Source organism: Plecotus auritus (assembly GCF_963455305.1).
Source record: "Plecotus auritus genome assembly, chromosome: 6".
Classification (NCBI taxonomy): Eukaryota; Metazoa; Chordata; class Mammalia; order Chiroptera; family Vespertilionidae; genus Plecotus; species Plecotus auritus.
In genome coordinates this window covers 149923880-150066983 of record NC_137773.1, presented here as the reverse complement: position 1 = coordinate 150066983, position 143104 = coordinate 149923880, and the positions used below count along the sequence as shown (strand labels likewise).

Below are 143104 nucleotides of genomic sequence, written 5' to 3'. Positions count from 1 at the left end.
ACCCCGACCTCTTCAATGGAAGGTATATTGCTAGCAGCACCTGACATGACAGGTGTGTGGAGATGAACAAAGAAAGGGGGATGTGTTGTCTGAGTTTGGCCACATTTCAGAGACAAAAGACAGGAGATGTGGAATTCAGTGGGAGCAGGAAATGAGAGCAGGCTGACCAGGAGAAAGGACGAGGCCTGAGGCTACCGAGGATTATTACAATGGGCCGTTACAGTGGCTGGAGGGAGCAGACCATCCAGGTGACCAACTTTTGGATTCTAAACAGAGCAGAAATAGGAGCAGGTATGTCCAATTCTCTCTAAAACAATATCCCCACCTGCCAAGGGAGGCTGGAGGGAGGGAGTGGGAATGGTGTGGGTTTAGTAAGTGAAGGCTCTGTGCAAAGTGTGTGGGGAGCAGAGGAAAAGCCATGCTGGGGTCAACTTGAAATCAGTAGGGTCACTTGGTAATGTTTTAAGGAAGGTCCTCAGAAACTTCCTCTGAAATTTATCAGATTTCCTGGGATCCCACACTGATTACATTTAAAAGGAGTCTGTGAGTGGCCCTCTGATAATTAGTCCCTATCACCTTTCTTTCAAGAATGAAGCCACCCCACAGCTCAGTGATTAACGCACACTGATTCTGCATGTCAGGCGGGATTAAGGAGGGGATCCGGCGCTTTTGAAGAAAAGGTGGCCATCTGGAGGTGCAGGTGCAAGGTGACTGTGCTGGAAAGTGCCAGATGGTTTTGCTCTTTGAAGACAAATTAGGGAAACCCAGACGATGACAGATGGGCAGATGTTGGGTTATTGTGAAAGGGGTTTGCCCAGGTGATTTTTTTTTTTGTATTTAAAGTTGGGCTTAGCACAAGGATTTCATCACTATTTATTAACTGCCTTTCAAACTTTGCCCACAAACGCCATAGGAATCTCTTTATGGCAGATTAGTCTGGGAAATAACTCAGGCAATAAAAAGAAGAGAAAGACCAGGCCAGGCAGACCCACCATCCCTTATCTGCAATTCCAACAGGTAAAACAGCTTTGAAAACTGCATGTTTTTAAAGAACTCACTTGGCAGCACAACGTGACCTGAATCGACCTGAAGCCCTTTGTCACCTCTGTTCCACGGAGTGTGAACGTTGGTGCAGAAACATTGATACATTTGATTATTGAGTATGGCACCAGACCCCACTGGGATTTTACATAATTCAGGGAATAGGCACTATATTAACTTTCTAAAATCCAAAAAGTTCTGGATTCTGAAACACATTTGGCCCCCACAGTTTGTGGACAGGTCCCACCCACCTCCAGGGACAGCTGAGGATGAATGCTTGGCAGGCTGCCTGGTGGTGGGTCTCAGCATGGGATGTTTAGGTGTAAGAGGGTGGGAGAGGTTCCAAGGAGACGCTGCAGCTCTTGGGGTGTGTGTGAAGGCACTTGGGGAGGGGGTGTAGGGGCACATTTGGGGAGGAGGGAGCAGGAGTAAACTCCCAGACTGGTTCCACCAGACTGGAAGTGTGAAATTAACAAAGAGGGAGAAACCCTTAGGAAAGTCATCCTCCTGGAAGAAATGATAATTCACTTTAAAATTATGCTAATAATGAAAACATATAATTCAATCTACACTAATAAAAGGGAAAGATGCAAATTGACCATACCTTCACGACGCCCACCAGCCAATCAGGAGTGAGTATGCAAATTAACCCAACAAAGATGTTGGGTTAATTTGCATACACAGGTGCTGAGTGGCCAGGGGCAGGGCGGGATGCCTGCGTCGTCTCCATGGTGACCACGCAGGCGTTCTGCACCGCCCCAACCACTCCAGGCCTCTGGGCAGCGTGGGAAGGCAGGGGAAGGAAGGCCCATTCTTGCACGAATCTTTGTCCATCGAGCCTCTAGTATATTTATGTTTATTGGGACTTGTTTCATGGCCCAGAATATGGTCCTTCTGGGTGAATGTCCCATGTGTACTTGAAAAGAATGTGTCCTGCTGTTTTTGTGGAGTGTTCTATAAATGTCAATCAGATCAAATTGGGTGATTATTCTTCAAACCTCCTCTATAAACGCTGGTTTTCTGTGTACTCATTCTATAAATTGAGAGGCATATTGAAATATCCAACTATGATTGTAAATACAGTCTGTTTCTCTTTTCAGTCCTGTTTTTGTTTCAGGCATTTTGAAGTTTTATTGTTAGGTACATAAGTAAGTAGGATTGTTATGTCCTCTTGGTGAATGGACCCTTTTATCATTATGAAATGTCCATTTTTATCTTTGGTAAAGTTGTCTTCGAACTAAAGTCTACTTCATCTAATATTAATATACCTACTTTAGTTTTCTTATAATTAGAGTTAACATGGTGTATCTTTTTCTATAAAAGATTTTTGTTACCTTTACCTTTTCTGTATAATTATTATTAAAGTGGGATTCTTATAGATATCATATAATTGGGTCTGTATCTTTAAATCCAATTATTTCATTTTATCTCCACTTTTAGTTATATTTTTTATTTTTTAATATTTACAATAGGATATACAATGTATATCTTTAATTTATCACAGTGTATATTTAAATAATATTATGCTGCTTTAGGTATATTATAACTTCACAATATACTTTAAGGCCCCTATCCTTTGTACTATTGTTATTATACATTTTACTCTATTATAAATCCCACAGTATATTATTATTATTTTTCTTTGAATAATCAATTATCTTTTAAATACACTTTAAAATGAGGGGGGTGGGGGGAGGATGTGAGTATTTTTTAAACATTATTGGCTTCTTTTTGAAGCAGAGAACCCAATATGAGATGGACCAGGGCCTTTTTTCCTAAGAACTGGGCCTCAATCTTGACTACATATTGAAATAATCAAGGGAGCTTTTACAAATCCTGATGCTCAGGCTGTACTGGAAAAATAAGTTAGTCTCTGGGGTGGGCCCAGGCATCTGTATTTGTTAAAGCTCCTTAGGTAATTCCAGCGCGTCACCGAGACTGAGAACCACTGTTCCATGATGCTCCGCAGCCAGCATGGGGGCTGTGGGTCTTTCTTCCTGGGGAGCTGTATCAGGTGCTCTCACTGTACCATAGTATCAGGTGTGTATCTCACCTACTTACCACTCTCTTACTTTACTTTCCAGAGCATCTTCTCACCTTGCCCTTGTTCTGCTCAGGAGGAGGCCCAGGTGATGAGACAGTGGAGATGGGCCAGCAGAATGTGTTGCAGTGGGGCAGAGGGGAATGTGGATCCAGGGAGGGGAAGGGAGGTGGAGGCAAAGCAAAAGCTGCAGAGGTGGAGAGGGTGGGGGTCCCCATTGCCCCATCCCTTCCTCCTGCTCTCACCTTTCTTCCTCTTCTCCAGGCCCAAATAAGTCTGGAGCTAGCCAGCCGGGTTGGCGACTGTCCAAGGTCTTCTGCCCACACTGCCTGGCCATAGTCCTGCTTAAGTGTGATGAAAAGACATCGGAAGTTCCTTCCTATTTAACGAGGAAGCGTGGGCTTGTCTCCCGGGAACAGAGTCCACAGACTTTCTGTGATGGAAAGCACCATGGGTCAGAACTCCTGCCTTGCCTACCCTGACTCCGAGTCACTGGGTCAGTTGCTTCTCCTCTATGCACCTCAGTGTTCCTACCTGTAAAATTAGGGGACCAAGTTGCATGGTTTCCCTGGTCCTCCATCTCTGACATGTGTAGGCAGCCTTGTGTCCCTTTGGGACGGCTCCATAACTCGGCTTTGGGGACCCCTTTCTCTTCAATGGTATGTGACATGTGTGGAGTGTTGGCTCTGAAGTCCCTTCTGAGCATGCCAGCTCTGAGGGACAGGTTGGAAATCTTTGGCAGCTGAGAAGATGGCAGCTGGGTTGTTGGATGTGTACCAGAGCATGTGGTAGAATTGGACCTTCACATGTACTTTCTTTTCTTTTCCTTTAAAACTTAGGAAAATGACTGTTTTGTAAAGGTCATATTGGGGGCACTATTTTGAAAGAGACCACTCAGCACTCCCACTAGTAGTTCAAGATGGGAAAAACTTGCTCCCTTTGGGTTGAGCATGTGCCATGGAAATTCCTGCAGCCTGGGTGGGTCGAGGGTGGACAACCAGATGGAGGATGCCACAAGAGAACCCTGTCCTTGAAGGATGTCTGGGAGCTGAGAGAAGCCAGCGTAATAAGGGACTCTAGAAGAGCTGAGCCGGCGGTTCTCCAAGGAGATGCTTGGAGAGTGGTGGAGAGGAATTTCAGTGCATGGAGTAAGGGGCCGACGGGAGAGCCAGGTCTCCAGACTGGGCCTCACAGTGGTGCTGTGGCAGGATGCAGCCCAGCAACCCACAGAGAGTTGCCCTCACATGGACATTGGGCAGAAGAGGCAGCCGTGTTGGGGCTGAGGATGAGTGAGAAGCATGTCTGAAACCTGGTAGAGACACAGGGATGGCACCTGGGAACCCTCTGTAAACATTAGGTGAACACTGTCTTCAGAGAGCCCAGATTCCCTGATTTGGGAGCATAAGGTCTGGGGTAGAACTAGAAGTGATCCTTCCTTTACAAGTAGGGGCTGCAGAGACCTGGAGTACGAGGACTGCTCCTTAGCACTTACCATCAGCACATAGAGATATGGCCCAGAACAGGGAGGAGAGCTGACTATCAGAGCAAAATGTGTAGGTCCCAATGCCTGTGGGTGTGTTTACGGAACTGCTGCTGGGATTATCATCATTGCGAATGATCCATCATGGGAATGTTTTCATGAACTGTGACCCAATTTACATGGATCTTTTTGTTGACTTTTGCTTGGTAACCAGAGTACCGCTGTCCAGGCCTGTCCCTCACATTTGAGGAGCCCAGGTCAAGAGTGCAAATGGAGGCCTACATATTTAAGTTTAGCTAACCACCAGATGTAATAGCAATGTGAATTCTTTAATATTGCAAAATGTTCCTTAGCCATCACATATATACAGCTGCTGTGAAGGCAGCGCTAATTAATGAGAACCCCCACACGAAGAGAAGCGAGAAAGTGAATGCTCAGCACTACTGAGAAATTATTTTCTGTTACACAAGAATCTATTGCAATCTTGCTCTCTGAGAGAAAGGATTGAGTAAGTTAATTTGTCTTTTCTTGATCTAAGCACAGTGCCCATCTCCAGTGCCACACCTTCACAGAACTTAGACAGTCGCCTTTGTCTTGAGGATTCAGAGCAAAAGGTTTGTTTCTTCACCCTCTCACTTCATCACCAAGCAATCCATTCTTCCTGAGTTTCTGCCCCTGTGCTGGAGATGACATTGCTGAATTCAAATTAGTTTTTTTGTTTTTTTATTCCTTATAGGAAGCCTATTTCCCCATCCCTGCACATGGACTTTCCCAAGAGGCTAAAGCAGCTCTCTCTGTGTTGGCCAACCTGTTTAGGGTGCTCTGAGATTACTCCTAACTCATCAAAGCCTGTGAGATGACATTCCAAAGAGGACTCCTCCCATCTTCTTTCCTTTAAATAATTACAGGTGTGTTCCTCCCAAGGCCCTGAAGGTGATCCAGGCTCTGCTTTGGTCATGTGCACTGAGACTTTCAAAGCCATCCTCTATCAATTGTCTCAGGCACTGAGTATGCTAGCAGGTAGAGTTCTGGAAAAAGTCCTGTGTTCCTTTCCTCCTTGGTCACCTCAGGACACTAAGCCAATTGAAGGGCAAGTTGCCAGAGACTCTTCAGTAAGAGTCTCTTTCTACCTGAGTCTCACTCACTTGCTCTGTTTTCCAGAAAACATAATATTACAGAAGAGGAAATTTCTCCAAGATCAAAGTGGGAAAGATTACATTAATTTAATCATTTATTTATTCAACAAATGTTCATGACATGTGTACCAGGTGCCAGCAATTGTTCCAAAAGCTGAGGATGTGAACAAAACAGAGAAGCTCTCTACTCTCACAGAGCTGATGCTTTAATGGAGAAGAGAGACCATAAACAAAAGGAAAATAAATGAGCAAGACAATTTCCAATAGTAATGAGCTCCAGGAAGACAAACATAATGTGATGGAGAAAATGGGCTCTTTCTGGGCCGGAGCACTTGTTGTGGACAGAGTTGCTCATTTGGGTTGGTGGCCAGGAAAGAACTCACCAAGGAGGTGCCATCTGAGCTCATACCTGAATAATCCCAAGAAGCCAGGCATACAAAGACCTAGAGGTAGCACTTCCTGGGTAGATGGAAGAGCAAGGGCCAAGGTGCTAAGATGGGGATAAGTGAGGTGTACTTGAGGAATCAAAAGAAAGTTTAAGTAGCTGAAGTGCAATGAACAAGGGCGAGGGGAAGAGGTCAGAGATATAGATTATGTGGTAAAAATAACCAACCCACCACACTAAGGAAAACTTCAACTAGTCCATGCCCTTCTCAATCTCTAGGCACCTAACACGAGGTGCCTATTGTTGCAGGGGTCACTGATTTGTAATAGGATACGGGACCTGAGCTGACTTTGGTCACTTCCACAGTCACACTTATTTGCAGGTGTAGGTAGAATCCTTCATCCCCACAAAGCTTCTAGATGGTCTCTAACACATTTTACTCCCATCTTAGTCAAGTCAACAGAAAACACAGCATTCCAAACCATTTAAGTAATTTGTGCTCTATCAGAGGGAAGTGGTTGGCTCTGTATGCTTTCCAGAGATGCCTCTGACTTCCACGTTAACTCTTTTGCTAGGCAGCATCAGGCTACACAACAAATCCGGTTCAAAGAATTAACACCAAAGCTTCTCACTGACGAAGTCAGGGCTTCGCAGAGTTTTGCAGCACTTCCACTAATTTCCCCTAGTGATTGTCTCTTCTGCTACTTTCCATTGACTGTTTCGTTAGTGTCTTGCAAGCATTTGAGATTCATGCTCCCCACCCTCTGAAGGAATCTTAGAGCCACGCATCCTTGTCAGGCGGCCATCCATTCTTGACTGGAGTGTTCCTCTGTCTGAAGGAATTGGTCCCTTTGCTGGATAAGTTTAGTTATTAGAAAATTCACCTACCTCTTGAATGGACATTTCTCTTCCAATAACATTCATCTCTTTCTTTTTGCAAAATCAGAACCAGAATCCAGTTTTAATTTTAACTTAACATTATGTCACCAGCACTTTCTCATGTTATCAAATATTCTTGGGAAACACAGGGATTGTAATAGCTGCATGTTACTCTATCATGGAAACGCAGCATAATTCATTGAATCCTCCTCCTATTGTTGCCAAAGAATTGCTTCAAGTCTGAGAAACACATGAAAGATCATCCCATTTGAGTTTCTTATTTTCCAGATGAGAAGACTGCATTCCCTGAAGCTGGTCATTTGTCTAAGCCTGGCCAGCTGGTCAGAGGCTCAGCTAGGACCTGGCACTCCCAGGCTCAGCTTCTGCTCTTGCTGTCGTCACATGCTGCCTCCTGGGCCTCTGCGAGGCACTTTTTGGAACCTAACTGTAGGGCACTGCCTACATTCTTTCTAAATTACATTTTGTAATTTGGGGCCCATTATTCCTGCCTGTCAAGATCATTTTTATCTTCTGTCATATAACCATTAGCTAATGAGGGACACTGTAGCCAACATCAGAAACTGTGGCTTGTTCCTCTATCAAGATGTGCTTCCTAAATCACCTCTGTGCCCACAAAAGGGAATTATTGTCAAAGCTTTTATCAGATAATTCCAATAGTCACCAGCAATTATAGAGGAGGGTGCTAATTAGCATACTTCAGTCCATGTTTCTCAGGGACCCCCTGGCTTCTGACATTCTGTGATCAGCATTCCAGTGGATGCCTGGGCTCTGCCTAAGGCCCAGTGCTCATGAGATGGAAGAGGAATAATTATTGGGTAGGGAAAAGAGGAGTGGGTAGGGGAACCTAACATTTGTGACCAGCTCTGGGTGCCCAGGTGTGGATAACAGAAGCATTACAGGAAGGGGTCTTGAAGGATGGCATTGGTATTTTGGGGGGAAAAAATGTGATCAAGGGTAGATCTCTTTTACTCAGATTCACCCTGAGGCTGTATTATCATACTCTATGTGGAGGAATTCACCATGGTACAAGAGCTCACGCTTGGGAGGCTGGAGTTACCTCTGCTTTTTCCTTCACATTTTATGGAACACATCTTACCCAAATTTTACCATTATCTAAAATGAATCTTTGACATCAGTGTCTATCATCACTAGAACCACTTTTTGAGTCACCTAACATCCTTTTTTCTAGAATGCCATGTTCACTCCCATCTAAGTCATTTGAGATGCAACCCCTTTAAAACCTGTCTTTGGAAATGGTGTGGCTTGGGTTTATTTTGCATGAACATTTTTCATGTATTGCTTTTCAGAACATGCTTAATTTATATGAATGCCATTGGCAGGCACCAGAGAATGTAATGGTTTCTATTTATGGTTAATGTTAATCCATTGACCATATGGTAGTTTCAATTTCTGGTACAAATTCCTTTTGCATGCTGTTATTGCTCATTCTTGGACTGCTATAATTGTGTAATTTATCAATGTGAAAAATGGACTATGAAATGTAATAGTCCAGAGCTAATATGGACAGCAGCAAGGGAATTTAGTGTGCTCAGAGAAGAGCTGTTTCCATGGAAACTAAATCCTTTGAGCAAGACCTCAGGATCCCTGGGCTGCAGTGTGTGTCCAGGTGTTAGGCCCTAGTTTCCAGGCTCATCTCTGACATGAGTTGCCAGGTGCCATGGGCAAGTCCCTTAACCTCTTTGGGACTTAACATTATTATCCCTTTCTAGAAGAAGTCAGTCTCATTCAGTGTTTACTAGACTTTGGGATATTAGTGACCAATTATATATTTCTTGAAGTTGATATTTTGGAGCAATTTTAGGTTGACCAAGAAGTTGCAAAGATAGGACAGCTCTTGTACATACCTTCCACCCAGCTTCCCCTAATGTTAGCATCTTACATAACACAGCACATTCGTCAAAATTAAGAAATTGACATAGGTGTAACACTGTGATCTACAGACTTTATTTCCCAGTTTTTTTCATGAATATCCTTTACCTGCTCCAGGATCCAACCTGGGATACCACGCTGTAGTTAGTTTTCGTGTCTCCTTAGTCTCATAATCTGTGACCATTTATCAGTCTTTCTTTATCATGACCTTGTTAGTTTTAAGGAATACTGGCTAAGTATGTTGTAGAATGTCCCAACTAGTGTAGGGCTGGAAAAGTTAGACAAGTGACTATATGAGTGAGGTCTCTGTGTGGCAAGTGTCCTATCAAACAGGGAGTTTATTGGTTCATGTAACTAAAAAGGCCAAGGGCATGTATGGCTTCAGAATGACATTCATATCCCGTTCTGCCCTGTCTCTTGGCTTGGTTCTTCTCTCCTCTGAGCTGTCAATCATTCTCAGATATGCTCTCACCACATAGTTACTAGATGACTGCCAGCAGCCCACATGGCTATACGCATTCAGTGTGCGTGTTTGTGTGTCCCACCTTCCCAACTAAGCTCTCAATAGTTCTGGTTCTGCCATCTGCCCATCCTTGAACCAGAAGGAAAAGACAATCTCTTTTCTGCTTCTGATGTGAGGTTGTGTTGGCCAGAGTTGTGGCCACGATCTTGGGACCATGAGGAGAGCAAGATGGCCACTGAGGAAGGCTCAGGAGCCTTCAAGATGGACAAGCACCTGGGTTCTGGGGGTGATGCTGTTTAGTTGTGGAATTAATCAGTCTTGGTCTGGGTTGGTTAGAGAAATAATAAGTGCTTTATTGCTAAGCTTCTGTTAGTTGAGTTTCATATTACTTGCAACCCGAAGCCTCCTAAATGAGATTGCAGGTTTCCTAGTGGATATAGGACATTACCTGGATACAGCTTGCTTGTTGGGCTTCTGTTTTTGACAATAAGTACAAACTCAAACTCAACATATGCTGGCTCATTAGATTTAATGTTGGAAAATCCCGTTTCACACAGGCATGTTGACCAAAAAAAAAAGAAGTTATACTCTTCAGTTTTGCACAACATATGTAGAACATCTGAGTAATAGCTCCAATGTTTCTGGTCGCTTCTTTCCATGAAGTCTCGAAGCAAGTTGTGGGGACAGGCCAGAGAGGGGACAGGAAGGGTCTGAGCTCTCACTCTGAGCACATCCAGTACTTAGACTTCTGCTTATCCAATGGGGATGGAATGGAGTTGGTCAGAAAGGGACACCTTGCCTGGAGGACACTTTCTCATGACAAACATTTGTGCCCCCTGAGCTGAGACGACCTCGTCTAAGGCCCTTTCCACTGGGTCAGGCGAGTACTGTGTGAGGTAATGGCCTGGAGACCACCATGCCAACAGCAGGGGTCCTTCCCCTCTGTGTAATAATTATCACCGAGATCATGGAAACCTGAGTGATTGAGGTTTTTTAAATGAAGGTTTTTACAAAAGGATAAAAAGGCTTTTCACCTTTTAAAAATCACCGAGATTAAAAAAAACAATAACAACACAAAACAGTGTAATTATTACTGAGGAAAACAAACACCAGCCCAAGGTTTCCCTTGAAAGAGTAATCTTTTCAAGGGCTAAAGGAATGACCATTTGGAAAGGCCCTGGCTTCTCCCAGCGTCATGCCCTACACCTCACTTCTTTAATGATGGGTATGAATCGTTTTGCTTGCCCTTCTAGTTTTTTTAAAATGAAAACAGTTCCTACTCCTTCCTTCCTTCCCTCCCACGCACACTTTCTCACGAGCAGATACATACTTACATGCATGCTCTCAGACCTCTTGTGGATCCACATAGTTTGGGCATGTATATAAAGCCATTTATAGGGGTTTAATCCATGAATCATAAACAGAAGATTCTCATTAGGAATGGGCAGTGGCCTCTTGAAGCTTGCATAGTACTTAAGTATTTGAAGATGGACAACTCTCAGCATTTTATGAGAGGCTCACAGGTTCCTAATCGACTTTGCATTTTAATATTAAAAACTCAGATATGGTATTAAGCCAAAGAGGCAATCACAATCGCATATGATCACAGGGCCTGGCATAGAGTAAGTTGTCAAAAATATTTGCTGAGAAAGTGAGTAACATTTCCCCCCATTTTTAACTTCTGAATAAGGGAAATAAGGGCTTTCAAGATAAAAAGTTACTGAGCAGAGCTTTAGGGAAAATCAGTGACTTCAAGATAATCAGCAAGTATTTCTGGGTTAAGTGCTGAAACAATTTTTAAGTTTCTCTGTAGATGTCAACAGGGCTGTGGACAGTCTCCTGCAGATTTGTTATTTTCTCGGTGAATGAAATGTCATCTTTAGCATAAAACTGGCTGTTTCTTGTGTCCATTTTGGGGGGTGGTAGTTCTTTTCAGCATCCCACCCAAAGCTTCCAGGCCTGGGTACTCCCACTGCTGAGGCGCACACTTTCCCTTCTTGCTCTCAAATTAGTTGGACTGAAACCCTATCTTTATGTGGGTCAGGGCTTCCTTTCTCCTTAAAAACTTTTTTTCTCACTTGAAAAACAAACAAAAAAACACCCTCCTATTTCCAGAAATTCCTTGGACTTATTTCCTGTTGGCTGATTCAGGGGCATTTTTTGCTAATGAAGTTTCAAGATGATTTCTTGAAGAGGTTATAAAGTTATGTAACTTTGCTCATTTAAAACGATCTTCTTTGCTAAATTCTTAACTGTTGAGAGTCTCTCTCTTTTCAGAACAGAGGCTCCTTCTCAACTACTGATGGTTATAACCATGGGACTGGAGTGGATTTTACACCATATTAATCTCAGTTTCTAAGAATGGCAATCCATTATGCATTTCCCCCGCATTTTCTGATCCCAGGGTTAACAATTTTCTTACTTATTTTACTACTGCCCATTTATACAATTTCACCTAAATCCAAGAATGTACTATGGGCTCGTTTCAGGCCCCTGGAACATACTGTCAAGAAAAGAACCTTGCCTGGCCAGTGTGGCTCAGTGGTTGAGCGTCCACGGATGAACCAGGTGGTCAGGGTTGGATTCCCTGTCACGGCACATGCCTGGGTTGTGGGCTCGATCCCGGCGTGCAGAAGGCAGCCAATCAATGATTCTCTCTCATCCTTGATGTTTCTATCTATCTCTCCCTCTCTCTGAAATCAATTTAAAAATGTTAAAAAGAAAAAGAAAAGAACCTTGTATCAGGAGCCAGGACATGAATCCAGTCCTCTACTCTGCCTTGGTTTCCTCATCTGCAAAGCAAAGAGCCTGCAGCAGATGTCTTTATGGTTCCTTCAGCGCTGACTCTGTCCAGGAATGATGCTAGCCATTCTCTTTGGAAAGGCCTCAGGAAAGAAAGTTCTAGAGACCATAGCTTCTTTTGTAAACATTTTCTGCCTAGTATCTGTAACATTTTTTTCCTCTCTCACATATATCTTTTCTCATTCAATGAAGGCCCGCTTTTCTTCAGCCACATGAATGGCTGGCATCTGCACACTGATGGTGTAGAATCGAGAATCCAGAATCTGGCTCCAGGTGACGCTGTTGGGGTGCTGGGCAGGGGTCCTTTATTCTGAACACTGCTGATCCCTCCTGTGCCTCCCCGGACCCCCGGGATTCAAAGCAACAACAACAAAAAACTTTCCTGAACTTTCCCATTCCTCTGCCTCTGCGGCCTGGCTGCGAACGCTGAAATTCCATCCCCTGTTTGTTGTCACCCGCGGGCCCGTTTCCATGGTTACCCAGATTCCAGGAGCTGGCCCAGGGCCCTCCACAACCCATCCCTCAAAGTCTCCTTGGCAGAGGAGTGACATTCCTCCTCCCTGCGGAGCCGCATAGAGAAGGGGGGGGGGGCGCTCTCCTTCCGCTGCCCCCCGCCCCCCGCAACCGGGCCCTGTGCGCCTGCTGGGCCTGTTCTACGTGGTTCTGTCCCACATCAGTTTGGGGGGTAAGCACAATCTAACCATTTTCTTCATTGCTCTTTTCCTCATTTAAGCTGAGGAATTACTTTCTTGTACTAAAAACATTACACCCTTGGCAAGCACTCAGATGGTTCTCATTAAAATTCCAATTCCTTCTCTTCTTTTTTTTTTTTTTCTTTTCTTCTTCTAATCTCGACCCTGCCGCCTCCCCCATTATCCACAAACCGCTATCTCAGAACTGAATGAGGCTTCCTGAGTATACCAGTCCCAATGAGTGGGATCTTTTCAGAGTCCCCTGTTGTGGCCACGAAGGAGCCCCCAGCTCCTCTTCTTTTCAATGGCCACCTGTCCCTCCATGGGCTGGTTGAAATATACACCTGGGTGGGGCCTAGTTGATGTTAAAGGTGCCCTTAGCCATGGCCCTCTCCCTCTGCAGGGAGAGGAGAGGAGGGACAGCGAGGTCCTTGCTCCCCAACAGGCCCTGGTCCTGACTGTGCCCCCAGAGGGACTGGGGAGAGGGCTGCTGCCCACCCCAGTCAGGCCACAGGGGCATCTGCAGGCTCCTCAAGTTGCAGGCCAGGGGAGTGAGAAATACTTGCTCTAAGAAACGGTTGAGAAAGATTGGCAATGCCTTTTGGCCATAATTGCAGCTGAGTGAGCCACGGGCTCTGCTTCCAACATCTGGAAAAATCTGCTTGCACAGGAAAAGTGTGTGTGTGTATCCAAGGATGTGTATTCGCTGTGTTTTTATTTCCATCGTTACATTATGAAAAATGTTAAAAATACAGAAATGTTGAGAGACTAGTACAATGAATACCCATATTCTTCCACTAGATTCATTTTGTCATTCTTTCTCTCTTTCAGCTATGATGGATCCAACAAGCTTTTGCTTTGACATTTGAAAGTTGAAAGCTTGCCCATATAATGTTTTATAACCTTTACATTTATGTGTTAATGTAATTGTATTAAACATAACATTCTTCTCATAAAATATTCAAATGTTGACACGGAATAGAAGTTAGAAAATAGCAGCCAAAGTCCCGCACAGGCCCCTCCTCAGCTCACCTCCCCTCCCCCACACTGCAGGGTAGCTTGGTTTGTGCCCTTCCTGCCTTTATCGGGGTTTCTGCAGACATATACATGTCTAAATGGAAACATATACTTTCGTTGTATGTGTTTTAGGACATAAATGAGATCACACTATACATGTTGTTCTGCAATTCATTCTTCACTTGGAAATATGTCCAAGGTCTTTCCATACTAGTCCTTGTAGCCCTGCCTCACTCTTTGCCGACTGCAGGGTATTCCAAGGAACAGTTGTACAGTAATTTTTGAAACTATTCCCTCTTGATGGACATTTCTATTTATTGTTGTTTTTCCATTTCTTACAATGGTGTGACTACTGCCCATGGCAACTGTTTCCTTAAGGACATGTGGCAGTATTTCTCCTTGACAGATGTCTAGAGGTGGAGTCTATGCACATTTTACACTTGGATGGATACTGCCAAACTGCTCTTCAAAACGCCTGCTCCAACCTACACAACCTCCAAGAGAAAGCCTGTTTCCCCTCGCCCTCACCAACATTGAATTTTATTAGTCTTTTTAAGTGTTCACATTCTGAAATGAGAAATGACTTCATTGATGGTTTAATTTGTATTTCTTTATTAGGTTGACCCCTCTGTGAGAATTCAGCAACAGATGACAGATAGTTTATGTAGAAAGACAGGTAGAAGCATGGGAAGGAAATGGCATGACTTAGTATAGAACAGTGGTCGGGCAAACTCATTAGTCAACAGAGCCAAATATCAACAGTACAATGATTGAAATTGCTTTTGAGAGCCAAATTTTTTAAACTTAAACTATATAGGTAGGTACATTGTTATTAACTCAATTAGAGTACTCCTAAGCTGGCCTTTGCTAAAAACATCCTCAATCTGACTGAGGTACGTTCGCTGAGGTCGACCCCTTCCAACTCTCCCCTCCACACTCGTCTTGTATACTTATTTCGTCTATCTCCTTTTGTTCATCCTCTCTATATGTCCAACCATCTCAACATACCTTTCTCAGTCCTCGACACTACATCTTCTTTCACTCCACAATGTTCCCTAAAATTAACTTAATAAACTTTACTTAAAGTTTTAAGTCTTAGTTAAACTATAGGTACGTTGAATAAAACTTGATATCATACTTAATAACGATATTATTTATTGGTAAAATTAAATTCCTTACAATTTATCTTACAATATCCATAAAATTAAATCATGACAATGCCTGACAAACACTAATGTGAACAATGGCCTTGCATCTCCTTGGAAAGTTTGGGTAAGTCAGGTTTGTATGTTGTTTTTAATTTTAGGCACGATTCCAGGTTCTCATCAATAAGACGACTTCTCAATTTACTCTTGATAAGGTTCATGCTTGAAAATGATTGTTCGCATAAATATGTAGACCTGAATAAGAACAGCAAACGTGCCGAAACCGGTTTGGCTCAGTGGTAGAGCGTCGGCCTGCAGACTGAAAGGTCCCAGGTTTGATTCTGGTCAAGGGCATGTACCTTGGTTGCGGGCATGTCCCCAGTAGGGGGTGTGCAGGAGGCAGCTGATCGATGTTTCTCTTTCATCGATGTTTCTAACTCTCTATCCCTCTCCCTTCCCTCTGTAAAAAACCAATAAAATATATTAAAAAAAAAAAAAAAAAAGAACAGCAAACGCTAGTTTTTTCAGTTGATAATATGAGTCAGGAATACTATTCCAGGTGTTAAAAATCAACATATCTTCCTTCTCCAGGGCTTTCAAAGCAGACCACTTGTGCTGTGAACTAAGTTCACATTTGTTTTTCTCCAATATTTCTGTATCAGCACAAAGACGTTCAAATTTTGAGCTCCACAATTCCTTGTTTTTTAAATCCAGCAATTGCATTTCAAAGTTGCCAATGTCAATATTAAAGGGAGAAAAATTTAATTCTGTTACAGTAGCATTAAGAGTTTTTTTTTAACAAAGGCTAGCATCGCTTTGCTGTTTCTGAATTCCTGAAACCTGTTGAGAAAAGCTTCCCTCATATTTAAAAGTGTTGTTTTGAAATAGCAAATGTCAATATCAGAATTATTTTCTTGGCGATGTTTCAACAGGCTTGGAAAGTGAATCAAAGTTTCTCTCCAAAATCTTGAACAAAAAGAGATAATTTGTTTTCGAATGAAATAACTTCTAACATTGAAAAAATTGTGTTTCCTTTCCCCTGTAGTTTACGATTAAGCTGATTTAGATGAGACGTAACGTCTACCATGAAATAAAATTTTGGGATCCACTGATCGTTAGTTAGTTCTGGATAGTGAACACCCTTCTCAAGGAGAAATGCTTTAATTTCTGTTAATAAGGAAGTGAAACGTTTCAAAACATTTCCTGTTGATAACCAACGTACCTTGTTATGCAGCAGAAGATCTGCGTACTCACTCTCCATTTCAACTAAAAATTCTTTAAATTGGCAATGAGTAAGAGCTTTAGCTATACTGGAGTTGATAATGTTAATCACCAATTCCATAATTTTGCAAATTTCTTCTGGAAATGTCTGCGCACAAAGCACTTCTTGATGAATGATGCAATGGTAAGTATCTCGTGATTAATTTTTTCTTTCAAAATAGCAACAAACCCGTTTCTTACGCCAGTCATACTTTTCGCCCCGTCAATGTTGAAATTGAGACAATTTTATTGAGTGGAATATGATGTTTTTCAATGCACTCAATTATAGCATTTACTATATCCTCTCCACGTGTTTGACCTTTGAGTGGCAATAATCCTAAAAGTTCTTCTTTAGTACCTGTAGATGAAGTAAATCGTACAAAAAGTGAAACTTGCACTGTATCATTTATGTCACAAGACTCGTCAACTGCTATTGATAAAGCTGAAACCAATTTAAGATCTTATATTTAAGAATATAACCAACTTGCTGGTCGGTTATATTCGAAGACATTTTGACTATTCTATCTTTCACTGTTTTAGCAGACATTGGTAACTCTTTAATTTATTTAGGAATATCTGCTTTGTTCTTAAAATCCCAAAATAGCTCTTCGGGTGCATTTATAAAACAACTTTTTATGTATTCACCGTTTGTATATGGTTTTCCTCTCTTAGCAATCTCTTGACTAACCACAAAACTTGCAATATTAACATTGTTGGAAGATTGCATCCAGTAATTAAATACAGAACTTGATTTTTCTTGACTCTTCTGAAGTTCAACTGCTTTCTTCCTTGCATCACCGACAGGATATTTAGTACTAAATGACACGTGTTTAGTTGTAAAGTGTCTCTCCAAATTTGATTTCTTGTTATGCGCCAATTTTTCCTGACAAATAAGACAGGTCAGAAGGCTATTTAAGTTTTGAATAAACGCGAAAGTCTCGGTCCATTCAACTTTAAATTCACGGTTTTTGTCTTCTGTTTTTCTTTGCTTCTTCTTTGTAGCCATGTCAAACAGGGCACCTAAAAAAAGTTTCATTTTATAATAATAAAGCCACCAACACAAAATAATTACAATTCTTAAGTTGATGACAAAAATACCTGTAGGATTTGCAGCTGGTTGGAAAAATACAGGTAACTTTATGCTTCGAGTAGGTACTTTTGTCAACTGCATGCGATTTGCGGACGCGACTAGCGCTAACCACTGCACAATGAGACTGCTGACTGACTGGCTCACTCAACTTGTGCATGAATCACGTGTGCCTCCCCTGCGCTGTGTATCCCGTGGCCCGCCTGCGCCGCGTCTCCCGTCACCCCACCGACCGACACCCCCACTTCTTCTAACGCCACTTCTTCAAAATAGACTCGCCCAGGCCGAAAACCGACTTCTGCGCATGGGCCACGAAGTTTCAGTCGCACTGTACGTGCGTGCCTGCACATGGTATTTTGTGGAAGAACCACACTCAAGGGGCCAAAGAGCCACATGTGGCTCACGAGCCGCGGTTTGCTGACCACTGGTATAGAACACTGGGTGCTTACAATTTTGTCAGGTCGGGTGGAAGAGCGGGTTCTCTGTTGAGCTTCTAGGACTGACTCCCAGAACTCCAGCGCAGAACCGATCCATCCGAGGAAGCTCCCCTTCTGCCATGACTAGGAAACTGGGGATTCCAGAAGCTGTGCCCCAGCTGCTGACGTGGCAACCTGGAAACGAGGAAGCCCAGCCACACCTGATTCCAGGATTGCACAGCTTCAGCTGCGCAATGGATGCCCAGCATCCCATCTACAACACTCAGGAAGCATCTACACTGAGATCTTCATATTGACGCAGGAAGAACCAAACCAAACCGACACACCAAACAGGACCCCGAAGCCCCACCGGAGTCGGCAGGTCTCTGGAGGGTACATCTGCCAAGGGAAGCCAGGTCCCAGGCAGAAGCTCAGCCCTAAGGGAGCCTGGCCGTTGGCTTTAGCTTTTCAAGCTCCAGCAAGGCAAGCTACCTAGAAGGAGGTCACACATTTGATTTGGCTACAAAACCAGAAAACGTGTGTGGATATCTATGCCAGCAGCTTCTTCACGATCTTGTAATGATCTGTTTATGATGTTTCTCTCACCTACTGGTATTTCTCAGTGTGGTCCCTGTTAGTAATTTGGATAGAACAATTCTTCATTGCAGTCTATTTAAAAGCCAACCTACCACTAAATGCAGCAGTATTCTCTGACACGCACCTCCTTCCCCACTTCCCCGCAAATATATTTCCACATGTTTCCAGACACACCAGCCCCACCCCTGAGTTGGAAGGATGAGAGGGAGGGGAAAACTGATATTGAATTAGAAATGACAGAATTTCATCAAAAGGCACCTTCCCAGCTCACTTTCTAATCTCTAGATGTTCAAGTCAAGCTTGTCTTTCAACGGCTATCTTTTCACAATGTCTCCATCCATCTGTTTGTCCATTTTCCCAGTATTTATTGAGCACTTATAGTGCACGAGGCACACTGGCCACTTTGTTCTTAGAGTGTGGCTCTTCGCATAAGTGTTTTATCTGGCCCAGTACATTGTAATCTCAGGTATAATCCATGTCTGATCCTCCGTTGCATCTCCGAGTGCTTCCCACAGAGCTGGTGCTCCTGCTGAATGTTAGTGGGACGAAAATTGCTGAATGCTGACACAAGTTTTAATGTACACCCAAATCTTTATTCAAAGGCAGTGAGAATATTTTTCAAAACAATGCTATTCTTATTTTTGCAATATCTGCATTGTTATTTTTGAAAATTTCCCATAACCCCACCACTTTTTCAGAAGGAAATAAAGATGTGACAATTTCCTTCCTCAGCCAGTTTAACCTTATCTTTGGAGGCAATGATTGCCAATAGTTTGTTGTCTTTTCTTCTTCCAGACTTTTCAAAACATTTTAATGCAAATTCACATGTAGATATGCCTATGTGTTCATTTATTATGTTTAAATTAGCACATATATGAAGAGAGCTATATGAAACATGAACTTGAGAACAAATTATGAATTTACAAAGTAAATCCTATATAATAAAGAGGTAATATGCAAATTGACCATCATGCCCTTGCACAAGATGGCCGCTCCCATGTGGTCACAAGATGGCCACCACAAGATGGCCAGCAGGGGAGGGCAGTTGTGGGTGATCAGACCTGCAGGGGCAAGGCAGTTAGGGGCAACCAGGCCAGCAGGGGAGGGCAGTTAGGGGTGACCGGGCCAGCAGGGGAGAGCAGTTGGGGGCAATCGGGCCATAAGGGGAGCAGTTAGGTGTTGATCAGGCTGGCGGGGGAGTGGTTAGGGGGTGATCAGGCTAGCAGGCAGGTGAGCGGTTGGGAGCCAGCAGTCCCAGATTGTGAGAGGGATGTCTGACTGCCAGTTTAGGCCCAATCCCACAGGGGCCTAAACTGGCAGTTGGACATCCACTGAGGGGTCCCAGATTGGAGAGGGTGCAGGCTGAGCTGAGGGACACCCCCCTGCCGCAGTGCACAAATTTCGTGCACCGGGCCTATAGTATATTATGATGTTTAACTTAAGTGTATGTAGTTCTTTATATCTACAAAATGGTTTTGAATACATTGTACTCATTTTAGTCCCCAGCACTGTGATGTAGGCTCAGAGAAGTTGAAAGGCAGACTTCTGGTCACACAGCTGGTACGTGGTGGAGCTAAAACTTGAACCTAGATCTTTTGCCTAATTCATTCTGTTTCTACTATGCAAAATAATCCCTGAGGGTTATTTGGGAATGATTATTTACATAATTAAATTATTCTTTGTTTGACTTCAGAGCATCAATGTGGAACTCATTTGAAAGCTTATTTTATTATATTGAAAACAGACAACAGCTGATATTTATCAGGTGCTAACCATGTGCCAGAAACTGTTCTAAGCACTTCACTTGGATTGTCCCTTTTTGCCTCCAATAAACCTATCATGTAAGTGGCTTTATCAACCCTATTTCCAATGAGGAAACAGGTTCAGGAAGGTCAATAACTGGTTGGGGGATGCTGGAGCATGCTATACATTTTTTTATGTTTTTTTTTTTTTTTAATTTTACAAAGTTTCTTCATTGTTGAAAGTATTATATATGTCCCCCCCACCCCCCTGGCCAATGACCTCCTCCAGCCCCCTCCACCTCCCTCCCCCAACCCCAGGCCTTCAGCACTCTATTGTCTGTGTCCATGGGTTATGCATATATGCATACAAGGTCTTCGGTTGATTACCTCTCACCCACCCACCCTCCCCTGCCTTCTGCCTGAGATTCTGCACTCTGTTCCATGCTTCCATGTCTCTGGATCCACTCCATTCATCAGTTCGTTACTTTGGTTCCACATGAGTGTAATCATGTGATACTTGTCTTTCTCTGACTGACTTATTTCACTTACCATGATACTCTCCAGGTCCCTCCATGCTGTCTCAAAGGGTAAGAGATTCTTCTTTTTTATTGTCACATAGTATTCCATGGTATAAATGTACCACAGCTTTTTTATCCACTCATCTACTGATATACTGGGTTTTGAACCTAGGCCTTTCTGTCTCCAAAGTCTGTACTCTTAGCCATTATACTTTGCAAGTAGCCTATGTACATTTTGTTTACACATAATTTCAAATAAGTAACCGATATCCTATATAATAAAAGGCTAATATGCAAATTGTCCCCACAGATGGGAGTTTGACTGACCGGGAGTTAGATGTGCACTGACCACCAGGGGGTGGTGCGGAACATGGTGAGTGTCGGAGATGTGGTGCTGTTAGCAGGTGGCAGTGGAGGTGCTGCCGGCCCCGATGGGCCCCCATGAGAGAGGGACCACGGCAGGATGGTGGAGCAGGTGAGTGGGCGGCGCCAGGCCAAGGCAGGTGCAAGCGGGGGCCCGATCACCCCACTGGTCGCCCCAGAGATCGGCCCTGATCGCCAGCCAGGCCTAGGGCCTCTGATATAAAATAAAACAGGGTGCAAACTGATGTAAGTTGTACTTTAAAGTTATTTGCAATATAAAAGAAGTCTAGTGCATACAGTAAGGTATTTAAATAAATGCTTGAATACGAGGAAGAAAAACATTAGGAAAGGATGAAGTAGGAACACACACAGATAGATTGATTGCTTGGTTGATTGAGAGGAAAAGAGAAACTGGGCAAAGAAGTTGGAAGCAGTCAGTGGGAGGCGTGGGGACCAGAGCTGCAGGCCTTCTCACTCCTGCCAAGAGTCCATTCCATCTGGGACTCTCCAACCCAGCCGGATGCTCATTTTTTTCTGGTACTCTCAAAGCCAATGTTGCCTGTCCTCCTGGGCTAAGAACTGGGACACATAAGCACCTAACCCCCTCCCTCCCCCCCCCCCCCCCCCCCCCGCAGGGCAGCCCTGGATGAGCAGGAGCTGTGAGTGAAGAGGAAGGCATGTCTCAACATCTGTACTGCCCCCAGAGAGGCTGGGAGGAGAGCAGTGGGGAACACAAGAGCCTGGAAGATGGGACGGGGAAGTGCCTCACCAGACTGGCCCATGGTCCTTTCTGTCTGTGCTGAGCCAGGGGTGGCCATGTGGGTCTTAGCTGACAGATGTTAGGGCATTCCTGCTGGCAAAGAGGTAGGGATGCTGCCACCTCACTCTGCCTCAGGAAGTGCTGCACAGTTAGGTTCTATGTCAGTTAGCGTGACTACCAACATGTGAGCATGGGGTGGGGGCAGGGAACCGCTGGAGACTGAGATGAGGGTGGGAGGGAGCATGGCAGAGATGCCAAGAGAGTGGAGGCAAGATCGTGGCACGGGTGGAGGAAAACCCCTTTTGCCCTTGGGTGGTGGCACCATGATAAAAGGGATCTGAGTCACCAGGGAAGGCATGGAATAACTGGGATGGGTTTATACACCCAACTCCCTCACTTCCTTTGGAGTCATTTGGTTGTTTTCAAATTCTCCACCCGTTGCCGGCTCCCCATCTCTACCCGTCAAATCTGGTTCTCGTGTGTGTTTATGTGCTCAGCTGGCTTGAGGTAAGAATGAAATGAGCTCAAAACATAGAAAATGGTGACTGAAACCCTTCATAAATGAATGTGTTGATCATTGTTCCAGCTCTGTAATTGTGCTTCTGGTAATTAATTTCAGTCAGAGGCTCTGTTCTGAGACAACTTCATTGCTATACCCAGGGCGACAGAGGATTCAAGACAGTGGGTCAAGTTAGTCGCCGTCCCACAGATGGCTACGGTAGATTTAAGGACCAGCTACATAACTTATTGGGCCTTGTACAAGATGAAAACATGGGTCCCTTGATGAAAAACTATCTGAATGTGGGGCCCTGTGTGACTGCACAGGTTGTATGGCCATGAAGCCAGTCCTTGTTGCCTAAGGGTCAAAGGCAAGGTCAAGATTACCCATTTGCCTTTCCGTGCCAGCCCCTAACCCCTCAACCCCCCAATTGCTTTCCTCAGGATCTGACTGATGGCATATGGAGTGGCAAGGAACTGGGGAAAGAATTTAACTGTGGGTAAAGCAGGGCCAAATCAAGAAAGCAAGCTTTGGCCTGGCCAATGTGGCTCAGTGGTTGTCAGCCCATGAACCAAGAGGTCAGGGGTTCGATTCCTGGTCAGGGCACATGCCTGGGTTGTGGGCTCGATCCCCAGAAGGGGTTGTGCAGGAGGCAGCTGATCGATGTTTCTCTCTCATCGATATTTCTCTCTATTCCTTTCCTTTCCCCCTCTCTAAAAATCAATAAAAAAACATATTAAATTCTATTAAAAAACATATCCTCGAGTGAGGATTAAAAAAAAAGTTAGAATAAAGGAAGGTTTGGAAAACAGTCATTCCATAATGATGCCTAAATCATCTAAACGATTTAACACCAAAACGTGGGGAAAGGCTTAATGAAAGAGTCCCCAGGCCTGATGAAGAGTTGGGGTCACAGGTGAGCAAAAAGTTCTGAACTCCTCTCACCTTCCAGGTGCCCTCACTTGGCCTCCTATGAAGCACCAGTGAAGAGCCCACTAGGTGAGCTGCCCAGCTCAAGGGTGGGTGGCCAGAATCCCAGGGTTTCACATATGCAGAATCACTTCCAAGCAAAACACCACATTTATTGTTTCAAGTTTACTGACAGATCTGCCAGGGATTGACTTTCTTATAGGAATTGACGCCCCCTGCTGGCATGCTACTTACTAGCATGGGTACTAAACCGTTCACTCTCAATGTACCCAAACTGGAAAACATACACTTGGGGTTTAACCTTGAATAAAAACCAGTGAAAACAGCATGACTCATGCTGCTGTGAGTTATATATGGATTTGGTAATAGGTTGAATTTTTAAATGTTTCATGACTCCCAGGTTCCTCATAAAAATTGTTCTTTCAGTTCTTTAGCTCAATTATAGAAACAAGGTTAGCATTTTGAAATTCTGAATGTCCTGATGGAATATTCCTCCCACTTCAGAATGGAATGGTCACAGTAGTAGGCTTTACAGGGAGGTCACGTGGTCCAGGGAGAGGACCCGGGTTTGGGGATCAGACAGCCTACATTGGAATTCATTTACAATTTGAGTGACTTGAAGTCTTTTAACTTGGAACATGTCATTTAAGTTGCCATCTCCTGATCAAAGAGGATAAAAATATCCACCTTCAAAGTGGACACCGGTGCTAAAGATCATGTGTCCGAAGCACATGGAAGCATTCAGCTAACTGTTGTTATTGTTACTGTATTATTCAGAAGTGGGTCTAACTTGGGCTTTAAGGGATGGGGCTCCTGGACCCAGATTCCATGTTCTCAGAGGACAGAGGCTGCATCTGGAGTTGTGTCTGATTCAGAGAATTCACACCTGGGTCACAAGGGAAGGGTTCACACTGAGCACTCGAGTCTCTTTTGAACCACACAAACACGATCTAGGTGCTGTCGTCATGCAATACGCCTCTCACTGGGCACATCTGGATAATTCTGTCTCTAAGAGGTATTCCAAGTTCCTTTATTTCCACCTCCATCCTGTTAGCCCAAGCCACCATCATCTCTCACCTGAACCAAGCAAAGCTCTTCTGTCTTTCCACTTCTCCTCCTGCCTGCTCAAAACCAGAGGGACTTATATTTAAAAAGATAAAATATAATCAGGTTACCCCACCTCCTCCTGCCTGCCCCCCACCTTGCCTGTAATGCCAGTCCCACCTCCCAGCTCTATGCAATTTGTTTTCTCTGCAATCTCTCTTTCTCCCCTATTCTTCCTCTGGCTACTCCTACCCATCCTCCAGGTGTTGGCTCACACACTCAAGGAGGGTACAAGAAATATCACATTTCCTTCAAGTCTTTTTGGCCTCACTGTGCAGCACTGAAGCTGTAGTCATGGAGTGTTTCTTTCCTTCTCTTAGGGTCTCACCAGCATTTAGGATGCTCATGAATGACCTGGAACATGAGTGAGGACCTCTACTCTCCGTCTACCTGGATCACTGCTCCTGTCCTCACTGCCAACGCTCAGGGGCCCTTGGAGGAGGTGACTCCAATGCTGCAGGATCTTGGCTGGAAGATCCAGAATTGAGCTTCAGGTCTCCTTTGGGGCACCCCAAACCATGAATCGCTGAAGTCCACCATGTTACTGGATACCACCAGTGACTGGGCACAGCTTTCCACTCCTCCTAAGAGGCTCCTTCTCTCCTTCCCTGCTTCCCAAACAAGGGGTAGGCTTGTTTTGGGGCATGTCTGCTTTCTGCTATGGACAGGATGCATAAAGGGCCTGGCCACTTCCTTGGAGAGTGAGAAACATTCAGAAACACAATTAAACTACAAATTACTGCTATAAAAGCTAGTTATAAGATCTACCCATAATGGCCTAATCTGAATCAGGTCTCCCCAGTCAGACTTTATACCCTATGGTACCCAGTAATGGGCCCAGACCTGCTTTACCTGGTCTGTGTGTCCATTCCCTGGATACTGTTGGCTTCTCAGAGCTGCACTGTTCTCTGGAGAGCCACATCCGCTGACCAACAGGCATACTGCGTAAAAGGCCTAGCCTCTGGTCTCAAAGTGGGACAACTCTTATAAGCACTGCGCACTAACCGATTGCACCACTGGAGCTCCTGTGGGACAACTCTTGATACCACCACTTTCATAGCTGCTGTGGGGTCTGCCTTAGGCTAGACTTCAGCTGAAGTCACATCTTTCCCCTTGCCCTATCCTGCTGCTCCGGAGCACAGCAGCCTCTAGAAATCCTTTGCACGAGAAACTCTGCCTCAGGCTTTGCACCCAAGTGACATCCAATTTTTCTTCCTAGAATGTCACAATTTGAAATTATAGGTTTGTATGACTCTTGGTTCAATGCTTGTTTACCCTACTAAACAAAGGCAGAGGCCATATTTATTTTGTTCACTATTGTATTCCCAGCACGAAGCCAGTGCCTCCCACACAGAACACACACATGCTTTTACCTGTTTGGATCACAGGAGAGTTGTTACACAAGGTTTCTATTGAAACCCCCAAAATCAGCTTACTTGTTTGTGATTTACTTCTTCCTCCTAAGAGCTAGGTAAACAGAAAGACCCAGTAAAAACAGAATGAGAAGAGATTTCAATTACTCAGTGTTTTCAGTTTTTCAATGATGGATACAGAAGTATAAGCCAGGGCTTCTTCCCAGAGTTTACAATCTAGACAGAGAACAAGGCAGACACCACTTCACGGAGGCAAATAATTCCAAGGAGATAAATATAAGTGTTTTGCAAAATACAAGTTCTCATACAATTTATAACTAAATACTGACTACATGGTGTTTCCGTTATATCTCAAAGGGCTCTGAGAAAGTAAATCACCTTACCAGATAAAACTAGTGGTTCATCTAGCCTTGTGGTCAGCAAACTGCAGCTCACGAGCCACATGCAGCTCTTTGGCCCCTTGAGTGTGGCTCTTTCACAAAATACCACGGCCTGGGCGAGTCTATTTTGAAGAAGTGGCGTTAGAAGAAGTTTTAAGTTTAAAAAATTTGGCTCTCAAAAGAAATTTCAATCATTGTACTGTTGATATTTGGATCTGTTGACTAATGAGTTTGCCGACCACTGATCTAGCCGAAGATCCTTTCCAGAGGCATCAAAAGTGGTGGGGCGAGCAGAGGGAATGTCAGAAACTGTCTAATTTATAAATGTACCCAAGGTTTGAAAACATCATGGGGAATCTCAGGCATCCCAGCAGTTAGTGAATGGGCTTCTGAATGTCTAATACATCTCCACACCCACTCAGACTGCTTCTCCAAGCGGGGTACATGGGAAGTTAGTCATTCTCCTTAGCCTAGCTTCCTCTCTTAGCCTTTTCCTCTCCTCTTCAACCACCTGTCACAGGACACACACAAGCAGATGGGAAGTGTTAGACTCGGACAGTAAAGCAAAATTAAAGGCAAATGTTTAACCAAACATGTTTATACACAAGCTAACAAATGAAGAACTTTAGGTTCAAAGAGCCAAATATTCTGCATTCCTAAGAAATCTCAACCAATTTCCCATTCTGGTATTGCCACATTGCACTTTGCTGCCACAAATTAAGTGCGTGTACATTTTTGAGTGTTGGATCTATCACTAAAAGATTTCAATTAGGAGACTGAAACATTTTGTATCTCTATTAAAAAAAATCTGTCCATGAGAAGGGAGCTAGGTGTCAGTTTCCTACGGGGGGGACATTCTCGTGCAGGTACTGTAAGGCCAAGTCGGTCCACTTCATCTCTTGTTCTTTAACAGATTCTGTGGTGCCACCGTTGTCCTGCTCAGGTTCAGGAAGCTCATTCTGAAAAGGTACAGTGGATATTCAGGACGACAGTAAACTGTACATTAACAAACCCCTTAAAACTCAAGAGCACGTAGAATTAAACTGAGTTCCTAGAAACAGGTAGCATAATTGGCAGAAATGTATCCTAAAAAAATAGCTAGAATAAAAAGGTGTGAGGAAGTATCATTCAGGTCATCTCCAGAAGGAATGATGGTCTTATGGCTCTAGCATTTGTGCAGGAGGCTAAGGGCACAGCTTCCGGAAGCTACCAAGATCCAAGCCCACCACCCCACCGCTTGGGTTACTCAGGCAAGGTATTCAAACCCTTGGAGCCTTTGTTTTTTCTCTGAAAATACAAGAAATATAGCCATCACCTCCTAGGACTGCCATGGGACTAATTAAACACTGTGATTTAGATTAAGTGCTTAGCACTATGCAGGACATCCATGTTCAAAGAATATTTGCTATTATTGTTAATGGCTGGGAAAACTGAAGAGTCTTTTTTTAAATTCTATTACGGGGCTGCCTTAATAGAATAGCACATTTGCTAGCATATTCCTTAAGCACAAGAAATGTATTAAGAAACTACCCTGCATCCAGCATGCCTAGATTATAATGGAGCTAAGCCGGAGCAGTGAAAATGTAGCATAATATGAGACTACCCCCTAGTGGTGGAGCCGGGCAACATAAAACTTGGCAAATGACCAATGCATAGCCTGCAAGCATTTTCTTAAAATGGTAAGCCATGGACCACACTTAGTGTAGAATGTGGAATAATTTATATATATATATATATATATATATATATATATATATATATATATATATATATATATATATTCCCCAGCTTTATTGAGGTTTAATTTACATATAACATTCTGCAAGTTTAAGGTGTACAACATGATTTGATACACATATAATGTGAAATAATTACCACAATAAGGCTAGTTAGCACATCCATTACCTCACAGTTACCATTTTTGTGTGTAGTGAGAACTTTTAAGAAAGTTTCCTTATATTTTAAATGTAAATGTATTACTACCAGGACTCTGCTTTGTATCAGAGTTCACTGATACCAATATATTTCTTAATTATCTGAACTTACATTTCTTTTAGGGTTAGCAAACTGTTACTCACTATCCAGACTTATGATTTTCCAATGGATTCCAATTTTCAGTATATAAATATAATGTTCTCCTTTAGAATTATGTTCAGTATATATAAAACTATTTATTTATAATATGACACGTATATTGGAATCAGATACATCTTGCTCTACAAATGTTAAGACTGAAATTCAAACATACCGGTACAAGCTGAAAGGAACTATCACTTATTGTAAAACAATAATACGCTTAAACTTAAAGTTTGGTTCCTAATAATTAGTTATAGCTGACAAAGCATAAACAAGTCCTTGCTTAATGAATTATTTAATTCAGAAGTAGGCAACTTTGCTTAATTTCATCCCATCTGTGGTATGTGTTCTAAAATGATGTCTTTCATTTGGTCACGATTGTCCCTTGGCAATGAATGCCAACATAAAAAAACTGCATTATGTGCTTGGAAAACAAACACAAAGTATCATAAATGCAACCATCTATTATGGTACACTGAAAAAATGACAATTCTTTGCAGCTACTCTATGAAAAGGCAGTGTATTTCCCCATCCCTCACTCTCTTTCGAAGACTTTAAAGCTTTGAGCCTCTGCACAGTCCCCACTGCTGGAGTGCCCTTGTCCACCCCTACTAAACTGCTGGTCCTCCCTTATGACCAGCTTAAACATTACTTTCTCTCTGTGTCTTCTCCTGCTGCCCAGCAGGCAGCGAGCCACTTCCTATACTACAGTGGCTGTTCATGACCCCCCTTTAAAGCCCTTATTATAATAATTACTTATTTTTGTGTGTTACCTCCCTAGAGCCACAGGGGCAGAAACTGTATCTTATGTTTACATAATCTGGCACACAGAGGCTTCCAAAGACATGCTTGTGGAATGAAAGAAATCAAAGTTCACAGGACAGGATCTGGAGCCTCACAGACCCAGGTATGAAGTCCAGCTTATCAGCTACCCAACCCTGGGCAGGTTCCCCTCTCTGATTCTATTCCTTTCCTGTAAAATGGGGATAACAGCACCATCCTGCAAGGCTGTTTCAAGATTAGAGATGATGTATGTCCAATTTCAACCTCCGTCCATGGCATAAAACTGGTTTTCACTAAATGGCAGCTATAATTCTCATGACCCCCCTTTTTTACTATTTTTCTAAAGTTGAACTAAGCTGTGATTTATTATGTGATATGTGTATTACTCACTGAACATATTATCATCTCTTATTCTTAAATGAAAACATTGGTGAGCTAGATTTTCTTTCTCTGTAATAGCAGCAGCAGTCTATCTGTAAGCTCTATCTTATTAACAGCTCTTCTCAGGAGAGCTGGCATACTCGGAAGAAAAGCATTCCTCTATGATATAAGTAGGATATTTAATAAGCACTTATACAAGCTAAGCTTCATTTATTACTTAAGGTTTAACAAACTCTTTGCAGGGCAGTTTCACAGAGAGCAGACAAGTGTATTCCAGGAGCCTATTGATCCAAAGGCAAAAGAAGAAAAGCCAGATTTTTAAAATTATTTTCCAGGGACCTTAGGATAAGTGTATGTTCTAAGAATGTGAGTTTTTAATAATGTCAACAAGCCAGCAGTAGGGAAGTAAGAAATACCATATAGCTTATATGCCACTGCTTCGTATTCTTCCCCATCTTATGCATTAAACCCTCATTATCTGGCTTACTGGCTTTGGTGTAATTGACAGAAAATGGCTCAGAAGACCTGGGTTCCAGTCCTGAAATGACCCCTAACTGAGAAGTTCACATCAGCTCTCTGAACCACATTTCTCTTCAAATAAAACGTCTAGATGTTCTCCGGAAGCTTCTAGTCAGTGGACTCTACAGCTCTGATTTCTTTGCCTAACTAGTTTATTTGACCATTGATATTCTACCTCTACCAGGGCCCTCTAACCCATTCCCCTCGGCACAAATGACAGCCTACCAGTGGTATCGCAACATCCTCGTAGGGCAGCTTATCTTCTCGCCAAGCATCATCAATCAAATCCAAGATCCTTCCATCTCTCTGTACTTCACTGTCCATTCTCCTGCAGCTTTGGTCTTGTCAAATCTGTCAGTCAGAGAGGATATTTCCAAAACATAGGCTCAGGAGGTGATGTAATCCAGCACTAGGATCCCCCAGGCTTCTTAGCCTGATGTGTCGTTTGGTATATATCACCCTGGGAAAGACTCATATTCTCATCTGGGTCAGGTGACAACTTATTTATATATAACCATAGTCCCTCCTTTCTGTTTCCCCTCCAGCTGATAAATACTTTGTAGCATACACTGAACATAGGACATGGCCCAGACCAGTGTCATGTGACAGGAAGGCAATATATTTGAGGGCCTCTGTTATAAGGCCACAGCACATCTAGAATGCAGCTTTTCTTTCCTAACTGGCACATTCACTGTTCCCTTTCAGGATGCCTTTGATGAGTCCCTGACTCATAAGCAAGTCTCCTCTCCGGTCATTTCCTGCACCATTTTTTATAAGAGTCACCACCTGCCTTGCCTCGAATGTTGGCATTCTTAGCCCAAGAAGCGAAATGATAACATTGAAGTGGGTTATACAAAGTGACCAACCACAGACCTAACAGAAATCCTCAGCTGAGCTTATAAATACATGGCCTCCTATCTTAAGATGGTACTCAGGCTGGGCCCTGAAAGCAGCAATAGCGGTAGGTCTCCACGCTGCTCGTTTTTCCTTCCCTTTGGGGTGACTCTTAATGCTGTGCGCCCTTTAATGCCTGGTCAAGATACTACTTGTCATGCTGACTCCCTCCTTTTTACTTTTCCCTAAACAGCTACAGCCAGCTTGGAAGATACCTCTGGGTTCCTTGTTTCCAAGTTTGGGTGATTCTTCATCACAGGCATCACCCTATTGTGCTCCTGCTACAAAACAGCCATCCTGATGGCCTACGAGTCAATGGCAGCAAAGGTACTCTCAGTCGCTCCCAGCTTTGAGTATGAAAACTCATACAAGAAACAATCTTTGGGAGAGGAATCCAACTCCTTCATATAGGCCTGTGCTTGTCTCCAACAGTATGACTGCAAGATTGCCCTGATACTGGGGTAATAATTATGCAGCGTGGGATGAGGGGAAGAGTTTTTACCCCCATGATAAGGATCCATGCAAAACTGAAGCAAAAGGTGCACTAGTGAATTCAGATGAGGTCTTAATGTTTCACACAAGAATTAATTCAGTATTACCCAGTAAATAACTCAAAACAAGGCCCCCGTCTTTAGAAAACTTACACACGGGGGGTCCTAACCCTCAGTTCCAGTTATGTTTCTGGAGTCCCTGTCCTACAAAAGCCCTCCCTTTTCCTGCTGCCACACCTTTGTCCTGATGCCCTGGTCTATGGGATACCCTCCTCCCTATTCCCTGCTGATCAAAAACTGATTTTCCCGGGCCCACAAAGATTCTACCTTTTTCGTAAATTTTTCTCAAACCACTCCAGCTTCAGCAGCATTCTGCCCTTGAACACTTCCTTCTTGTTCTTATTATCCACTAAACATATTTGGTTGGCTCTGTGACAGATTGCTTAGGGATTATCACCTCCAATTGTTAATGTGTGCATTTTGTATCAATGACTCAACACATCTTTCCCCTATTTGGCCTCAATCTTTTTTCACCTGTCACTCTTTCAAACACCTCTAACCCTAACATACTTTCTGTCCTCTACACTTCAAAGCCTCTATCCCCATCACTAACCTGTACTTTTCCTTTCAAACTCAACGTGGGCCTAAGATCACCCGGGTCAACACCCCATTTCTAGAGTAAGGTGCGAAGGTGTTTTCACTCTTAAGGGGCTGGAAAGCATCAAGAGAGGCACTGGCCAGGACGCGGCCACTGGCCCAAGCCCTTGCTACACTGGGCAGAATTAACCTCTACCAGTTTCCTGAACAAACTTACACATGATTGTCCCGATCCTGAAATGCTCGTTCCTCTCCCCCCCCCAGCTGGTCTAAAAAACTTGGTTCCGGCAGGAGGCCGCCTTCAAGCCCCCGGCAGAGCACAGCGGACCCCCCTCCCCACCCCCCGCGCAGGTGGTCCCCCATTGGGAGCTGGTCACACCGCCGGTTCCACACTCTTCCCAGACACGCGGTGCGTGCGTTCGCCGGGGCAGGGGCACGTTTTATCCATCTCTGTGTTTTATAAATAGAAGGTCAAAGCCAGAAGGTCTTTTCCCTCGCTAGAAATGACCCTCGCAGGCCACCACCATCGGTACGGGTGTGTGAGGCCGCCCACAGCACCCACTTCCGACTTCAGGCTGGATAGACCAAAAGTGGATGTGGGGGAGGTATAGGTCCCGGCCCACCACGCAAGTCCCTTTCTACCCGTCCTGGCCAGCGGTAAGGGCAGTGATGAGGAGGATGAAATGAAGACATCGGGCTCGGCCGATGGGAGTGGCGGGGAAAAGTGACGCTGAGGAACGAGCTCGTTCCCACTCTCCAAAACCGAGGCCAGAGGCGCGGGAAACCCTTACCGACCCACTGATGCACCCGCTGCCGCCGGAGCCCGCCCCTGCACCACGTGGCCGACACACCTCTTCCTCTGGTCCCCGGATGTGGATGAGCCCATTTGCTTGCACGGAGGGGAGGTCAGGAAGGAGGTTGTTCCATTAAAAGTAGGGGGACAGGGGGCGGGACAAACGTGCGGACGGCGGAGGCTGGACGCCAGGTTGGGCGTGACGCGCGCGCGCCCGGCCGAAGGTAACGGCGGGAAGACTCGGGCGCGCGCGGGCGCGGTGGCCCCCTAACCGCATGTGCACTCGGAAGATGGGCGAGGGGCGGGCGTGTCCTAGTCCGGAGGCGGCCCTGGCCGCGGCGGGGCCTTCGGCGGCGCGGGTCTATGGCCCCGGGCTGGCCTCCGCGGCAGCCCGCAGGCCGCCAGGCCCGCCTCCACCGCCCCGGGCTCGCCCCGGCGCCCCGCCCCTCGGCCTCGCCGCGTACGGCCTGCGGACCCGCGGAGGCGGACGTGGCCTTGCCGGGCGCGCTGTCGGGGCCAGCCAGGTGGTCAGCCCTTCCCTGAGGCCGGGCCGGCGGGGGGCAGCGGGGTGGGAGAGCTGCTCCGGAGCTCTGGGCTCCCAGGGCCTGGACCATCGCACTTACCCTTCCTGCCTAGTCTGCCCCGTGTGTTTAGCTTGCTGCTGGCATTGTTGTGATTCGGCAGGTGATGCCGCTTCAGTTACCGTGGGAAGTTAAGCAATTTAAAACTAGTGAATTCGTTTAAAAACAATGTTAGTACAGGAGGGTCTGAAGTTGGGGAACCCTGAACTATGGATTGCTCCATGCAAATCATGGATGGGAAGTAAATGATAGAGTGAGGGTGTGAAAGGGATGGTTCCCTTAGGGACACTTTAATAATGAAGATATCGAAGATAGTAAATGTAGGCTCGTGGTTTTCCTTATGCCCCTTACAACATAAGAGAGTGAAGATGAGTGAGAATTCAGTGACTAGTCTTCATTTAAGTTGTAGTACACTTTTTTGCACAAAGTAGTTTTTCTTGAGCCTTACATCTGATTCCTGAAACTTTTAAGTGTTATTCCTTTTAATAAATCAGTGTTATAGGGAAGGTACCCTATAGTTTCATAGTTCCCCACATGTTTGCACTTAATTTTATAGATAAGGAAATCATAAGGATCATCAGCTACACGTTACCTTCAAATATTAATGTTTAGGTTTATAGTTGTAGCTTAAAGATGTAATAAAGTGTATTTTATTATTTGGAATATAGAGTTGGAATCATCTTTAGATTGACTGTTATCCTGACCTTCTTGTCCTTTGATTGTATATTATCAGTGATCAGTATAATCCTCCTACATAATAAAAGGCTAATATGCAAATTGACCTAATGGCAGAACAACCAGCTGCTATGATGCTCACTGACCACCAGGGGGCAGATGCTCAATGCAGGAGCATCCCCCTGGTGGTCAGTGCACTCCCACAGGGGGAGCACCGCTCAGCCAGAAGCCCTGAACCAGGCTCAGGGCAAGCGCAGTGGCAGTGGCGGGAGCCTCTCCCACCTCCACGGCAGCACTAAAGCCCGTGGGGAGCAGGCCTAAGCCATCAGTTGGAAATCCCCCAACGGCTCACAGAGTGCAAGAGGGCGCAGGCCGGGCTGAGGGACCCACCCCTCCGAGTGTACGAATTTTGTGTAATAAAGACAAGTGTTAAAGATTTGTAAACATTGTCACACTCACTGCCCTTTAAAATGTATGTAGATTCAGGTTTTAAAAATTATAATAATTGTGTATGTCTATTGTACTGATTCAGTTTTCCTCCCAGTGAATGGAAGACTGCTTGGTCCTTACTGTTTTCGGTAGTAGAGGTGGCCTATGTAGTCCACTCTCAGAGCTTCCTACTTTAAAAAAAAGGTCAACTTGATTTAAAGTTCAGCTGAAGCCAGCATTGATATTGGTTTCAGACACTGAATTTTTTACTTTTATGTTATGTTAGGGTAGTTTTTTTTTCTCTCCAAGAGCTAGGCTTATATTTTTCAGTTTTGCAAAACCACAGTACTATCATCCTCCTATGAAAATTAATAAAAAGTCCATAATGTCAGTATTCAGTCTGGGTTCAGATTTCCCCACTGTCCCTTAAATGACTTTTTATGATTAACTTGTTTGGGTCAAAAATTCTATAGAGATCCACCTGTTGCATTTGATTGATACACTGTTTAAAGCTTTTAAATCTAGCAGTTCCCTTGCCTCCCTTTCCCTTTAACATTCTACAGTTAGCTAATTGCATCTGCATGGTATCCTTTAACTGTTTAACATGTACATCTGTTTCCTTTATTTTCATTAAACTAGGAGATCTAGAATTGTACTGTCCACTATAGTACTCAGCAGCCAGCTGTGGCTATTTAAATGAATTAAAATGAAATAAAACAAAAAATTCAGTTCCCTTGTCACATTAGCCACGTTTCCAGGACCTGTAGTCACAGGTGCGTTGTGGCTACTGTTTGGTGTAGATAGAAAATATTTCCATAATTGCAGAAAGTTCTGTTTAACAGCACTGATCTAGAAGCTTGATCAAATTCAACCTTGATTTTTTTTTGGGGGGGGGTTGGGGCAGGAAGTGGGCAGGGGAGGGGATGAGGGAAGAAGCTGGGGCGGGGGCAAGACCATGTCCTAGAGATGGTGCAGTACACTTCCTGTTGCATTAATTATTAGAGAGGCACACAACGAATTGTCTCTTTTTGTTAAGATTGAGCAGCATAGTGGGTTCAAGTGTTGTCAGCCCCATCCATTCATCATGAAATTCCCTGTGAGCCTTTTCCTTAAAAGTGAAGTATTTTCATGGATTTAGATTGCCTACATCCATTATTACGTTAGGAGTTTAATATGGTGATTTTATAATTGTATCATTCCTTCAGTATTTATTAGCTGGAAATCATTCATGAAGACGAACTTTCTCCCACCAGCTATTTGACTACCATCAGTTGTTTGAAATAAAATTTGTACAGGAGAGGCAAGAAAAATGCTTAATTCTTTCCCTCTATTTTCAGACTACAGTAATGAGTTGGTGGCCTAACAACCTCCAAAGGTAACCATGAGGGTTTTTGCCTTTTTAAAAAAATCATCATGAACTTGACTTGAATATATTTAAACTGTTTCAACCTATTGCAGTCATTTTTTATTTTTTGGATGCTCAAATTGTCCTATCTTTGGCCAGTGGTGGCCCCTTTAAGTTGGCTCCTGTAGACTTTGATGTGACTTTTGGTCTCTGATAATTTCCTCATTTGGTAAAACATGTTCCTGGCCCATTTATATATTTCTGGCCATCAAGAAGCCTGGTTCTTTTGAGTGGGAGATGGTATTGAGAGACCACAGTCTGGGTGCTAGAGGTACTCTTGTTGCTAGGTTGGTCATTAGTTCTAGGTTTACAATGGCCAGAGTTAGGAAATACATTTTTTAAAGAGATATATACAGAATTCACACTGATATTTCCAATTTAATTTTAATTTTATAGGGTTTTTTTTCTATATTTGATTTTATATTTGTATCTTTTTCTCTTTTGCTAAAAATATTGGTACCTAATGTCATTAACATAATTACTTTTTTCTTATCCTATATTTTATATATAACTGTTTCAAATTAACATCACCGATTTTATTATCAACAATATGATTCCTGAGTAGTGCTCAGGATTTCTTTGCAGTTTTTTTTTATCCTTACTATATATCCCATTTTTTTTTGATATATACAGTACAATTATTGTATTTTGAAAACATGAAACAATTTGTTATATTGTTAGGCTATCAACCTGATATCTAGTTGATAGTTGGTTTATTTCATTTTGTTTTCAGTTTTTCAATCTTGCTTTTCCCCCATTTGGATTTGTTTTATTATATGTAAAACATTAACATAGTTTCTATAAAACAAGTACCTGTAAAACAAAGTATATCCCTCTTTTCTCCACCTGACTCCCTTTCTCATAGGTATCATATTTACTAGTTTTGGGTTTATCTGTTCCTAAAAACAAATGCATCACACACACACACACACACACACACACACACACACACACTCTCCCTTCTTACATAAAAGATGGTATTCATATATACTGTTTTGTATCTTGCTTTTTTCTTTAACCTAATATATGCCTTGTAGAGCCCTCCATAGAGGTATGTAGAGATCGTTATCCCTTTTTACAGCTTCATAGTATTTTATTGGTGGATGAATATTCAAATAGTTCCCTGTTGATAGGCATTTGTGTTTTTTCCTACTATTGCAAGTAGTTGTGCAATGTATATGGTGCATATGTGACTTCGTATTTTTGCCAATGTGTCTTTGGGATAGTTTCCTAGGAGTGGCATTTTTTGATCAAAGGGTAATAAATGCATGTATATTGGTTTTAGGTATTGCCAAAATTTTATAGTAGTTGTACCTCTTTATATTCCTACATGCAGTGTACGTGGGTGCTTATCTTCCCATGCTTCATGAGTGTACATTGTCAAACTTTTACTTTTTGGTTACTATAATACAAAAGAAATGATAATTCAATGTAGTTTAAATTTGGTGAGCAAGGTCAAGCATCTTTTCATATGTTTAAGGTCATTTGTCTTCTGCCCATTTTTCTATAGATTTCTCCCCCCCCCGCCCCATTTTAGGTTCTCTGTATATTTGAATAATTAAGCCTTTATGATGAAACTTTCAAATACTGTTCTCATTTGTCTTTTAACTTTGCTTATGCCATTTTTCCCATGTAAAAATGTATTTTTTAAAAACTATATTTTTATTGATTTCAGAGAAGAAGGGAGAGGGAGAGATAGAAACATCAGTGATGAGAGAGAATCATTGATTGGCTGCCTCCTGCCCCCCGCTTACTGAGGATTGAGCCTGCAATCCAGGCATGTGCCCTTGACCGGAATTGAACTTGGGGCTCTTCAGTCCGCAGGCTGACAGTCTATCCACTGAGCCAAACCGGCCAGGGCAAAATGTATTTTTATTTACACAGATTTCTCAGTCTTTCCTCTTATTCTTTCTGGATTTTGAGTCACAGTGTAAACAGTCTTTTACACTTTTATTTTGGAAAATTTTTTTGATACTTTATTTGCTGATCCCGCCCCCCCCCCCCCCCCAAAAAAAAAAAAATCCCCACCTTAAGTTTAATAAGTAGGGACCTTTCTGGGCAGTGGTAAATTATATTGATTGTCTTTTGGAGCAGCCATAATATATCTGACAGAGCCATCTATCTTTATAATCATAGTAACACCAAGGCAGGTAAGGGACAGAGCATTATATCCACCTTTAAATTAGAGTTGATGGGTAGACATGTCCCTTCTATTAGTACACATTTATTTGTAATTCTACCCAGAGTTTTTTTCTTCCTGTGTCCCATTTTGTGAATAATTTTCTCTTGGCCATGTACTCTATCAATGGTTCTCAACCTTTCTAATGCCGTGACCCTTTAATACAGTTCCTCATGTTGTGGTGATCCCAACCATAAAATTATTTTCGTTGCTACTTCATAACTCTAATTTTGCTACTGTTATGAATTGTAATGTAAATATGTGTTTTCCGATGGTCTTAGGCTCTACAGCAGCGGTTCTCAACCTGTGGGTCGCGACCCACAGGTTGAGAACGGCTAGCAGGGTCACCTAAGACCATCGGAAAACACAGATAATTTACATTACGATTCATAACAGTAGCAAAATTACAGTTATAAAGTAGCAACGAAAATAATTTTATGGTTGGGGGTCACCACAACATGAGGAACTGTATTAAAGGGTTGCGAACCGCTGCTCTATATGTTTTTCCTGATCTGTAAAATGAAGAGGTTAAATTGGAGGTCTCAGATCCTTTCTAGCTCTTAAATTCCCAGAAATACGTTAATGAATTTCAAAGATTAGCCCATTATCAGTTATCCTATTTGGATTATTTCCCTATAAAATTTAAAGTGAAAGCCTGCTTCCCAGTCTTGATGAAAAAGCTTGTATTTCCTTTAATCATGCTATTCCAGATTTCACTGATTTAAAACCGCTTTGATTTCAAAGGATAGTTTTAATTAAGAACTTTCGTTTGTTGATGTCTTGCTATAAATGTAGAATGATTAAGATTGCCGTGTAACAACTGTAGAGCTATACAGTTTCCATTGAACCACATTTTATGATAGTGGCCAGGAGTGACAGATTACCAAACAGTAATTACTTAAATTTGTATTTAATATTATGAACAAATAATAGTTAACTTCACATAATTATCAAATGGCACAGGCGAAGTAGAAAGCAAAGTAACATTGTGCATAGAGTTAAATAACGGCCAGATTGGTTAGGAAAGGAAGTAGTGATATAGCTATGAGAAACTGAAATGAGAAAAGTCCACAGAAAATCTAAATCCTTGCTGTTTACCTGATCCTAAGGAATGAGAATAGATGGTGTTGACAGTTACTCAAGCAGATTGGTGAGGGTATTGTTAAAGAAACACATTATATGTTAGTAAGATTATTTTACACAAAGAATGCTGCTGCTCCCCCTCACAACCTACCCCCACCTTTAAAAAGAAAGATCTACTTAGACCATTATTTTGAATTCTGAAATAGCAATTTTCCTCCTCATATGGACTATTTTCAATATTGTGCTACTGCCACCTGGTGGCCATGATAGTGATGTCATATTTTTTTCCTGTATTCAGACTTTTTGATTTGGTTTGATTTTGTTTATTGCCAAGAAGACTCTACTGAACCAAAAGAAGATATGAAGGTATTTTAGGATCCGCAATACTGTAAAATATATAATGTACATTGGCTGAGACTCAGCAGCCATACTACCTATTTTTGAATCCTAGGACTATAATTTGTAGTTTATCATAATCAAGTATTTAACCCTCCAAGTCTCAGTTTCATCAGAGTAATAGTATCTGTCTTTTATGAGTGTTGTGAAGAATTAGATAATATATACAAAGCAAAACAGTTGAGTACGTGTTGACTTTTTGCTTCTATTATAAATACTGCTAATTAAGTAATGTCACCCAGAAAATATATCAATGTATTATATATAACTAAATGTGTATTATTAATATATATTACTAAGTATATTAATGTTTAAGAATAACATGACCTAACGATATATAATTTTACTAATGATAATTTTGGATAATAGCACTTTCCTACACATTTAATAAATACCCATGTATAGTTATCAGGAGCAAGCTAGTTACCCTGAACATTTAATTGGCTACTAGAATTCCATGGAAAAGCTGGAGGAAACCTTGGCGATTATAGTTCATAGTCCTCATTTTAGAGATGCAAAAACTGAAGTCCAAGGACACAGCTAGGTAGTTGCAGAGCAGGATTGCATCCTGGGTCTCCATCTGCATGGAACTGGGTGAACCTTGCCCTGCCTCTCAGTTCCCTAGAGTGGACCAAGACAGAATCTGGGCTGTGTGGTAATTGACCATATCATGGTTTAAAAGAAAGTAGAGTAGAACATGAAAACCTTTTTCTTTAAGTTTTTATTTTGTCTAATGAAGGACAAACCAACTAGAAAAAAATCCTCTCTGCCGTATTTATGTATGAATAGTTTAACACTCCTGATAGAACTTTAGAAGTAGATGCAAATAACACACAGTGGCCGTATTTTCCAGTTTTCTCATTTTCCTCTGTGCTTTCAGGAGAATGCTTCTGTCTCTACATTTTTATTCTGGGGAGAGAATATTCTTGGTCATTTTTTTTTCTTTCCATACAGGACTATTAATTCCTTGAAAAGGGTCATATCTTTCATCACTATATATCTAGTGGTTAATGCAATACTGAATTCTTTGTTGAATGAAAGAATCCTTAGAGAAATAGAATTTTTAAACAGGGCATTAGGACAAAGAGGCAGAACCTCCACACCACAATATTTGGGAATTAACTAAAAGATTAACTCAGGACTGAGTCTTTGAAGGTTTAAGGAAAAAGCATTATCTCAGGAGTGAGAAGTGATTTGACATGACTAATATTTTGAAGATTTGTGATAATAGAGAGGAACCTACACTAGGTATTACTCATGGGCACTTCTGAAATTAAGGGCGGTTTTTCCTCCTCATCTTTCTTTATGTTATCTTTCTCTTTCTATGACAGTCTTTTCTGTCTCCCTTCCCTTCTTTCTCTACCTGACCCTTCTCTGTAGTTCTCCAGCTATGACCCTTTGCATAGGGGGATGGATAAAAGGGAGGGGAACTGTTATAAGTTCAGCCCAAAGCATCTAGCACATGCCCTGTTGAAATGCTACACTAAGCTCTGGAGCTGCAGGGATGAATAACACTGGCTTTCTGTCCTTGAGGGATGGACAGTAAAGAAAAGGATGCGTTCCACTGTGAAAGAACCTGTTAAGGACTAGGAAGGATGAAGTGTGGAGGAGGGAGGCTTTCAGGGGAGGGAGGGTCTTCTAGGAAGCGTCTAGGGTTTGTCCTCTTGAGGTTGAGTAGGCTATCCTGTGATGGACTAGGGAGTTCAAGCTCAGGGCACTGAACCTGTTTATAATATCTCAAAAAACAACAACACCCCTCCCCGCCCAAGCTACACCTTTTTTTCTGACATGTGTGACACCTAATTTCTTATGCATGGGGGTTTATGTCAGTGTCCTCTGCTTCTAGCACCCCACCTCCACCCCTGGCCCACCCTTACGTTAGGAAGTAGGCATACAACAATGAGGCATTTGATTTCAGGCATGCAGGGAGAGTGTCAACAGCAGTTAGATCCCTTTAATTTTGTTTTAGTCTGAATGTATTTTGTTCCAATATTGTTGGAAGTTATATGCCCCTACGGTCATCCTAAGAAGCACAGCATTTTCTCATTGTTATTTGTATGCGTTCATTCACATTCTTGTCAGTTGGAATGTTAGAACTTAAAAAATGAATTTTCTCCTGACTGATATTTTTCCTTTTCCAGTTGCCAAAACAAAGGGGATTTGGCGATGGAGGCTTTGTTGGAAGGAATACAAAATCGGGGGCATGATGGGTAAGTTTGCTTTTGACTTAGCTTCTCACTGAATTTAAACAGCGTATTTGAATGCTGCCTCTGACCATTTTGTGCTTTGGGTACAGAAGCAAAAGTGTTGAACTAAAGCTAAGCTGATTCGTGTTGTTTGTAAAGAGCGTCTCTCTCTGGGATGTTGGCCTCATCTCAGCAGTGTGAAGCTGGACACTTGCCTTCAGCCCTCTTTACATTTTCTACTCTTAAAAGCAAAAGTAGAAGTACAGAGGTTTTGTGACACTAAGAACAATGTTTTTTAAAAAAAGTATTTAAGCCTTAGTAGTTGTAGCTCTCTCTGACCATTCTTGGAACCCTTTTTACATCCCTTACATCTGTGTCCACTTCTGTCTCCAACTCTGAAATATCTGGCATCTCCTGAATCTTTGCAGGAAATCAGTAAGTTTACAATAATCAGATAGGTTGTAGCAAATTTCTAATAATAAGGTGGGGAAAATAATTGAAATAAGTCTGACTGAAGGACGAATTTCTTGAAACAGCTGTTAAAATTGTATTATTATTTTCCCAATAGCCTAGTTGCTTCCAAAGCTTGTTATTGTGACTAGGTGAGACTGTGACATAAGCTGGCTGGGATTCTTCCTGAAAGCTTCCCTAAAATATTACAAAAGTGCTAGTTGTTGGTTGTCAAAGTCTAACTTACAAGCCAGACTCAAAACATCAATTTTGTGTTTGACCCCAAAACTTAGGCTTTAGGTTGGCTGTTAGAGGAAGATAAAATATTTTGTGGGATAAGTCATCACCTTAATATGAACATTAAAAGGAAAAGCTCAGAAGTCCTATTCTTTGCTTCTGATAATTTATTTATTGGCATTGTTTTCCCCCAGGTAGGTTTATGTCTGCTATATTTTGCATCTGAAAGATGAAAAGCCACTCTGACATGTCTGTGTTAAGGGTCTGTTCTTATTTATAGGGGATTTTTGACATCCTGTGAAGCAGAACTACAGGAGCTCATGAAACAGATTGACATAATGGTGGCTCATAAAAAGTCTGAATGGGAAGGGCAGACACATGCTTTAGAAACGTGCTTGGACATCCGTGAGCAGGAACTTAAGTCTCTTAGGAGTCAGCTGGATATGAAACACAAAGAGGTAAAGCAGTTGATTTACTCCTCTTTTTGATATTTTGACCTTTTACATTAAAGATACTTCTTAAATATTTGTTGAAGAAAGCATTTTTGTGTCTTTAGTTTCTACATTGTCTTGTAATTCTAGTGGTTTCTTTTAGAAGAAAAATTCATTGTGAAAATGCCCCAAAATATTAATATTTATTTCAATGGTCATGTTACTTTGGTCACATATAATAAATACATATATAACTTCTTTATGAAAATGTGAATTGTGTCACATGATCTTTGTATAACCGCCATCCTATATGTTTGTATTAACAGTCACTGAATTTAGTGAACATTGTTTTTGGTCTCACTGTATGCCTAGTATGAAAAAGTAAGTCTAGAATTCAATAATTTGCCTCTTTTGGTTAGATCTAAAACAAAATTCAGAAAATCCTTTTTTTAAAAAAATTATATTTACCCCTGTTCAAAATTAGGGGAAAAGAAAGAACAAAGGAAAATAAAAATTACTTGAAATCTCACCACCCACAGTTTCTGGTGATTTTGGGGAAAAGTTTAATATTTGCTGTTAGCTGGTACAGTAAAAGTACACTGAATATTGGAAGGGAAGCAGAAAGCATTTATATAAGTGCAAGAATTGCCTCTGAATTTCTGGCATGGATGGCAATCTCAGAAGGATTGGAAGAGTTGTAGGGAAACATTGGTCCCAAGCCCCACTCTGATGGCCTTTTCTATCTGTGGGACACTCATTAGTGCTGCTGTTCAGTTTACTCAGGATTTTTCAGGTGCACTTCTGTGAGTGGTACACTGAAATTGTGATTCTACTGATGCCACTTACCAAGAGTGTTTTAGAATATTTCACTTAGCAAGGAGAGAGCTAGGCTTGATGAAAGTATGTTATACTTGTCAAGTGACTCATTGTTTGGCCATTTGCACTTTGGGTCAAAGCATTGCATATTAATATTGGCCATTCAAATTTAGCCCCTTGCTAAATTGGATTTACTTTAAAATTTGGATAGAACTTGAGAGTATTTTAAAATTATGTCTTGTGCAGAGATATAGGTGGTGAAAAGTACATGGAATCGTACTTGTTTGTTTGTTTTATTGTAACTTAGGTAAGGTCAGTGCTATTTATCTGGTAAGTTGCTTTAACTACCACTTCTCTATTCTCTTAGTTAAAGTAATAGTGATATTCTAGTTAAGAAAATCAATATATATGTATATATATATTTCTAAGTCATTTATTTTGGTATAAACCCATGAAAGAAATTCCTGTGTGTGTGATTATGAGAATATTTAGTCACTTTGAGGCTGTTTGAACTTAATTCTGTAGCTTAGTTTGGATGTCAAGGGCATTATTGCTATTGTTTAATACCGTAAAGAGAAATTATAGGTTCCATGTTAAGAATTTGAAGATTACAGGTTTGTCCTGGCACATAAAAGAAATTTAGAATTGTAGCTGTCTGGTCAATTTGCCGCTTCATTGAATGGGCTGCTGAAAGTAGATTAACTTTCTAAAACTAAAGTACTTTCACCAAACACTAGTAATGGGAATCTGTTCCATAGAGTTTGTCTGTGAAATTGTGTTGAGCCCTGGCCAGTGGCTCAGTTGGTTATCATCCTGTACCCAGAAGGCTTTGCGTTGGATTCCTGGTCAGGGCACATACCTAGGTTGCAGATTTGATCCGTGCAGGAGGCAACAGATAGATGTTTCTCTCATATTGATGTTTCTCTCTCTCTAAAAAAAAAAAAAAAATCAATAAACATACCTTCAGGTGAGAATTAAAAAGAAATTGTTGGTAATACCATGTTCATATTCTACTTTGAAGAGTAAATGACATAAGAACTAGAAAATAGGGCTGCAAGTTTTTTTCATTCATATTTGTTTGCCAGCTTAGAAGCAGTTCGTCCTGTGGTATAAACAGTGATGCTCAGGTGATGGGCCCATGATGAGATCAAAAGCTTGCAGCAGAATGTCAATTAGTGCATTGTGTCCTTCACTTCATAGAAGGTTTTGCTATAGAAAAATGTCAGTTGCACTAAACCGTGTGTTTCGTGACACAGTTAATTTACATTCTGCTTCAAGCTCCTGGTACCTGCTGGATTGCTGTTGTGACTAGCGCCAGCCTGTCTGCAGGTCATATGTGGAGGAGTACTAGTATAAGCAGCCCATTTTGTAAGTGAATGCTTTATGATTTCTGATTATACTCTTGGGACTGGGTTGGTTTTCACGGACATTTCTGTTGCTGTTACCTTCTCACGTACAGAGCAGGTAGACTTACTGAAATGAGTAAGGAATTTGGAGTCCTGGCTCTGCCTCTTTTCAGCTGACTGGCCTTGAACAAATAATCTAACTTCTTTGAGCCTGTTTCTTCATGTGTAAAATTAGGATGAAAACCCTAAGTCCCAGTGTTGTTGTAAAGACTGAGTTACTGTTTAAGAAAGCACTTTGAAAACTGTAATTGTATCTAGAATCAGTTATTTCAGCTTTTTTGTCACCCATGATGACCGTTTCAAACCTTGGCTCCCATTTCTCTACCTATGCCATCCCTCACTCGCAGCATTTAACCTTTTTTTTTCACCTTTTAAGAAATTTAAATATTTTGAGTGCCAACTATGAGCCAGACCCTGGTACATAAATAAAATTAAACAATATTTTTCCATTTAATATTTATATTTGCCATGTATATTAAATACAAAAAAAAAAAAAGATTCTACAAGGCTATAGAGGAAAACAGAAATTATCTGCCCAACCCCCTGAACCTAGGATTTCTGTTTCTCTGAAGCAGTCATTTCAATACCTTCAATTCTTTCTTTTGTATTCTCTTCATGTTTCTAAGTAACATTTTATACTCACATATCCTAGTTTTCAGGTTTAGCTATTTATCTAATGACTTTCTACTATGAAAATTAAGGGTTTTGCTCTCTTCCATGCAATTTCCACTTCCTCATCCTGCCAGGATTGTATGTCTTAATTTTTGGTTAAGCTCAGTATTCAGTATTTACGTCATGAAGATGGTAAATACTATTCACAGCTGAGTCAGATAGTATAATAATAATTAAACTACTTTTGTATAATTTTTTTGTTTTCCTGGGAATTAATAATTGTCTCATTTTCATTTGCTTTTTAAAAATGTACCTATCATTGATTCTTCCCAAATTCTCTGATACAAATGTAAGTCTTAGTGTATTCAAGCGTATTAGGTAAAGTATTTATTTTCTTTCTTTTTGAGCTTGCCATTCTCAAATATGAATAAATGACTCTCTAGACTAGCAGTATAGCTTCATCTTGGAAACTCTCTTCACTGTTATTCTGGAGTTTTTATACATTTCTTCATTTTGGTAGAACATACTTTTATATATCTGAAGATACCTTTATTCTCTTTTCACATCTGATTGAAAGTTTGGCTGTTGAATTCTGCTTGAGAAGTAAATTTCACTCAGGATATTTTTAGTTAAATGTGAATCTTTCAGACTTGAACATTTGATAATGGCAGACTAGGCCAGTGGTTGGGAAATTGTGGCTCGTGAGCCGCGGTTTGCCGCTCTGTTGACTAATGAGTTTGCCGACTACTGGACTAGGCAATTTGGGCCAGTTCACTTTCCGAGGACAAATACATTAGATTAAAAAAAATGCTTGAAGTAGAGTGCTCACAAGATAGTGAAGGCCAGGTCAAGGCTGAGTTAGAGGTCCACAGAGGTGAGTTCCAGGGTTTGGGGCAATTATTAGCTGAAACTAGAGAAGGCAGTTGAGAGGATAGAGACTGAATCAGTTTTTTAAATAATTTCAAGGGGTTGCAGGGGTGGGCAAACTTTTTGACTCAAGGGTCACAATGGGTTCTTAAACAGGACTGGAGGGCCGGAACAAAAGCATGGATGGAGTGTTTGTGTGAACTAATATAAATTCAAAGTAAAGGAGTGGAGGGGAGAGCAAGAGAACTGGATAGAACAGCCGGATCCGGCCCGCGGGCCGTAGTTTGCCCATGGCTGGGTTAGGGAAATAAAGGATTTGATGTCCAAGATGGCTCTGAATCCTTCCTCACTTCAGTCGGGAACCTGAAAGGAGTAAGGATGGGCCAGATGTAGAACAGGCCCTCTTCAAACTGCCACCAAAGTGCAGACGTTTAACTCTCTGTCTCAGCATCTTCCCATATATCTAGAGGTTGCTGGTTCAATTCCGGGTCAGGACACATACCTGGGTTTTGGATTTGGTCCCTGGTTGGAGCATGTATGGAAGGCAACCAATTGATGAATTGATGTTTATCTTTCCCTCTCCATCTCTCCCTTCTTCTTCCTAAGTGTGTCCTCTGGTGAGGGCTAAAAAAAAAAAAAAAAATCTCTGAATTAGTTTAAGATGATCCTAGAGTGCTACTGTCCCCAGGCAGCGCAGAGTGCTAGGGCTTCTAGGAACCTGGAAAAAAACAAACTTACATTTTCTCCAAAGGAAAGGAAAATTACCATTCTGGGTCTTGCATTATTTCTTCAAATAAGTTTGCAAATATAATGCTTGATAATCACTGAGATAGTAACCTCAGACATATAAGGAGACAAGACAACAACAATTTTAAAAAGGAGGGGCAATAAAATATAGAAACAGACCCAAGACACATCTAGATATGGGCACTATCATGCTTAGACTTTACAGTAGTTACATTTACTGTGTTCAGAGAGACAGAAGATTAGAGCATACAATTGAAAGAATTGGAAACTATAAAAACAACCAAAATGAATATTGAGAAATAGAATAATTGAAACCAAGGTCTTAAAGATTGAGGTGATTAGTAAACTGGAAGAAGCACAAGAGAAAATGTTTAGAATAATGAGTAGACAAAATGATAGCAAATATAGAAGAGAACGTAAAAGAAAGAGGATACAGTGAAAAGGTCTAGTATGACTGCTTTTGGAATCTCTGAAGGAGAAAAAAGAGTGGGAATGGGCAGAATCAATATTTAAAGATAAATTGGCTGAGGTTTTGCCAAAAGTGAGGAAGACCATGTATTTAAGAAATGCAATCATCTCAAGCAAAATAAATAAGAAATATTTACCTAGATTGAAAACTAAAGACAAAGTAGAAATCTGAAAAGCAATCAAAGAAAAAAATAAACCCAAAAGTTATTTACCAAGATAAAAAAGACATTATTTACAAACAGTTCCTAACAGTTGACTTGTCAGCTAGAACAGTGAAAGCCAGAAGACAGTAGAAGGTTATCTACAAAGAAATGACTTGTTTTCTCTGCCAAACCAGAAATCTATACCCAGAATAAAAATGAAAGGGAGATATTTTCAAATCAACAAAAATTGAGAGAACCTGTCACTGGCAGACCTGTACCAAGGAAATACTAAAGAATGTTCTTCAGGCAGAGGGAAAGTGACCCCAGATGGAAGCTTAAGAGATTAAGGAAGAAAGGGAAGGAAATAGTAAATATGTGGGTAAAGCTAAGGGAATATTGACTGATATAACAACAATAACCTTTTCAGTTTAACGTGTAGGATTATGATGGCATTTAAGTCAGGTTTGGGATAAATGGAATTAAAGTATTTCTATAGTCCTTGGGTTGCCTGGGAATTGGTAAATCTAATTAACATTAGATTTGTTCAATCATAGACACATGTTTTAATCTTGAGAGAACCATTAAAAATACATATTAACATGTTAACAGAGTATATATCTTCCAAGCTATAGTAGAAAAATGAAATGATAAGAAGTTATAAGTTCCAAAAAAGGCAAGAAAGGAGAGAAAAAGGAACACAGAGTTTATTAAGTACAGATAACACTCAAGATATAGATTTAAATCTGAATAGACCCATTCAATGTAAATGCACTAAATGGTCCAATAAGAGATAAAAATTGTCCAACTTGATAAAAATAATTAAACTCCATTATTTGGGGCTTATAAAGGTACAGCAAAGTTAAAAGTAAAAGGTAAAATAAAAATATATTTCATGTAAACACTTTGAATAGAAATATTATATAGGTATATTCATATTAGAAAAAGCATACTTGAAGCAGAAGCAATAAACATCATTCAGGTGAAGAGCAATCCTTCATAATTATAAAATACGAAATTTCAGTACATATAACTATAGCAGACATTCTCTGTGGCCAGTACCACATCTTCTTTGCCTCCTGATTTCATCTTGGCTATTATGCAGCTCCTGTGCACTGCCAGCATCTCACTGCACTATGCTTCTCTCTCTGGAGTCTTGGAAAGCTGCTCAGGTGAACTTTAGAGGTGTGGGGATGTTAACACTCACAGGGCAACTTTTAAGCAGTGGAGGAACTGGAATCGGTGCATAAATTCTCCAGCTTACCATCCTTTAGATCAGTGGTTCTCAACCTTTATAATGTCGCGACCCTTTAATACAGTTCCTCATGTTGTGGTGACTCCCAACCATAAAATTATTTTTGTTGCTACTTCATAACTGGAATTTTGCTACTATTAATGAATTGTAATGTAAATATCTGTGTTTTCCGGTCTTAGGCTCTACAGCAGTGGTTCTCAACCTGTGGGTTGCGACCCACAGGTTGAGAACGGCTAGCAGGGTCACCTAAGACCATCAGAAAACACAGGTATTTACATTACGATTCATAACAGTAGCAAAATTACAGTTATGAAGTAGCAACGAAAATAATTTTATGGTTGGGAGTCACCACAACATGAGGAACTGTATTAAAGGGTCGTGGCATTAGAAAGGTTGAGAACCACTGCAGATAGAGGGACAATTCTGAAATACGTTCTGTCTGGTTCCCTGGTGAGTTCCCAGTGTGATTTAGGCGCAGCTGCTTAACTGCAGAGATCGACTCATTAACACACCTTTTTATTCCTTCCCTGGGTCTCCCTTTCCATTTCCTCACTGTGCTACCTGGGATCACTTCCAATTACTTGCCCCGAAGTCCAAGTCTCAGGCTATGTTTTGGGGGGAACTCAAACTAAGACAAAACAACCCCCACTAAATTTGTAAGTATCTAATAAAACAGTCTTAAAATAAATTTCTTTCACTCTCCTTTATCTCTATGCAAGAAGACACAGAACTACAAGGAGAAATAGAAAAAGTGACAGTTGTAGCTGGGGATTTTAACCTGCTTTTCTTAGTAACTGATGGAACAAGAGACAAACATCAGTGAGGATATAGACTTGACTTAAGTTATACATACAGAACATTGCACAAGAGGACTGTGGAGTACACGCTCTTTTCTAACACAAAAAGAACTCTTTCCAAAATTGACCATTTTCTGGGCCAGAAAGTAAATCTCAACACACAGAGTATGGTCTCCGAACATAGTGGAAACAAGTTAGAAGAAAATACCTAAAAATTAAAAATCCGTTGAAATCCTATCTAATAAAAGAGTAATATGCAAATTAACCACCACTCTGCTACACCCACAAGCCACGCCCACCAGCCAATCAGGAGCGAATATGCAAATAAACCCAACCAAGATGACTACAGCCACACAGAGCAGGAGGGAGGCTTGGGTTTCCCCGGCAATGGAGGAAGCCAAGCTTTCCGCCTGCCCTTGCCAGCCTAGGCCTCCACTCAAGGCTACAAAGATTCAATGATAGAAGATGCATAAACCCAAACAGATGGCGGCAGCCACGGAGCTGGAAAGAGCAGGAGGCTAGGGTTGCCCCTGGCGATGGAGGAAGCCAAGCTTTCCGCACACCCTGGCTGGCCCAGGCGTCGCTTAAGGCTACAAAGTTTCAATTATAGAAGATACATAAATCCCAATAGAAATGGCTGCTGCCACGGAGCAAGCAGAAGGCTTGGCTCCGCTCCAGGCTACAAAGTTTCAATTGTAGAAGATAAATAAACCCCAGATACCAGGGCCTCCGCTTGAGTCACTAGGGGGCGTGGCCGGCCTGCAAACCACCACAGGCCCCTCGCCCAGGCCGCCCCATGCCCCAAGGGAACCCACACCCTGATCAGGAACACCCTTCAGGGCAAACCAGCTGGCCCCCTCCCGTGCACCAGGCCTCTATCCTATCTAATAAAAGAGTAATATGCAGACTGACCATCACTTCAACACACAAGATGGCTGCCCCCATGTGGTCAAAGATCCTGCCCCCATGTGGACACAAGATGGCCACCACAAGATGGCCAGCAGGGGAGGGCAGTTGGGAGGGACCAGGCCTGCAAGGGAGGGCAGTTGGGGGCAATCAAGCCTGCAGGGAAGGGCAGTTGGGAGGGACCCAAGCCTGCAGGGGAGAGCAGTTGGGGACCAGGCCTGCAGGGGAGGGCAGTTAGGGGTGACCAGGCCTGTAGGGGAGGGCAGTTGGGGGGGACCCAGGCCTGCAGGGGAGAGCAGTTGGGGGGGACAAGGCCTGCAGGGGAGGGCAGTTAGGGGTGACCAGGCCTGCAGGGGAGGGCAGTTAGGGGAAAACAGGCTGGCAGGGGAGCAGTTAGGCATCAATCAGGCTGGCAGGGGAGTGGTTAGGGGGTGATCAGGCTGGCAGGCCGAAGTGGTTAGGGGCAATCAGGAAGGCAGGCAGGTGAGCAGTTGAGAGCCAGCAGTCCTGGATTGTGAGAGGGATGTCTGACTGCCCTCAAGGGGAAGATTGGAGAGGGTGCAGGCTGGGCTGAGGGACACACACCCCCGTGCACGAATTTTGTGCACTGGGCCTCTTAATATTTTTATAAATGGTTTTCTCAGTTTATTTGCTTTTTAACTTTAATGGGGTTTAAAAAATATAGAATTTTTACATTTTTACATAGTCAAATCTATTCTTTTTAAATGACTCAGTTTTAAGTTCAGAAAGTTTCATCCTACTTCAGCAATCCAGTAAATATTCACTTAGATCTTCATTAAAGAGTTTTCTCTTTTTCATTTTATTAACTACATTTAATCATTCTTCCAGTTTGAACTTCAGAATCCCCTTTTCAAGTTAAAAAAAAAATCCTAGAATTTTTCATTGAAATTGCATTAACTTTTTGTTCTTATAAGAATTTTTTTTTCTGTTTTTTTACACTGAAGTATAATTGATCTATAATGTTGTTTCAGGTGTGCAATGTAATGATTCAATATTTGTATAAATTGCAAAATGATCACTGCAATAGTCTGCTTAATCTCATCGTACATAGTAATTTTTTTTTTTGTGATGAGAACTTTTAAGATTTTTAAAAAAATTACCATTCTATATCATATTTGAGATTACTCCTGATCCTCATTCTTCCTCTCCCTCCTCACTTAGATGAAATTCTAACTGGAAGAGAGGTCGAGAAACACTGAGGGATATTGATGGGGGTGATGGCTGGGCATGAACTAGCTGTGGCTGGTATCAAACCATTTGAAATGGGTTAGGTTAGGTTACAGTGGTCGGCAAACTCATTAGTCAATAGAGCAACGATTGAAATTTCTTTTGAGAGCCAAATTTTTTTAAATTTAAACTTCTTTTAACGCCACTTCTTCAAAATAGACTCGCCCAGGCTGTGGTATTTTGTGGAAGAGCCCCACTCAAGGGGCTAAAGAGCCACATGTGGCTTGCGAGCCTCAGTTTGCCGGCCACGGGGTTAGGATAACGTCCTTGCTCTGGTTGGTGGGACTGATTTCTCTGAACTGGGATACATGGTAAAGCAGGTGCAAGTCTCCTACTTTTTTTTTCTGTCTGACATTACTATTTTGCATTTTGATTTATAGAACTTATTCTTGATGTCTCATATTTTTTGTTTGTTCAATATTCTTAGTTTCCAAGGCTCTTATAACTTTGTATCTTAATTTTTTTATGTATCGTATTTTTTTTTATGAAAAGGGTTAGGGAGAATAAATCAGACAGTGAGAGCAAGTTTTCATCTAAACCTCGAAATAGAACAGAACAGCTGTTTGTTTTCAATTTTTTTTGGCAGTGTTATGGATCATTAAATAATTAGATATTTGACTTAACTGAGAAGTGGGGTAATACCATATATAATTGAGAATTTGTGTTTACAAATAAGTACAAAGGTTATTTTCTATTTTTATGTTTCAGGGATATTGTTTCAATGCTAATAATGAACAATGCTACCACCTGTCTACTTGTAGGTTGGAATGTTGCGTCAACAGGTAGAAGAACATGAAAAAGTCAAGCATGAGATGGCCATGGACTATAAGCAGGAGTTAAAGAAACTACAAGAAGAAGTGAGATTTGATTCTGTTAGGAGTCGTATCATTTTGTCTTATTAACCTTGAGAATTTTGTTAACAGGCTTGTTTCTACTTTGTAAAGTGGAAAGTATATATTTCATGGGAGGAACAGGGGCGGGAATTGATTTCTCTGTTCTTAAGTCCAGGCAAAGAAATAGAGCTATTTTTGTATAATACTGTGACATATTGATACCAAAAACATACTAAATATTATTTTTGAGTTAAATCAGTTACTAGATTTTAAGTATTAAAGGATCCAACGGTTTCAGAAGCATTTTGGGATCAATAAGAGAAGTGAAAAAATTCTGTTAACTCAATTTTATTCTTCAGATTGGAAAAAATTACTTTTACTTAATTCCAAAATACTTCTCTCCTGCTTACTATTAGTGTCCCACAGGAGAATGGCTCAAGAGCCACAGCCTGGTTGCCTTTACTGGGAGGCGGGATGAGTTGTGGTGCTGTTAAATACAAGGCTTTTGTAATAACAATTAAAGTTTTGTTAAGAAAAATATTTTCCCTTTATTCTATCTTTGACTCTATGTATTCTCTAGTGTTTATGTTTTCTATGTAGATTTGAGTTGTTTTGTATTTTAATTTGCAAAGCAAACATGCTCTTAATCTACTTTCAGTAGTACTACTTAGTGCTAATCTTGCTTTCACAATACCAATTTGTTCCACCACCACCGTTTACAAATTCTTAAATTTTAAGTCTAGAAATAACTGTGTCTACAGTTAGGCAGACTGAAGAGAAGTTATGAAAAACTACAGAAAAAGCAAATAAGGGACTTCAGAGGAAACACCAAAAATCACAGGGAAGATCGATCTGAAATTGAGAGGTTAACCGGAAAAATAGAGGTATGTTCATAGTAATAATTTCTTCTTAGCGATTGTCAGCCTTCTTGGAGTAAAGTGCTATTTCTAGTAGCATTGGTTTCTGAAATCAATTTTCTACCATTTCCAGGACTGCTGCCAAGCTATTTCAAAGGTTGGGGGTGATCTATACATCCTATCATCATATGGTTCCCTGTGGTTGATGGGGTTACTAGCTATCAGTAATTCTCCACAGGGCAGTCCCACCCTTCAAGGGCATTTGGGACTGTATGCTGACATTTTTTGGTTGCCAAAATGACTGGGAGTGAAAGTGGTATTTAGGGGACAGGGACCAGGGACACTAAACATGCTGGGAGCTGTTCCATACAGGAAGGATTGCTATAACCAAAATGCTAATACTGGGAAACATTGACCACCAGTTACTAGCAGTCTTTGGTGGACAGTGTCCTTGTCTTTCTTATTGATGGGAGTAGGAGCTTAGTAAATGTTGAAAGCACACGGCTCTCTGTACAGAGTACTCTGCATAGCAGATTGTTTATCCTCATTTCCCACTTAGATATAGTAAGCCATTTACCTCCCTCTTTGCTGACTTGATTGTATACTAGTAGCCCTGCACACGAATCCATGCGCCAGTAGCTCTCTGCCGTCCTCCTGTAGCTTTCCACCCACTGCCCTGCCCTCCTGTATCTCTCCCCGCCCTCCTCCTCCCCCGCATAGCTTGCTGCCCTGCCCCCTCCTGTAGCTTTTCGCAGCCCTCTTGTAATTCGCTGCCCTACCCTCCTGCAGATCCGTTAGGCCAGAGGTCGGCAAACTCATTAGTCAACAGAGCCAAATATCAACAGTACAACAATTGAAATTTCCTTTGAGAGCCAAATTTTTAAACTTAAACTTCTAACGGCACTTCTTCAAAATAGACTCGTCCAGGCCGCAGTATTTTGTGGAAGAGCCACACCCAAGGGGCCAAAGAGCTGCATGTGGCTCGCGAGCCACAGTTTGCCGACCACGGTGTTAGGCGGTTAGTCGTTACGCCTCAAGGCATAATGGATAATTAGCATATTCCTCTCTTATTATATAGGACTAGAGCCCCGGTGCACGAAATTCGTGCACGGTGCGGGGGAGGTGTCCCTCAGCCCAGCCTGCACCCTCTCCAATCTGGGACCCCTTGAGGGATGTCCGACTGCCCGTTTAGGCCCGATCCCACCAGGATCGGGCCTAAACGGGCAGTCGGACATCCCTCTCACAATCCAGGACTGCTGGCTCCCAACCACTTGCCTGCCTGCCTGCCTGATTGCCCCTAACTGCTTCTGCCTGCCAGCCTGATTACTCCCTAACCACACCCGTGCCAGCCTGATCGATGCCTAACTGCTCCCCTGCTGGCCTGATTGCCCCTAACTGCCCTCCCCTGCTGGCCTGGTCACCCCTAACTGTCCTCCCTTGCCGGACTGGTCGCCCCTAACTGCCCTCCCCTGCAGGCTTGCCCCCCCTGCAACTGCCCTCCCCTGCAGGCCTGGCTCCCCCAACTGCCCTCCCCTGTAGGCCTGGGTCCCCCCCCCAACTGCCCTCCCCTGCAGGCCTGGTCCCCCCACAACTGCCCTCCCCTGCCGGCCTGATAGCCCCTAACTGCCCTCCCCTGCTGTCCTGGTTTCCCCAATTACCCTCCTCTGCTGGCCCGGTCACCCCTAACTGCCCTCCCTGTTGGCCTGATCGCCCCCAACTGCCCTCCCCTGCAGGCCTGGCTCCCCCAACTGCCCTCCCCTGTAGGCCTGGGTCCCCCCCCCAACTGCCCTCCCCTGCAGGCCTGGTCCCCCCACAACTGCCCTCCCCTGCCGGCCTGATAGCCCCTAACTGCCCTCCCCTGCTGTCCTGGTTTCCCCAATTACCCTCCCCTGCAGACCTGGTCTCCCCCAACTGCCCTCCTCTGCCGGCCTGATCACCCACAACTGCCCTCCCCTGCAGGCTTGGTCCCCCCAAACTGCCCTCCCCTGCTGGCCTGGTCACCCCTAACTGTCCTCCCCTGCCAGACTGGTCGCCCCTAACTGCCCTCCCCTGCAGGCTTGCCCCCCCTGCACCTGCCCTCCCCTGCAGACCTGGCTCCCCCAACTGCCCTCCCCTGCTGGCCTGGTTTCCCCAATTACCCTCCTCTGCTGGCCCGGTCACCCCTAACTGCCCTCCCTGTTGGCCTGATCGCCCTGTTGGCCTGATCGCCCACAACTGCCCTCCCCTGCAGACCTGGTCTCCCCCAACTGCCCTCCTCTGCTGGCCCGGTCACCCCTAACTGCCCTCCCTGCTGGCCTGATCACCCACAACTGCCCTCCCCTGCAGGCTTGGTCCCCCCAAACTGCCCTCCCCTGCAGGCCTGGTCCCCCCCAACTGCCCTCCCTTGCTGGCCTGGTCTCCTCCAACTGCCCTCCTCTGCTGGCCTGGTCACCCCCAACTGCCCACAACTCCCTCCCCTGCCGGCCATCTTGTGGTGGCCATCTTATGTCCACATGGGGGCAGCCATCTTTGACCACATGGGGGCGGCCATCTTGTGTCTTGGAGTGATGGTCAATTTGCATATTACTCTTTTATTAGATAGGATTGTATGGAGTCCCTGAAGTCCTTAAGGGATGTGGTGCGCTAATATTGCCAAGAGTAGATGAAGGAGCAGCACGGGGCTGACACTCTTTCCCCTGGAATCTGCCACCCCCCTCCTCTGTCTCTGCCATTGGTTCTCTAGTGCATCTAGGAACCACCCAGGGCCCTCTTCAGGCTCCCAGAGATGCTGATCCAGTAGTATGGCACAGGACCCAGGAATTTGCATATTATCCAGCTCCCCTAGCTGATTCTAATTTGAGAAACATTGGTCAACATCTTTGTATGATTACTTACAATGTTTCTACTTAGAGCAACCTGTTAAATGATAATGGCCAATGTATTATTACTACCTAGAATTGCAATTTCTGTTTAATATTCTTCTATATCTCAATATTTTATACATTTGAAGAGCTTAGAATCTGAGGACTACAGAGATACTACTTCCTCTCTGGCCCTCTGCAGTGATACCTGGGCTCCCCTCCCCCCAATATTTATTTCATAAATATTGGGCTCATTTTCTTGATCATGCAACTCAAAGTTACTATTGATCTATCATTAACTTTAAACTGTTTGCTTTGGGCTATCATATCTGTTAAAATTTGGTACAGATTTCCCTTGTTATTCAAGTCTTTGCAGTTGTTCTGTTGAGAAAGTAAAAATTTGCATTTGAAAGGATATTGTGTTACCTGGGTCTATTTAGTTCCTGAGTTTTAGATACTGAGAAATAAGAATTGGGCTACCAAAGGACTTACCTAAAAATTTATTTGAATCTGTTCAATTCTGGGTTTGGATATCAAGACTTTGGATAGCGCCCTGGCTGGGTAGCTCAGTTGGTTGGAACATTATCCCATACACCAAAAGGTTGTGGGTTCAATTCCCAGTCAGAGCACATAACTAAGTTGTGATTCGATCCCAGATAGGGGCGAGTATGGGAGGCAACTGATCAGTGTTTCTTTCTCACACCAATGTTTCTCTCTCTCTCCCCCCCTCCCTCCCGTTCTCTAAAAACCAATAAAAAAAAATCTTCAGGTGAGGATTTAAAAAAGAGAATTTGGCTAGCAAGGGATATCTGTAACCATATTTTGAAATTTTAGTTATCTTAGCATCAGTTTTCTGAAAAGTCACTAAAAAATTATAACAGCCTTTAGGTGGCAGCAAATCTATGAACATCTCCATGAACCAGTATTAGCCTCTGTTTCATTCTCTTCACTATTAGGGTGTTAAATTTAGAAAGACAGATACCCAGACACACAGTATGTAAGGAATTCAGTATTACTCTACAGTCCTGTCAGCTAAGTGAGTAATGGGGCTCCTGCTGTGGGGAAAGGTGCATGTGTACCCAGGGACGTGGGGGAAAATTAAAGGAAAAGTGAATGTGGGAGGTATGACAGCAAGGGGAAGCACTTAGAAGTACTTAATTGCCTCTTCAGGAATTTCGTCAAAAATCACTGGACTGGGAGAAGCAACGTTTGATATATCAGCAACAGGTATCGTCTCTGGAGGCTCAAAGGAAAGCTCTGGCTGAACAATCAGAGATAATTCAGGTAGGATGTAGGCATTTTAAAAGAATGCGAGGCAGAGAGGTTTTAAATTAGAACTAGCTTGATGTAATTCATGTGTGCTTACCCACATCCACTGTGTCCTCATGCCCACTTGCTCCTTTGCCTTCTTCCCTGGCTTCCTTTCCTCACTCATGCTCTCTCTCTTGCAGTCTCTGTCAACTTCTTGCGTTCTCAGTCTCTCTCTATTCTCACATTCATGTTCATTCTCCTAATCTTGGTCTCCACCCCTTTCCCTCCACTTTTCTCTTTCTACCCCTGTTCTCTATCCGTCTTTGTGTCTCTGGCTTACTTGTTCTGGCTATTTCTGGCTGTGTCTTGCTCTGACTCTGGTAGCTGGGGTACTCGGGCTGAGGTACCTCAGCTGGGAGCTTCAGCAAGTCTCCCTGTTTGGACACAGTGCTAAGTATTCACACTGCATTGGTGTGCACACTAAGTACAAGCAGTATCTTTGTGGCAACAGAAACACTTTTTAGAACACTGGTACAAACCGCTTTTTAATGAAGAACTAATGGCTTAAGCAAAACCAAAATATAGCCACCAATTTAGGAATATTTCTTTTTGGGACAATTTCAGTTTGTTTGCTTTTTCAATTAAGAACTAAGAAAATAACGGGAAACATTAAAGGAAATGAATATTTGTGACCATCTATTATGTGCTAGACACTATCCAATGCCTCTTCTAGATGCAGTTCTCTAGAATATATAGTTATATGTTATCTGTTTTATATGATAATTTGTTGAGATTGGTAATTATCTGTTTTATAGAAGGAGGGAATAGACTGAATAAGTTAAGAGAACTGGAAGGAAGCTTTTTAAAAAAAATAAAAAATCTGCTTATTCTCTGCTTCAAGTCTCAGTAATGGTTTTTTTAAAAAATATATATTTTTTTTATTGAGGAAGGGAGAGGGAGAGAGAAACATTGATGTGAGAAAGTATTACATCAATTGGCTGCCTCCTGCATGCCTCCTACTGGGGATATTGCCCGAAACCCGGGCATGTGCCCTTGACTGGGATGGGATGAGACTTAACTGGCAACCTCCTGGTGCATGGGACAACGTCCAACTGAGTCATACTGACTAGGGCAGTGGTCGGCAAACCGTGGCTCACGAGCCACATGTGGCTCTTTGGCCCCTTGAGTGTGGCTCTTCCACAAAATACCACGGCCTGGGCGAGTCTATTTTGAAGAAGTGGCGTTAGAAGAAGTTTAAGTTTAAAAAACTTGGCTCTCAAAAGAAATTTCAATTGTTGTACTGTTGATATTTGGCTCTGTTGACTAATGAGTTTGCCGACCACTGGACTAGGGCAATGTATTGGCCTTTGGCATCCCCCTGAAGTATCAGCCTGCTGATAAACTACCACTGATGGCTCTGCTGTGAGTGACTCCATTGAGAATGTGGGAGGTAATTTATTTTCAAAGCTGCAGTAAGCTATGTAACCAGAATGAGCCAATAAAATCCTGGATGTCTAGACCTGAGTTTTTTGACCTGAACTAAAGTACTAAACAAATACAAATACACATAAGATATCGTTATATTCTAATTGTAGCCTTCAGGTTGGCAAAAAAGAAAATTAAGCTTTTAATAGTTCTCAATTATTCATCTATAGAGTGTATTTATTATTGATTGCAGACCCTTTATTTTCAAATTACTATTGTGATTACTCTGTATAATTAAAACTTTATTGTCAGTAAAAATGAGATTTTTCTGTACCAAAATTCAGCTAGGGCTAGAATAATAGGCCTTTAAAAAGCCAACATTTATTTTCTCTTCTTAGGGTATTTGAATTATTCTTCTCATACTTTTATTTAAGTTAAAACATGTTCCTTATATTTCTCTTTCTACCTTAGCAAACCAATCAAATGAAATCTTTCTGTGATTCAGTATGTAGCAGAGCTGTATGGTCCTCATTTAAGAAAAACAAACTTTTAAATAAACTTCTGTCTACCGTTATCCAGCATTAATAGTTCTAATTTTGCCAGTTTTAAAAATATTGTGGTAAAAAGCACGTTAAAATTTGCCATCTTAACCATTTTAAAGAGTATATAATACAGAAATGTCAACTACATGCAGATTGTTGAGTAACAGATCTCTAGAACTTTTTCAACTTGGAAAAAAACAAGGTTCTGTACCCATTGAACAACTCATTTGCTAATCTTGTTTCAGCCTTCCCTACTTTTTATTTCTGGCTGGAATATTACAAAGTTTGTAACAGACATTGTCTTATTTCCCAACAAAAAGAATAAAAAAAACCCATGCTTTTAGTATACCAGTATCACATTAGCAGAATAAATAATAACTTATGTAATTTAATATCTGGTGTGTTCAGATTTCCCCAGCTGTCTTTTTACAGTTCTATGCTCAAATTGGAACCCAGTAAAAGTTGACAAATTGCATTTTGTCCATTTCTGAGTCGCTTTGAACAGTGAGGTAGAAAATCTGGGAAATTAGATAAGTAGATATCAACATAGTTCCTAAGTAAAAAAATTTTTTTTAATACATTTTATTGATTTTTTTACAGCGAGGAAGGGAGAGGGATAGAGAGCTAGAAACATCGATGAGAGAGAAACATCGATCAGCTGCCTCCTGCACACCTCCTACTGGGGATGTGCCCGCAACCAAGGTACATGCCCTTGACTGGAATTGAACCTGGGACCCCTCAGTCCGTAGGCCGATGCTCTATCCACTGAGCCAAACCAGCCAGGGCTTAAAAATTTTTTTGCCGTAAACTTTTTTCTTATGTTTCTTAACATTTAAAAGTGGAGCTCAGAATAACTTCTCTTTGATTTATGTATTTGCTTGAGTTCTTTTCTTTTAGTCAGCTATTAAAATTACATAATACATGATCATTTTAGAAATATAAGAAAATGTAGATGATATGAGAATTAAATAAAGTTACTTATAATTTCATCCTGTAGAGATTTACTATGATTATTATTTTGGAGTAAATTTCTTCCAACCTTTTCTATGCTTATATGCAGTGTACATTGCATTCATATACATTTGGTAGAAAAACATGTATATGTATCACAAGGGAGGGATAGTTGCAAACTTTAAAATTTACCAAGAATGGCAAAATGGTAATTGTTGAAGATAGGTGATGGAATATATAGGAGTTCATCATTTTATTCTCTCTGTATTTGTACTTTGAAATTTTTTTATAAAACAACTTTAAAACATAGAGTGCATACTCTGTGACAGACTGTATGCTAAGCTTTTTATAATGCCGTATTTTATTTTCACAAGTTGAAAAGTTTTCTTTTAAATATGACATGTCAACAAATGTGTGGTCAGAATGATTGCATTTAATGTACCATAATTTATGTAACCAATCCCTTGTTGCAGAACATTTAGTTTTTTACTTTTCCACTCTTGTAAATAGTGAGTGTTGGGAGAACATCCTTATATAAACATTTAGGAGTACATGTTTACTTATTTTCTTAGGAAATGCCCCTAGAAGTGAAATTGCTGCATCAGAGTAGTTGTACATTCTTAAAGATTTTAACATGTATTGTCAAAGTGCTTTCCAAAGATGTATTGATATAGGCTTTCACCAGCAATATTTAAGAATGTACATTTTCTCTCACTTTTCAATATTAGACACTATTACTTCTTTTAATTTCCCCTACTTTTAGGTTTGTCTTTGCCAGTCTGTTGGGTGAAAAACAATGGTGTCTGATTATTCCTTTTAATTTGTATTTCTTTAATTATGCATGAGGTTGAACATTTTTTCATCTGCTTATGGCCATTTCCATTCTTTGGTAAATTGTGTCTTTTGCTCATTTTTATTTTAGGATATTTCTGTTGTCTTAGTCTTTACCCATTTATATAAACTTTAGAATCAGTTTGTTGATATCTAAAAAGTAACTTGATGGGATTTGATTGAATCCAATTCACATTGAGAAGAACTGACATCCAGACAATATTGAGTCTTCCTATCCATGAACATGGCATATCTTCCTATTTATTTATGAAATCACATCTTTGATTTCATTCATCAGAGTTTTGTAGTTTTTCTCATATAGACATTGTACATATTTTGTTAGATTTATACTTAATATTTAATTTTTAGGTGTTCATGTAAATGATATGTTTTTAATTCAAATTTCACATGTTCATTGTTGGTATGTAGGAAAGCGATTGACTTTTGTATGTTAACCTTGTATCTGCAACCTTGCTATAATTGCTTATTAATTTCAGGAATTCTTTTTGTTGATTTTTTCAGATATTCTACATAGATGATCATGTTATCTGTGAACAAAGATAATTGTGTCTTCCTTCCCAGTCTGCATACCTTTATTTCCTTTTTTTGCTGTATTGCATTAGTAAGGCCATCAGTGTGATGTTGAAAAGGAGTGGTGACAGGGAACAGCCTTGCCTTATACCTGATCTTAATGAGAGAGCTTCAAGTTTCTCCATTCAGTATAATGTTAGCTGTACAGTTTTTCTTTATTTGTTTTTTAATTCTCTTTTATTTTTCAATTACAGCTGACCTTCAATTTTATATTAGTTCCAGGTGTACAGCATAGTAGTTAGACATTTATATAATTTATGAAGTAATCCCCCAATAAGCCTAGTACCCACTTGACACTATGCATAGTTATTACAATATTATTGGTTTTATTCTCTATGCTGTAGCTGTATAGTTTTTATAGTCTTTATCAAGTCGAGAAAGTTTTTATCATGAGAGGTTTTTTTGTTTTGTTTGTTGGTGCTTTTCTTATATCATGAATGGGATATATTTTTGATGAGCCGATGCTTTATGTTTTTATGAAAGTAAAACTCAGTTTCATTTTAATTTTCCTTATTCATTGATTATTCTTTTATCATTTCACTTTTACCTATTGGTAATCTGTGTTTCTAGGCTCAGCTTGTCAACCGAAAACAGAAATTAGAGTCTGTGGAGCTGTCCCGCCAGTCGGAAATTCAGCACCTGAGCAGTAAGCTGGAGCGGGCCAATGACACCATCTGTGCCAATGAGTTGGAAATAGAGCGCCTCACCATGAGGGTTAATGACTTGGTTGGAACCAATATGACTGTTATACAAGAGCAGCGGCAAAAAGAAGAAAAATTGAGGGAATCTGAAAAATTGTTAGAGGTGTGTTTTAAAATTGCTATAATTGGGGAAATGTGTGTATGTATGTTTCGAGAGAGACTAATTAACCTAGAACTATTTCCAAAATCTGTGGTTTCTTTCCTATTCTGTAGCCGATGGATCAGATATTGATAGATTCTTATTAATATTATGCCTGTTAAAGAGCTTACAGTCTGATTCCCTGGCTTCCTTTTCTCTTGAAATAGAAAAATTGTAATAACATTTGACTTTTTATCTGAGTATTTTGTAGGTTCTGCAGGAAGAAAAGAGACAGTTGAAGGCAACTCTTCATTCTCAAGAAAATTTCATCCATGAGACAAAAATGCAAAAGGAGACTCTACAAGCAAAATTAAGAGCAACCGACATTCAACACACAGATGTCATAAGGTATATTTCATCTTAAATATCAATCCAGTTTTAATGTTGCATATTTATAAATTTGTGTTTGATTATATTATGGGTTTTCTTAGTTTTAATTTCTGAGTTAAATTTTTGTAAAATTTTGTGTGGTTAATCTTTTCTGCCTTCAATTTGGGTCCATAACTTAGAGACTCTGATGTTTAGAAAGTTAGGAACCACTTGGTCAATCTGTACCCATGGCCAAACTCCAAATATGAAAGGAATTATAGGCCTTATCTCTTGGAAAGCCTCCCTTCCTTGGTAGATTAGGTCATGATTATTAGCTGTTTATTATCGAAATTCGTGCACATTAAAAGGGGATTAATTAGAGGAAATAATTTAATATTGCTATTTGTCCTTTCTCTATAATAGAAGTGTCAGAGATGAAAGAAAATGTATATGAAAACCTTCCTCCTGTCAGAGTCTGGGCTCACCACGGGACCCAGAGTCAAGTCCCTGCCCACCCACATGCACCTCAAAATCGTGTGAGACCCAGACCCAGCCGGCCCTCCCTCCATTGGGCTAGATTCAGACCCGGCCAGTCCCACCCTTGTCAAGCCCTGCCAGGCAGGGGACATAGCCTCAGGTCCCCTGACCTGGTGCCAGGAAGGGGGGTGTGGCCTGAGGTCCCCCAGCCCAGACCGGGGCGGGGGGGAGGGTGGTGTGTGTGTGCCTTGAGGTCCTCCGTCAAGCCCTGCCAGGTGAGGGACATGGCCTGAGATCCCCTGTCAAGCCCTGCTGGGTGGGGGGCATGGCCTGAGGTCCCCCGTCAAACCCCACCAGGCGGCGGGGTGCAGCCTCAGGTACCCCAGCCCAGCACCGGGAGGGGGGCGCAGCCTCAGGTCCCCCGTCAAGCTCCGCTGGGTGGCACAGCCTGAGTTCCCCCGACCCAGCACTGGGGGTGCACCTTGAGGTCCCTCGTCAAGCCCCACTGGGTGGGGGGGGGGGCATGGCCTGAGGTCCCCTGTCAAGCCCAGCCAGGCAGGGGGGCGCAGCCTCAGGTCCCCTGGCCTGGTGTTGGGGCAGGGGGCATTGCCTGAGGTCCCCTGTCAAGCCCCGGCGGGCAGGGGGTGCAGTCGGAGGTACCCTGGCCTGGTGCCGGGGTGGGGGGCATGGCCTGAAGTCCCCTATCAAGCCCCACCTGGTGGGGGGCATGGCCTGAGGTCCCCTGGCCTGGTGCTGGGGCGGGGAGAGCAGCCTGAGGTCCCCTAGCCCAGCACCAGGACGGGAAGCGCACCTTCAGGTCTCCCGTCAAGCCCTGCTGGCAGGGGAGCACAGCCTCAGGTCCCCCATCAAGCCCCACTGGGCATGGGGCGCGGCCTGAGTTTTCCCGACGCAGCACTGGGGGTGCACCTTGAGGTCCCCTGTCAAGCCCTGCCAGGCAGGGGGCGCAGCCTCAGGTCCCCTGGCCTGGTGCTGGGGCGGGGAGTGTGGCCTGAGGTCCCCCCGGCCTGGTGCCGGGGTGGGGGGCACAGCCTGAAGTCCCCTGTCAAGCCCCACCTGGTGGGGGGCATGGCCTCAGGTCCCCTGGCCTGGTGCCAAGGCAGGAGGTGGGGCCTGAGGTCCCCTGTCAAGCCCCAACGCGGTGTAGCCTCAGGTCCTTGCTGATTGATTGCTCGTTAAGGCTCCTTAAGGGAACTTGGCCTCAGCTGTGGGTGCAGCCATCTTTGTGACGGAGTGATGGTCAATCAGCTTATTCCCTCTTTATTAGATAGGATAAGCCAGCTATTGAGATGGCCCTTTAAAAATTTTTCTAAAACTGATTTTATTTCTGAAATGAATCACTGCTGTGATATTTGCATTGGAAAAGATATAGAAGGAGCTGTGCTCATTTGGCTTGATTTAACTCCGGTGCACATTTCTATTCTTGCCAGAACTCTCCAGTAATTTTCTAGTTTCTTTGACTCAAGGTATCAAGTGTCAACAAAGTGATTTTTGTCATTTTTTCTTTTCCCCTTGAAAGTTCCAGTTGGGAAAGGAGTGAACTGTTTCCGACATTTTTGAGAAGCATATCTCTTGCCTCTTTACTCCCCCAGTGTCCTTTTCCTAAAGAGGAAACAAACTGAAGAGTCCCAGAGAGTTTTGTTACCAAGAACAGTTGGGAAATGTGAATGTGTTGCGTGTTATTTTTGTTTGCAAAGATAAAAGGCCTTTAATAGTCCTCTTGTATCCCTCCATAGGTCACTGGAGGAGTCTCAGACTGAAAGGCAGTACACCACGCATGAGCAGGACTTAGACAACGTGCTCTCCCAGCTGGATTTAACCCACACCAGTGAGGAGCTTCTGCAGGCAGAGGTGACTCGTCTGGAAAGCAGGTGGATACTCGTATACACATTTCAGAAATGGCCAAGTTGTTAAAAATGGTGTTGATCAACATATTGATAAAGTACTAATATAACCGTCAGTGAAAACACAATTTTTCCCTCTAGCATCCTCAAATGGCCTAACTTCTTATTTCTTTGAGAAAACAGAAGCAATTAAAGAACTTCCTAATCTTTCTGCCACCAAATGTACCAGCCTGCCTGCATCTGTGCCCATAATCTGTTGCGGTGGCTTAATTGATGGGTGACATGTCTACTCCTAAGACTCCACTTGTGTACTGTTCACAGTTTTCTCTCTCCTCTTTTGCATTATAAAGTTCTTCTCTGATAAATAATTTTTCCAGTGGTATAAAATATGCTTTAATATTTCCTATCTTGGGGGAAAAATTTAAACTTTCCTTTAATCTTATATCCCCGTCAAGTTACTTCCATATTTCTCTGCTCTTTCAAAACCAAATTCTCAAAAGGGCTGTCCATGCTGACTGTCAGTACTTCTTCACCTTTCACCTATGTGGAGCCCCTTCCTCTCCACCAGCCAGCTCGTGGAACTGCCTTGGCGAGGCACACTGGACACGCGTGTTCCTTCCGTCTGTACTGAAATGCTGTTGGTATTTCCCTGGGTGTTAATTTAATCCTGACTTGTGTTATTCCAGGCCCAGCTCACTTGTATCACTGTCACTCCGGTGAACTCTTTTGTTTGTCATATCTCTAGACTTTTTGACTGGGGAGTTTGATATTTTATTTTAAACACGAATCATGGTCATTTGTACACTAACATTTTCTGTATCTAAAAGGTAAAATATATAAACTATTAGCTTTTAGGCAAATATACGTCAGAAAATTATTGCTTTACCCTTTTTAATTTATCTTTAAGACATTTTTAGTTTTTATCTTTATTTCTGTTTTTGGAAACTACCAAGTATTTTCTTTATATTATATATACATGCCTACACATATCCATGTAGTTTTTGCTTTATTTCTTTTTCACCCTGGAATACTTAAGATATTCCTGGTTATCATTATTGAGGTGTTTATGTACACTTTAGATTGAATAAAATAAACTAAATTTTCTTCTTTTTGACAGAACTAATTTGACATTTTTACTGTAGCTTTTCCAGTAATTGGCTTCTGAGCAATCTGTTGCATGTATGTGTGTTTTACTCTGCTCTCCTCTTGCTCTGACATGCAGGGTGACCTGGGACACTTAGCCTCTGTAGGCCCTGACTTCCCCACCTGTACATAGGACAAGGGTGTCTCTGATTGCTCCAACTCAGTATTTGACATATCAAGTACCAAATAAGTGAGCACTGTAGGATTTTCAGAAATAGGTAAAACTGGAATGAATGGATACAAACACCAGTGTTCAGTACTCAAACACTGGATTTAAAAAATTCTTTTTTTTTTTTGTATCTAAAGGCAACTAGAAAAAAGGAACCTTTTTAGATAATTTGTGTTGCTCAGTTTGAATAAAATATTACTTAATTGGAGGTACTTAAATAATTGTTTTTGTATTGTTGAATTTTAAAGATTGTTTTTTTAATAACAGCTTATCTGATAAGTTGGCTGTGTTGCTGAAACACTCTAGGTAGTTATTAAGCATTTATTGAACAGTCTGGAACCAAACGATCCAGGTGCCAAGAGGATGGTGGGCAAAGCCAGAGGAAAATAAGAATAAAAACATTATTTTAATCATAGAATTTGTAGTTCGAGAGACAAAATATACACATTAAAGGATCTGAGAGCAATTTAAAGTAGTAAATTTTTAAATCCGATACCCAGTGGGGGGCGTGCAGGAGGTAGCCAATTCTTTTTCATCATTGATGTTTTTATCTCTCTCCTTCCTTCCTCTCTGAGATCATTAAAAATGATTTCCATTTGATGAACACAGGTGAATGGTAGACGGAAGGAGGGATGGAAAACTAAGATGTGTACACATTAAACTCTAAAATTTGTATACATTAAAATCTAACATTGGAGATTGCATGTAAACCACCATCAGCATTTTTTATTAAATATATATTGGACTGTCTCTTGGCCATTTAAAAAAAAATATATATATATATATTTAAAAAATAAAGTAGTAGATTTAAGGTAGAAAATTTTAGACAATTTGCACATTCAAGCTATAAAAATGGAAAATAGACTACATTTAAGGTGATTAGGGAAATGACCAGGAAAATGCTGGTCTGATTCTTGAAAGGATGCTGATGGTCCATTGCTAGGCAGGAAAGGAAGCTACTTCGTGGTCAAGGGGATGGTTTGTGCAGAGACAGGAAGTCAGGTACAGCAAAGGGCACACAGTAGAGAGAAAGCCTGTTGACTCAGAAGGAAAAAGATTTTATTAGTAGAAATGTGCAGTGAGTTAAGAGAAGTATGGTGCCCATGAGGTTCCTATACCTGATAAGGGATTGATTCTTAAGTAAGGGTGACAATTTGGAACTCTAAAGATTTTTCTCACAGCTGTGTGTAGAATAGCATTGTAATTAAGTGTAGAGAGGATTTAGATTATGATGGCAGCTCCTGTACAGCTAGAAAAGGAAAATTAGCTACAATCTTTAGCATGTTGTAACCAGTTAAATTTTAAGCAGGAGGAAAGACTATAGGTAAATACAGAAATCAAAAGTATTTCCATCCCTGGCCAATTTAGCTCATGGATAGAGCATTGGCCAGCAGATTGAAGGGTCTGGGGTTTGATTCCTGTCAAGGGCACATACCTCAATTGCAGGCTTGATCCCTGGCCCTGGTTGGGGCACATGCATGCAGGAGGCAATCAATCGATGTGTCTCTCTCACATCTATGTTTCTCTGTCTCTCTCCATCCCTTCCAACTCTCTCTCTAAAAAAAAAAAAAAAATGTATCTCCAAAAGTTTGAATTGGATTTAGCTGCCTCAGGTGACAAGGAAATTGGAAATGAGTTTTAATTTGGGGTGGGAGGTGATGTTTGATAACATGTCTTGGATATCAAAAAGGTAATTTAGATACTTCAGTTTGTGGGTTTCGGGGTTTTGTTTTAAATATGTGATCCTATTTTTGTCATACAGCTTGGAATCTGTGAGTATAACATGTAAACAGCTGAGTCAAGAACTAATGGAAAAATATGAAGAATTGAAGAAGATGGAAGTACATAACAATGAGTACAGGGCAGAGATTAAGAAGGTAATTGTTTGTACTTATGAATTGATTTCTGGGTTTTGGAGGTTGTAGGAGTTATTTTTAATAGGAGAAAAATGTAGTTCAAGGGGCCACTTGTATTCAGGAGTAGATGGTGGTATGGATAGGTCGCTTCTCTGTGCTGACTGTAGTTAATATTCTTGTTAGCTGTTGAGGTGTGCAGAGCTGTTTGTCTCTGCAGTAATGGGCCCTGGCTGTCCTGCTTGTTGACTCAGATTTTTTATTACTTCTTTGAGGTTACTTCTAGCCCTTCTCTTCTTCTTATCTATTATCGTCTATGGACCAGGAAACCATGTAAGCAAAATTTTTAGATTTGTAGCTAACAAAAGAATGAAGTTCCCAGGTGCTGCCCTCTAAATAATATGTGCATGGGCTTTGATACTGGTTCTCAGTGTTTGAATACGAGGGACAGTTGTATCTGTCCTGTTTTGAGATATAAGTGATTATGGGTATAACTAGCTGACCTTCAGTACAGATATGCAACTTGGTAAACTGCTAATTTTCTGCAGATTTAATCTAGGAAACTATTCATGTTTTAAGATAAAAATTACCATATTATTTTAACTATTAATGTATTTTTCAATCTATATGCTTTCTCTTAATATTATGTTTTCCTGTTTCTTTGTAGTTGAAAGAACAGATTTTGCAGGCTGACCAGAGTTACAGTTCTGCACTCGAAGGAATGAAGATGGAAATCTCCCAGTTAACTCGGGAGTTACATCAGCGAGATGTCACTATTGCTTCTGCCAAAAGTTCTTCCTCCGACATGGAAAAGCGACTCAAAGCAGAGATACAAAAGGCAGAGGAACAAGCAGTAGAGCACAAGGTGATACTCCAACAAAACCTCATTTTACTTGAAGTTTGTTTTTGAAGATTGAATTTATTAAAGTTATAATTTCCATAGTATTTAATTGGGTAAATTTTTATTAGACACCTGCTTTGAACTGAGACTATGCTGGGTAACGAGCATTCTAGGGAGGACTGGTGGGGAGGTGAGACTAGACACAGACAAGTGAGGAGGCTGATGCTGTGGGGTGTGGTGAGAGTGTGACATGTTCTCCGTGACAGACTAGAGTACAAGTGGGGCAAGTGACAGTGGAAGGGACTGGAAAGCAGGGGCTAGCTCCTAAAGAGTCCCGTCAGTCATGTTTAAGAGTTGGAGTGTGGCTTCAAGTAGGATAAAAGATCTCTGTGGTCATCATGTGGGGAAGAAGCAAGGAGGCAAAGAGACTACCCAGATGCTGTTCTAACAGTAGAATAGTGGTCTGAGCAGTGGTCAAGGGAGGTAGAGGGAAAGGGATGAATTCTGGAGATATCTAGCTTTGTATTTGATTGGATGGGGGTGGGTTGGGGTGGGTTGGGGGTGAGTTAAAGAAAGATGTCACTGGATTCCAACTGAGTGGAAAGTGATGCTCTTTAGTGAAATAGGGAAAAGATAACAAGCAGTTAGGGGGAGGATAATGAATTTGTATGAAAGGTATACAAAACAGGGAAGCTGGTAGAGGGGACATTGGTTTGGCACATTTGGCTTGTGAGGAAGGCTGGACTTTCACATGGAAATTGCTAATAGTCAATTCCATAGAGGGCCTGGAGTTCAAGATTAAAATCAGGATGAGACATTTAGCTGTGGAAGTATTTGCATGAAGTTGGCATTTGAAACATGCTGAGAGACTTAGATTATAATGAGAAAGCATAGAGTATGAAGGGCAGAGACTTGAACCAAACTTAGGACATTACTCATTTAGGGTAAAAATGGTGTTGGCATGAAGCTAAAAAAAAAAAAAATAGCAGCAATAAGGAAGGAAAGTTTCACTAAGGAAGCAGGAAGCCAAGGAAGGCAGGACTTTTTGGTTGAGCAGAAAGACAGGAGAATGAGGACTGAAAGTAAGGTATTATTTTCTGAAAAACGTGCAGTCCACGTGATGTTGGAGGTAGAAGCCCAATCAGCCCAATCAGAGGAGGCTAACACAGGGAGGGTTAGAGCTCTGCTAGTGAACTGATTCATCTTCTTAGAATAATATTTTAATCACATGTATGTTGATTCATCTTGAAACACCTTTAAAAATATTTTAAGAAAGTATTTATATATTAATGAAGAATATAACTTTACCTAATGAAAATTACATGTGAAAACAAACTTGATTTGTTATTTCTGTGTATTTGTATTTTCTGCTTTTTCCTTCTCAGGAGATTTTGGATCAGCTGGAGTCACTCAAGTTAGAAAATCGTCATCTTTCTGAAATGGTGATGAAACTGGAAGTGGGTTTGCATGAGGTACATAAATAGAAATGAGTTTTTCTGCTACCCAAGCCTTTAAAGAAATCACTTTGTAAATATTGATATTGTAAAGAGAGTTAAGATCAAATATGAAATGATCTTTCTGCAGAAACCTTCTCAAATATAGTGATGGAAGTGAGCCAAACTTGATTCTCTCCTCCAGCAACTGGAAGATACCTTTGATATTATGCATGTGTTAAAATACATTTATGTATATAAAGGATTTAGCATAGTGCTTTGGCATTTAGTAAGTACACAAAAAGTGTTAGATGCTGTTATTATAATTATTATGTTCACAATATATTTTCATTATGAAGTATATCATCTTGTTAGTAATTTAGTTTTAATTACATTTCTATAAGAAGGAATTAATTTAATCAAATATTCTAAAATATTTTATGTTCAGATCATTTTACTAGATGATGCCACAAGGATGAGTAAGAGAATTCTTCTCTTTAAGACAGGGGTGGGGAACCTTTTTTCTGCCAAGGGCCATTTGGGTATTTATAACATTATTCATAGGCCATATAAAATTATCAACACAAAAATTAGCCTGCTATATTTGATCAAACATTTAACTAACTTACCCCAATGCCTTGGCACGGCCAGACCAAATGATTCAGTGAGCCCTATACGGCCTGCGCGCCAGACCTTCCCCACCAATGCTTGAGATTGAGAATGGTCCAGTAGAGAGATAAGAAATGTGTACTAGCTCCTATGAAACCAGAGAGAGCATGATGAACTAACAGTGAGCCCTTAACTATTTTGTTATAAATTCTCTTTTTGTTATAAATGCTCTTAACTGTTTTGTTATAAATTCTTATAACTTGCAAAATGACCCATCTATTCTTACCCATCTTTTTTTGATGTAGGTCAAATGCTCAAGGACTATAGAAATCCTTTTTTTCCTGTACTTCCAAGAGAATATATGCCTCCAAAGATGCATAGTTACTCAGTGCCCCTATTTGCTCTCATGTAGTTCTAATTTCACAATTACGGATTATGGGGGCTGGGTGGGAGGAAGTGCAACACACTAAATGACCACTTCATTTCAACTAAAAGAAAATATGGGGAACTATTTTTATAATCTTTTGGGAGGGTAAGATTCTCTTAACATCATGAAACCATAAAGAATTTACAGTGTAAGGAATTTTACAAAATAAAAATGCAAAATTTCTGGGTTGCAAAAGATCCCATTTAAAAAAAAAAGACTGGAGAAACCAAGATGGCGGCATAGGTAAGCACATAAACTGCTGCCTCACACAACAATTTCAAAACTACAACTAAAAGACAGAACGGACACCATCCAGAACCACAGGAAAGCTGGCTGAGTGGAAATTCTACAACTAGAAGGAAAGAGAAAAGCTCACAGAGAATTGGAGGTACGGCAAAGGGTCTTTGTGCGTGCAGAGAGGAAGGGCGGCTGAGAGCCTGGCTGACTTTCTTTGGCGGGAGGGCGAAGGAAGCCCCCGACTGCACTGAACCCCAGTTCCGACTGTACTGAACTCCAGTTCCGGGCGAAACCCCGTGGACCCAGGCTCATACAGGGGGAGTCTGGACTTCCAGGTAGAGAGAAAGGCACCCGGAGACTCGGAGACCCAGGGGAGACCCGGCAGAGCCCCGGCGGGTAGGGGTCTGGAGGCGCACACGCCAGTGTGCACAAAGGCTGCGGAGGTTGCCACAGGCTTTCCCTAGCAGAAGGGAGTCGGAAGCTCCTGACTGCACTGAACCCCAGTTCTGACTGCACTGAACCCCAGTTCCAGACGAGCCCCTGGGGACCCATGCTCTTACGGGGGGGGGGGGGGGGGAATCTGGACTCTCGGGTGGAGGCTTGGGAGCCGGGGAAGACAGAGGTCTGGAGGCACGTGCACACGCAAGGGCAAGGCTGATGGGAAGCCAAGACTGTCTGCTCCGCCCTGAGACTCCACCCCATCCAAGCTGAGCACAGAGGCTTTTACATTTAGGCAAGTCTAATCCTATAAGGCTGTCTCTAGCACCGAACTTCTTCCAGTGTAGACACAGCTGATCCTCACAGCCAACTGGCCTGGAGGTCAATTCCTCCCAGTGATACCAACAACAATCAAGACTTAACTACAACAAGGCTGTACACACAGTCCACAAAGGGGTGCACCAAGAGTATCCACCTCAGGTTAACTGGGGAGGCCGACCCACTGGGCCATATAGGAAACCTAGCACACAAAGCTACCCTACTAACTCAGGGAAGCAGTGAAAATGCGGCGACAAAGAAACAGATCACAAACGAAAGAAATGGAGGAAAACAAATGACTGGATATAGAATTCAAAACCACGGTTATAAGACTTTTTAAGAATATCCTAGAAAAGGCCAATAAATATAACGAGACCCTCGAAGATATGAAAAAGGACCAACTAGAAATTAAACATACACTGACTGAAATAAAAAATATACAGAGACCCAACAACAGACTAGAGGAACATGAGAATCAAGTCAAAGAATTGAAATACAAAGAAGCAAAAAACACTCAACCGAAAAAACAAAAGGAAAAAAAAATCCAAAAAGTTGAAGATAGTGTAAGAAGCCTCTGGGACAACTTCAAGCGTACCAACATCAGAATTATGGGGGTGCCAGAAGAAGAGAGAGAGCAAGATACTGAAAACCTATTTGAAGAAATAATGACTGAAAACTTTCCCCACCTGGTGAAAGAAATAGATTTACAAGTCCAGGAAGTGCACAGAACCCTAAACAAAAGGAATCCAAAGAGGACCACACCAAGACACATCATAATTAAAATGCCAAGAGCAAAAGACAAAGAGAGAATATTAAAAGCAGCAAGAGAAAAACAGTTAGTTACCTACAAGGGAGCACCCATACGACTGTCAGCTGATTTCTCAACAGAAACTATGCAGGCCAGATGGGAGTGGCAAGAAATTTTCAAAGTGATGAATAGCAAGAACCTACAACCAAGATTACTCTACCCAGCAAAGCTATCATTCAGAATTGAAGGTCAGATAAAGAGCTTCACAGATAAGAAAAAGCTAAAGGAGTTCATCACCACCAAACCAGTATTATATGAAATGCTGAAAGGTATTCTTAAAGAAGAGGAAGAAGAAAAAAGTAAAGATAAAAATTATGAACAACAAATACATATCAACAAGTGAACCTAAAAATCAAGTGAATTAAAAACCTGAGGAACAGAATAATCTGGTGAATATAATAGAATCAGGGGCATAGAAAGGGAGTGGACTGATAATTCTCAGGGGGAAAAGGGTATGGGGGTGTTCAGGAAGAGACTGGACAAAAATCATACACCTATGGATGAGGACAGTGGGGGGAGGTTAGGGCAGAAGGTGGGGTGGGAACCGGGTGGAGGGGAGCTATGGGGGGAAAAAAGGAGAAACAATTGTAATAATCTGAATAAAGATTTATTAAAAAAAAAGACAATTAAAAAAATAAAATAAAAAAAGGCTAATAGACTGGGGAAAACAATCTATAAACAGACAGATGGTTAACATAAAATATTAATATATAAGGATTTCATACAAAGATAATAAAAGATAATTCAGTAGAAAAATGATCAAAGGACATAAATAGAAAATTCATAGAATACAAAAATCCAGAAAACAAGGAGAGCTGTTCAACCTCCCTAATAATCAAAACAAAATAAATAAATGTTTTATTGCTTATTTGATTGACACTGATGTTTACAAACTAATTAATATAGCCAGTGTTGGCAAACATACAGGGAAGCAGGCCCTTTCATGCTCTGTTAATGAGAAAGTGAATTGATAAAGCCTTTCTAGGAGGCAATTTAGCAACATCCAACAAACGTGTAAATATATATAGCCTGTATATCAATTGGTTGCCTCCCATATGAGCCCACACCAGGAATGGGATCCCAAGTTATGTGCCTTTCTGAATTTGATAGTTATTGCTAAATAATTCCCCAGAAACGTCCTATCAGTTTTCATTCCCAAAGAATCCATCCTATAGGAGCAAATGTGCAGAAATGGTCATTTTATTGTTGTTTGCAATACCCAAAAATGTGAAATAAACTAAATGTTAATTTATAGAGGGATGGTTAATTTGTGGCTTCCTATACTATAAAATATTATGCTGCCACTATAGGTGGCAGATGAAAATATGCCTCTAACCTAGCTTTCTCCTCCTAGCCCTCTAAACCTATAATAAAAGGAATTACTTTAAAGCACAAACTTACAAGATGGTAAAAATAGGAAAGGAGACAAGAGCTAAATATCTTGTGAGGGGGAAGATGAAGGGAGGGATAGAAATGACTTTATATGCCCTGATAAAGCCAGTACTAAGTTAGCAGTGGAGAGAGCCAAGAGCTAACTGGTTTATAACACAGAATCTTCAGAAGGCCCAGGAGTTGGCAATAACTGATTGATAGAATCTTCTCTCATGCAGTGAGGACCTGTTCACATATGAGTTGGGAACTCTCAGGGGCGCTTAAGCCTGACCATGACCAGAGATTCTGTTCAGCTCTGTTTCTCCTGAGACCTCCACTGAACAGTGGTAGTACTGCCCTTTCTTTATACAGCCAGGTGTGTGCTTGCTGCAGTTTTTATATTGCCTTTTATGTTCACTTATCTGCAATTGTTGTTAATAAAATAAAATTTGGGAAAACTTAAAAAGATGCCTGGCAAAGGCAAGCATTATCTTTAAAAAGAAAGTATATTTGATGACATCAGGCATCAGACTCAGGCTGGTGAAAATCCTGTCATAGTTTAAATTCCCTCTGGTTTTGAGGTTACACGCAGTGGGGATATGTTGTACATATTAAGAATAGTTATTACAAATTGTCTTTTTGTATTTTACCACCTAGGAAGGTAGAATTGCTTTTACAAATGAAAGTTTGGGTTAAATAACTATTTTTTAAAGATTTTTTTTATTGAATTTGAGAGAGAGAAACATCTATGGAGAGCAAAACATGAAGCAGCTGCCTCCTGCATACCCCCTACCAGGGACTGAGCCTGCAACCCAGACCAGGAATCTAACTGGCAACCTTTGGGCATGGGGTGATGCCCAAGCAACTGAGCCACACTGGCCAGGGCCTTTTTTTAATCCTCACCCAAGGATAGATTTTTATTGATTTTAGAGACAGAGGAAAGGAGAGGAAGAGGGAGAAAGATAAAAACATCGATTGGTTGCCTCCCGTATGAGCCCGGACCAGGAATCAAAACTGCGACCCTTCTGCGTATGGGCCAATGCTCCAACTAACTGGCCACACTGACCAGGGTTAAATGACTATTTTAGTAAATCAATTACCTTAATGAGAACCATAACTCTGGTAAATAAATTATTTACCACATCTTAAAATAGTTTTAAGTTTCCAGTTTTGACAATAGTATGCAGTTTAAATCCTGTGTTCTGCAGATTCTTTTAGGGGGTGGATTTTAACTGGCATTGACAATTTATTGAAAGATTTTGTAACTCATTGTCACTAATGGTACACAGGAGTTGAAAGGTTGTATTTCAAAGTTTATGCTTTTGTTGGGTAAATTCTGTATGTCAAACCACTCTTGATCAGTTTATTTTCAAAAAATTCTTTACAGAAAAGACCAAGCTAAATGTATTAAACTCCAGAGATTACGGTAATTTTTCAGACTGCTAATGGAAATATTTTTTCATCAGAAAAAAAAAGTAGTCCAGACACTCACCCCCCAGGTACTATGTTACCAGGCAATAACATTTATGATCAAAACTCAGACCAGATCAGAGTAGTAATTCCCAGTTTGTAGTTGAGTGCTGCTTTATCATGTCCAAATATATTTCACACACAAGATTAGGTACCAATGTTATATAAAAATATCTAAGGCTAAAGAGTATTTATTCAAAAGTTGTCCCTGCTGGCCAGAATTCCTTTTTGGAAACTTCTGTTCAATTTCTTTCTTTCTGTCTGTCTCTTTGTTCTCGATATTCTTCCACAGGAGTTCCAGGGCTATTCAACCTTCTCTTTCTTTTTTAATATATTTTTATTGATTTCAGAGAGGAAGGGAGGGAGAGATAGGAACATCATTGATGTGAGAGAGAATCATTGATTGGCTGCCTCCTGCACGACCCTTTCTGGTGATCGAGCCCACAATCCTGGCATGTGCCCTTGACCGGAATCGAATCCAGGACCCTTCAGTCCACAGGCTGACACTCTATCCAGCCAAACCAGCGAGGGCCAACCTTCTCGTTCTTGAAGAACCCATGACTGCTATCTTGTTTTTTCTCTGTTTCTGATTCTCACCTGGAGCTTTCCTCCCTGCTAGCTCTGAGCCTTCCTCCACCTGTGCATATTCCTGACACAGCAGGAAAGCCCTATTTGCTCCAAGTGTGCATCCATTTACTGCAAGAAACAGAACCCTTTTCTCTCTTAGTCTCAAGAGAGCCAAAAGCAAATCTTCACTTTTTCCAAAGTAAAGGTATAGATGAACTAGTTACAACTAAAAAGAAAGTAATTTTCCACTGGCAGGGATATCACAGATCACAAGTATTCTTATACAAATTAAGTGACTCTAGTATTCTTTTTTATTAGGCAAAAGGGATTTCACTAGCAGACCTCCAGGAGAATTATATTGAGGCATTAAATAAATTGGTGTCTGAAAATCAGCAGCTACAGAAAGATTTGATGGATACCCAATCTAAGCTGGAGATTTCTACTCAGATGTGCCAAAAAAACCATGACACGCTCTTAAAACCGACACACAGCAGAACACCTGGGTTCAAGAATACAAAGTAACATTTCTTCACAGTCTATTAAAAATGTGTATCATTGTGATATAATTCTCATTTCTTTGAGAATTATTTCTGACTTAACGATATTAAATCTTCAAAGGGCTGTATGTTTAATTCTGAAATACAGGGTACACAAGTAAGGCTACTGTCAGGTTAAAACATGGAGGGGGTTATAGAGCGCTTCCATAGGTATAAACAACATCCTTATTCCCTTGAGCCTTTCATGTTGCCTGCCACCTCCTCAGCCCCACTTGCCCCATAAGTTGGCTTTTTAGAAAAAGCTTGCTTTGTATTTTTGGTTAGTTATAAGCTGTTACCATAAGTCAGCCTTCAATGAAAAACCACCTGGCTTCTGGCCTTTCTACATGGTTTACATATTTTCTTCCCCAAAGCCTTTGCTGACACCTTCATTGCTCTAACCCTCCTTCATCCCAGGTAAGGGTAGGTGCCTTCTTTTTTTTCAATCCTCACCTGAGGATATTTTTATTTTTATTTTTGAGAGAGAGAGAGAGAGAGAGAGAGAGAGAGAGAGAGAGAGAGAGAGAGAAACATCGATGAGAGAGAAAAACATTGATTGGTTGCCTCCTGCACGTGACTTGACTGGGGATCAAACCTGAAACCTAGGTATGTGCCCTGACCAGAAATTAAACCCACCATCTTTTGGTATACGAGATGATGCTCCGACCAACTGAGCCACCCGGCCAAGGCTAGGTGCCCTTCTTATGTGCACAATACCTCCCCTTGTCCTGGCACTAACCCCACTAGGTACTCTGGCAATTTGCTTGCCTTCCTTGCTGTGTTAAGGGCAGGGGCCTGGCAGTGGGGATTGGGCATTTGGAACCTGAGTGAGTGAAAACACCTGGTCTCGGTGGGCTGCTTATTTACAGCCTTGTCTAATTAGCCTTCTCATTTACTTTTTAAGTGAACTGCCTTCAACATTTCTGTTTTAAATGAGAAAAATTGCTCCAACTTTTACTTTTGTTTCCTAATCTGCTATCCAGGCCATCCCATGGCCAGCACAGGCATGATGGAATGAACACTGAGCACTACAAAGCAGGCCTTCATTCTGCACGAGGACAAGCGCCGGATAGGGTAGAGCCCGTGGCCAGGGCCCTCAGCTCTCTGAGCTCTCACCTGAGCCCTTCCAGCTCCTGCAGCTCTGTGCCTTCCAACTTTCTGTACAAAGCTCACTCTTTGCCTTCAGTGCTAGATCCAAATGAAGTCCTTTTTTCTGACACTATCTCTGAGAGTGTAAATGACCGAGAGGCGTCTATGTGTTCGGTATGGAAACTTCCTGATCTTCTTAGTTTATTAAGATTACTTAGATTTTATCTTTTATTTTAAGGGGGAATAGCATGATACGTTTTCATTTTGTTTTGTTTCTTACTGGTTCTCTAAAGTACTAAATACTCTTTATTATTCTCATGTATTTCTGTCTGATGGTTTTGCTTATGAAGACACATTCAGCCATGATTACTTTGCAGAATACATCTTAATTCTGAAATATAACCTAAGTTCTAGATATTAATTTGGTTTTACCCTAATTGGAAATTCCTTTTTTTAGAGAGGGTCATTTTGTATTGGAACTGTTGGTTTAAGGAATACCTCTGGATGGCAGGATAGTCCTCAGACAGACAGTGAAGCAGGAAAAGGGAACTGTTGGAAAGGGCAAGGGAGTAGGCAGGGGTGGAGGAAGGAATTGCATCTGACGTGTCGGAGCCACACAGTGGTGGCCCTGCCGGCAGAGGCTGCCCTCTGACACTGTGCTGGCTCTTGGTTCCCGTGCAAATGCTGGCATCGTTTTTGCCTTCTGTACTGAAGCACTGGCCTCGGGCCACTCATTCCCATCATCGGTTTCAAAATAAATCCCCACTTCACCTCTATGTAATTCTAAAGTCCAAAACAGTCCTGAAACCTAACTTTCTTACCGAGTTTGGCAGCAGAACCTACTTGGCACTAAAACCTGACCTGAATTGATGTGATGTGGTTTTATTTGTCCCATTAGCATTTTACTTCAACAACATCAGTGTGTTTGATTATAGAATGTTACCTCAGACCACTAGGAATACAGTCGGTCTCATTAGTCACAGATTCGGTATTTGTGAATTTGCCTCCTTGCTTAAAATATCCGTAAACCCCAGTCAGTAGTAGAAGTTCTGCCACCTCATTCGTGGACCCGAGCAGAGCTATGACAAATCTGAGTGACCCGACTTGCACATTCCCAGCTGAGGTGGCCATGGCGGCCCTGCCCTCTTGCTTCAGCTCTCCTACAGCGCACCGTAGCAGGAAGCTCGGGCCCAGGGAGCAGGGTTTGAGACCCAGCACTGGCATCCTTAGTGGGCTGGCCTCCAGCAAGTCCCTAACCACTTCTGAACTCATTTTGTAAAATGAAAGTAGACTCTACCAGAATCAGTTGTTTTTAGCATGATAATTCATATGGGATGTGTGTGTGTGTTTCCCCAGGGGCAATGATTCTGTATTCGCTAATTCAATTTCTTGAGGTGACTTTATAGAAAACACCTGCAGCCGATGAGGTTCTACTGCGTCTGGCCTGTGTTTCCTTTCTAAAGTCTGAGGTCTGAACTATCACTGAGCCCAAGAGTGTCAAACAAGGGACACAGAAATTTTGGAGAAGGGAAAAATAATTGGTTTTAACCAGTGTCTAATATTTTTTAGGTAGATATTCTGTTTTATAAAGTGAAAGTAACATATTCAGAGTTCAAAAGTGGGTTTGAATAACAGGCATTAAGTGTATATTTTCTTTTGGGGTAAAGAGGATGTACAAGTGTAAAATGAGACAGTCTTCGGACCAGTAATTAACATCTTGCATAACACTTTACACTTACACAATTTGGGTCAGAACGGAAGAAATCTGTGTTATTTTTTGCAGAACTATTTTTTAGAAATATTCTTGTATTAGGATAAAAACAACAATTTATTAAGAGGAAGAAATATTCTTTTAAAATCACCTCAATATTTCTAGTTAGAAAATATCATGCAGAACATGTCTTAGAAACAGACTATTCCACTTACGTATGTCAAAATCTGCTTCTCCTCTAGTGTACCTCGGCTGTGTCTCCCCTGGGTTCGATAGCTACAAGGTTTTTGGAGGAGGAGGAACTGCGGTCTCATCATATACTCGAGCGTCTAGACGCCCACATTGAGGAACTGAAAAGAGAGAGTGAAAAGACAGTGAGACAGTTCACAACCTTAAAGTAGCTTCTTCAGAAAAACCACAAACTTGGAAATAAAAACAAACACCCAAGAGTTACTGTCATCTGAAGTAGTGGCTCTTTAAACACGGAGATATAAAATCGTAGCGCTGTTGTAAAGAAATCTGAAAGACGATCCTTCTCCAAGGCATTTCCACCACATGGTCTGTTTGAAGAAACTTTCCCAGCAACTAACTTGTAAGAATAAACCACTTTGCTAGACTTGTTTCTCATCTGTGTTTATTATCGTAAAGTGATACTTTCTCTTGCTGACTTAAATGTGACTAGCTATAGGCTAAAATAAAGATTTTATGGTACGTGTTGAAAATCAAGTAACTACAGATACGTTTTTGAGGGAAGTAGGTAGGAGTATGGATTCAGTCACACTGATCTGATTGATGTATTGGTTTTGCTGCTTACTAGCCAGTGGGGCTGGTAATATGCAGGGTTGGGCTGGAGGAATATAGAGGGATTAAAGCACTTTGATGGGAAGGCCTCTTGCTCAGGGCACAGGTATGAGAGAGGTAGAGGGATGGACGGATTGGTTCTAATGAGTGCTGCCCATGGACCATCCCATGGAAATGTCCCATTTCTAAGAGGATCAAGTCGGAGACAAAGATCTCAATGTGCAGCAGGGATTTGAAACCTTGGAGAGTTGATAAGATCCACCTGATAAGATCTACCAAGGAGGGAGTGGAGAGAGTAGCAAAATGCCATGCTTGAGGCCCTGAAGGGTGGCAGCATGTGAGGATCATAGGAAGTAGATGAGCAGAGAGCTAGGATGTGCAGTTAGAGACAAGGTGACCCATAGTATACTTGCCAGCTCAAGGACAGGGCTGTTGTGGTCCCCTGTCCAGTGGTGCTTTCCTGTCAGCATATAAACACCCTGTGAGTGCTCCTTTCTTTAAAACTCCTCATGCCTCTCTGTCTCCTGCTCCACAGAGTTGCTCCTCTTCACCCACATGTCTGCTGTGACTATTGACACCTCCTCACTTCCTCCTCTCTTCTTAACCCTCTCCAGCTCCACTTCCATCCCCACCAGGAAGCTGCTTTCTTGCCCTTGAGGTCACCAGAGCATTATTTCACACAGTTGGCCTCTCCCTCTTCGTCTCCCGGTCTCTATGACCTTACACTCCTGGTTTCCCTCCTACCTCACTGGCCACTCCATCTCATCGTAGTTTTCTGGCTTTTCCTCATCTAGTTCCCCCTCTACCCTGGACCAAGACATGGGTTTTCTCACTCAGCATACTCCCCTAGAATATTCCATTCGAGTCTCGAGCTTTGACTACCATCTACAGGCCAGTGACCCTTAACTTTCAAAACTAATGTGGAACTCTCCGCAGAGCTGCTGTCTTAGACACCTGCTCATGGACTATCTTCACCTGAATGTCGGGTGAGCATCTCTGCATTCTCACAACATTCCATGTCAGGACAGTGTCCTGTTTGCCAGTTGCTAGGAGTTATCCTTAATCCCTGCCTCACTCACACCTCCATATCCAAACCTTTGGGAGGCCCTGTCAGTGCTGCCTCCAAAAATCTCTCTCAGATCAAAACACTGTCTCTTCTCCACAGCCATCACCCTGATCCAGATTAACCTATCTCTCACTTAGATTCTGGCAGGAGCCTTCTAACTGCTATTACTCCTACCCCTGGCCCCAATAATTCATTCTTCTCAGCCTTCAGAGTTATCCATTAGGAATGGAAATGAGCAGTGTCACTGCTGCCTCCCTTGAAAGGCTCCTTACTGCACTCAGGATAAATCTGAATTGCTTGTCACAACCCACAAGGCCCCCATCACCCACCACATCGTCTTTCTTTCCTGCTCCAGCCATGCTGGCCTCCTTGCTGTTTCCTGACCACAGCCAGCTTCACCTGTGAGGGCACCGTGCTTGCTGTTTACCTGGAATCCCTCTCACCTGGCCCGTGATTGGCATTTTCTCTCAGCTCTGCACTCAGGTCCCCTGATTACTGCACCTGAGACCTGCTCCACCCAATTTCTCCAGCTCATTCCCTGAGTTATTTCCTTCTTGTGCTCACCACTCTCTGAAATATTTTTATTTGGTTTCTGTTTTTATCGTTTATTTCTACCTTAGGATTAGGCTCCTTGAGGACAAGAACTTTGTCTCATTTGTAGTAGGGTCCCCATTCCCCAGCACCAGCCCAGCACTTGGGCAGAGCTCAGATGATTTGAATCAGCAGGTAAATGTCCTTTCTGAGATGCACTACATTTTCCCTTCGTGCCTCTGCACGTGCTGTGGGTCAGTGTCCTCTCTCCACGCACTTTGACGTGTCTCTGTTACCTTGCTTCGAAAAGCTTTCCCACACCCCTGCCCAGGCCCAGGAAGACTCTCTCCTCATTTCTCATGTGTGGGCTGCTCTTTGAATTTCGCCTCTCCCACTTAATAGAACCTCCCTAAAAGCAGGGGCCAGGTCCTGCCCAGATCCTCAGTTCGCTGCCTAAGACACAATTAGTACTAAGCAAGTACTGGATGGATGAAAATCACTACCCTCCTGGGCTTTCTTGTTCTAACCTATAAAATGGGATCATTACCTCTTGGGGTTGGGAGGGTTTACTGAAAATATAGTTCTAGCCCGACAAGTGTGGCTTAGCCATTGAGCATCGACCCATGAGCCAGGAGGTCAGGGTTCGATTCCTGGTCAGGGCACATGCCCAGGTTGCAGGCTCAATCTCTAGTAGGGAGCGTTCAGGAGGCAGCAGATCGATGATTCTCATAATTGATGTTTCTATCTCTCCTCCCTTCCTCTCTGAAATCAATAAAAACATTAATATATATAGTTCTGACTGGGCTTTGCAGACTCAAAAAATACTATACCCATGTGGGTTGCTATGAGGGGATTTCTGAGTTTCAGACTGTCCCAAACATCTGCTTAAACTACGCAGGGTCCAATCCCTGCTTCTGAAATTGTCTTAGGACACGTTGACGAGGAGACAGTGACAGACTCTCATCATTGGAAATACCTAAGGCATCCTGAGGTCCGATGTACTTCCTTTAAAGTACCCTGGTTTGTTTAAAGTTGAAGCAGTTAACTGGTTGTCTAAATTTGGCAGAGCATTTGGCTGTAATCTCTCAGCTTCACTTTTCAGAAAGAGGATGCCAAATATTAAAATACGTCAAAACAAAATTTGAGTTCGTTTCTTAATACACATTTTAGAAAGCCTCTCAGTGATAGGTACCCAATGAGAAGAGAAGATGGGGAGCTGCAGTCTACTTTTGGTGTTTACAGGTAATGTTTTGTTGGGTGAGTTATGCAGCTTGGCCTGGACGCCTCCTGAAGTTTTGTCTGGATTTCTGTGCTGATTTGGCCAAAGAGGACAAAGTTGGGTTCCCGTTGGGGGATGGACACCAGCTTTGCATGGAGTCTCATTTAATCTCAAGTGTAGGATGCAGTGGATGCCATTGTCCCCAGGTGGCAGGTCCTAATGCCCAGGCTCGTTCTAGCAGAGCCTAAGGATAGAGTGTTGACTGCAGGCAGAGGACCCAGTTCCTAACCCTAGCTCTGCCATTTACTCGCTTTGTGACCTTGGGTAAATTAACCTCTCCATGCCTCAGTTTTCTCATCTGTAAAGTGGGGGGAAATAAAAAATCATACCCAACTCACAGGGTTTTTGTGAATATTAAATTAACATGTGGAAAGCTGTTAGATCAGTGCCTGGCCTGATAAGTGCTATGGAAGTATCTTGTTGGATAGAAAAAATACAACCAACACTCTGTGTTTCTGTTATGTCTACTTAGAAAAATCCTACCTTCCCTCTTATACGCAAACACACAACACCTGGTAAATTATGGGCGAGGATTATCTGCTTGCAAAACACCCTGAGTCTAGTACCTCAAAGTTTCAGGTGAGAAAAAGAACTATAAAGTAAGCTCTGTCACTGAGAACATATATCAAGCAAACAGTTGTCATGAATTGCATTCAAGCACAGAATGGCAAGGCTAGAAGAAGAAATGCGTTGACTTGTTCTAGAAGCAGTTTGAGACAGAAATAGAAAAATGCATCCAATAGGAACAAAGGGTGGATTCAGGCCAAAGGGGAAACAAGGGCCGTAAATGTTGATCCACAGGCGAGCATCTAGTCCCGTCCAGCTGCTAGAGGCAGGCAGAAAAACGGCCTCCGAGCTTCTTGAGAGCAAAAGCAAACCATTATGACTTAAAAGCATTATGACGCCACCAGATGAAAGCAGAATGTGGGCTCAGGAGAAGCATTTTCCTGCGTGTGTGCTGCATTGGGCTGGGTGTGTGAGCACAGTGTTTCCATAACTGCTAGTAACCGGATGTGGGGCGCGGCTACAGCATTTATACAGGTTCAAGCCTCGGAGTAATGAGAGGGCACAGTCCTCTCATGGCCACGTTCAAGTCCCAGCTTGGAGGGCAGAGCCCTCCCAGCACAATTATAGCCAACAGCTGTGGTTGTAAGCTTGAACCTATGGTCCCAACACGTGGCCCCACGTGCCTGAGTGATGTGGGCTTGACAGAGTTCAGGTGCATGTAACTGGATCGAAACCTATGAGAATGTTGTAAACATCTTGACCACGCCCTTACTTTGCCTCTTGGAATCTGGCAATAAAATAAAGACACGGCTTGTGGGCGCGGTCGCTGTCTCTCAGAGAAGCAGCGTCCCACCGAGACCCAGCTTTCATTCTCTTGTCTGTCTTTTCTGAGCCTTTCAGCCACCCCCACTCAGGTGCACCCTTGGCCGTGCTGGCGCGGCACAACCGGAGGGTGTGTACAGCTGCCTTACGGTTGCTTCAGTACAGGCTGATGGCATAGACTGAGGTGCAGTTTGGAGGAAGCCGTCCTGAGAGGGTCCTGAAGCTCTCGTGTTCTGGCTTGATCAAGTGGGGCATTTAGAAGAATGGTAGGCTGCAATCTTTTGAAAAGGCCATTTCTCCACAGTGCAATTTTGATACTTCAAATAACACAGTTCACTCTCACCCTCCCCCCCACCATGGGAAGCTAGAATTTGGAAATTTTATGTTGTCCATTACGGCCACATTCAAATGATTTGACAATCTGATCGGAAGAAGTTTATACTCCTCTTAATGAAAAGAAAGAACCTAATCAAGGCGATGCTCGAGTGGTGTTAGGCCCAGGGACTTCCTTATATTAAATGCAATGTATAAATCTGCATATGTGTATTTCTCTGAGGGAGAGCGTCTACAGTTTTCATCAGACTCCAAGATATCTGTGAGCCAAAACAAGATTAAGAACCACAACTTTAGGGACTGGAACTCTCCCAGAATGATGTTTTGGAGAGAGATGAGATTGCAGGAGCCCAGCCAAGCCCATTGAGGCTGAGTTTTAAAGTGAACAGTCATTAAAAGGTGAAGGAATGATCAGTAAGTGCACAGGGTGTCCTGTTGCCATTATGAAAATGTTCAAAAATCAATTGTGACGGTTGCCTAACTCTGATAGTAACACAACTAAAAACTATTCAATTGTACACTTCTAATGGGTGAATTACTAGTATATGGTATGTGAATTATAACTTAAGCTCTTACCAAAGAAAGATTCTGATAGGTAGCAATAACTACAAATCCAAGCTTATATTCAGAAATCATCACAGCACACGCAGCACATGCTGTTCTAACATTTCATATTTTCCACTCTCAGCTCACACTCCGGAGTGACGGTGGCAGCCATCTTTGGGGAGTAGCAATTAAGCTCTATCTGAATAAGGGCTGTGGGTGGGGGCTTCTGCACCCTGAGATCATGTAGGGAGGGGCTTTGCCAGGGCCCACACTCTGCAAGGCGCCTCTCCCTCTAATAGAGCAGGGTCTTGGGCTGCCTGTGAAGGGAGCAGTTTCCAGGATTACGGAGGGTTCTGGCAGCCAAGCCCCTAATAACCAGCCAGGGCAAGCTTCTGGGCTAACCATATTGTACATAGAGGCTGCAGGAATGCTCAGCACCAACCTCAGTGGTGAGACGTGGACTGTTTATAGAACGTTTGAGAGAGGCTTATAGACCACTGATGGGAAATGTGGTGCGATGGGGGCTGTGCCCTAAGACTGCTTGGCAAGTCCCCCAACATCGCCACAGGCATGGCTGGGCAAAAGAGAAAGAGAAGCCAGGCGCGTGACATGAGCCCACTCTCGTCTTCAGCTGTGGAAAATGGATCAGCGGCAACACTAGTTTGCCCAGAGCTTTCACAGAACAGCCATCTCTTAGGAGGCACCCAGTGTGGGTGAGCTCACTGCCCGTTCTCAGCACTGTCCTGATGCCCATGGCACGGGCTTGGGGAAGCAATGGGGCCTCTGGGTGGGCTGTCTCTTGGATTTGTCTTATCTCTGATGAATAGCATGAACTAAAACCAGTCCCTGGACCACCCTGCAATCTAGGAGATGTGTCTCAGATCCTCAGCCTAATATTAAATGCTACAAACAAGGCATGAGTGTCTTTACCAGTTAATCTCTCAGCCATGATTGAGCATAGTCTTTGCTGCCAGCAGGAGCATGGACTGCAAATGTGCAGGTCCCCATGTATCCCCGTAGTGAGCAGTGGCTGGGGCAGGAGTCCAGGGACTTCTCTAGGGACATCCCTCCTGGTAGAGAGGCCCCTCAGCCCAGCATAGCACCCTGGCAGCAGCCTGTTCATATGGGAAAAGGATGGGGAAAGTTCTAGATCGCTGGTAGGTTCCACCTGCCACCTTTGACATGGGCTAACATTTGTAGACAAAGATCTCTTTATTTGGCTCCAAAAAGGTTTCACACTAACACATTTTTTAATAACACCAAGCAATTCCAGTATCTTCTCAGGCTAAGTCATTCCTTAAATCCACATTTCTCAAACTGTCCTCCAGAGATCCGAAATTTTTCAACATGTTATTAAGTGTTCCTTAGAAATATGCCAAAGCAGAATGAGAAAGGCTATGCATCATAGCCCCAGGGCCCAGGACCAAGTTGGAGCTGGGAGAGCTGCCTCTCTTCCTCCCACAGGCCAGATCCCTCCATCCCTCTCCCTGCTGGCCTCCCAGATTACTTTCCAAGTCCCTGGGAGCTGGTGGCCTGAACTCTAAGTTCAAAACTTAGAGTTTTGAACCTTCCGTGGGCCAGTGACTTCTTTGACAGTGGTGGAGCCTATGGATCCCTGAGAATAATGATTAAGTGCATAACATAATATTAAAAAGAAAACCAATTATATCAGAATTCAGTTATCAAAACCGAAGAAAAACAAATTTGTGATATAATACGTGCCTCTGTTAATTCATTAAATAACATGACCAAGCAGTAGGTCTATCCCCTCCTATGCTTTGAAGCAAGGATGCATGAAAATAATATTTTGAGGTGTCTGCCACACTGTAATGAAATATGAAAAGATCTGATTTCCATGGGAAGAAAGCCCCAGGTCTGCCAGCACTGCTGTGGCTCATGGCCTAGAATCCTAATGGAATAAAAGCTCAAGTTCAGGGAGAGCTATTGAGAATAAGGATGCCAGTGTTTCCTATCCAAATTCACCGAGTCCTAAAATCTGTCTTTGGACCCGTAGTAGGGAGGCTGTGGACTCCAGGTGAAGAGGCCTTGAGCTTCCTTGTGCTTTACCTCCTGTCTGGTCAGCCTGGTTGTCTGCGAACATTCACTTGTGTAGAGGGGGCAGTACTTGTGCTTAGTGTCACCTGTCACACTAAGAACGTAGTCTTTAAATGGATGGGACCACAAACCGACTTACACACATTCGTGGCACACCTTTGGGCATCTTGGAGAACTGGGGTTGTACATTAGCCAAGTCAGAGCATTCCACCTGGGTTACTGGGGAGCCCTGGGGTCTTAGAAGCCCTTCACATTTGGGGCGGCCAGGCCAAGCCCAGGATGGCCAGAGCTTCTGGCTTGGGGCTCCTTGGAGGAAAGCCAGGTATGACTAAGCAACCCATAGTCTCTGTACATTACAAACCCAATGAATGACACAAGGCATCTTGGGCTTGCTGCATGGGACTAAGGGGAAGCTGGACCACGTGTCCATCTCCTTTGACACTGGACAATGGGTGGGGGCCCCTGGCATATTGGAGGAGCTGGTGCTCTGTGCACTCAAGGGGAAGTTTGCAGTGCCAGTGCAGCTGCCTGGGGACAGTGAGGAAGGGACAGATGGAGGGTGGTTGGTGTAGGAAGGACAGGTGGAGTTCCTGTGGGTGCAACTCTAGATAGCATGTCCAACTCTGTCACAAAATCACCCAATGGTCTGAATCTTTCTGGAATCTCAACTCATGTATTTTGGACCCTTGGCCTAAAGATAATACCACAAACAAGGCCAAAAGTATTATATCCAGCCGGGGTCATTTAATCGTAGCTGTCTGCTGGCATGCCCTGCTGCCTCTCACCCCAAGCCAGCTGCAGGGTGACTGCTCCAATAAGAAATCCGTGTTTTGCATTATTTAACACTAGATCTGAAAATGTTTGATTGGATTTAAAATCTGTCCATAATACTACCAGAAACTTCCACAGTAAATTTGTTAGTGTATGAAGAGGAACTTCAATTAGGGTCTTTAAATACAATTGGTATTGATGTAATTTTCAAATTAATGTTGTAATGAAACTTATCACTACTTAGCAAAGTTTCTCATCACAGCAAACTAGGAAGAATTTAAAGACACTGTTAATTAAAAACATCGTGATCAGAAATGGTGTGTAACAATTTCAAGCATAAATCCTGATATAAAAAGTTAAGGTCACGAAAGAAAGCTCAGAGTTTTCATTAAAGCTTCTTGAAAAGATAATATTGGAAGTTTCATATAAATCCAGTGTCTTTCCTAATACTTGCATTTTATTTTTATCATCGTAATTAAATACTGCAGAGAGAATGTAATGAAATTTGTTCCATATGGACACCCTTAAATCCTCTTTCGGTTTTCCCCAGAGGGTTGTGTAAATACTATTGTCTGTGCTTTTCAGGGGAGGTCCTCTCAAATATTCAGCCATGAGGTGAGAGGACCTCGTGGCGAGGACCTGGTAAGTTGTAGGCCAGCCCTTCCACCTCTTCCTTTCTGCCTCAGCTAAAATATTTCTGCAGTTAAAACCTATTTTGATTAACGGTTAAACATATGTGGGTTACTCAGATGACAATTCATCCATTTATTAATTCATTCATCAAATGTTTAATCAAGCAAACCCCTGATCTTAGAAGACTGAGCTCCTGCTAATTCCCTGAAGATGCCACACAGACCCCAGCTCCCTTCACGCTCCCAGAATCTCTGACAAGTGCATACGGTGAACACACCTGCGCTTTTAGCAATTTGCATTACCGATGCTTACAGTCAGCTCAGTGCCAGGGCGATGGGGCCCAGTGGAATGAGTCTGAGAGCGAAGAGGAAGGCCTCAAAGCTGTCTAGCCACTCAGCAGCTGTCTGCCCTTGGGCAGTTCTTCCTATGCGAAAAGCGGACTCTGATCCTCCCTCAGCAAGGCTGCTACCCACCCCGTGAGGCACTGGATGGGGAAGAGAATCAAAAAGCTGTAGATGAGCCTCGGAGGTAGCACCAGGCATGGAAGAGGGCAGCTGTGGGAAAGCACCCACTCAGGGTCAGCAGCTGACCTGGCCTCGGGGTCTGGGAGCCGATCAGAGGGTAGGAAGGGGTCACCTGGATAGTCAAGTCAGTCTGTCCAAAGGTGGCCTGCAGCTTGGTTTTGTTTGGAGGTTTGCACAGGCTTCCTGGGAGATGCTGGCCAGTCAGATTTTAATGTGATTTCCTGATCAGCACTGATTAACCATTTGTTCGCCATAAGCGTCTATAGACGCAAGTGGCAGACCTTTTCTAATTAAATTCAAAACATCGCGGCAGTTATAACTGGTTAACTTTTCTTTTTTTTAAACATTGTGCAGGCTGAACAGCAAAGTTTGCAACCTCTGGCCACACCAGTGTTGGGATAATAAAGATGGGCCCATTACCACAGGCAAGGTCCCCAGGAAAAGGTGTGGGGAGGGCGGCGGGAGGAGAGGCCACTTGCCTTGCCTGCAGGGTTCCCAGGGACACCGATGCCACCAAAGCTGGCCATGCACCACGTGTGCGCTCCATCCTCCAGGGAGGAAGGGCTCATTTTGCAAAGAGTTTGACTTCTAGGAAGAGCGAAACCCATAAAACTTCTGGAAGAAAACAGGAGACAATTGTTGTGAGCCGGGGTTAGGCAAAGATTCTTTTTTTAAATAGTGTCGTGGATCAATTCTTTTCTCTTGAGTTTAAGAAATGCCAACACCTCATCATATATGCTTCAAAGCTTACATAGAATAAAAGGTTTTTGAAAACTGCTTTGTGGCCCCTTCTAATGCCATACCCTTCCTTCTGTCTCCAGGAGCAAGCTCTCCTGGTGACAGTGCTGACACTTCACAGCCATATTTTTGTGTATGTTGTACACCTGCGCCAAGAATACATAGCATGGTTTCATGCATCGTAACTGTGTTTATATACACTAGAAACAATTAGATAACAAGCTTGAAATTGATACCATTTACCACATCATAAATACACACCTGATAATACCTAGAAGTATATCTAATAAAAGATATACAAGATCCCACAGAAATCCGCTGCACATCACTGAGAGAAAGTAAGAATTGGCTCCCTCATTCTCCGAGGTGGGAGACGGGAAAGGGAGAATGGGGTTGGAACGGCATCAGATGTCCACACACTGTCTGACGCACCAGTATTCATACTGTGGACATCATTATGACCATGGAAATATCAGGATGTAGTGGACTACAATTAATGTGACTTTTTTGTATAACTCTTCCACTATGGAGTTAGCATTTGTTTTGTTCTCTGCATACCTTTCTCCAAATAGTCCCCCAAACTCCTTACTGTCACTCAATAGAGTCACCTGCATCAGGTGCCCAATTTATGGGTCCCCTTTTATTGTCTCCTAAGGCAGGCTTCCGGGGCGGGTCTGCCCTGCTCCTTTCTAGACGGTTTTGGTCCTTCCTGCTGGCTGCACAGCCAGACACACCCCTGCTGCCCTCCTAGGTTCCCTTTGTCTCTCATTTGGGTAGGATTCCCCAGTCCCAAGCGGACTCTGTTCTTGGTTTACACCCTCATTGGGTAGCACTCTCTGCCAGTGAAAGGGCTCATGGGAAGCTCCAATGCCTTTTATGTCCTAGTCTTGAACATCACACACCCTCCTTTCTGCCACATTCTGTTTGTTAGTAGGGAATCACTAAATACAGCTCCCACTTTAGGTAGATGGGAATTGTGAAGGGGGGGCGCTATCAAAGAATTTGTGGGCGTAACGTTAAAGCCCCACAGATGTCATCTGTAACCAGAAAGGACCTAGGGGGTCCTGGTTCTTTCACTGGAGTCCTGCTCACAGTACCTGTGGGTCTTTGCTTGGGTTGCTCAGAGAGGTCTCTTCTAGTCTTTGCTTGGAGAGAATAAGCCAGGTGGCCAGGTTTGGGGTGTTAAGGTGGATAAAGGCTTGGGGGTGGTCTCACCACTCAGTATGCAAATTGTACCTATTTTTAAACTCTTATCTTCCTTCACGTGGTTTCAGATGTTGGCTTGCAGGCTTTCTTGAGTGGGAGGTTTTCCTCTCTCTGGGACCCCTTCCCTATATCGAAGTTACAGCTGTTCTACCGGCTCCCAGACCCCAGACTAGAGCTGGCCTTTGTACCGATGGCTCAGGGCTTCCTGCGGCGTGGTCCTAGACTCTAATAGGTAAGATCATGAGCCAGTGGGCACATTGGCTCATTGGACCAATTTAAGGCCATTACATATGAGGGAAGGGCCTTTTGAACAAAGGTGTCCAATAATGTAACAGCGGCTCCAGGAGTGGTGAGCTCCTGGTCTCTGGGAGGGTTCCAGGAGAGGCAGAGTGGCTGGTGTTGGAACCCGGGTTTCTTCTTTTAGAGCCTGAACGCAGTGACATCCGTGATTCCATGAGGGGCCCGGGCCTTTGGATTCTTCAGGGAACAGTATCATCCTCACAGTGCGGTGACCACTGTGGTGTGGTGGGGATGACAGCCAACCAGCCCTCCCTGAGCACCTGCTGTGCGCTGGGGACTGTTCTGTTCCCTGGGTGGGTGTTAGCTCATTCCATCCCCACAAGAAACTTACATGGTCAGGCCCTGAGTATCATCCCTTTAGCTGCCAAGGAAGCTAAGACAGGCGGTGGCAGAGTTGGGGTAGCATTCTTCACGGTGTTCCATCCTGCTGTGTCCCCCCGGGGTCTGAGCCCAGCCCCCCAGCCTCAGGACGGCCAGAGCTCTGTGAGGAGGTCTCCAGCTAGCTGCGGGGCTTCCCCAGTCCAATCCATGCTTGGAGAAGGAAAGAGAGCCTTCGATCCCACAGTAGTGGCTCCTGACTGCACAGGACGGCTTTCAGCCAAACAGGGACCAGCGGCTGAGAGGTCCTCTTTCCAGAGAGAAGCCCATTCGCTTTTTATTTTTTATTTTTCCTTTTTATTGAATGAATTGGAGTGACACTGGTTAACAAAATTATACCGATGTCAGGTGCACAGCTCCACAACACATCGTCTGTACACTGTACTCTGTGTTCACCACCCCAAGTCGAGTCTCCCTCTGTCACTGTTTACTCCCCCTTTACCGTCCTCCCCCCTCCCCCCGTTAGCTTCTTTTAAAAATGGTCTTTTAACACTCTCGCTGAGCTTTACAAATGTCACGCGGAGCTTTGACTGACAGTGGGCTTCCTCCCAGGACCAGGTGACCTCTCCTCCTCGTGTTTCTCCCGGGAGAGGGAAGGGGATCCGATGCCGATGAAATGGGTGCCCGCGCGTGCCTGGTGCCCACGCTCGCCCCAGACCCGTGGGCGGATGACCACAGAGGAGCTGGGGGGCGGGGGACAGCCGCCAAAAGCCTCTGGCATCTCGGCTACGCTAAATTTTTCATAATATCATAAAATGTTTAATTTCAGATCCTCTGGGTGTTCACACACATACAGACACATACACATCGCCAAGCGTTCACCGGGCAATTTGCAATTCTGCAGTCATTTTGCATTAAATGAACGTTTCCTCATTTCCCCTTATCACCGTTGTTTGTCCGTGTGGGCGCTGCCGGGCCCTCCCTCCTGACATCTGGGCTGCATTCACGCCGCTGCCCAGTTGTTCCTGGTCACTCACGGAGTGGCTGCCCGCTGCCCTCGCTCCACAAGCCTGTCCACGGAACTCCCTGCCCCCCTGAAGGGGGGCGCCTGGGTCCCCCACACAGCCATGGTGAGATGATGGCTGATTCCTTGTGTCAGGGAGGCAGTCAGCCGTCCCTTGGATGAAAACAAAGGATGCCAGCAAGCGCTGAAGGCAGAGGGCCCCTGGGAAGAAGGGCGCGCCTCCGATCGATCCGTTGCCCTGATTGCACGCATGCCCAGCCAGGTGGCCACTTCTTTCTTCCTGGAAACAAACATTTCCCGCGGGCGCCTGAGGAGCTCGCTGCCCCGCTTTCACTGCGTCAGTTAGCGGGGATGAAGGAGGAAATAACTAGTTAGCGGTTGTAACTCAACAGTCTTTTTGGTCAACAGCCATGCATATAAATCCAGTGATGTGGTCATTCATTTTTGAAATGACAAGTTGATGTCCACTTCAAACGTACTGATCACTTACTCTAAAGGCAACGCGTTGTTTGATTATGGAGATGAAATAGCAAAGGAGGTTGGCTCGGGCTCGCACCTCCTGGAGCAAAATGTCTGTGCACTTGTGTGCTAAGGTGGGTACGTGGAGTGGCACCTCCCGGAGCCCAGAGGTGGTCAGGGGACCTCCAGCGCACCCTTGGACCCACGTTTGCTGGTTGACTGGCTGTCAGTCACTGGGCTAGGTTGCTGGGAAGCCAGTGCTCACGCAGGATCAGAATCACCTCCTTTGTTATTTTGGTCTTAGCCTAATTTGGCTGCCTTTAAGTCAGGATTGGCAAATGCATGGCATACCTCACCCTTCAGTGGAGGGGCTGTGGCTTGCTAGCTAATCACAACACTCTTTCCTGCAGAGCTCGATGTGACCTCGGAATCCTTAACCCGGTGCTCCAGGCCACAGTGGCCAAACATCTGGAAAGCTGGGGTCAGGTAAAGGCAAGAAACACCTGGCCGTCCCTGTCCAGGTGCCCTTCTCAATCTCAAACCCTCGTCACTCAGCTTTGCCAGCGGATGTGCCAAGAACCTCGAGGCTCGTTGTCTCTGCCACCTCACCCTGCAGGCGTTCTCTTTAGGACCAGCCCTGAGGACAGCCTTGCCCGAAGAAACCCAGCTCTGGCTGTTCCCTTGAGCACTGTTTTCTAAATGAGCAACTCTCCTGGAGACAGTCCCACATAGGGTGGGAAATGTTTATGCATTTTGCTCTTAAATAACCAAAGATTTGCCATTCCACAGCTCTTTCCTAAGATAGCGTGTTCTCCTGGGATTCAGGAGCTTTCTGCAGGAAGGTTTATTTGTTGGGCTCTGTTTGGGTGGGTGTGGGTGGGGCCAGCAGACTCCCTCAGCTCTATCTGTGTGGTTTTCAACAGGAGCACCAAGCTGAGGGTATAGGATCTCATTTAAACAGGGTTGGGGGTGGAGGAAATCTGGGCAGGAACCCTAACTAGATTGAGAAAAGGAAATGCCATAAAACTATTCATGGCCCAGGGAGTCCCTGAGCGTCCTCTGCCACCCACCTTCCTGTGGGTACTCTGACTTACAAGGTGTAGCATGCTCACCTTCAGGGCTGCACCGCTGCACCCTGCCTCAGGTCCCCACCTGGCCGTGGTGCTCAGAGCCATCCTGCACACTGTCGCCTGAGAGGGAGGACTGCAGCCCCTGGCCTCAGAGCCCCCCAAAATGGAGGGGATTCTGGGATATTTCCTGCCTCCCGATTAAAACCAGTTTTTGTTTGAAGACCTACCTTTCCCATCAGTGCCCGAGACAAATGAAGCCTTCTCCATAGGTGGGTGGCCAACTTCTTCTGGAAGGCTTTCATGGAAACCTTGTCTTAACACGACCCAATAGTCCTGGTGTTCACATAAGAGGGGGAGCCATGGGGCAGTAGGTGGAGGGTTCCTGCATCATAGGAAGCAGTCACAATCATGTAACGGAGAGATGAGGAGGGCTTGAGTTATGGCAAAGGCTGTGCAATGGAGTGGACGTGGAATTACTAGTAGAAGAGTAGGTCAGATAAGAGCCACAGCCAGCATAGACCAGATTTCACCATTGGGGGAAGGGGAGTGGGGGGAGGGGAGAGATGGAGTCACTAGTGGCCACCAGCAGTTTAACTTAGGTACCTGAGGGATGGGGAGGCATTTACTGCATTGGGGGCCCAGGAGGAGTTGGAGGTAATCTAGGGGAGAAAAGTGACTTTGGTTCAGTATCTTTTGACTCTGGGATGCCTGTGAGACATCTGAGAGAGGACATCTCAGTTGCTGCCTGACTTTTCCTTTTCTTTAGTTCTGCTTGCAAAATCAGAGAGAAGCAACATTGTGTCAGGGGCTGTTGCTTCCCCTTTGGTCCGAGGCTGGGCTCTCTCCAGCCCCTTGCCCTCAGGCAAGAGAGAAGCCAGCAGCACCGTCTGCTGGGGGCTGGCAGGGCCGGCCCTGAACGCAGAGGGGCCCTTCAGATGTTCAGCAACTGACAATCCCAGGTCTACCGCCTGCCAGCACCTGTTCTCCGAGACACAGCATCACAGGCTCTTCCGACTGGAAGGAACGTTAGAGGTCACCCATGCCAGCCTCGGGTTGGCATTTTCAGAGAGTTCTAATAATTCAGGAGTTCCTCCTTTTAGTCACGCGAAGACTGTTTCCTCTGACTCCCCTGAACATGCTGTTAGAGGCGGGGTCCCCCTGTGGGCCTCGTTCCTAAGGAGAAGCATGCTGGGACTCATGTTCGTGGATCTAACAGCCAGGGCCACGACGGGGCGGGTTTGAGAAAACAAATTCTTTTTGTCCTTCACCGCACAGCTATGAGAATGGTCTCCATGGTTACGGCAGCTTCCTAGAGGTGTCTATAGATTTTCATTTGTTATATTTCCCTAAATGTCTAATTTATGAATAATCTGTTTAGAAAGCCTGCTGGAAAGTTTCTGCATGTATATGACTATCAAGAAATATATATTTATATATTCAAATAAAAAATACGGTGATAGGCATTTTGGGTAGATTTATTTTTTTTCTCTCCCACTAAAAACAGAAATTCGGACTGACTTTAAAAATTTCAAGTTAAACAAGATTCAATGCAAGAAACACTGCCTTCATGTTCTTCAAAGGCATGTGAGCCAGAGTGGGGCGGGAGCTAACCTAATTACGTTTTCTTTAATGTGAAGTAGCTATTTGCCTGACATGCCATTTGCATCTCACCACCACATTCAAATGGCTGGGACATTGATTTTCCCCTCCCATCCCTAGGGCTTCCTTTGAACATGAAAGTGTTTCTTCCTGTGTGTGTGTGTGTGTGTGTGTGTGTGTGTGTTTCCCCTTCTTGTGAGAGCAGTGATAAGAATGGATCGATAATTACATTGTTGGATAAAAATGAATATAAATTTTATTGAAAAACAACACCAGCAACAATGTGGGAAAAGCATACTCAACAGCCACCGGCCCACACAACTCAATGCACGCATAATGAAAAGTAATCACCTCGGAAAGATGTCCAACAAGTCATTCCAAAGGAAAAGAAATGATAGACCTCAGACCGCCTGACGTGGGACACAGATGCACACTGTGTCCGAACAGTGCCCACAGCGAGGGATTCGGCAATACCGCTCGCCCTGTGTTTGCGGTAGGTGGTCAAGTGCATTGCAAGAGGAACTGGTTTGGAGAGAGCCTGGTCCTCGCCGTTAGCGTGGCTTCTAACACGTTTCCACTTCCCAAGCCCTTTGAGAAGAGGATTTCACGGACTTTCTCGGCAACTTGTCTCTCCTGCCTAACAACAGGAGGAAACAGTTCTTTATGTCTAGCCTAAATCCTTCATGCTTCAGGTCATCTATTTATTTCCCTTTAATCTCAGCAGGCTGTGTGTGTGGAGTCTGCCCTGGTGGGACAGTGTAACATATGGGGAACTCACAGGGATCAGAATCAAACTGAAAACGGAGTCCAGCTGTGCTGGAGCCACTTCCCAAACAAGCTGAAAAGAAGTTAATTGCCTTCGCGGGTGTAGCCCATTTGCTCCTGCACCCTCCCTCCCTTCCGAACCCAGAACCCACCGCACCTTTCCGCCTGCGGCCTGAGGGCTGGCCATCCTGGACTTGCCAGCCAAAGCTCTCTGAGTTTGATCGGCTTCGGTCCTTCATTGGCATAGTAATGAGTGTGGTCAAAGCTGTCCCATCCTGTCCTACGTCCAGTGTTTCTGTTTCAAGACGGGGATTTCCGGGTCAAGCACGCCCAAATCCTTTTATATTCCGTGCCTTCTCGCCAGGCAGTCCCCCAGGCTCGCTTCACAGCTTGTGCGTGGCAAAAATGTGCTCGGTGTGCACACGAGAAAGCACTGAGAAGCCACGAGAGAGCACCAAATGAATTTAACACAAACATCTCAGCAGCACTTAACAAATTCTACAGAAAAACCCTGGTGAGCGGTTCAGCCTCGCGGTGTGCAGCGAAGAGTTCTGCACGTTGGGCACCAGGGGGCGCCCGTGCCATTCCACCGGCTGCTGGGACTCAAAGTCGGGAAACAAAGACGGGGATTTGAATAAAAGACTTCAAAAATGCAACCCCAAATTCCACCCTGAGCAGCATGCGTGTAAAAATTCATGAATATGGGATTTCATTTCATGTATTTTTACTTCAGTGGAAAAGAAATGCAGGTGATTTTCTGGCTGTGTCTACAGCTGTCTTTACAACGGGGGTGCCTGGTTAAATGAGGGAAGTGCACGCGGATGCCCTGCAGGCACTCTGAGAGGCTGGGCCTCCGTCTCTGGACAGCTCCGGTTTTGCTGGGTGGCATCCTCGGCATGGTCCAGAATACATTGATTAGGAACATTGCTTTTTAAAGAGATGCGTGTCCTTCTCAGCAGGAGGCGGCCCGCTCTGGGTCCAGTGAATGACAGTAGTCATGGAAGGCACTTATTATTTTGATGAAACAGCACATTCCTTTCAGCCCATAAAATCAAAGGTGTGAGAAAAGGCTGTTTTCAGGGTGTAAACACCCCTCCTGCTCCCCTGTCGTGGAGCACAGCGGTTCCTTCTCCCGGGCCTTTGTGCATTCTCCAGGCGAGTGACATGGTGCTGAATGCCTGGGTGGCAGAGCCTGCCAGAAGGCACTGGATGCAGGCCAGGGCAGCTCAGCACCCCGTGGGGTACTCCCCTCGTGTCCCAGGGCTGCCAGCCTGGTGGGGGATGATGGACTGATGTGTTGGGAGCCCAGAACTTCAGACAGGTCTGGGTGAGGAGGCTGCTGCCACCCACCCTGAGCTCTGGGATAAGGGGCAGGGCCCCCTTTGTTTCCTGTGTAGCCCCAGCATGTGCCTGATGTTTATTAAATGCCCCCACAAACATGGGTTAAATACTACACAAATGTGAGAATGAAGGCAGAGGAGGCTGAGGATCCCTGGCTGACCCTGGCTGTAGCTGAGCCTGGGGACAATTGGAGCAGCAGTGGGGGGAGGGAGGAAGTGCTGGGCAGTGCTGGCTCTCAGGGGTGGGGGCACTGAGATAGGCAGAGGCCACAGAGCTGGAGAAGCCAGGAGGTCAGCAGGGGCCACCTAGAGAGTCTCGGTGTGTCGGATGGTGTTGCATCAGCCATGCAGGGCATTCTCCATCCTTCCCTCTCCCCTGCCCCCGCAGGAGCCGGCCTTTCCACTGTTGCCATGGCAACGCCTGCCCGAGGTGCTGCTGAGGGCCAGCTGGACAGTCTCGGACCTGAGTAAGCAAGAGACTCCGAACTGTTCCCATGGAAGGTGGGATCCCGAGGGTCTCTCTTGTCAGAGAAAGGGAGGGAGATGGGATAGGGATGAGCACAAAAACTGCTCCCAGGGCAGGCCCAGGCTCCCCCAGCTGTGGCTTTGCTGGTGGGGACTCCTGGGGCCTGCAGAGCCCTATTATATGGGAGCCTCCTTGGCATTGCAATGTTGCACTGCTCCCTCGCCTGCCGCCCGCCCAGGTCTGTGTTTAGGGTTATCAACAAGGCTCCCCAGGGGCCGGCAGGCCTCTTGAGGCTCCTTGCGCAGGGTGCAGGCTCAGAGAGGGCCTGGAAGGGCACCCCCAACTGACCCAACTGTCTGGCAGGCTCCTCTGGGAGCACAGAGCCGGAGGTGTCGGCCCTCGCCTCAGCACTGAGCTGTGGATGTCAGAGTTGCCTTTGGCAAAGATCTGCCAGGATACCCAAGAGTGGGCACTGGCTCCTCTCTGCTTCAGTCTCCTCATCACATCTCTGTTGCCACATTTCCAGTGTACACAGGGCTAGTGAGGGCCACCAGCCTCCAGCCATTTGGGGGAGCTCCCAACCTCCTCACACCTTTCCCCCCAGGGCTCTCGAAAAGCAAGAAGCACCTAAGGAAGAGGCAGCAGGAATGCGGAAGATGCTCAGGTCTGGGGAACAAATGATAGTCCGACCTGGGATCCAGGAGTGGGTGAGAGACACTGTGATGCCGCTGGAAAGGGGCCGAGGATGGAAGGCGACTCAGCCTTGCAAATCATGTCCCTCTGGGGCCCAACAGAGCATGAATTCTCTCACCATCAGGTGAAGAGCTCTCTGGCCAACACCCCCGCTTTCCCACATCAGCCCTACAACAGCAACAACAGCATGAATACGAGAGGGGGCACCTGGGCAGTGGTGTACAGTTTACAATACCGTGGATTTACATAGCACCTTTTTCTTCCAAGGGGCCTTTGCCTCCGTCCCCTCGGCCATGGCCACAACTGAGCGAAGCCATCAGAGCACAAACATCACAGCTGCGGCGGCAGGGCAGGGAGATGGAGGCAGAGGCCTAGGAGTGATTCCATGCAGACTCCGTGGTGTCCAGGGCTCTCTGCACTTCCCTGGGGCCCTCCCTGGAGGGGTAGAGGGCCCGGGCCCTCACTGGTCGTTCACCTTATATTTCAGGATGTAGGAATAGAAGTTGTGGTTGGCATTCTCCAGCACCATGACGTAGACTTCCTGGCAGCCGGCCGTGCTGCAGCTGCCCTCCCAGTAGCCCTCGCTGTTCAGGGTCAGGGGCCACGTGTCCTGCCCCTTCACCAGGGCTTTGGCGACACCGTGCAGCTTCAACTTGAATGGGACGTTGCGGTTGGCGGGAAGCACGCCCGACAGAGGCTCCAGCAGCTCGTTGTCCTGCCCCCAGTTACCAAAGCTCTCGGGGAACATGGGCCAGTTCACCTTGGTGTTGGAACAGCACAGGAGATAATTGAAGACAAAGGCATAGTTGCCCGGTTCTTGCCTCTTCTTGACGAAGATCTTGAGGGCAAACTTGCCGGCATGGGGCAGCTGGACTTTCAGCTCTGTCCGCTTCTCCCGGTGCAGCTGGAAGATGTAGCGCCGCTGCATCTCCTCGGTGATGGGGCCGTCGTCCCCGTGCAGGGAAGCCAGGACACTGATGCCCTCCTCCACGCCGAAGCTGATGGAACAGCGCCCATCACTGGTGTGGATGATGGGGTCAGGGTGGGAGGGCTTCCGGATGCCCATCTGCTCTGAGAACCAGCTGGGACCCACGGGCTGGTGCAGCTCAGATGGCAGCCGGACCCCCGAGTCCACGTAGTTACACTTGAGCGTGTACTCCAGCACGGAGCTGTAGATGTCAGAGTTGCCTTTGGCAAAGATCTGCAGCTTGTGGGTACCCATGGTTGGAGGGTAGACATCCAGCTTCATCCCGTTCTTCTGGAGGCTCAGCAGCCCGTGCTCCTGCTTGCCATTGAGCATGAACATGAACAGCGTCGGGGCACAGCTCTCCATGGTGATTGTGGCCTTCCCGTTCACTGTGGAGGGAAAGCCAAGGCCAGGTGAGATGGGTCCAGCCCGTGATGATGTGCTGGCAAATGTTTAACAACTGGCTCTCTGGATGAAAAACCCTGACTTGTAGTGTTTGCCCATTTCCGTGGTGTAAATACTTTCACCATGATGGATTTTAAGTGTCCAATGTGATGTCACCAAACATGACATGAGCCAACTGCAGCCCACCACTGGGAGGGTCCCCCTACCCCCTTTAGGAGGTTCTCGTTGAGGGAGTTGAAAGCTGGGGTCTCAAGAAAAAAGTCTGCCCCCAGCTGTATGTGCTCACCTCCCTCATTTGATTCCCGTTAGATGAAAGCTGCATGGAGGCCTCGCCTAGAATCCAGAGCAGGGGAGGAGCCCAGGAGCAAGGAGGGCCCGGGCCCTGGCTCCAGAGCCACCTCTGACCATCTCCTCCTCTGAGTCCTGAGCCTTGCTTTCACACCGCTCCCTCCAGCATCTGTTTATTACAGTGACAACAGCTGTCACGTCAACACATCACCTTAAAAATGGTTTGGAATGGCTTCACTCCTGGGGACTGTGCTCAAAGGGTGGGGCTGCTTCCCTGCCCCACCCCGCTCTGCCCCATGCTTCTCTCATGGGCGTGTCTAGCCATGTTTGTGGCTAGTGGGTGCACGGGAGGGTCTTTGGCATCAACCCTCCCTCTGCCTCTCCCCTTACCCTCTCAGGCACTGCCAACTCCTCACCCACCTTACACCCCCAAACCCCTCCCCACTGCAGGTCCCCTCTACCCATTGGGCTCTGAAATCTGGCCTCTGTCTCCATTCTCCAAAGTCTTCAGGGGCTTTCTTGGAGAACCCAGACTGCAGGCCACACCCTCTCCATTCCTCTGACTGCCAACAGCTATCATTCCTTCTCTTTCCATTACACTAATTGTGGGGTTCTTTGTGCTTTCTGCTGTTTTCTTTTTCTACACGCTTTGTCTACGGCCTTCAGTACCTATGGGACACCGGTCCCAAGGTCACCTCCAAAGAAAGTGACCAAGAACAATAGAGGGTTTCAACCCTCTCCCTTCAATTCCTCTTTTCAGTCAGCTCAGTGGGCAGAGCTGTCTCAGCCCTCAACTGCTCATGGCCCCGTCCTGTTTCACCTAACATCTGAGTTGGTTGTGAGATGCCCCTGTAATTCATGTTTGATGTGTGGAACACCAGCTGGGGCCTGCACATGGCAGCCTGAGGGCTCCTGTGAAAATATCTCCCCCTTCCCCTCCGCCCCCTCCCCCCGCCGCCTCTCCTGGGCTCACTTCTGCGGTCACCATCAAACTGCAGACCACTGCCGAGGCCTGTCTCCTCCAGCCTGGCCAGTGCCAGGACCTCCTCCTCAGGGCCACAGGGCATTCTCTCACATCCTCCAGGGGCACTGCCCTTCACCCCCAGAACCCTCTCACCTGTTCTTCCCCTCCACAGCATCCCCCAAACCTGGGTAAGACCTGACTGCCAAGGAGCCTTCCAGACCGACCCCCCAATGAGGCTGAGCATCCTGAAGGCCCCTCTCCCGCTGTCTCCCTTTCAGGGAACTTAGCATTGCTGTCAAGAATTTGTCTTATTTCAAAAAATATTTTTATTGATTTCAGAGAGGAAGGGAGAGAGAGAGGGAGATAGGAATATCAATGACAAGAGGGAATCATTGATCGGCTGCCTCCCACACGCCCCCTACCGAGGATCGAGCCCGCAACCTGGGCAGGTGCCCTGGCCGGGAATGGAAATGATAGTGGAGAAGAGCACGTAAGAAGAATAGAGCCACAGTTGTTTAAGAATGATTCACCTTACTAGCTATAGATAAGAAGGTTTCTTACAGACCCTGGGACACTGGAGGATGTGCGTCAAGAAGAAAACAGAGCTGTAAAAAGATAAGAGACACCTGGGGCCCTCGAGTTTGCCTCAGGAATGCTGACCATTCTCTGTCCCAGGAAATGGCAAGCTGTTTTAATACTACTGAAAATTAACTACCTTGTTATTGGACTTCAAGATCCTGGAAGGAGACACACAGACACACAGACCCCAGGCCCTGCAGCCATGTCCTCCCTTCCCCTGCCACCTCCCCCGCCTGCTTGCAGCCTTTCTTCCTTATCCCTATATAATCGCCAGCTCGTAGGAGGTGGGAGAGCAGATTTTCGTGGATGACCCGCTGCTCTCCCATAGTGCCGGCATATGTGAGCGTCACTGGAATAAACGCTCACAGATGATTCGACTCTGTCTCTGCTTAATTGGCTCAGGTAGTAACAGGCAGCCCGGACCCATGGATTGCCAGGTTTCAGAACCGTGACCTGGTTCATAGGTCAACATGCAACCACTGAGCCACACTGGCCAGGCATGAATTCATTCTGTGTAATGTCTGTCCTCCCTGCTGGGTGTGGGTGCTGTGGTCAAGGGGTCCTCCTTTCCTGCTTGTCCCAGTGCCACCCAGAGGGTTCTTGGCAAAGGTGAGGGTTATGGCTGGGGAGACACAAATAAAGGGCTGGGGTTGCCTGGGGACGTAGGAGCCTGTGACCACCTTTGTCCCTTTCTCCCCCTCGTCCCCCCCCCCTTCTTGGCCCTCTCCAGCTCTCTGCTCTCAGTGGCTTGCCACCCCACTGTCCTGTGTCCTCTTCCTGTCCTGCCTTGTGCACCCCGGTTCCCTTCTTCGGCTTCCTCCCCATCCCCACTCCTAACTAGCTCCAACCCAGAGGCATTCTTTAAATATGCATCACGAATATGGAATCACATTGCAGATTACTATCTAAGAAAGCAGCCCGTGCTGACATTTCCTGCAAAGGCATTTCCAGCTCGGTGGCACTAGTTAGATGTTGGTGCGCCTGGTGCATCCGTCCAAGGCCCACCTCAGACGACAGGCTCCCCGCCTGCCGAGACCCTGGCAGCCCAGGCCATCCTGCCTCCGCTCAGGAGAGTGGCCTCCCCCTGTTATTTCAGCAGCGGGAGCCCCCAGGTGTTTGTAGTTTTAAAAAGTAAGCCGGGATTCAGCCTGGTGAAGGAAACCCTGATGAGGCCGAGGGACAAGGCAGCTGGAACTAACACAACTGCCCCATCCCCCTGCAGTGGGCCCACCCTCAGGCCACCCCGTGTGAGCTCACTAGTGTGAGCACACAGGCCCCCTGGGATTGGAGAGGGGGAGCCCTGCAGGCAGTCCTTCGCTGAGGTGTAGGGGAGCACTGACTGGCTGTGCTGAGCCCTGTGGTGTGTCCAGCCATGTGCCCAGCCCAGGGCCTTGGAGATGCACAAGACACAGTCCTCTGGAGAGAGTGCTGCGAGGCCCATGACACGGTTTTGGATCCCTGGAGCTGGCCCCCATATGCCTCATAATGTGCAGACGATGCTGCCATGGGGACGTGGGGAGCAAATGTCACGGCAGGCCAGCCATGGGGACCGCTCAGCTTGGGGTCCTGCACTGCCAGCCCCAGGGGAGCTAGCTGGAAAAGGCTGGGTCCTGTCCCAGGGAGGAGGGAGGTGGAGCAGAGGTCAGCAGAGCCAGCAGCATCCCGGGCACGGAGGAGGCTGCGCCGCCCTCTGGAGCCTGGCCTGGGTCTCCAGTCTCCTGTCTCTGGAGCTTGAGCTCAGAGGTTCCCGGAACATGTCCATCCCCACGTACCAGGATGCCTGCTCTCCTCCAGCTCTCAAGACCCAGCTCAGTGGCCCCCTCCCTAAGAAAGCCTCTCCCCACCCTGGGTCCTGGGAGACCCCTGCCACTCCAGGCTTCTGGTTAGACCACTGACACAGATGCTGACCCAGCTGGGCCAGCCGTGCTCTCTGCCAGGAGTTTGGGAAGACAATGCAGCAGGGCAGTCAGCTTCAACTGGGAGGGGGTGCAGCCAGGGCTAAGCTGCCCCTGCTGCTGGGAGCTGAGCGAGGCTCAGCCAGCGTGGGGGACTCAGCCCTTGGGGTAGTGAAGCCCGCCGGCTCCCTCCATGCCCCTTCTTGGTACATGCTGGTGTGAGGAGGCTTCTGTCCCTGCACGTGTGACCAATGGCTGCCTCAGTGCCCCGCCCCACCCCCCCGAATGCCCCCACACATACAGCTTACACGGAGCTCACGGGCCTGGAAGGATAGTCCCATGGGGGCCCAGGCGCCTAGAGGCCCTGAGCAGCTGCCCTGTCCCTGCTGCAGGTGCACCGCCACCTGCCCGGGGTTACCTGTTCTGATCACGGGAGTCTCTGGGTGGGCACTCAGCATCCCCTTGTTGTAGAACTCACTCTTGTGATACATGTTGTTCTCGAACTGCCTCAGGGACTGCGGGGGTTTCAGCAGCTGCCAGTTCTTGTTGTCTGGGAAGTGGTCCTCGATGAACAGAGCGGGATGGGTCAGGAAGTAGAACTCATTGTAGCTGGAGCGGAGGGAAAGCTGGTCAGCAGCCGCATGGGGTGCACAGGGCCAGCTCTGTGGAGGGGGAGGCGGGCCTTCCAGGGGGGTCTGCGGGGCCTGCTTTGGGCTAACACCCTCCCCCCCAGGAGGGGGCCTGCCTGCTCCCTGAATGGGAAGAGGCACCACCTCCAATCCTGACATGGGTGCTGGAGACGACCCCTTAGTGTCTGCTTCTCGAAACAGGAGCCAAGGCAGGATGTGAGGCCCTGTCTAAAAGGCCACAACCCACAGCTGTGCCTGGGAGAAGGGCCCCTTGTTCCCAGAGCCAGAGACTGTGCACCATGAGACGGAAAGTGCTTAGATGGGCCGGCTCCATCACCCCCTGGTCTCCTTGCTTAAGCAGCTGTGCAGGAGGAGGCCTTCTGCAGTGCCTAGGGTCGACCCCATGTGGCTCTCCAGGGGTCAGCGATGGGCATCAAGAAGAGAATGGGGAGACTCAGATGGGGAGGCTTTACTTGGCCCAAAGCGAGCAGTGCCTGGAGCTGACAGAGGTGAGGAGGCATGTGAGTGCACGGGTCCTGCGTGCGTGTGTGTGTGTGTGTGTGTGTGTGTGTGTGTGTGGGCGCATATGTGGGCGCACGTGCAAGCTCTTGCATTTGTCCTGTTTGCGGGGCTGTCAAGATTTAAACTGAAAACATCAGTGAGAGAGACAACGCTCATTTCTCTGATGGATCTGAGCTGCTGATGGACATCACAATCCACAGTGAATGTCAGGGCCTCCACTGAAGGCCAGGGTTGGCCAGAGCCTGCACACCAACAGCACCCCTTCCTGCAACACCCTAATCCCTTCCTTGGAGGATGGATATGGCTGTATTCAGCTCAGAGAGGAGGAGACGACCTGGTGTCTGGGGAGCAGCAGGAGAGGGTGCGGGTATCGGCATCATGACACAGTCAATGGGCCAAAGGCCTGCAGGGACCCACGAGGAGTTAAAGAAGGTCCCCAGCCCTGCCTTTCCTCACATGTGGCCCATGGGCAAAGGCTGGAGGCTTTTAGCTCTTGGGTGGAGGGAGTAATAGGGAGCCAGAGGAGTTTGGCCTTGTGCACCCCGTCAATTCTGGGCCTTATAACTGGCCTGGAGCTGGCTCACTTTGGAGCTGGAGGAAAGGCTCTGGCCCTCCTTCCCTCCGGCCGCCTCCTTCATCCTTGGACCTCCCCGTGTCCACCTCCCAGGATGGAGACTGGTACTCACAGGAAGGTGAATTTGGAGGTGGTGGTGTCCACCAGGCCACTGCCCCAGGTGCTGTCCAGCAGGTGCCACCTCCCTTCCAGGTACACGGCGTTCCAGGCGTGGTCAAACTCCCCCGAGAAGCTCTGCCCCGTCTGGTAGCCGAAGCCCTTGGAGTAGCCAGGCACCGTCATGCACTGCACTCCAGCGATTCTGGGGGTGACAGCGGGTCTGAGAGGCAGCTCCTGCTGGGCCGTCCGCGCCCCCACCCCAAGTCTGTCTGTCAGTGGCCCCAGGCCTCCGGGGTGTCTGCTGTCCCTGAGGCCCTCTGCGTCTTTTTCCTTACCTCTCACAGAGCCACATGTATACAGCCTGAGGGCTTTTACCTCTAGAGCAGGGGGCCGGACAGTCCTGCTGGTGAATACTGGCTGTCCTGCTGCCTGCTCCTCCCTTGAGACTAAATGTCTCTCTGCAGAGCCGGCCTGGGTGCTCACCACAGTGAGAACCGCCTCAAGGACATGGAAACCAGGGACACGGTGGCCTTCTCGAACCAGAGCAGCTCTAAACGCATGTACGATTGAGGGGCGGGGTCTAGGTGACACGGTGGGGTGTCAGGGAGGTGTGCTGGAAGCCAGGGTGCAGAAGAAAGCTGAGCCCTACTCTGCCTGCTCAAGGACCTCTTTGTGGGGACCCGTGGGGCGGGCAGCCTGAGTGTCCAGCCCTGACTCCAGGATCGTTCTGGTCTGACTGCCAGGCCTCAGCATGCGTTAAGGTCATGGCTGCGGTGGCCACAGGTCTGGAGTCCCCCACAGTTGTCCTTGGGGACGTAGAACGCTGATGGGTCTTTCCAAGCACTTGGGCCCCTTTGGTGGTGCAGCCCCTGGTGCTCACAACTGAGCTGGTGACACTTTCTGGGGCCTGGACAGCGGGGCACGGGCGCTGGCCACCTCTGGGAACCTCAGGGATCACTGGCAAGCGCCAGTGTGGGTGTTTCTAGCTGAAGTCCTGAGGCCCAGATCTGAGTGTTGGGGACCACCCCAAGGCCAAGCCAGAACCCGCAGAGTCCTGGGATGGTCGGCTGTCCTTCCTCTTCAGTATCCCAGCCCCCCACATGGCAGCCGAGGGGGTGGACTGCTAGTCTGACTGAGGGGACACCTGAGCTAGCCGTCTGGGGCCTTTGTGTGAATTAGAAAACGTTGCCTCTTCTTCGAGACACTTTCCTTTCGCTTGGGGAAGACGGACATAACAAATTCACAAATCCACGCTCCCTGGGTGTGCATGTGGCCCCTCATGGGGGTCCTTGGAGCACACAGGCTGCCCACAGCGCTGGCCCGATGAACTGACTCTGCACTCCGGGGGTCACCAGGCCTGGCTCAGGGAGGAGGCTCTGGTGGCGGGGTCCATCCATGGACCAGGTCCTTAGCCTCAGTTGCTCTAAGCAAAAGCGCCATGGAGCCTCTCAGGTACTGGGGTGAAACGGCCACACACTCACCATGAGAATGGGGGAAATTTCCCCTATAAAAATGAATGTTTAATGAATAATTAGCACAATGCTGGATTAAGTATTACTTATCGATAGCTACATAGCATTTGTTGAGAGTGAACGAAGAGAGATGAGGAGCCTGCAGGTGACCACATTTCACCCTGTCTGGGTGCTTCACCTGCATGGTTGAGCCCTGCACCCCACCCTCCCAACCCAGGGCATAGGCCACTCTGCTGGGGCTCCTGATGGGCTTGGCTGTCCCGCAGGCCCCGCTTCTGCTGCAGCCTCACAGGGGACACACCAGCTGGGCCCTGTCGGAGGATTTTTGGGAGCACATGGGGGCCGGGGCAGAAAGCAAGAGACAGTGGATCCTGATGTTTAGATTTCCTGCTGGTAAAGATCAAAACCGACCCTTGGAGCAGCAGGGTGGCTCAGAGGTTGGAGGCCCAGGAGGCAGGGCGGGTGGGCCTATAGGAGGGGAGAGGACAGCACGCACACCTGCAGAGCCCCTGCCTCACTTCGCTGCAGAGGAGGGGGCTGCGGGGCCACGGACCCCAGGGGGCTTGTCTCTAGGATGAGGAGATCTGAACATTTCATAGTCTTGGAGCAAACAGCCAGCAAGAGGGGAGGTCAAAGCAAGGCCGAGGGGTGGGAAGGAGGTCTGGGTGGGGGTTGGGCCTCTACTGGAGGGCTCCACATCCTCCGAGAGTGGGTGAGGAGGAAAAAGCTGTGAAGAACATTTAGTGAGGTAAGGAATGCTCCTGAGGCAATGCTAATCGACAGGAGCCCGTAAAACTCTGCCCTCAGCACATTGTGTATGAGAGAGAGAGAGAGAGAGAGAGTGTGTGTGTGTGTGTGTGTGTGTGTGTGTGTGTGTGTGTGTGTGTGCTGTGCGCGCGAGTGTGGTGTGAGTGCGGGTGTGAGGGAGTGTGTGCCCACATTCATGGAGGACAAGAGACAGAGGGGGAGGGCAGAGAGAGAGAGTGCAAAAGTCACCTGGGATTCTGGGGGATTTAAATTTTCTTCTTTGAACTTCCCTATATTTTCTAAATTTTCAATAATGATTATGTGTTACTTTTGGAATTGGAAAAAATGCATACAGCCTACTTGAAATTACTTTTTTCAGTGAGTTATTTTCCTTTCTTGCCCAGATGTCTGTGCATATCGATTTCGAGTACATGTGGAGGGAGAGGGGAGCTGGCCTGTGTGCAGGGAGGGGCACTGAGTGGAGCTGCACCTCCGTACACCTGCCCGCGGATGGATGCGCGTCCACTCAGAGCCACCTGGACACCTAGAATCAGGAAGGGAGGAGGCTCCACAGTGAAATGGAGCTGGAGCTGATGTGGGCAGCATGGCCAGTTCACACTCGGCCTGAGGGTCCTCCTGGGTGATGCCGTGTCCCTGGGCTGTGTGCCATCGGGAACCCTCCCATGGAGGGGATGAAGTGGAGGTAAGATTTAAGAACCTGGCCAGACTTGGGGTGCTCCAGGCTGAAGTGGGCAGTCACTGGGCTGAGCCAGGAGACCCCAGCTCTACCCCCAGCTCCCATGGTCACCTCCAGGGTGACCTTGCCAGGCTTATCATGGGCAAAAAGAAAAGCTGGCATTCAGTGATCTCTAGGGGTTGATTCTCCTCTGACAGGCCGAGGAGAAGATGGGAGGGCCGTGGGGAATGCCTGGGGCAGAATAAAGATGAAAAAGGAAACTCAGCTCTAAGCTTATGCCATGCTTGACTATGATATGAGGATATTTTATTATCCTGGCAGCAATGTGCACGATGAATTGGACAAAGCAGTCCTAATGTAAAGCATTATTGTTCATATTCCATGATTCTCATGCCAAATTGTGGAACTAGTGATTCCAGCTGCTGGTAGCAAGTCAGGATGACCCATGACCATTTCATGCCATCAAGAGATCGCTGATGCATACACTCTGGGCCAAGCACTGCACCAGGCACCAGGGAATTACTATCATATCATATCATATCATATCATATCATATCATATCATATCATATCCTACAATCTAGTAAAATGTAATATTCCAAACAGTAAGTTCACTGGCTGCCCTGGAAGTGCTCATAGTTGGAAGATGGAAGGGGGCAGATAGGTGAACCGTCACTAAAATGCTAGTGATAGACAAAGCCCCAGGAAAACCAAAGGAAGAGGGATTTGCTGGAAGGAGCTGGGAGAGTTTTGAAGAAGGCGCAGAGGATGAGAAACCTCCTCAAGAGCTCAGGCCAGCTGTCCTAGAGCCCCAAATACCACCCGAGGAGACCTGTCTGCTAGCTCAGGCAGGCTGCAGAACATTGGGTTTTACCTTTGACCGTTTTGAAAATCCCAAAGCCAATGGTATTAGTTGTGGAGGATCCAGACTGACTGTCATCGTGTACAGAAATGGTCCAGGCCCTGCCATCGGAGCCATGTGATGCTGCTTCAGCCCCACACAGCCAGGCCCCCAGCAGGTGCACCCACTAGGCTCTGACCATCAGGAGCTTCCCCGGCTCTGATGCCCTCTCCCGCATGTCTGAACCCCGTGGGAAAAAGGGATGGAGGGCGGGCGGGAAGGATAGTGGCTGCAGGAGAGGCAACAAAGCCTGCTCTTTTTTTATTTATTTATTTTTGGCATCTTGTTGAAAATATTGTGATTTCAAATAGTGAAATTAGGAAATATGGTTTCATTAACTCTAAGCCCAATGCCCACTTTCACTGGGCAAGCGTATGTGATTTAGAAGTCTTAGGGCCTTGCTATTGCCGAAAGGTTGATTCTCAAGAAGGTTAATATCTTACCTAATAATAGACAAACATGTAAATTGACCGTACCGCCACTACGCCACCAGCCAATCAAGAGTGATATGCAAATTAACCCAAGAAAGATGGCGGTTAATTTGCATACACAGGCTCCTAGTGATGGGGGCCTCTGGGCAGCGTGGGAAGGTGGGGCCGGAGCAGAAAGAGGCAGCTCCTGGAGCAGAAAGAGGCGGCTCCGGGGCCTGGGCAGAAAGGGGCTGGGCCAGAGTGGAAAGGCGGTGCTGGCAGCCAGGGAAAGGAAAGCCCATTCTAGCATGAATCTTCATGCATCAGGCTTCTAGTTATTGCAATAAAGGGGAATGCTAAACTGGCCAACACAGATTGTGATTTCCATTCTGCAGCAGGACAACCACAACCATGACTTATGTTTCACATTTTATGTGGTTGATTGTTGTAAACTTGAAAGTGTCTTTATATTCCTGCTATCTGCTTCCCTTCCCCTTTTCTTTAAAAAAAAGTTTTTTAATTGATTTGAGAGAGAGAGAGAGAGAGAGAGAGAGAGAGAGAGAGAGAGAGACAGAGGAACATTGATCTGCTGCTGCTGCCTCCTGCATGTCCCCTACAGGACTATGCCCAACCAATCTCTGAGCCACACCAGCCAGGGCCCATTTTCCGTTTCTTACATCACCCTTATGGTGAAGTCAGTAGGTGTAATCACAGTAATAACTCTTTCTTGAAGGCACTGTTTAGAGCCTCATGAGGTGACCTCAGGGGCCTCTTCTCCAACAGGTGAGGAGATGGAGGTTCAGAGAAGGAGGCTGACTCGCCTGGGGACACACAGCCAGTCAGTGGCCTGTGCAGCTCCAGCATTTAGTTGTCCTAATGCCCCGTTTGGGAGGCTTTGTCTTGCACCAGCCTTTTGTTCACCAAGTTATGTTTTAATCTATAAATTGATAGGTGGTATACAGAGCAAAATGAAAGGGTGGTTTGCTATAGTGATGTCATTCATATTTGATGAATCTGCAAAGGTGGGGGACTTTAGATGTCTCTTTTGGAGGCCTTATAGGACAAAGTCAAATTTGGGGATAATTTAAGGTTACCCTGGTATCTATCTGCCTCTTTAGGAAGCTGAGAAGGCCACTCCCCAGTTTTGAGGCCTTTGGGGACAAGACATGTTTTGGGATCATCCAGGACATCATGCAAGGCAGAAGCATGTCACTGCGCTTGCTCTCTGTGACAGCTGAAGGATGGATGGATGAAAAACTGACTGACATCTGATTGGTGACAATCAGTCTCTCAGCATCAAAGCCTCAAACTGGTAATAAGCTCCTGGTTTTATCGAAAGCCTCTGGAAAATCTGCTAGCTGGTGCTTGAGCTGTGATAACGGGGCAAAGGAATGTACTGGAGGCTGACTTAGGGCCAGGGATCTGGGGAATTAAACTGGGCCCTGCAAGGAAATTAAGCAGAATTCATAAAGGCTGTGACAATTGAGGCAAAAGGAAAGACATTAATGCTGGATGATAGAAAGTCAGAAAGAAAGCAAACCAGCAGTTACAAGCAATAGCATCCACAAATAATCTCACATCGGTTACTTGGGAAAGACGACGAGGAAATGAAGGATGATGTGAAAATACCTGAATTCCCCACCAAATTACTTTATTAAATCAGTCTTTAATGAGGCCATTGCAGGGCGGCAGAGTGGACTGGCAGCTGTAACGATGCCGTGTGGGCACAGCTCTTGCAAAGAGAACATTCTGACAACGAGGCAGGGATAAATCAGCAACTGTGGATTACCTGTCTTCAGTTATTAAGGAATGAGCTAATGAATTTACCAAACCTTCAACAGTTATTTTAAAGGTAAGGGGGATTAGGGAAGTGATGCATAGATGAGGCTACTGATCTTTAAAGCAAAAGTTAAAAGAATTCAAGGAACTGTGAGCCTATTGTTAAACACCCGGGCAACATGAGGAGTCTTGCACGTTGGGGCCTAACTTTAAATGATGGAAAGTGTTGGGATGTGTTTTAATGATCAGCTGCAGGCCAGAACAGGGCCATTGTTAAGCATCTGGCCCAGGCCAAAAGCTGACGGTTTCACTCCAGGCAAGTGTCAGTTTCCTGAGTGGCTGGGAGTCTGCCCAGGTCTGTGGGAGAGGTCCACAGAGCAAAAGCACTTCCGTACTCAAGGGAGACAAGAGAGCTTAAAAACAACAGTCCCAAAGCTAGGCCATCCACCCCCAAACTGCATGTTCTTGTTGAGTCCTGCAGTCCTGCCAGCAGGCAGCACAGCCCCGGGTACAGATGAGGACACTGAGGCGCCGAGAGGGTAAGTGCCCTCCCAAAGGCACGGAATGAACCCGTGGTAAATTAAGGGCTGGTGAACTGAGGACTGGGCGGGGGGGTGGGGGTGGGGCGGGGAGGGGAAGGCATCTTTCTGGCGTTAAGTCTGGCACTCCTTCCAGCCCTCTATGCTCAAAAGCTTGTGTTGGATAGAGAAGGACATGTTCTATGATTTAAAAACCCCGAATGTTTTCAAATGAACAAATTCAGATGAAAAGAATGAAGGTCTGGAAGATGCTACACACAAATAGAGCTGCAGACAGATTGATGGTTATTCCATATTTTAGAAGAGAATAAGGCCCATTTCATAGAAGTTTGCTGGAATATCCTGTCTTTTCCTGACTTTGGGAGCCTACTGTGTGTAGGATTATGACATGGGTGGTCACAGGGGAGGGAGGGAGGGAGGGAGGGAGGGAGGGAGGGAGGGAGGGAGGGAGAGAGAGAGAGAGAGAGGGAGAGAGAGAGAGAGAGATGCGAAGACATATAAGCCCTGTCCACATGTGAGAAGAATGAGAAGAAATTAGCACCTCTATGGGACAACAAAGCCCAGGGAGGCAAATGACACAATGTTATCTCTATGTGGTAGGATTCAGAGTAATTTAATTAGCTTCTTCTTGCTTCTGTGCACTTTACACATCACCTACAATTAACAAGTATATTTTTAATTTAGAGACGTATTCAGTAAAAGCATAAGGCAAGACAGGAGCTTGTGGATGAGGTGTGCTGATGACGTCCTGGCGCGGGGCCTGGAAGGAGCATTAGGGAGAGGGGCGCAGCGAGCTCTGGAGGTGTGGGCGGCCTCAAAGGGCACAGGGCTGGAAGGGTGGCTGAGGTCAGAGTCTGGAGGACTTTACAAGGCAGTCTTGTTCAGGAACCTGGGGCCGGAGGAGCCTGGGCAGGGTGCTGGAGAGGATGCCAGCTCCTTAAGGGGCCCAAAGGCACGTGGGGGGACCTAGGTCTGGGGTGGGGTGGCAGTGGGAACATTAGGGGTCATGAGGGCTGATCTGGCTGAATGAATGGGGAATGGAGGGGCTGGTATCCTCTGCACCGGACCTGCCCTGGTTGCCTCTGTGTCGCAGGGGTGGGCCCTGAGGCCGGGGAGGGGCAGGCACATGGCGATGGAGATGGGGGATGTGGGAGGCAAGCACTGGGGGTGAGGCCAGGAATCAGTTGAGTGGATGGATGTCTAGTAGAACAGGACACCTTGCAGCCACCTGCTACACTTGGTTTGATGGCTCGCCCTCTGCAGTCCCAGTGCCTGAGAAAACACTGCCAGAGGCCTGCAGAGTGGACAGCGGCCCATCCCTCCCCTGTGGAGGAGGGCGGGGGGGGGGCGGGGTTCAATGGCCCCTGGGGCTGGCTGATTGTGTCCTGGGGAACCCAGCAGACCTCAGAGAGCAGGTACAGGAACTGTGGGGATCAGTGGGGCTCCCCAAGCCTTTACTCTGTCTCAGGGTCACCCAGACCTGGCAGTGATGACCCCAAACACAAATGGTTTCCTTACCGGCCACTCAGCCACTGTCACCCACCCAGGCAACCTGGCCAGGTGCTCACTCCCAGAGCAATGAAAACGGAGCCCAAAGGCTCCAAGACAGACGCTGCTTCCTAGTGATTCAGCTCTTCCAACTGACAACTCTTCAGGTAGGAGAGTTTTCGCTTCCCCTGAGAGAGGCCCCCGGTGCCAGGCTTGGAGGACAAGCCTCTCACAATCCCCGTGGCGTCAGCAGCCACTGTCCTCCCCTTCCCAAATCTGCCATTCTTCTAACCTTCAGCTGCACAGAGATGGGAGAAGGTGGAAAAAGGGCCTTTTATAACCAAATTATTTCTGTGCATTCATCTGCCATTATGTTAATGCATCGCGAAGCCTGGCAGATGGTACAAAGTCAATTATGCTGGTGTTAAAACGGGAGAAATTGACCTTTTCAGGACTCACTTGGATTCCAGAGCAGAGTTTGCAAACTCAGGTTTCAGGGCTGGCATGTGGGCGAAGGCACATAGCACTTTGGAAGGGGGCGGGGTGGATGGGGGTGGCCGGCTCTGGGACGGCCTGCCTTTTGCAGGGCCTCTCTGGTACCTGCACATTTTCTCAAAGAGCCCCGCGTAGCCATCACAGTTGGTCTTCTGGGTCTTCAGGATGTTGCTGGGTTTGAAGGCCTGGCGGTCCTTCTCCTGGGCAGCCTCGATGTCGTACTCTAGAGGGCAGAGTGGGAGGCTGTGAGAGGGGGTCCACAGCCGTGGCACAGCCCCTGTGTTTTCAGCAGAATTGTGGCTGGCCTCCCTTGGGCCTGGGAGAAGCATCAGGCGTGGGGGGCTCTGCATACGTATCCCACCTCCACTCAGCTCTGCAGGCTGTTCTAGGGATGCTGCTCCTGTCCCTGCTGCGGCCCCCAAGGCCAAGGCCTCACACTGACCCACAGGGGGCACTGAGCTACCGTCAAAGCTTGCCCCAAATAGAGAAGACTGTCGCCTACAGCCTGTCACTTCACTAACAAGAGAGCTGGAGGCCTGCGATGGGGCCCCGAGGCACAATGTCCACTGAGGACACAAGTGTCTGTGTGTGTGTGTGTGTGTGTGTGTGTGTGTGTGCAGTAAAAATGTTCTACCAAATATTCTGCTTCTGATCCTGCCCCCTTAAGGCCCAGGCTGAGCTGCTGGGGTTGGGGTGGGAGCAGGTGACCCCTCAGGCCTAAGGTCACACCCCCTACCTGTGTCAGGTGAGTTCATCCAAGCTGCCTCTCTACCTGCTGCTTTGGGAAGACAAAGGAAAAGCCCAGGGGCAGCGGGTCAGGAGAGTCCCCTGGTCCTTATGTCACAGGGAAAACACTGACAGTACACCCACCACCTGGTTCTTCCATCGACTGCAAGGGGCAGCATCTATTATCGTCTTAGCAACCACCTGTGGGGCTTGGCTTGGCCTGGTCAGACTCCCAAGATGGTCCTGTGAAGAACTGTAGGCGGCTGCACAGGCTCAGGTCCCCCGACGTGGCTCTGAGAACCTGGACACTGCGCTGAGACCAGTGGCTGAAGTTGCTAGTACGGGAACAGGAGCAGGGAGAGGAGAGCCCACCCTTCCTGGCACTGTGACTTAAGCAAACTCTGGTTGCAATAACTTTTCAAAAAGCTATGACTCCTCCCCAACTGATGGCCATCCTTTTTGAAAATGCCCTGCCCTGGGTTCTCATCTCTCTGGAGCAGTTTTACCAGGAAGCCAGGACTGAAGGAAGGGCCTCAGCTCTGGCCACTGGCTGTGGGCAGAGGGCCACGTGGGACCGTCTACCCAATGACCCTTCATGGTGACTTTTATTCTGCTTGGTTAGTCTTAGGTTATTCAATCTAGCCACCTGGGAGCCCCTGTCCTCTGTCTTTCATCTTATTCTACACTCACTGGTGATTGAGTGAGTCCGTCCCTTTGGGAACAGGGCCTGCCAGGAATGGCACCAAGGGGTCCTAGAACCAGTAACACCACAGGTGGTCCTACCTATATGGTGGCAGATCCAGATCCAGATGGCACGGACTCTCTCCAGGTCACTGTGGGCCTCCTGGAGGAGGTCGTTCACCAGCTCATCCAGGCCACTTTTGACTGTCACCTGGGGGATGGGAGGGGTGTGCTATGTCAGGACCTGGCGAGGGCTGTGGGGAGCCCAGCACCCTGCCACCTGCAGCCAGTGCTCCCTTTCCTCCAGGCAAAGAAGGAAGAGGAGAGGCCCAGAGGGACAAAGGCTGGGCTAAGGGCAACTGTTGGTGGTGGTGGTGGGGGGTAGCTGAACATGATGGGTAATGCTGACCAGCTGACTCACTGGCCCTAGAGCCACTACATCTTTTCTTTGTAGATTTTGGGACCAGCTAGGTGAGTATCTGGCTGGCTGTAGCAGCCCCTAGTCATGGCTAATATTACCCAAAGCAATATATAGAGTTAACAGACTCTATATAAAATTCCAATAGCCTTTTTTTTTCTTTTTTCTCCCCCCCCCCCATCCTCAAATTGATATAGAATTGCAAAGGATTGGAATAGTCAAAACAATTTTGAAAAAAGAACAAAGTTAGAGGACTCACATTTCTGTATTTCAAAACTTACTGCAAAGCTATAGTAATCAAAATGGTGTGGTACTGATATAATGGATCATATGGACCAAGGGAATAGGATTGAGAGCCCAGAAAAAAACTCATGATACATCTATGGCTAACTGACTTTTGATAAGGGTGCCAAGTCCATTCAATAAGGGAAAGAATAGTCTCTTTAACAAACGATGTTGAACAACTGGATATCCATATGCAAAACAAAGTAGAACCCCTACCTCACACCATATAAAAAATTAACTCAAAAAGGACCAATGACCTAAGCATAAGACTTAAAGTATAAAACTTTTAGAAGAAAACATGGGTAAATCATCATGACCTTGGATTTGGCAATGGATTCTTAGATATGATAACAAAAGCATGAGGTGCAAAAGAAAAAAATAGATTAATTTGGCTTCATAATAATAAAAAAAAAACTTCTGTGCATCAAAGATCATTATTTAGAACTTGAAAAGACAACTTACAGAATGGGAGAAAATATTTGCAAATAATATATCTGATAAGGGTTTAATATCCAGAATATATAAAGAACTCCTACAACTCAACAACAAAAAGACAACCCACTTTTAAAATGGGCAAAGGACTTGAATTTACATTTTTCCAAAGATATATAAATGGCCAGTAAATACATGGAAAGATGCTCATCATCATTAGTCAATAGGGAAATGAAAATCAAAACCACAAAGAGATATCACTTCACACCTACAAGGATGGCTGTAATAAAAAAGACAAGAAGTGTTGGCAAGAATGTTGAGTAATTAGAACCCTGTACATTGCTGATGGGGATGTAAAATGGTGCAGCTGTTGTGGAAAACAGTTTGTCTGTTCCTCATAAAGTTAAACATAGAACTACCATATGATCCAGTAATTCCACTCCTAGGTACATACACAAAAGAACTGAAGACAGGGACTCAAACAGATAATTGTTCACAAATGTTCATTGCAACATTATTCACAATAGCTAAAAGGTAGAATGCACCCATGTGTCCATCAGAGATGAATGGATAAATAAAATGCAATAGGTCCAAACCATGAAATATTATTCATCCATTAAAAAGAATGAAGTTCTGATATGTGTTACAACATGAATGAACCTTGAAAACATGATGTTGAGATAAGCCAGCCATAGGAGGACACATATTGTATGATTGCACTTATAGGAAATATCTAGAATAGGTAAGTTCATAGAGACAGTAAGTAAATCAGAGGTTACTAGGGGCTGGGGGGAGGGAGAATGGGAACTTATTGCTTAATGGGTATAGAGTTTCTGGTTTTGGAAGTAGATAGTGGTGATGGTTATACAACATGTGAATGTAATTAATGCCACTTATAAATTATTAAAATGGCAATTTTATGTTAGATACAGTTTACCACAATTAAAAAAAGGCACAAATTAGGTTTTCTCACAGGGGCCCTCAGGAGGAAACAGGGTTGGGGTTGCTGAAAAGGCAGTCCTGACCCTATTCAATCTTTCTAGAGAAGACGGGGCAACTGGAGGCTCAGTTGGGCCACAGCTGCCCACATGTCTCTCAGCCCCCACCCTAGGGCACTCCTTGACCTATTATCTCATGGGACTGCCCCACTGCTCACTGGAACTCCAGGACCCACTCTCTGACCACAAGGAGACCTCTGGGCCCATCTTCTGTCTCCCACTCGCCCTGCTGCTCTCTGCTTTTTCTTCTATGTCCAGCACCAACTCCACATCCTTGTCTTTGTCCCTCTCATAGGGCCTAGAACACATTGCAGGCCCACACGATGGCCAGGCTGACTCCTGATTTAACCCCAAACTTCAGTCCTGTGGCTTCTGGTCCCCACCCTTGGCCCTCCCTGGCTCTGGTTTTCCACTGCTCGGTGGCAGTGTCTGTGGCCTCAGCTAGGCTCCTGGCACTCCCTCTGAGCCTGGCCAACAGCCTATAGATGACTTTCTGGCTTGCCAGCCTCGGATGGCTCATCTGACGTCACAGCAGGTCCAGCTCCTTGGCGCTTCCAATCAGATTCTCTGTGGTGAGGGTCCTGCTTGGCTCTCACGACCCCATTGTGCTCCTAGTGCCTCAGCTCTTGCTCCTTCTCACCCCCATGCCACACGTGTCCAGGCCCAAAGATGTGAGAGCTCAGCAGCCTACACGCTCAAGGGATGAGCTTGGCTATGGTCACAGTGGGTGCTGGCCATCTGCATCTATGGTCCTCCCGCACCCCCTTTCTCCCTCCCTTCCTGGGCTGGGGCTGGCATGGCTCAGTAGTAGCAATGCCAAAATGGGCAGGGAGAGGGCAGGACAGGGAGGCCTGCCAATGAAGCGGCTGCAGGGTGTGCAGCCTCGGGTGGAAGCATCAGGACTGTAGTGGGGTTGGGGGTGGTGGAATGGCCTTTGGTCCTGGGCAGGGGCCTGCTGCCTTGGGCCTTTTGTCCTCCATCCACACACTGTGAAAAGGCACTCTGGGCCATCCATCCAAGGGACTCGGGATACATTCAGGAGGGGCCTGGGGAAAGGCTGAGCTACCCTGGCTCAGGGGCGCTCCGAGCCACACTGGAACGCTGTAGGCAGAGGAGCCAGCTCTCCTACCTGGGAGGCATAGGTGTCCAGTTTCTCAAACTGCTGCAGGTCCAGGGGCATGGATTTCAGGCTGGACCGATCCCAGGGGTAGGCTGGAAACAAAGGGAGGCTTGGTCAGCTGCTGAGACCTGCTGACGAGGGTTGCCTGGCTGAGGCCTCCCTGTCTTTTTGAAAAGCTGTGCCTGCCTGAATTTTAGCATGATTCTCAGAGCCTGAAACTCTGCTCCCAAGAGCTGTCTCTCTTAGAAAGGACACTTGGTGGAGTTGGTTTGGGTATTGGAGACACAGGGGAATGAGACAGCGGAGCAGGTATGGTCAGTGTCACTCTGCTCCAGGAGGGTGCAGGTGGGGTCTCTGCAGGCAAGTGCGGGGGGCCGGCCATGAGCCTCAGCGCTCTGTGCATTTGCCCACACATCCCTCAAGGGCTGTGAGAGCCCACACCTTGGTGCTACAGACCCCAGAGGTGTGGTGAGAAGGTGAGGATGGGTGTCACCGCCAGCTCCGGTCTGAGCTGCTCCATGACCCTCATTGGGCCAGCACTGGATGAGAGGCCGTGCCAGCTGGTTAGGCAGCTGGTCAAGTTTAGCTGCCAGGAGCAGGCCGCATGGATCCTTCTGCATCTCCCCACTGCTCCAAGGTCCCTATCGTAAAGCTGTGGCCTCGCTCAGCAACTTAGCATTTTCTTTCTTCTTCTGCTTCTTCTACGAGGACTAAGGCATTTCCTGGACCCCACACCCACATCCTGCTGTCCTGCACAACCTCACTTTAGAGCTCCCATGAAGCCCAGCACCATCATGGTTACCGCTCTGGTGCTGGAGCTGGGACTTCTCGTCTGCCATTACTCAGGGCACCATCAGTCCCTACCCTGTGTGGTCCGAGTGCAGCCCTGGCCCAGCCAGCCCCTCAGAAGGGCACGGGAACATGGCGGCAGGCCCTCATGAGCTCCCCCATTTCTCAGTGCCCTCTTTTTCCACGAATCTGGCTCCTACCATTCTCTGACAAGGGCCATGAGGGTGACCTAAGTGGATAAGAAAGGGACTTGCACATCGAACAATTTCTGCTCAGTACAGCTCTGCAAATGAGGTCTCCCTGCCCCCATTTAGAAGAAAGATGGCATTTCTAAAATGGGACTGAAAACCCTACTACTAGTTTTACCCTTTCTTGGTTCTGTTTTACAATATCTGAATGTTAAAATTACCCACAATGATTTATGCCTCATTAAGTTTACCTTCTGAGCAGATTATATAAATCCAAATATGATTTTGCACAAATACATTTAAAATGCCAGTGGCATTAACAAAATTATCCTAATTTTAAAGCAAAACAATGGGAAGAAGTGCCAAACTGTACCAAACCTTAGATGCCATCTGGTTTACTGAGGGGGAAACTGAGGCCCAGGAAAGGTGAGGGGGAAACAAAAGCAAGATTCGAACCCAGGCTGTCTCTCATCCCACGCAGGGTTTCTTCCTCTGCCCCACTCTGCTTGTTTGCATGCCTCCGACCGTACAGGTGATTGGCATTCTATTTAAAGTTAACACAATTCTGGATTCTTGTTTTAATATGTTTCCCATAATGGGCTGCCTTGTTATTGGTGGGGTGTGTGCTTTAGCTTAGGGTTCACATCTGGTGTGTGAGCTTTTTACTTTGCCCCCTGTGTCCATGGCAGACATTGCTAATCAATCACAATACTCCTCCCTCCCTGAGCCCAGAGGTGGCCCCTGACTCTCAGCACAGGGTCCCAGGGAGCCATTTTCAATTGATTGGAGACTCCCCCATGAGGCTAAATTAATTCCTGTCTCATAGAACGGCCCAGGGGAAGGTCCTGCAACTTACCATGAGCATCTTTCCCTCCAGGCTGCCGGGGTCTTGTGTTCCCATTTTTATCACCTTGCAAACCTACAATATCCCGAAGATCAGGAGTAGAGACACTTCAGAAGAAACAGAAATGCAAGCACAGACGATTCTCTGTGTGGGCCTTGCTTCTGACCCCTCCCCTTCACTCTCCTCCTCAGAGCCTTCTTGCTCCCATCCATACCTCCGACCAAATTGCTGCTGGAATTGCCCTAGACGCCCTGGTGGGGCAGAAGGAGGCCTGGGAACCAGGGAAGGGTGACAAGAAAGACACCTGCCATCTGCGAGCATTTCCTCCGACAGCAACATTTTGGATTATGGAGCGGCCCACCTGGGGCCTGCTGCTCCTGCCCTCCTCCACTGGCTCCTGCCACGCTGCAGCACAGCTGGGGATGCCGGGAGCCCCGGCGAATTCATGCCAGATACCCCTGGACGAGAACTGACCATGGACAGACATGAAAGTGGGGCGAGAGAAAAGTAGTTTGTATGGAGCTGGAACCCAGAGAGCAATTATTAAATTATTCCCTGGGAAAGTTCAAGGGAAACCACATCCTATAAATCCAGAACTGTTAAGGCAGGATGGTTGCCAACAGTTCTTAGACTCCAGGGGCAACAGGAGAGGAACCCTTCCTGCTGATCTCGAAGCAGGTCAGGAAGATGAGGTTCCTGGTGGGACCTGGAGGAGCTGGGGGTGGGGTGCCGAAGCAGCTGTCTCATGTCCCTGAAGCCCACTGTGGGCTGTAAATATAACAACCGAAGGCTGCAGAGGTCTGAAGGCCATTCTAGTAACATTGGCCTTTTCTCGCACCTACATTTTTTCCCATCTACCTTCTCTGGTAGAATGATGGGGATTCAAATAGAAGCTGGCCTTTATTGTGTACTTAGGATGCCTGGCTTTGTATTGGCACTGTACTTGGTACCTCTCATTCAACTTCACAAGAATCTTATGCGGGATGCTGGGAACCAGGGAAGGGTGACAAGAAAGACACCTGCCATCTGCGAGCTTTCCTCCTTTTACAGATGAGGAAATTGAGTCCAAGAGAGAGGTCAAGCCACTTGCCCAAGGTCACAGGGCTGAGATCTGAACCCAGCCAGTTGATTCCCAGGGTCTGTTCTCTCTCCATTTGACTGTCCTCCTGAGATCCTGACCGCCGAGGGCTGTAGGGCCAGGCAGACTTGGAGGGTCCGCCTTGGCCCGCTGAGTGGACTCAGAGAAAACCTGAGTCTTGGCTGCTCTGTGGCCTCTGTTCCTTGGCTGGCATTTCCCTAGGCCCTTGTTTAGCCACAAGATGGACAGATACAGGGGGAAGTGGAGGAGACATCGTGGGCCTAGGTCTGGGCCTGTACGCACTGCACTGAGGCTGGCCACGTAGGGTGGGGAAGAGCATAGGCCTCAGTTGGACCTGGGTTCTGACCCTCTTCCCAGCTGGTCACGTAGCAGCTCTTTCACCTTTCTGAGCCTCACTTTACTGATCTAAAAAGTGGGTATAATACTGGTATATGCCAAAGTTAATGAATGCAAAAAGCTTACATGGTACCTTCCAGACAGTCAATAAACGGTATCTAAAAACAGTAACACTCCTGTGATGCAATTCATCTTTAGCTAAATGCCTTGTTCACCCACACCACACTGCAGACACTCAAGAATAGTGATTACTGGGAATGGAGAGGAAACAGAACCCCAGCACAAAGCTGTCATACCTCTGCCTCTTACCAGTGTGTAGGTCCAGGCTACTCCTCTCCTTACCCCAGAAGATGCCCAGGCTGGGCTCTGTCCATTCAGTTGCCCTCAATCCTCCCTGCCAGACCTCCACACACAAGCAGCCCTGTACGTACGTACGTTTATCCAAGGAAAACTTCTTAAGCAGCTCGGGCATGGCGTCTCGAGGGTGCACCTCCACAGTCAGCTGTGTCCCTGTAAAGGAATAGGAGGTGACAGTCTCATCCCATGCTCCTAGGAAAGGATGCAGTGTCTCCTGACAGAGGTTTGAACAACAAAACACAATTGGTTTGGGAGCTTTCTTTTGAACATACAGGTAATGCTTGTTTAAAAAGAACAAAGACAAAACGCAAGCCGACAGTTTCCAGACCAAGGTAAGACGGAGTAAGCCCATTCCACCTGGCCTCTCCCACCGAATGCGGCTATAAACCTTGGAAAGAATGCATGGGGCAACAATTTGAGGACTCAAGAGTAAATGATAGATGGACTATTGGGGAAGAAGATTAGGATTTAAAGCATCACCAAATTGGCAGTGCGGTTACCATTCCCTCTCCCCTGTGGTATTACTTAGGTTGGACTCAACAGCAGCCCCAAACCCAGAAGTGCACAGTGGGTGCAGGGCAAAAGTGCTCCAAGAGGAGCCTTTTCTCCCAGCCTGTGGAGTGAGAGAGAGAATCTCTAAGAGTAAGGGAGTGGGTGAAATACCGTGTTGTGCCCCCCCCCCCCCCCCGCCCCCTTTTTCTGTTATTTCCCCACTCAGCCATCAGGAAATTCTATTGGTAGCAGTGCAGAGTGATTTTGGTGGCCAGGTAGACACATAAAGTCTTTGAGAGAGGGCATGAGAGAAGCTAAAATTCCCAAGCGTGTGGGGCAAATTCTTCTTCTTCTTATGTTTCTCTCTCTGTTCTCACTGATTGGCTCCAAAAGCAGACACAGTTGTGAGAAGTGCCTGGCAGAGTGGGAAAACAAAAGCTCCAGCTTTTTGGCCAGAGGACTGGAAAGCAGGTTGTGAAGAGGAGGGAGCTCAAGAAAACAAACCCATAAAGTTATGGATGAACTCTTGTAGTTACCCCTGAGTTGTATGTACTGGGATCTCATCCTAAAATCATATCACAGTCTTAGAGAACTAAACTATAAACGGACAAACAATAGATACAGGGACATGGAAGCATGGAACTAACTGATGAATCTCAGAGGGAAGGGGAGAGGGGAGTGGAATGAGATGAGCTAAAGAACGTACATGCATAGCCCATGGACAGACAATAGTGCTGTGAAGGCCTAGGGAGTGAGGGCCACGCATAAGAGCACGGTGGAGGGAGTCGTTGGCGGTGTAAAAGGGGATATCTGTAATACTTTCAACAATAAGGATGAATTTTTAAAGAGTAATAAATAAAATCTAAACTATGGGGTAGACTAAATGCTCAGACAGGCCACCGGGTGGTGCATGTACAGGGCAGAACCATATAACATTACAAAGGCTACAATCCAAAATTACTACCCAGCATAGGAAGACCTAGGAAAATCTCAACTTGAAAAGGAAAAGATAATCAACATATGCTAACCCCACAATGACACAAAATTTGGAATTAACAGCAAAATAAAACAGCTATGCTCTAAAAGGTGAGGGCAAACAGTCTTGAAATAAATGTAAAAATACAAAGTATAAGAAAAAATATTTTAAGTTATGAAGAAGAAACAAATGAAAATTTGAGAACTGAAAATGTAGTTTAAAAAATTCTCTGGATATGCTCAATAACAGAGATGACAGAAATAAGATGTAATGAACTTGAAGACAGATTAATAGAAATTATACAATATGAATAACAGAGAGAAAAAGTGAACAGAGCCTCAGGGACCGGTGGAACAATACCTAAAAGCCGAACATTCATGTCACTGAGATACAAGAAGGAAAGAAGAAAAGTGTGGTTCAGAAAAAATACTGGAATAAATTAATGAGAGAATAATCAATGAAACTAAAAGCTGGTTCTTTGAAAATATCAGTAAAATTGACAAACACTTTAACCAGATTGATAAAAAATAAAAATAAAAAAGAGGTAAGACACAAATCAGAAGCCAAGACACCAATATCAGGAATGAAATGGATGGTATCACTACGGATGATCCTAAAATTTAAATGAAAAGATACAGCAACTAGAATAGCCAAACCAATTTTGGGAAAAAAAAATCGGAGGACTCCAACTATCTTATTTTAAGATATTCTACAAAGCAACAGTAATCACAGCAGTGTGATAGTGGCAAAGATAGATACATCGATCAACAGAGTATAACAAATAATTAAGAAATAGAGCCACACGAATGTGGCACATTGACTTTTTACCAAAGTGCACAGAATAATCCAACTAGAAAATGGGTAAAAGAATGGATATTTTGCCAAAATAGAAATGGCAAGTAAGCACATAAAAAGATATTCAACATGGTTAGCCATTAGAATGCAAATTAAAACTATAATGAAATATCACACCTATTTGAAGAGCAATACTAAAAATAGAGTGATAATACTATATGCTGACAAGGTTTTGGAGAAACTGAAGCTCTCATGCATTTCTGGTGGTATTGCAAAGTGGTACAGCCTCTCTGGGAAAGAGTTTGGCAGTTTCTTATAAAACAAGACATATACTTAACATATGACCCAACTACTGCACTCTTGGGCTTTTATCCCAGATATATGAAAATTTATATTCACACAACATCCTATGTACAAATGTTTACAGAAGCTCTATTCATAATCACTCCAAATTGGAAATACTCTTCAGCCCTAGCTGGTTTGGCTCAGTGGATAGAGCGTTGGCCTGCGGAACAAAGGGTCCCAGGTTCAATTCCGGTCAAGGGTGTGTACCGGGCCCTGGTTGGGGCACGTGCAATGTATTTCTCTCACATTGATATTTCTCTCTGTCTTTCCCTCTCTCTAAAAAATCAATGGAAAAATATCCTCAGGTGAGGATTAAAAAAAAAGAAAGAAAAAAAAAAATACCCTTCAATAATGCCGAAAAACTCTTAGGAGTGATGGGAAGATGTGATTACAAAGAGTCTTACAAGATAATTTTGGGGATAACAGAACTGCTCTGTAATCTGGCTGTGCTGATGGTTACATAGATTATGCATATGTTAAAACTCGTAATTTAAAATAAAATAAAAATTAAAAATCCCCAACCCGATAGAAAAAAGCCCAAGCAGAATTAAAACAAAACAAAAACCTGGATGATAAAGAAAGATACAAAATAGAAATTGAACATCCAAAGTAGGATTATTGTAAACATGCTTTTTGTAATCTGCTTTCTTAAGTCTTTACAAGTCAGTAAATACAGTCATATGCCATCATTTTACACGGTTGCATAGTACTCTATTCAATAGATGGTTTATAATCCATACAACCAATCCCTTTTCATTGGATAGTTAACTTTTCCCAAATGTTTTGCTAACATAAACAGTGGTGTGATGAACATTCTGACACACACCTCTTTACATACTTTTCAAATCAGTTCTTTTGAATAAGTTCTTAAACCTGGGTCAGAAGCTGTGAAGATTTTTAAGGCTTTTGTTAGATATTGGCAAGCTTTACCCATGAATGATTTTATCAGTTTATGATCACACCTACAGTGCAAGAGAATGCCCATTTTGCTCATTCTTGCTGTTTGATTGCAAAGTTGGCCACAGTACTTTGTAATTCCTCCTGTCGAGAGGTGTTTTGGTTTGGCCTAATGACTTGGCTTGGCTAATTAACATGTGGCAGAAGTGATGAAGTATAAGCTCTGAGCCTAGGCCTTAAGAGACTTTGCAGCTCCTGCTGTCATTCTTAGGATTCCAGTCACAACTGCCATGTGAATGAGCCCAGGCTAGCCTCCTTGAGGATGGGAGACCACGTGGAGCAGAGCACACTCAGGTGAGGCCACCCTAGACCGGCAGGTTCCCAGCCAACCCTCCAGCTGACCACAACACATGAGCAAGCCAGCCAGGACCTGTGCTCAGTGGGGTGTGGCTCAGACAAGAACGCCCAGCCCACCTGTAGACTTGTGAGCTGGTAAATGCTTATTGTTTTAAGTCCCTGCTTTGCGATGCAAAAATAAATTATGACTATCCTCACTGACATTTGATTTTTACCATTTTTTTAAACATTACTATTATTATTTTGTTAATCCTCACCCAAAGATATTTTTCCATTGATTTTTAGAGAGAATGGAAGGGAGAGGGAGAGACAGAGAGAGAAACATTGATGTGAGAGAGACACATGGACTGGTTGCCTCCCACATGTACCCTGCACCCTAACCGGGGCTGGGGATCGAGCCTGTAACCGAACTACATGCAATTGACTAGAATTGAATCTGGACCCTTCAGTCCACAGGCTGACGCTCTATCCACAGAGCCAAACCGGGTCCAGATTCAATTAAGACTTTAGGTCACCTGGAACTTTTTATTAATGAATAATGACATCTAGTGTTTTTGTACATTTCTTTAATTTTTAGCATAGTATTTTTCATATATTTATTTGCCACTTTAAATTCTTATTTTGTGGATCACCCCATTTCCAACTGATATATTATTTTTTCCTTACTGATTTTGCAAGAGCTCTTTTTATTAATCCTTTGCCTGCTAAATGTGTTACGATAATTTTTCACAGAATAACAATACTGACTTTCTTGTGCAGCTCAAAAACTTGCTCAGCATGCTAAAGAGAGTAATTCTCAAACAACTTTAAAAGCTACAACGTGGCCTCCTGAGGCATTACTTTGAAAGGGTTAACATTCATTTTGAGTGTAGTTTCTAGACTATTCACTTTCAAAGACAATCAGATATGGCTTTACAATTACGACTTGAAGCATTTCAGAGTTAAAAGCATGCTTCAGATTTGGCTTTAGGAACCGAACCGGTGGCATCGCCATCAGCAGCAAAGACTCCCTGCGTGTCCTCCCGTGCTGGGTGAGGCCTGGGCCTGTTCCCCTTTGCCTCCTCACTCGCCCACCCGAAACACTCTTAGGTGTTCCTCCAAAGGGGGTGCCAAGCTTCATTTGACTGCCGGATGCCTTGTGAAAACAAAGATTGAGGAACATGACCACCCTTTCCCCTTTTGCGGGTCCCAGTACACAATGCTCTGAGAAGCCCTGCAGCACAGAACTCTGCCGACTCAGTACTACTTTGTCAAAAACAATTTGGAAATGCTGGACTAGAACAACCTCCAAAAGCTAAAGAAACTGCAAAACGGAGCAACGTGGTTGATGGTTTAGGGCTCAACAACCAACCTCTTCCCCAAACTTCTCCTAATGTTCAGGTACTTCCCACCTCTCCCAATTCAGCCACATCTCTTTGTCAAAGAATGAGTGAGCTGAAAAGGGTGGGTCTGAGGGAGTCACACGCAGAACGCACCACCATGTCTCATCTCTCCTTCCTGCACTTCCTCTTCTCTCTCCCGTCTTGGCCAGGGGCTGATGTCCAGCATCCTCCCAAGTCCCACTTCCTGGCTCTCCCCCAAAGTGGTGCTGCTGACCAGCACCTTGTGAGCGAAACAGCACAGCTCCCCGCCTGCCTCATCTGTGTGGGAGCGAGCCCAGCTCCCGTTTCCGGTCTGTAAGGGCATTTCCGGGAGGCTCTCTGCTCCAGGAACTGAGCCTGGGCCTGGGCTTGTGGCCTCCAGGTGAGCAGCATTCACGGCACAGCCCCATGCTTCCTAAAGGTGGGAAATGGTAAGAGTCTGCAGACTGTAGCATTCCTGCATCAAATAACATTCTTAATTTAAGAAAAAAGATTAATTTGACCAATCTCCAATGATAAGGAGTGGGACATCATTTAGGACAAAATTTAAGGTACGCTCTAAACCAGCCGTGGGCAAACTACGGCCCGCAGGCCAGATCCGGCTGTTCTATCCGGTTCTCTTGCTCTCCCCTCCGCTCCTTTACTTTGAATTTATATTAGTTCACACAAACACTCCATCCATGCTTTTGTTCCGGCCCTCCGGTCCAGTTTAAGAACCCATTGTGGCCCTCGAGTCAAAAAGTTTGCCCACCCCTGCTAAACCCTAAGTCTAGTCAGATACCGTTACACTAATCTTAACAGTCACAACCAAACCCAAAGGGACTTTAGGTCACCTGGCTGGTGCTTTCATGACACCCCTCCCCACTTCTATCAGTTGTCACCCAAATTCCATTTCTGAAGCTGCAGTTCTGCCATCCTAGTGGAAGTGTCTAAATGATTGTTTTCTGCGAGCCTAAGAAGTGGCTCCCACAGGCATCTCCAGCTGCCGCTGGCTCTGGTCCCTTTCTCTCCCCCTCTCAGGAGTGGAGATGCGGCCGGCAAGCCCAGCATGTCCATGGCATGCTGCTCCGGCCTGCCATTCACCCAGCCGGGAGAGTCCTCCCACCCGACAGCTTCCCTCCAGGTCTCGGCAGGTTTGAATCAGGATTTGTCTAAAGGCCTAATTTGCTCAGAATTACTAATGCCGAGATGGCAAACAGATTTCGTGTTGTTCATTAACTCTGATTGGAAGTGGCTGCCTAAAGCATTGATCAGTTAGCAGAGGCTGCGTGTACACATGGGTGTGTGTGGGGAATGAGGGACTCATCTCAGATGGCTGCCTTCATTGACTGAAGGTCTTCATTAACTCTTTCCATAAGTGGCTGCCACGTTTACAACCTGAATTCTTTGCCTTGGAATGTTTTCCTGCAGTAGCAGAGCATCAGCAAACCTCAGCTAAAGCGTTTGAAAAATACCCCTAAAACAGACTCTAGCTAGGTAGGTGGTCAAGAGACTTGCTGTGGTTTCTGCCCCGGAGTGCTGTAGTCAGCGTTAGCGCAGGGCGTGGTGAGCTGTGGCACCCAGGAGCAGCCTGCTGGATGGTGATGGGGAGAGCCCGGCTCTGTGGCATGCTCACTGGGGACTGCTGGACACGCTATGAAAGCCCCACTCAGCAGCTCTAGTTATGAGATGACAACCGAGCATGCCAGAGCTCAGGGAGAGGTCACCGGGGCCCCAGCCGGCGTGTGTGACGAAGGGCGTCTCTGTGGCCCTAACTGACCCGGCTTCCACTGGGCTCTTGAAAACACAGGGCCATTGACAATTCCTTCTGCAGGGCAGAGCACCCTAGGGGAGTCCCAGATCTGGAAACAGGGCAGTGTGACGCCAGTGCATGCATGATCAAAGAAGGCAGGGGGTCTGCGAGGGGATAAGAGCGGAGGACCTGAAGGACAAACACCTCAGCAGAAAATTGACTCCAAGAGTCACTGTTGAGGCCTGAAGTTAGGGGGAAATTAAGCATGCTCTTCTCATTCAACCTCACACCTGTTACAGACTAATCTTCTGAAACCCCTTCCACGCGAAGATCCACAATTCCAATGATCTTTTGTCACCTATTGTGTCAAGTCTTCCACTGAATGACAAGGTGAGGAGGAGGGGGAAGCTGGACCACTCTGAGTAACAGTTCGGACTGAAATTTTGAACTTCTTGTCTGGCGGGGAAGTGGAGGGGGTGCCGCACCCAATTGTCCCCACCAGATTGGTCCCTGCCCTGTATGGAAGGGGGCCTGTGGTGGAGCAGTTATGCCCACTGGCTTTGGAAGCTCCCAGACATGGGTTTAACTTCCAGGCCTGGCATGTGCCAGCTGTGTAACTTCAGGCAAGTTACTAAAGTCTCTCTGGTCTCAGTTTTTCCATCTGTAAAATGGGAGTGATAACCTACACAGAAGGTGGTTGTGGAGCTAAATGAGATGACCCTCAAAAGGGGCTTAGGTCCCTGACTGGCCCACACCAAGTGTCCCCCTGGGGCCCTGCTGTTACTGTCATAGAAAGAGCTGCCAAGGAAGCTGCATGGGGGCTGACGTGGTTCCCAGAACAGAGCTCACGAGGCTTAAGGCTCACTGGGTGAGTAGGAGAGTGGCACATGGAATACTGATGTCCTTGGTCACTCTGATCCAAAAGAGCAGGCATGTGGTTGCTCGGCCTTGGCACCAACCTCAACAAGGCCCCGTCTGAATTCTTCATGTTCTTTCCCTAAAAGGCGCCTCCTGCAGCTCCTCCATCTCCATCCTCAGCTCCCAAACCTTGACTCCTCTCTTTCTCCAATACCCCAATCCACACCAGGGAAGCCTCTCTTGCCTGGATCATCATGCTGCCATCTACAGGGTCTTCTGGCGCCCACCCTCACGCACTTCTGTTTATTCTCTACTCTTTGGAGGCTCTCCTGTTTAAAACCGAGTGGTTTCCAATGGCACTCAGACTAGAAGCCAGCATACTGCGGGTAGCCTCACAGGTCCTGCAGGGTCTGCCCTGTGTCCACCCGACCCACGCCCCTCAGCCACAGTGACCTGCTCTCCGCTTCCTGAATACACCAGGCCCTCACACCCGGCTCCCTCTGCTGGAAGCTCTTCCCCAGACACCTGCGTGGCTTGCTGCCTCACCTCCTCCCTTACTCGAAGGTCACCTTCTCAGGGAGGTCTTTTTTCAACTATTCTATTTTAAATTGTCCCCTGTGGTAGGCTCCATAATAGCCCTTAAGGATAACCATGTCCCAATTCCAGGAACCTGTGAATGTCACTTATACACCAAAGGGGACTGTGCAGATGTGATTAAGCGAAGGATCTCGGGTTAGGAAGATTATCCTGGAGTATGCAGGTGGGCCCAGTGTAATCACAGGATTCTTATAAAACAGAGGCTGAGGGGGATTTAACTACTGATACGGAGAAAAGGCAGTGTGACAATGGAAGCAGTGGTTAGAGTGGTGCAGCTACAAGTCCAGGGGTGGCATCAGCCTCCAGAAGCTGAAGAGGGGAGGAACAGGTTCTCCCCATGACCTGCCTGACGACACTTGGACTTTAGCTCTTGAGATGGACTTGAAACTTGGGGTCTCTGGAACGATTTAAGAGAGTGAACATGGATTAAGTCACTGACTTTGTGATAATATGTTACAGCAGCTGTAGGAGGCTAATACACACCCATGTGCACATACACCTAACCCCTATTCTCCTTCCTGCTTTATCTTCCCCTCCAGCCTTATCTGACTCCATTTGTTAGAGTCATCTGTCTCTCTCACTAGGGCAGTGGTCGGCAAACTCATTAGTCAACAGAGCCAAATATCAACAGTACAACGATTGACATTTCTTTTGAGAGCCAAATTTTTTAAACTTAAACTTCTTCTAACGCCACTTCTTCAAAAAAGACTCGCCCAGGCCGTGGTATTTTGTGGAAGAGCCACACTCAAGGGGCCAAAGAGCTGCATGTGGCTCCTGAGCCGCAGTTTGCCGACCACTGCACTAGGGTGTCAGCTCCATCGGGACAGGAGCCTCTGTCTGTTTCCTTTTCTGATGGATCCCCAGTGCCTGCAGCAGGAACTGCTTTTTGTGGAATGAATGGGTCGGTATCAGTGTGAACTCTGGCTATGCCCCTAAAGACGGGGAGCCCTCCTCTCTCTGTGACCCAGGCCCCCACAGGACCCTGCCCGGCCCATCCATACCAGTCTACACAGGGCTCTAATCCTCATAGGAGGACACGGCTGCCCTTCTTCTTGTCCCCCTGGAAGCCTTGAATGCTGGGAGGTGGCATGCGAGTGGCATACAAGAGCCAAGGTGCCAGGTGCAGCTCTGGTGACCAGCCCACCCCTGTCTGTGGCACAGGGGAGGCAGTGCAGTGCAGAGGTCTGACCTTAGACCAGGCTCTTGGGATGGCAGCATCCCCAGCCTCAACTTTCTCCTGTGCAAACAGGGATAACACCAGGACCCCATCAAGGGGTGTGGCCAGAACTAAGCAAGACAAATGGTCGCTAATCCATTCTCATTTTGGTGAGGTACTGCTTATTCTTGTTCTGTGGCCAGCTGAGTGCTGCTGGTCCAGAGAAACGGTAAGGCCCAGGCTTGTCCCTGTGGTGCTCAGGGCAGGTGGCAATTCATAGTGGGCCCACCAAGAGGCCCTGGGTCCTGTCCTGGAGCCGCTTTCTCAGGAATTCTGGCCTAAAGGGGTACTGAAACCCGCATGGCCAGGTCCTTCCTGCGCAAGTTTCAGGGGACAGTCCCCCGAGGACCCTAATCCTCCCGGGAGCCACCACTGTCCCCTCGATGTCCTTAGATAATCTCCTTACTGGTTAGGACAACGGTGCTGAGAGCACTGGTGATGAGCTCTTAGGGCTGAGCCTATGGGAACGCTCAGACCCAGGCCTTGAGTCTTTAATGCGGAGCAGAAAACTGAGGCAGGGGTGGGGTCTCTAACCTGGCCTCCCCTCCAGCCTCAGCGGTGGAGCCCTCCTGCTCCACATAAGCCAGTGGGGGGAGATGGGTGTTGGGGTTGGGGGGCGGCTGTGGTGAAAGCAGAGCTTTGAAGGTTAACAGCTCAGGACTTGGTGGTGGTTGGTGGGAGGTCAATTGCCCAGCTCTGAGTCTTGCTGGCCATTTGATCTTGGACAGATGTCAACCTTTCCAAGCCTCAGTTTACTCATCTGTAAAATGAGGATAGTAGGAGTACCAATCAAAAAGGATTGTTGTGAAGCTTAATTTATATGAGAATAATCATGTAAATGGCTTGGCAGGGTGCCTGGCACAAGGTTAGCACTCAGTAAACGACAGCTATAGCGATGGCAATGAGGGTGATGATGATGATACCAGTGGGTTCTGTGGCCCAAGGTCTATTTCTCGATCCCATGATACCATGCAGCCTCTCATTGCTTCCCATGGGATGTAAGAAGAGGGAAAGGGGGCTCCAACATCCATGGGACAGAGAGGACCTGCTCCCCAGTCTGAGCTCCACACCCGCTGTCTCTGGCATACGGGAGCTGGAGAAGGGGTCATGACGTGGCGAATTCCTTACCTTGGTTGTCGTAGGAAGTGATGACCTGGGTCTGCTGAGGATGCTGCTTCTCTGCCAGGTTTCCTATTTAAGGAAGACAGAGGAACCTGCCGTGACCACTGGGACCACAGTGGAATCTTCCCCGGGCAGAGCGGGGAGCTGCGTGTCTGCAAGAAAGGCAGGCTGGTGGGGGCCCAGGTCATCCCAGGCCTGGCCTGAACACAGGCACACCCGCCTGCACAGCCCCACAGCGTGCACACGCGGGAATCAGCAGTCACACACCTGAACGCAGAGGCACACGACTGGAAGCCCTGTGCACACACCTTCACACCTCCCAGCAGGTGCCAACACAGATTATTATTATTATTATTTTTTGTACTTTTACTACTAACTTCTTTAGATTATTGGAGTCATGGTTTTTAGTGTCCCTCATAGTTTTCAAAAAATATATATCCAAACTTTTACACCATTATGGGAATGTAGTTCTTTGGCCTTTTTTGAGGATACTAATGCGATTCTCTTCCTTTAAAAAAACTTTTATTGAATTTATTGGGGTGACATTGGTTAATAAAATTCTATAGGTCTCGGTGCCCAATTCTATAATATGTCACCTATATGTTGTCTTGTGTGCTCACCACCCAATACAGAGTCTTGAAAAGAAACTGGGGATGCCTCCATGGGTTAAGTAACCATGACTTCAGACTTCGGTGTCGCTGGCACAGTCTTCAAAGCGCATGGGGATGCCTGACATTCCCACCATTTAGTAGAGCGGGCTGAGAGGTTCCTGTCCCAATTTACAGCTAAGGGACACGCAGCTTGGACTGGTTAACTTTTGCCAGTCTCTGCAGCTAGGGAGCATCAGACATGGGGCTTGACCCCAAGCCTCTGGGCTCCTAGCTCAGCCTCTTGCCTCCCTCTGAGAAGAATGGGGCAGCCTGCCCCTTACTCCAGCCCAGGAGCTGGAGTGATTTGTAGTTTGGTTCAGTTGCACAAACATTTGCAAGGCAACCACTACGTGAAAGCGCTTTACATGTGCTAGTAATGTTTATGTCCCCGGGACACGGAGCTGTCCTCAGGGTCTAGCGGGATCAGGCAGGAGATGCCCCGTTCCTGCCATAGGCCATGAGGAGGAACCCACAGGCTTCTTGGGGAAGCACCACTTTTCCTACATCTCTCCCTTTACAGATGCTGCGGTGGCCTGGTCTTGCTGAGGTTGCCCTTTAATTTCTGCTTCAGAGAGGAAGGGGAAGGAGCTGGGAAGGCCAGGGTTGTGGCAGCCAGGGAGGTGATGATGATGATACCAGATGAGACCCACTGCTACCACCTTGGCCAGCCATCTTCTCCCCTGGCCTCCACTGGTCTGCAGAAAGGCTGTCGGGCCTGCCACTGAAAGTGACCACTGGGACCAGTTTCTGGGTCTGGAAACAAGCCTGACTCTGGGGCACTGGCCTGACCAAGTTCCATTCAGGTGCGTCCCTCGTGCACCCACCCAGATCTGCTGCTCAGTGCTCCCATGCCTGGGTCCAGGCAGAAGCCAGTCATAGTGGGTGATGGGGCGCTGAGCTGGGCTGGGCTTGCGATACACCTGGCAGGGTCTTGCCCTGGAGAAACCTGCTGGCTCCAGCCTTCTGTAAGCTGGCCAGCCAGGACCCTGAGCCCCCCGGGCCATGATAGGTTGATCAGCTGAGGGCCAACTCCAGGCCAGACTCAGGCTAGGAGACAGGGAGGCCACCTCCTACGGGCACAGCTGGCTGTATTTCGGCTGGCCGAGGGAGGAAACAGGATCTGGGAAGGGAATCCTCAAGGAGGCGATTAGCTGGCATAGCTGTTGTGGGGTATTTATAGTCAGGGCTGCACAATTGGTTTCCCTGTAGCTGTGGGGCGTCAGTCCCTGTGCTGCTAGGCAGACTTCAGCCAGGACCAAGGAAAGCAGCCAATCACAGCAGGGGAAGTGCGTTGCTGGGCAAGCTGGGGTGTGGGGGTGGCTTGGCCCTACACACCAGCTGCTTGGAAAAGTTTGGAGCCCTCCAAGCTCCCCTCACCCTGCCAACACCCCAGCCCAAGGAGTGCACAGAGCAGCAAAAGGGGGCACATGTGCCCTTCTGGATCAGTCCCAGGTTCAGCCACATTTGTGCACACTCCACCAGCACAAGCCATCAGCTGTTTCCTTCTCAGATGAGCACGCCATCCAGTTTCCAGGGCTGGGCAGGAGGGCCTGCTGGTACCAGGGCTGGTGCCTTAAGCACCAGCAAGGCAGATATGTACCCAGAATCTCACCATCAGAAAACAGAGAAAAGCCATACCTGTAACTTCTGCATGCATGCAAGTGTGTCATTTAAACAATAAATAAAATTTTACTTTAAATTACATATATTGGTGGAGTGGTCTGGGTTCTCTGTGGAGCCTCCGTGGAGCCTCTCTTCGGCCCTGCGTGTACCTGAAACTCTTTGTTTTTGCAAGAACTACTTTAATCATCCTCTTTTTTGGCTGACACATTCTACTGAGACCTTTTAGAAGAGTCTTGTAATAGTTACCGTGTCCCTTTGTGTTTTGTTGTATTTTTCCACTAAACTTCCCCCAAATCAGGAACCCCAAAGATGATAAAAAGAGAATGAGTTCAATATAACTCAATGCTCTCCTGATGTAATAACGTGCCCGAGAAAAACACAGGATGAATTTCAGAGGCAAGGTAAGGGGGCTGCAACAAACCACCGCAGCCCGGTTGTCCACTTGCCTGCCCGTGGGCACAGTGGCCGGGCACACAGGCCTGCATGGGCTATGTGTTCCCGTGGCCAACAGGTCTCTGGAGGTCTGAGTTTTATCTTAATTCTCACAAGCCTGCAGCATAGTTTTGCTAACGTTGGTGTCTGCTTCAGTAGAGCTGTGGCCGCAGGTGCATCTCCCATCAGATGGCCCCACAGCGAGGTGAAGGAAGCCACCCCACCCATGCATGCCCATCAGCTGGGACTCAGCGGGTGGTCTCTAGAAGTGCATGTCATGAGAATGACTCATCCCCATGCACAGGGCAGAGGACAAAGGCACGCTCTTCACCTCCAGGACATTGAGACTCAACTGCAGTAAATGGTGTCATGATTACAGTCATTTTAATATGGCCTCACGAGGGCAGGGGTTCTTGACTGTATTGTCTACTGTTTTATGAGGAAATGAATGAGTGAATTTACTTTTAGAACCTCACCCTTCTCTTTTGTTACTGTCAGAAGGATGGTTTTGTTCAATTGGGGTTCTGTTTCCCCATTTGTGGAGGGTCATAGAGGGTGGTTCCTTCACACTGGCATTTGATCTGTCAGTCATCTGACCCGGGATCTGACTGAGCCCCCTGTTGGAGTTCTGGGTGGCAGTCTGACTCTCATTAGAATTCTCACACACCCAATGCAGTTACACTGATGTTTGTTCTTGGAGGTTGGCCTAATGAATCTCTGAAGGGCACAGAATAAGGCTTCATAGAGTTGGTCTATGCATAGAATTCCCAGATCCTGAGCTTGCAGGGCGACAGGCACCTGGCACCAGAGAGAGGAGGCTTTGGAAGCTGACTTCTCTCAGATTTTATGGTCGTCTGGGTCCTGGGCCAGCAGGTAGCCACTGGCATCATTCAGGCCTCATGGCAGGACGCTGTCCTCTCTATTCAGAAACAGTTTCCAAAGACGGATACCCTGCAGGACATGAGCAGCCCCACCTCTGTGGGAACACACCCACCTCCCATCCCGAGTGACACCAGTGAACACGTGGGTACAAAAGCGTATGGCATTGCCCCCATCCAGCCTCCTGGAAATCCGGGGACCTGATGCCAGGGAAAACTTTCCAGGGTCACAGTGGCCCCAGATGCCTGGCTGAGTTACAAGCAGCCACTTCTGAGTGGTTAGGTGACTAGAGCCAGTCTTCAAACAAATGAGACCCAATGGGTCCAGTCATTTCAAAATGTGTTGAATTCCAGAAACTAAAAAGAAAAAAAAAAAAAGAAAGAAAGAAAGAAAAGGGAGAATTTACCATACAGGCCGTTTCCTTCTATTTTCTGCCATTTCTGTATTCCGTTTCCACCGCCGTGGAGTCCTGTGAAGTAACAAGGACTGGCATGAGGCTCTCTGTGGTGCAGAGACCCAGGCCCAGCAAATGATGTGCTAGCTTGTGTACAGATCTGGATTGACGTGGGGCTGGTGGAATGTGGCTCTCCCAGGATCTGAGGGAGGCTGCCCACAAATGAGATACACTTAGGAGCATGAATGTAACCATTCATATTTTAAACATTTTAAAAAATATTTTAACAGTAGTTTTCAATGGGGGAAGGGTTGATTATCAGAATCATTGCAAATAGAGATGCCCATTTTTCACTCCCACATCTCCACTGCATAAATATGGAAGGATTATTGTCAAAGACATTTGCCGTTCATTTTGACTATTTCTGTATATGGTAAATCTCCCACTTTTAGAATCTTGATGTGGGATGGGAGTGGGCAAACACTGCCTATCCCTATGGGAACTGAAACTAATAGTAGCCTGCTCTCCCAGCCTCCCTTACAGCGGCTCATGAGCCACATGTGGCTCTTTGGCCCCTTGAGTGTGGCTCTTCCACAAAATACCACGGCCTGGGCGAGTCTATTTTGAAGAAGTGGTGTTAGAAGAAGTTTAAGTTTGAAAAATTTGGCTCTCAAAAGAAATTTCAATCATTGTACTGTTGATATTTGGCTCTGTTGACTAATGAGTTTGCCGACCACTGAGCTAGAGCATAGACATGTGTGGCCTAGGCTTGGCCAGTCAGTGGCACCTGTGTCCAATTCCACCTTGGGGCCTGGTGAGGCAACAGGAAAGAGAACGGAAGCTTTCTCTACCTCCAGTGACAGTTGGAAGTGGTGGCTGCAAGGTCAAGTTCCTGGCACAGAACTGGCATATGTTCTGGCAGTGGGAACAGCTGCAATAAAATCAAGTTCCTGGTGCAAAAAGAGCACCTAGGGACCCTTGGTGGCAGCGAAGGTCTCCTCACCAGAGCAGCTTATGAGGCTGTTCCTGGAAGTTCAGCCTCAAGCCTGGTTCTAGAGCCCTTTCCACCACCCCAAGGCTCCCCAGTCCCTCCCTCCTGCAGAGCCTGCCATAGTCAGTGTCTGGGACCTACCACCTGGAAACCTCACCAGCACACCTTTGGAGAGGAATGCATATGTCACATCAGCTTTGGGGATAAAACCTAAAACTTTGAAGCTCTTTCCGTCTTGGTGCAAACAGCTTTAGGCCACCTTGTCCACTCCAGGGCCTCCAGGCATGGTTTTAAGAAGCCCTGCTCTAAGGCATGGCCGGGAAAATGCTAGGGCCCTAGAGGAAAGGGGAGAGAGCACCTGTTGGCCTTGCAGCCCAAATTCCTGGTGCCACACTCCTTGCCTCCTGTCCCTTTGACTATTTTTTGCCACAAGGACACAGCTGAAAGCCCCTTAGTCACATCTTCAGTCAGTCCTCTGCATGGTGACAGTATTTGAGCTCAGGCCAACCTTTGCAGAGTGGATGACCTGGAGCTGGGAGGAGCCAGGAGGAGACTCCTGGAATTGGGCATGGGTGAGTTCTGGGTCTGTGCACCAACAGGAGGCCTTGGAACAAGCTAGACTTGCTCAGCATTTCCCCTCCTTAGGCTGCATGGGCTTGCAAGCCGGCTTAGCCAGGGGTCTCCTGGACAACACCACTACCCAGCAGGCCTTGGAGGCTGTGCACGCCCCCTCTTCTCTGCTCCGGTGCAGAACTGTCTGACTGAATATGAGACACAGGTCTCTCCACTGACATAGGGTCTGGGAGAAACATCTGTTAGGAAAACATTTGGAGAAAAATATCAGCAGAAAGGGCTCACAGCAGGGTCTTTTTTCCCTGAGCCACAGTCATTGAGTGTCGAGTGCACCGGTCTGGAGTCCTGCAGGGTTGGTGGTAGGCGTTTGACACCTTCCGGAGCAGTCCAGATCCCAGGCACTTCTGGGGCTTCACCCTTTCTTTCTAGTGACAGAGCCTTTAGAAGAGACGTGATCAGAGCGGGAGAGGAGCTAGGGACTCATGGGCTGGCCCAGAGCTGGGCCTCGTGGGGCCCTTGGGCTGTGCCACACACTGCGGGAGGCCTTCTGGTGTGGGTAGTAGGAGCAGTCTCATTTCTATGAGAAAGCTGACGGCCTCTGCCCGTTTCCTCATTGCAGATATCCTGGGTGGGCCTTTTCCCTTCTTCTAGGAGCAGCTCTGAGAACTAAAGAACCAAGCAACCCAAACAACTGTTGGCCCCCAAATTGCTACTGAGACTAGAGTACCTGTCAACATTCTCAGCTCTCCAGAATCCATTCCTCCACCCGCCGGCTTGCCTCCCCAAGGGCTCACCAGGAGCTATGAGACAGCTCCAGCCTGTGTGGCTGGTGAGGGCAAAGCCATCCATGGTGTCAGTGCTTCAACACGGAAGAAGGTGGATGTTCAATGTGCAAGGGGGCTCTGGGGACAGAAGAGTTGGGCAGACTCCAAGGAGCTCTGGAGCTGGAGGGGAGGTGGGAGGCAGAAGCCATTTTGCCGCGGCTGTCAGGCATCCCTCTCAAAGCACTGGTGCACAGTCAGCCCAGTGCATGCACACACCTCTCTGCCAGGGTTCCTGGGGCCTTCCTCCTAGACCTGGGACCCAGAGGTTCCCAGACATCTGAGGGGCTTCGTTAACAATTATTATGTGTCTGTATCCCCCTTCACGCTGTGTCCTCTCCTCTGGAGAATACAGAGGCCCGGACCTGCCTCCCACAATCGCTTTATAAACAGTCGCTTTGTTTTACCAGTCTACACTTGGCCAGAAAGTCCGAAGAAAAGGAAAATTAGTAGGTAAGGTGGGGACAGCAGATTTCAAGCCTAACCCTATCCAAGCCTGTGTGCCCTTTACACCTCTTACGCCTTCTGTGGAAGAGGGGGAGAGGGCTTAAGAAAGGGAAACCGAGGCCGTGAGTTGTGCAAGGGCTCCAAGGGGGCTTCCCATCTTCAAGTCTGACTCAGCACCCAGATTTCCCTGGGATCCTTGCTCCCTGCATGTGCCCTATGGGAGCAGGCTTTGGCCCCCAGGAGTCAGGCCTGAGGCTCTGGCCCCCTTCTTCCGGGGCATCTTCCAACCCTGAGCTGCACCTTTCAGAGAGTGGTTGGAGGAAACTGGCTGCCTGGGTTGACGGAAGCACCGCAGGCCTGCACAGGAGTCAACTCAGGGCAATCACGGGGCTGCGCGTTGCCAGGGGACGCCAGAGCCACAGCTTGGAGGCGCAGGCAGCCATGGGGAGAGGGTCGTGTCGCTGTGCTCGTTCAGGGGATGAGGGGCGTCCCCACGGCGGGCGGGCCCTGGGGTGAAGAGGCCGAGGTGCTAGGACCCTCTGGGGGTCGGCTGGGCGCGCGTTACCTCCTCTGCGCTGCGGCAGCGCGCCCGGGTCCGCCTGCCGGTCCGAGTGCGTGCCCTGCGCGGCGCGCCGTTTCTCCGAGTGCACGATCAGCAGCATGTCGATGGACACGGTGTTGCTGTCTTTCTTCAGCTCCATGGTGCCACCTCGTTCCCCGCCGGCGCGCCGCGGCCGCTCGTAAGGCTGCCTGCGCTGCAAATGGCCCCGTGCGCGCTGCTGCCGGCGCGGGAGATGGCGAGGGCGCGGGAGAGGGCGCTCCCCCGCCACCTAGCCGCTGCGCGCTGCGTTTCGCTGACTCTGCCAAACACGCCATTAGGCCCGCCCGGGAGGGCGCTCCCCTAATGTAGCGGCACTAAGTCACCTTTGAAAGGAAATCCCCAGTTGAGCCCAGACCTGCACAGAGGCCACCAGCCCCAGAGCCTCCCGCCCTGCGCCCCTGCCTGCCGCTGTAAGCACTTGTCCCTGGCGCCAGGACTGTCTTCTGGGTGGCTGGTGCACCTCATTCCGGCCATCTCGGGGTGGGGGGTTCCCCAAAAGGGCCTGAAGCAGACCTTCTCCAAAAGCCATGACAAATACAGAATCGCACAGTGCTGTCAACAGTGAGTCATTTCAGAGGAAGGAAAAACAGGGCTCCAGATTGCATTGCAAGGCGTGGAGAAACTGGCCAACCTTTGGCCTTGGCCCCACTCCTTCCTGGGGTGGGTTTTGGAGATTGACAGCTCCCTCTCTAAGAAGGAAATGGATGGGGTCATGGGATCATAAGCTCCCCCTTTCCCCCCGCCTCACTTATGGCCCTACCAGAACTTGGAACATGCCCACGGGGCATCAACCCAACAGTTCTCTCTGGCTTGAAAATCTCAACATCTCTGTTCCTTCTAGAAGCCTGGATCCTGCCGGTGGAGAAAGTGGGGAGGGGA

General features: G+C 45.7%; 3 protein-coding genes across 20 annotated transcripts; 1 reads left to right on the top strand and 2 right to left on the bottom strand.

Moving 5' to 3' along the window:
* Positions 1-25586: 25586 nt before the first annotated feature.
* On the bottom strand, positions 25587-32636 carry ANAPC13 (anaphase promoting complex subunit 13). Of its 3 annotated transcripts, none has more exons than XM_080672597.1 (3): positions 32558-32636; positions 30006-30131; positions 25587-26980 (listed from the first exon to the last, which is right to left on the bottom strand). In XM_080672597.1, the coding sequence occupies exons 2-3, from the start codon at positions 30102-30104 to the stop codon at positions 26855-26857; spliced, it is 225 nt and encodes a 74-aa protein (XP_080528723.1). In that variant the 5' UTR covers positions 30105-30131; positions 32558-32636; the 3' UTR covers positions 25587-26854. The 3 variants fall into 3 exon arrangements, with proteins under 3 accessions (XP_080528723.1, XP_080528722.1, XP_080528724.1); XM_080672596.1 differs by having other exon boundaries at positions 32554-32624; XM_080672598.1 differs by lacking the exon at positions 32558-32636 and adding an exon at positions 30890-30912.
* CEP63 (centrosomal protein 63) lies at positions 32314-81120 on the top strand. 15 transcript variants are annotated; one of them, XM_080672573.1, is made up of 16 exons: positions 33045-33079; positions 35578-35615; positions 41445-41513; positions 42457-42634; positions 52631-52726; positions 53464-53586; positions 57570-57683; positions 62561-62794; positions 63042-63178; positions 65371-65505; positions 68553-68667; positions 69311-69508; positions 70870-70956; positions 77481-77680; positions 78682-78961; positions 80741-81120. In XM_080672573.1, the coding sequence occupies exons 2-16, from the start codon at positions 35587-35589 to the stop codon at positions 80897-80899; spliced, it is 2154 nt and encodes a 717-aa protein (XP_080528699.1). In that variant the 5' UTR covers positions 33045-33079; positions 35578-35586; the 3' UTR covers positions 80900-81120. The 15 variants fall into 15 exon arrangements, 14 of the variants coding, with proteins under 14 accessions (XP_080528710.1, XP_080528700.1, XP_080528706.1 ...); XM_080672574.1 differs by lacking the exons at positions 33045-33079; positions 35578-35615 and adding an exon at positions 32703-32779; XM_080672582.1 differs by lacking the exons at positions 33045-33079; positions 35578-35615 and adding an exon at positions 32723-32779 and having other exon boundaries at positions 52578-52726.
* A 16195-nt stretch (positions 81121-97315) lies between these two features.
* On the bottom strand, positions 97316-142388 carry KY (kyphoscoliosis peptidase). 2 transcript variants are annotated; one of them, XM_080672594.1, is made up of 11 exons: positions 142190-142388; positions 138805-138867; positions 134821-134883; positions 124145-124219; positions 122287-122349; positions 120463-120545; positions 117303-117411; positions 115899-116016; positions 107280-107468; positions 105861-106051; positions 97316-101700 (listed from the first exon to the last, which is right to left on the bottom strand). In XM_080672594.1, the coding sequence occupies exons 1-11, from the start codon at positions 142323-142325 to the stop codon at positions 100805-100807; spliced, it is 1986 nt and encodes a 661-aa protein (XP_080528720.1). In that variant the 5' UTR covers positions 142326-142388; the 3' UTR covers positions 97316-100804. The 2 variants fall into 2 exon arrangements, with proteins under 2 accessions (XP_080528720.1, XP_080528721.1); XM_080672595.1 differs by having other exon boundaries at positions 97322-101700; positions 105921-106051.
* Positions 142389-143104: the final 716 nt, after the last annotated feature.

What these genes read in the sequence shown, in the direction of transcription:
- KY (XM_080672594.1), bottom strand. Translation starts at nt 142,325, where the DNA reads ATGGAGCTGAAGAAAGACAGCAACACCGTGTCCATCGACATGCTGCTG. An exon ending in AGAAGGAAACGGCCTGTATG is followed by an intron (nt 134,884 to 138,804) that starts GTAAATTCTCCC and finishes TTCCTTAAATAG; the next exon opens with GAAACCTGGCAGAGAAGCAG. An exon ending in CTCTTTGAGAAAATGTGCAG is followed by an intron (nt 107,469 to 115,898) that starts GTACCAGAGAGG and finishes TGTCACCCCCAG; the next exon opens with AATCGCTGGAGTGCAGTGCA.
- ANAPC13 (XM_080672597.1), bottom strand. Translation starts at nt 30,104, where the DNA reads ATGGACAGTGAAGTACAGAGAGATGGAAGGATCTTGGATTTGATTGAT. An exon ending in AGGATGTTGCGATACCACTG is followed by an intron (nt 26,981 to 30,005) that starts GTAGGCTGTCAT and finishes GTACCTTTTCAG; the next exon opens with AATGAGCTTCCTGAACCTGA.
- CEP63 (XM_080672573.1), top strand. Translation starts at nt 35,587, where the DNA reads ATGAGTTGGTGGCCTAACAACCTCCAAAG. An exon ending in AACAATCAGAGATAATTCAG is followed by an intron (nt 57,684 to 62,560) that starts GTAGGATGTAGG and finishes CTGTGTTTCTAG; the next exon opens with GCTCAGCTTGTCAACCGAAA. An exon ending in GAGAGGCGTCTATGTGTTCG is followed by an intron (nt 78,962 to 80,740) that starts GTATGGAAACTT and finishes CTTCTCCTCTAG; the next exon opens with TGTACCTCGGCTGTGTCTCC.